Source organism: Ovis aries, chromosome 17 (assembly GCF_016772045.2).
Source record: "Ovis aries strain OAR_USU_Benz2616 breed Rambouillet chromosome 17, ARS-UI_Ramb_v3.0, whole genome shotgun sequence".
Classification (NCBI taxonomy): Eukaryota; Metazoa; Chordata; class Mammalia; order Artiodactyla; family Bovidae; genus Ovis; species Ovis aries.
Genome location: NC_056070.1, coordinates 63,152,662 through 63,296,840, shown reverse-complemented (window position 1 = coordinate 63,296,840; position 144,179 = coordinate 63,152,662). Strand labels below are relative to the sequence as shown.

General features: G+C 43.9%; 1 protein-coding gene across 3 annotated transcripts; it reads left to right on the top strand.

Annotated features, from left to right (window-relative positions):
• Positions 1 to 35,726: 35,726 nt before the first annotated feature.
• SPPL3 (signal peptide peptidase like 3) lies at positions 35,727 to 135,790 on the top strand. Of its 3 annotated transcripts, XM_042234693.1 has the most exons (12): positions 35,727 to 36,262; positions 37,783 to 38,037; positions 102,172 to 102,249; positions 120,553 to 120,641; positions 122,453 to 122,572; positions 123,390 to 123,468; positions 124,364 to 124,476; positions 130,719 to 130,825; positions 131,544 to 131,707; positions 132,442 to 132,641; positions 133,849 to 133,958; positions 134,652 to 135,790. In XM_042234693.1, the coding sequence occupies exons 4-12, from the start codon at positions 120,563 to 120,565 to the stop codon at positions 134,721 to 134,723; spliced, it is 1,044 nt and encodes a 347-aa protein (XP_042090627.1). In that variant the 5' UTR covers positions 35,727 to 36,262; positions 37,783 to 38,037; positions 102,172 to 102,249; positions 120,553 to 120,562; the 3' UTR covers positions 134,724 to 135,790. The 3 variants fall into 3 exon arrangements, with proteins under 3 accessions (XP_042090627.1, XP_027812427.1, XP_060257261.1); XM_027956626.2 differs by lacking the exon at positions 37,783 to 38,037; XM_060401278.1 differs by lacking the exon at positions 35,727 to 36,262 and having other exon boundaries at positions 36,516 to 38,037.
• Positions 135,791 to 144,179: the final 8,389 nt, after the last annotated feature.

Below are 144,179 nucleotides of genomic sequence, written 5' to 3'. Positions count from 1 at the left end.
CTTCTGTGCTGCAACTGAGACTCTGCACAGCCAAATAAACAACTAAATACTAAAAAAAAAAAAAAAAAAAAAGACACGGGGTTAAAAGCAGAAACTCAAGTCTAACTGCCTGGGTTTGAGCCTGGCTCTGCCACTTACTTACAGTCGGACATAACTGGGCAGCTCAACAACAGCAACAGCTGCCACTCACCAGCTGTGTGACCTTGGGCAACTTACTTAACTTCTCTGTGCCTCAGTCGCCTTCTTCTGTAAAATGAGAATGAGAGCTGTTAGGATGACTGACGGAGCAATTCACAGAAAGCACTGTGCCTGACACACTACAAGCACTCCCCATGGCTGAGTGGCTGTTCCACTCCCATTGTTTGCTGCCTGTTCAGTCGTTCAGTCATGTCTGACTCTCTGCGACCCCATGGATTGCAGCATGCCAGGCTCTCCTTCACCATCTCCCAGAGTTTGCTCAAATTCATCTCCATTGAGTTGGTGATGCAATCTAACCATCTCATCCTCTGCCTCCCCCTTCTCCGTCTTTTGCAAAAGTTCTCCACATCAGAGTCCCTGCTCCCTGCTTTATTTGATTCTTAAGCCCTGATTCTGGTATCGAAGGCCATCAATACCTCAACCCCACTCTCTATCCAATCACAGAATTTGTCCTCTCCCCAGCATACCTGTAACTGTCTCCCATCCGTGGCTTTTGCACACACTGTTTACCTGGAGACCCTCACCTGTGAACCTGTCTTCAGGATCCTCCCGAGTCTCCTCCTGACTCCTGCTGCTGCCCACAGCAACATGAACCTTCACTAACCAGCCTTCCCTAACTCAAGGGAGCAGAACCAGCAGCCACAGAAAGCCTGGGGTTGGGGATTAGAAGCTCAGATTCCTGACTCCACACTCAAAGGGTTTGATATAGTAGATCTGGGGCAAAGCCCAAAGTGTGCCTGCTCCTTGCATCAAAGGGTAGAAAACTGAATCATGCTTCTCTGCAAATCAACAATAAACGGGGAGAGAGACAGGGAGGGTGGGAGGGAGGAGAAAAAAAACAATAAATGGGGTTGTATGTGTGTGTTTGGGAAAGATGAGAAAGGATATAATCCAAGCTGTCAACATCTTTAACACAGAAGTATGCATAAAGAAAACCAAAAACAGCAGTGGGAGGAGAGAAAGAGAAATAAATGTTGAAAGAAAGGAAGAAGAATGTGTAACTACCAGCAGCAGCAGCAGCAGCAGCAAGGTAATTGATGTTAACTAAACTTACTGTGGTAGTCATTTCACAATATATACGGACATAAATCAAGCCGTCACGTTGCACCTTGAACTAATTTGATGTTCTAAGTCAACTAAATCTCAATTTTAAAAATTGGGAAAAATTAGGTTGTGATGATGGTTGCAGAACTCTGGTTATATACTAAAACCATTAAACTGACTTTGTTTGGCTGTAGGACATGGGGGATCTCAGTTCCTCAACCAGGGATCGAACCCATGCCCCCTGCATTGGAAGCATGGAGTCTTAACCACTGAATGGCCAGGGAAGTCCCTGAACAGACATTTTAAGTGATGAGTTATATATATGAATTATATATCAATAAAGACCTTAATAAAACAAGAAAAGAAGCCTGAATAAAACGCTGCATGTATAATAAAGTGACCGGGTAAACATACGTGCATCAGTGTAAACCACAGTGGGCGTGTGTGTTAGTCGCTTAGTCGTGTCCGACTCTGCAAACCCATGGACTGTAGCCCACCAGGCTTCGCTGTTCATGGAATTCTCCAGGCAAGAATACTGGAATGGATTGCCATTCCTTTCTCCAGAGGAACTTCCCCACCCAGGGGATGGTCTCCTGCATCACAGGCAGATTCTTTACCGTTTGTGCTACAGGGAAGTCCCGAAAACACAGTGAGTCAGGTGGAAAGATGGACTTCAAAGGTACATTTGAAATATTGCTAGGTGGTTAGACTTCAGGTGATTTTTACTTCCTTGTTTATCCTTTTCTGTATTATTCAAATAGTTTAGCATGAATATTTATTTTCATAGATATAAAACAGAAAAACAATAAAGGCACTTTTATTTGGGTGGTACCTCCTCTCCAAATCCCACCTCAGGTTCACATGATGCTCAGAGTTCGGTCCCCTATCTTAGGTGTCTGTCCCTGGACCCCCAGCCAAGCTATAAGCTACAGGTATAAGAACCATGGTATGTCTATTCCTGGGTGCCAAGGGTTCCCAAGTACTGATACCTACATTCGTGAAGCTCCAAACACAGCGAATGCTCAAGAAATAATTGCCAGATGCGGCCCCGTGCACTGCTTCTAAATGAGCTTCTCATGATTTCCTGAAGATGTCTTATGAGTTCAATCGGATTGTAAATTCTGCAAGAACAAGGGGAACCTTGACCTTCCTTTTACCTGCCTTTGCCCCTGCCCAGCTCTGATCTAGGCACATAGTGACCCTGAAGGGTAGAAGAAAAATCGAGGCAGGAAAAACACCTGCTGAAGGAAGGGGCTCGACAACCCCTCAATGCCTGCGTCCGTTTTACGGTCATCCTCTTTACCGACAGTAGAGGGCGCTCTAATTCCACACAGCAGAAATTTCCAACCCTCTCTTTTCTTTAGAACTCCGGGTCATGGGGGCCAAAAAAAAAAAAAGACCCAGAAATCCAAGGTCCCGCCCGCATTGTTCCTGTATCAGACTTGCTAGCAAGCCTGCCAGGGAATCCCTCCTTTGAACAAACACCTCAGGAGATTTTCTCTGGGTCAAGCAAGTGCAAAAAAACTGTCACACAGCCCTTCTGGACCTCCCTGATAGCTCAGCCGGTAAAGAATCGCCTGCAATGCAGGAGACCCCGGTTTGATTCCTGGATTCGGAAGATCTGCCGGAGAAGGCATAGGCTACCCACTCCTGTATTCTTGGGCTTCCCTGATGTCTCAGACGGTGAATCCGCCTGCAATGAGGGAGACCTGGGTTCAATCCCTGGGTTGGGAAGATCCCCTGGAGAAAGGAATGGCTACCCACTCCAATATTCTGGCCTGGAGAATTCTGCAAAGAGTGTGACAGGACTGAGCCATTTTCATTTTCTTCATATAGCCCTCCAGGTGTTTGCAAGGTAACTAACCATGATTCCGACAAGCAAAGAGCCCAGAGAGACCTGCAGGGGCGTGAATCGAAATGAGGAAAAAAATTCTTCAGCCAGGTTGTCACACTTCAGCCCCAGGGCTACATGATGGCGTTGCCCAGAGGGCAGGCTATTACAAGCTTTCCGTTCAGTTCAGTTGCTCAGTTGTGTCCAACTCATTGTGACCTTGTGGACTGAAGCACAGCAGGCTTCCTTGTTCATCACCAGCTCCCAGAGCTTGCTCAAACTCATGTCCATCAGTCAGTGATGCCATCCAACCACCTCATCCTCTGTTGTCCCCTTCTCCTTCCACCTTCAATCTTTCCCAGCATCAGGGTCTTTTCCAATGAGTCAGTTCTTAGCATTAGGTGGCCAGAGTATTGGAGCTTCAGTTTCAGCATCAGTCCTTCTAATGAATATTCAAGATTGATTTCCTTTAGGATTGACTGCGTTGATCTCCTTGCAGTCCAAGGGACTCTCAAAGTCTTCTTCAACACCACAGTTCAAAAGCATCAATTCTTCTGCAGCTCAGCTTTCTTTACGATCCAACTCTCACATCCATACATGGAAAAACCATAGCTTTGACTATAGGGACCTTTGTTGGTAATGTCTCTGCCTTTTAATACGCTGTCTAGGTTTGTCATAGCTTTTCTTCCAAGGAGCAAGCATCTTTTAATTTCATGGTTGCACTCACCATCTGCAGTGATTTTGGAGCCCAAGAAAAGAAAGTCTGTCACTGTTTTCATGTTTCCCTATCTATTTGCCATGAACTGATGGGACTGGCTGCCGTGATCTTTGTTTTTTGAATGTTGAGCTTTAAGCCAGCCTTTTCATACTCCCCTTTCACTTTCATCAAGGGCTCTTTAGTTTCTCTTTGCTTTCTGCCATTAGGGAGGTGTCATCTGCATATCTGAGGTTATTGATATTTCTCCTGGCAATCTTGATTCCAGCTTGTGCTTCATACAGCCCAGGATTTCGCATGATGTACTCTGCATATAAGTTAAATAAGCAGGGTGACAATATACAGCCTTGATGTACTCCTTTCCCAATTTGGAACTAGTCCGTTGTTCCATGTCCAGTTTTAACTGTTGCTTCTTAACCTGCATACAGATTTCTCAGGAGGCAGGTCAGCTGATCTGGTATTCCCATCTCTAAGAATTTTCCACAGTTTGTTGTGATCCACAGTCAAAGGCTTTGGAATACTCAGTGAAGCAGAAGTAGATGTTTTTCTGTAATTCTCTTGCTTTCTATGATCCAACTGATGTTGGCAATTTGATCTCTGATTCCTCTGCCTTTTCTAAATCCACCTTGAATATCTGGAAGTTCTTGGTTCACATACTGTTGAAGCCTCGCTTGGAGAATTTTGAGCATTACTTTGTTAGCATGTGGGATAAGTGCAATTGTGCAGTAGATTGAACATCTTTTGGCATTGCCCTTTTGGGGATTGGAATGAAAACTGACCTTTTCCAGTCCTGTGGCCACTGCTGAATTTTCCAAATTTGCTGGCATATTGAGTACAGCACTTTCACAGCATCATCTTCCAGGATTTGAAATAGCTCAGCTGGAATTCCATCACCTCCACTAGCTTTGTTCCTAGGATTGCTTCCTCAGGCCCACTTGACTGCGCACTCCAGGATGTCTGGCTCTAGGTGAGTGATCACACCATTGTGGTTATCTGGGTCATGAAGATCTTTTTGTTTAGTTCTTCTGTGTATTCGTGCCACCTCTTCTTAATATCTTCTGCTTCTGTTAGGTCCATACCATTTCTGTCCTTTATTGAGCCCATCTTTGCATGAAATGTTCCCTTGGTGTCTCTAATTTTCTTGAAGAGATCTCTAGTCTTTCCCATTCTTTTGTTTTCCTCTATTTCTTTGCATTGATCACTGAGGAAGGCTTTCTTATCTCTCCTTGCTATTTTTTGGAACTCTGAATTCAGATGGATATCTCTCCTTTTCCCCTTTGCCTTTAGCTTCTCTTCTTTTTTCAGCTATTTGTAAGGCCTCCTCAGACAACCATTTTGCATTTCTTATACTTGGGATGGTTTTAATCACTGCCTCCTGTACAATGTCACGAACCTCCATCCATAGTTCTTCAGGCACTCTGTCTATCAGATCTGATCCCTTGAATCTATTTGTCACTTTCACTGTATAATCATAAGGGATTTGATTTAGGTCATATGTGAATGGTCTAGTGGTTTTCCCTATTTTCTTCAATTTAAGTCTGAATTCTGCAATAAGGAGTTCATGATTTGAACCACAGTCAGCTCCCGGTCTTGTTTTTGCTGACTGTATAGAGCTTCTCCATCCTTGGCTGCCAAGAATATAATCAGTCTGAATTCAGTGTTGACCATCTGGTGATGTCCATGTGTAGAGTCATCTCTTGTGTTTTTAGAAGAGGGTGTTTGTTATGACCAGTGCATTCTGTTGGCAAAACTCTGTCTTTGCCCTGCTTCATTTTGTACCCAAGGCCAAACTCGCCTGTTATTCTAGGTATCTCTTGAATTCCTACTTTTACATTCCAGTCCCCTGTGATGAAAAGGACATCTTTTTTTTTTTTTTTTTTTGGTGTTATTTCTAGAAGGTCTTATAGGTCTTCATAGAACTGTTCGACTTCAGCTTCTTCAGCATTAGTGGTTTGGGCATAGACTTGGATTACTGTGATATTGAATGGTTTGCCTTGGAAACAAACAGAGATCATTCTGTTGTTTTTGAGATTGCACTCAAGTACTGCATTTCGTACTCTTTTGTTGACTATGAGGGCTATTACAGGCTTTGTCTTGTACTATCTGTTGATCGGAACGTTCCCATAATCTTTACATTTATTTCCTCATTTGTAAAGTAGGGACGATGTGGACCTGAGAGACTGCTATGAGAATTCAGTGAGATAAACAGCAATTGTATTTATATAGCAAGCAGGCATTTGGTTAAATGTCAGTTGTCATCCTTCTAAAATTAGCTGATTTTTGAGCACCTACTACCAGCCAAGCCCTGCTTCACATTTTACATTCAAACGATGTTCATTTATCTTCTCCTTTCTGTTTTGCCATGCAGCATGTGGGATCTGGAGAGTCCCTTAAACAGCCAGGAAATCAAACCAGCCAATCAACCCTGGTTGACTCAGGGGAAATCAAGCCTGAATATTCATTGGAAGGACTGATGCTGAAGCTGAAGCTCCAATATTTGGCCACCTGATGCAAAGAGCTGACTCATTGGAAAAGACCCTGGTGCTGGGCAAGATTGAGGGCAAGAGGAAAAGGGGGTGACAGAGGATGAGATGGTTGGATGGCATCATCGACTCAACGGACATAATTTGGAGCAAACTCCAGGAGATGGTGAAGGACAGGGAAGCCTGGTGTGCTGCAGTCTATGGGGCTGCAAAGAGTTGGACATGACTCAGCGACTGAAAAACAACAATGTGGAATCTAGTTCCACCACCGGAGATAGAACCTGTGCCCCTGCCTTGGACTCACAGAGTCTTACCCACTGGACAGCCAGGGAAGTCCCTTATTTGCTCCTTTAAGCCTCGAAACAGCCCTGTGAGGTACGTTCTATTTCTCTCCCTATTTCACAGGTAAGAAAACTGAGACAAAGAGGTCAAGCAGCCGGCCCACTGTTTCCCAGCCAGGAGGTGGAGATCTGGGATGTGAATTCAAGAAATGTGGCTCCAAGCCCCAGGAGGAGCTGACCCCATGGGAGCAAAACTAAAACATCCTTTAGGAATCCTAATAATTGGGACTTCTCTGGTGGTGTGGTGGTTGATTCTGGGCTTCCAATGCAGGGGCCCAGGTTCGGTCCCTGGTCTGGGAGCTAAATCCCACATACCCCTGTCACAGCTGAAATCCTGCAAGACCCAGGGTAGCCAAAAAAGAAAAGTTGCCCTTGGTTTCTTTGGGGAAATGTAGACCACTCAGGTGAGGGAGTCCAAAAATGAGTTGAGGGGCCAAATATAGGCTGCCAGCCAGGATTCCTCACCCTAACGAGTTTTCCCGGACTGACTCTTAGACACCTGAATTACCAGGAAGGGCTTAGGGTCTTGCTAAAGCCAGTTGCTGTTGGCCCACCTGCCTTGGACTAATGTCCGTTAGTTGCAACTCAACATCAGTTCAGTTCAGTTCAGTCACTCAGTTGTGTCCGACTCTTTGCGACCCCATGAACTGCAGCACGCCAGGCCTCCCTGTCCATCACCAACTCCCGGAGTCCACCCAAACTCATGTCCATCGAGTCAGTGATGCCATCCAGCCATCTCATCCTCTGTCACCCCCTTCTCCTCTTGCCCCCAATGCCTCCTAACATCAGAGTCTTTTCCAATGAGTCAGCTCTTCGCATGAGGTGGCCAAAGTACTGGAGTTTCAGCTTTAGCATCACTCCTTCCAAAGAACACCCAGGACTGATCTTTAGGATGGACTGGTTGGGTCTCCTTGCAGTCCAAGGGACTCTCAAGAGTCTTCTTCAACACCACAGTTCAAAAGCATCAATTCTTCGGCGCTCAGCTTTCTTCACAGTCCAACTCTCACATCCATACATGACCAATTGGAAAAACTATAGTCTTGACTAGATGGACCTTAGTCAGCAAAGTAATGTCTCTGCTTTTGAATATGCTATCTAGGTTGGTCATAACTTTCCTTCCAAGGAGTAAGCGTCTTTTAATTTCATGGCTGCAGTCACCATCTGCAGTGATTTTAGAGCCCAAAAAAATAAAGTCTGACACTGTTTCCACTGTTTCCCTATCTATTTCCCATGTAGTGATGAGACCAGATGTCATAATCTTCGTTTTCTGAATGTTGACCTCTAAGCCAACTTTTTCACTCTCCTCTTTCACTTTCATCAAGAGGCTTTTTAGTTCCTCTTCACTTTCTGCCATAAGGGTGGTGTCATCTGCATATCTGAGGTTATTGATATTTCTCCCAGCAATCTTGATTCCAGCTTGTGCTTCTTCCAGTCCAGCGTTTCTCATGATGTACTCTGCATACAAGTTAAATAAGCAAGGGGACAATATACAGCCTTGATGTACTCCTTTTCCTATTTGGAACCAGTCTGTTGTTCCATGTCCAGTTTTAACTGTTGCTTCCTAACCTGCATATAGGTTTCTCAAGAGGCAGGTCAAGTGGCCTGGTATTCCCATCTCTTTCAGAATCTCAATTTAGGACCTGGTTAATTCCAGAAAGCCCTGGTTTCTGGACTCCATCCACTGGAAGCAAGGCCTTTGTGAGGACACAAAGGGACAAGAGGGAAATCACACTGAACCAGTGTCCTCCCAACATGGCGTTGGGGTTACGTCCACTCACGGGCCTGGCTTGACTCACAAGCTATTGATAATCCCGAACAAGCCAACAGAAACCTCGAAGTCACAATTCCGGGTGGAGAGACGCAATGGAGCCTGGGAACACTGTTTCCTGGGGGAGGGGCACCCAGATTCCAGAGGACGGGGATGGACGAAGCTTTTGCTTTCATGCAGCTTCCAGGTTCACACCTGGAGCGGGGTGGTCAGGGTCCTGGCAGGACACAGCTGCCACTTTCTCAAGTGCGTGCATGCGTGTCCAGTCACTTCAGTCGTGTCCCACTCTTTACAACCCCCATGGACTGTAGCCTGCCAGGCTCCTCTGTCCATGGGATTCTCCAGGCAAGAATCCTGGAGCGGGTTGCCATGCCCTCCTCCATGGGATCTTCCCAATCCAGTGAGATGATGCAAACAGGCTTTCCTGCCTGGGATCTTTACCAAAGTGGGAGCGGATGTAGGCAGACCTAAGGATGGCGTGTCCGGGGGTGGGGCTGGGGCGGGTAACAGTGGGGAGCTGTTGGCAGGTCTGGGCCTGGCTGGGTAGGGGGTGCTGGGAATGGCTACCATGGGAGGGGCTGTCCTGGGAGGACCGGTGACTCAAAGCCCAGAGGCGGGGAGGGGCAATAAATACCTCCACCTCTGCCTCGCTCCAGTCCTGCCCTCCAGCCTTTTTTTTTTTTTTTTTAATATTTATTTATTTGGGTGTGCCAGTTCTTAGTTGTGGCACGCAGGTTTTTTAGTCGCCGAACGAGGGATCTCTGACCAGGGCTCAACCCCGAGCCCCTTGCATTAGGCACTGGGAGTCTCAGCCAGTGGACCACCAGGGAAGTCCTTGCCCTCTGATCTCCTACTCGCTACTCCATTTGCTGAAATCAACCACCAGGCAGAGACGAGGGAAACTCCGAGGGGCGCACAGCAGGGTGGAGGCATTCAGAGACCACCTGTGCGGAGCAGACGAGACCCCCACACTGTAGGCATGGTTATGGAGATCTGGTGGTGTCAGAAGACATGTATGTTTGGTCTCCATCCCAGGGTCCTGGCACAGAGCTTGTAAACCCTTGTAAAACTGAGCAATGAGGCGATCAGAATGTCTTTTGTTTTATTGTTTGATCTTAGTCCCCGTTCCTTAAGTAGAGCTTCTGAGACCTTTGTACCTCCAAAGTGACTGAGTGTCTTTCTGTATGTAAAGGAGATGATTGATGACAGAACTACACGGTGAGGGGTGGGGAGTGGTCTTCATCTGGACTGGAAAACCCCGGGCATGGTTAGAGGGTTAAACATTTCAGCCCCATCCCCACCCCTGACCTCTGGGGGTGGGGTTAGAGATTGAGGTAATCACCTGAATGGGTGACTCATTCATGCTTTTATAAGGAAATCTCCATGAAAATCCTAAATGAAAGTGTTGGCTTTGTTTGTGCTTGGGGATATTTTCAGGAGCCTGGAGGGTGGGACACTTGTGTCCTTTATAATATCCTTTATGCATGCTGGGCATGCTTAGTCGAGTCCAATTCTTTGCAACCCATGGGCTGTCACCCACCGGGCTCTTCTATCCATGGAATTTCCCAGGCAATACTGGAGTGGGTTGCCATTTCCTCCTCCAGGGGTTCTTCCTGAGTCAGGGATCAAACTCATGTCTCTTGTGTCTCCTACATTGTCAGATGCAATCTTTACCACTAGTGCCTCTTGGGAAGCCCAAATATCCTTTATAATAAGTCAGTAATTGGGACTTCCTTGCCAGTCCGGTGGTTAAGACTCCATGTGCTTCCACTGCAGAGGGAGCAGGTTTGATCTGTGATCGGGGGACTAAGATCCCCCATGTCCCGTGGCGCAGCCAAAACAGCAACAATAATAAACCTGTAAGGCTGTGCTAGTGATGAAACATCCACCTGCCAAGGCAGGAGATGCAGGAGATGTGGGTTTGATCCCTGGGTCGAGAAGTTCCCCTGGAGGAGGAAATGCCAACCCACTCCAGGATTCTTGCCTGGGAAATCCCATGGACAGAGGAGCCTGGAGGGCTACAGTCCATGGGGTCACAATGAGTCGGACACAGCTGAGCATGTACAAACACTCGCAGTAGTATGTAAAGTGTTTCTCTGAGCCCTGTGAGCTGTTATAGCAGGTCATCCAATCTGAGGAGGAGGTCACGGAAGCCCCTGATTTTGTAGCCAAGTCGAGTAGAACCTTGGATGCCTCAATACTTATAAATCCAATATTTGTGACTGGTGTCTGGGGTGGGGGCTATCTTGTGATATAAAACCCTTAACCTGTTGGGTCTGCATGGACCCTGGGGGGTTAGTTTTAGAACTGAATTAAAGAATTAATTAATTAAATTAGTTAATTGAGGTTAAAAATAACCTTTACTTAATCGAATTAAAAGTTGAGTCTTCTAAAAGTCTCATGCAGGGTTTGGTGGTCCATTGTTTAACAGCTTTCACTTCTGTGGCCCAGGTTCAATCCCTGGTCGGGGGACTAAGTTTCCACAAGCCGAGTGAGTGGTGTGGCCAAAAAAAAAAAGTCTCCTGCAGTATTTCTGCCTATGATTCACTGAAACAAAACACAAAATCACACGACCACATCTTGGTGTGAGAGAGGCTGAAAAGTATCTTTATTGTAGGCAATGAGACCAGGATTCTATTACTAAAGAAAAAAATGAAAATGTATATTAAGTATGTAACTAGCTACAAAGGCTAACCATAGCATCTCCATTTATTGAGCACTTGCTGTGCAGCAAACACAGTGCAGAGCACTTAATAAGTCTGGTCTGGTCAAACAAGATTGCCCTCTGGTAGCCAGGAAAACACACACAAACACACACAGAGAGCCTTTTAGACTCAGTGCGGCCCGTTCACTGTGAGCCATTGATGTGGAAAGTCTCTGTAATGTGATCCAGCAGGGAGGGAGGGGGTGATGTCCCCTTAGCATAATAAGGTCAGGATTACTGAAATCAAATCAAAATCTGTAACCAGGAGGAAATATGAGTGTCCTGTGCAGAAGGTAAGGGGGAGGAATGTTTTCAAAAGGAAATTAATCTTTGTGGTTTGAGACATGTTTGATTTTAAGTACATGGAGAGAAAAGCAGCCACTACGTGACAGTGGAAACCCCCGCTGTTCCAGCCAACCCCATCCTCCCCACTCCTGCCCCCAGAGGAGTCAACAAACGATGAGGACCAAAGTCCCTCTGTCCCCCCCTGCGAGTCAGCAGAAACTCGGAGAAGAAAGACTTTTAACAGTCAGCAGACTCCGCGAACTGTGTACTTAGCAATTTACAAAAAGGGGCTTCACCAGGGACTTTGACATTTTTACAGAGAAGGGTGATGTTTCATGAGTCGTGAAAAGGTTGGAGACAGAAATAGGCGGTTCAGAGAGAAAGGGAGCATCGCAAGGCTGCCATTTCGCACAACCCCAGGGTCATGCCCACCCACAGAGAAGAGAGGATGACACCGGCTCTAAAGACTTAGGACACACGGGATTGGAATGGGAGGAGAGGGAAGGGGTTGGAAGAACTGTTGGAGGGCTAGAGGCTGAAGTAGTGGGAGATGCCCCGGGAATGGAGACAGGCTTGGGGTTCCCAAGTATCTGGGGAGGCTGCATCTGAACTACAAGCAGCCAGTCTGAACAAAGACCCCTGAACCAACACTTGGCACAGAGACAGAGATATTGCCAGGGCTCAGGGGTTCCACAAGACTAATCAAAGGGCACGTGCGGGTCACCAGTGTAGACCAAAGAACAGCTGACCCAACTTTGTCATATCATTCCATCTGGCTTTGCTAGCTAGTCTGGCCTGAACAGGTGGACCAATGAGATGCAAGGAGGGCCATGGTCTGAGCTAAGGCCAGAAGGCTTCCCCCAAACTATTTTGCCTGGATAGGAATCCCACCACTCCCGTACAACACAAGAGATAGGAAGCCCTGAGTTACAATTAAGCGTGCATCTGTGCATGCTAGGTCGCTTCAGTTGTGTCTGACTCTGCGATCCCAGGGGCTGTAGCCCGCCAGGCTCCTCTGTCCATGGGTTTCCCCAGGCAAGAATGCCGGAGTAGGTTCCCATGCCCTCCTCCAAAGGATCTTCCCGACCCAAGGATGGAACCCGCGTCTCCTGCGGCTCCTGCATTGGCAGGCGGACTCTTTACTGCTGAGCCACAGCCTAAGCGTACATACTGACCGCCCTAACACGTGGAAGTCTTGGGTCAGGAGTAAGTTGATTTCAGAATGCTTAAGTGATGTTCCCAGATTCCAGTCACCATCACCATCATCCCAAAGCTAAGAGGGTTTGATATCATTAGGATCCCAGATTCTCTTGATCTTCCCTCTCAGCAGTCCACAGCATCAGCTTCCCTGAAGGTCAACTGCCCAGACGGTCACAGAGTGGCTGCCGCCACTCACTGAGGCACCTTGGTTTCGCAGAGGGTTGGCGGAGGAGAGGGAGGGGCTGCTCACACCCCTTAGCTCAGACCACGCCCCTCCTTGCATCTTATTGGTCCACCTGTTCAGGCCAGACTGAATCCATCGCTAGCAAAGAGAGATGGAATTATGTGACAAAGTTGGGTCAGCTGTTCTTAGTGTGGTCCCAAGACCAGCAACATGCACATTGTCTGAGAACTTGTCAGAGATGCAGATCCTTCAGCTTCGTCTCACACCTGTCCAATCACAAACCCTAGGGGTGGGACCCAGCGGGCTGGATTTTCACGAGCTCTCCGGGGATTCTGATCCAGGAACCCCTGCCTTAGGTAAAGGTCTTTTGGAACTGCTCTCAAGGTCTAGTCGTGGGGACGACTTTGGAGGAAGATAGTGGGGCCGTTTGAGGGTGGGGGAGGGGAAGAATACCCTCTTCAGTGGGCATTGCAGCGCCTGCTGTAAACAGCGAGATGCCAGGGACAGTGTTGACTCAGGAGTCTGCATCTGCAGTAAGGAGACAGCAAGACTAAAGTCTCCTCTTAGGACCAACCGGCTGACCCCCACCGCAGAGGAAAAGGATAAATCCAACGGACAGGAGGAAAAAAAAAAAAAAACTACACGCATACTATGTCATTTGACCTCACAGCTTCCTCTAGAAGGGATGTTATTAAATTCTCAGTTTTTAGTGATGAGGAAATCGAGGTTCAGCGAAGTCGCTGCTGCAAGGCTACACACAGCCGCCTATTCCACATACATCTCTTCCAGCTTCGTGTCCACGTGATGTACCAGTGGCAGGGGCACTGGGAGTCGTGGGCACCGAAGGGGTGCTTTGGTGTAGACAACTTTAAAACTGTAATAAAGCAGGCTAATAAGTCCTTCATTGTGAAGGTGTAACGGCAGTTTTTAACGATCAAAATGCAACAGCAATTCTAATTATTTCTCAAAAAGACTGGGGAAAAATAATAAAAGAAAAAAAATATAATAGCAATTCTAAATAAGGTCAGAGGCAAGATTCTCTCCCCTGAGTTGGTTTTGGGTTCTAAACAATCTCTGTGGTTAACCGTTGAATTTTAATAATAGAAATGATGATATAGGGTGTTCTCTGGCTACCCAGTGGTTAGGACTCTGTGCTGTCACTGCCGAGGGCCTGGGTTCAGTCTCTGGTTGGGGAACTAAGATTCCACAAGCCCCGTGGCATGGCAAAAAAATAAAAAGACAAAATAAAAGTTAAAATATGACACAAATAATATAGATTAAAAGCAAGCACTTTTAAATAACTTATCTTTTAACAAACATTGTAGTCTCTGTGCTAAGTCACTTCAGTTGTGTCCGACTCTCTGTGACCCCACGAACTGTAGCCTGCCAGGGTCCTCTGTCCATAGGATTCTCCAGGCAAGAAAACTGGAATAGGTTGCCATATGCCCCTCCAGGGGATCTTCCCAACTCAGGGACTGAACCCACGTCTTTTTTGTCTCCTGCATTGGCAGGTGGGTTCTTTACCATTAAGCTACCAGGGAAGCCCTCCATGTAGGGAGCTAACTCAGAGAATTCTCAGTTATACAGCTGATCCCTGACACAGTTGGTCTCAGCCATCTTGGTTTCAAAAGAAAGTTTATAATAATATGAAATTACAGGGCATGGTTTATCACTTCCAGCCCCTTTGGTACTACTTCTCCCTCATTTAAACAGATTTTAAAAAAAAATAGTACAGTGATTGCCAAGATGAAGAAACAGAACCTAGCCTGCTTCATTTCTGTCAATCTATATGGCCACTTGGAGTTTTTATTTGTGTTTAAAATTTAAAATAGTGAAACAGCAGGTAACTGACAAGGTGGAATGCTTTCATTCAGTCAATGTTCATTGTAGTTCATGCGTGAAATAGTTTACTGAATGTCAATAATACCTTTAAAATTGAAATGCATTCCTACCTCCTAATTGTTGACAGTTTTAAAATGAAAGAATGAATCAAGAAAATGATGATGCTGATGATTAATACTGAAAATATTTTTCTCATCTAGACGTTACCGGAAGGTGAGGGGTCCAGCTGCTCGTCTCTCAAAAGCCAATAAACAGGGCAGGTTGGTGGAAAGGAAAGTTTGCTTTATTTCACATGCCAGGAACCGGGGGCAAAGGCCAACTCCACCCCCACTGGCAACCGGTGGGGCAAGAGCCTTTATAGACAGACTGAGGAGGCTACAGGCAGAAACAGCGCAGTCAGCTCTGACAGTCACCTTCAGATTGGTCATCAGCGGTCTGACCAGTGTCGTCTGGTTAAGCACAGCTCATCTTCAGTTCCGCGGTCCACTTGTTCACATTTCTTTGAGGCCAGCTCTTGGAATTGTGGCGGCTTATGTCTTGGGTACAGTCTGGTCATCACATAGTCAATTTCTTCTCCCTGGGGTTTTAGTATCTATAAGACAGCTCACAGGATGTGGCTCAGAATATTATTGGTGGCCCTCGAGAAAGAACGAAAGGTCTTTGACTGTCCTTAATCACTACATTATTTGGTCTCCTTTGACTGAGTTCCTTTGTTTCTGCATTTCTCATTTCTCTGATTAAACTTATTCATTGACTAAAGTTTTCCACAGGCAAAAGGCAGACAGACTGTGACCCCATGGCTTGTAGCCTGCCAGGCTCCTCTGTCCATGGGATTTTCGGGAATGTTAAAGATGATATATGCTGGGTCAAGTACAGTTCTTCAAATGTCTGAGGACGATTTTATGTTATTGCTGAGAGTTCTCTCTTCCTGGCTAAATGGCCCTAATTCCTTTGTCTGCTCCTCAGCTGACACATTTCAGACGTCTGCTTGCCCAGTGTCACAGCTAGAGCCTAGTGGAGGCCTTCTAGGACTGTGGCATCCAGAGAGGAGAATTCTGCAGGAGAGGAGAGCCAACACAAGCTTTAGAATCAGGTGTGTCTGGCTGCAAATCCAGGATGTGGCCATGTGACTTTGCACAGGTCATTTTCTCACTGAGCATGTTTCCTCATCTCTACAATTTGGTTAAGGATGTTTATCATCTCTTAGGGTTAATGTGAGGATTAGATGAGCTAATTTATTGTTTATCGAGGTGTGGTTATTCATCCTTTTTCCCTCCCCACCTTCTAAGCGGAGAGGATTCTTGCCAACTCAGCTCCATGATACCTTGCCTTTATTATGCAGGACCCTAGTCCTGGGTTATATCTTGGGAGAGAAGGGGTCAGGCAGTTTTGAGATCTCAGAGTGTGTCTAAGGGACTACCTTCTCTAGGGAGAGCTCTCTGTAAGGGAAGAAGTGTTTTGAAGAAGTCATCCTCTGCATTGAAAATAAACTCCCTCCAAATCCAAATCCACACCTATTAGGATAGCTACAATGAAAAAGACTGACCTAATTGAGTGCTGGTGAGCATGTGGAGCAAACGGAACTCTCATGCCCTGCTGTTAGAAACGTCAACTGGGAGGATTTCCTGGTGGTTCAGTGGTTAGGACTTCATGCTTCCACTGCCTGGGCACAGGTTCAGTCCTGCAAAACACACACACACACACACACACACACACACACACACAAGAAATGTAAAGTGATGCCAATACTTTGTAGTTTGTAGTTCTGCTTTTTTTGTGGGGGCTTTTTGGTTTTGTTTTTTGGCCACCGGGCAGGCAGGATCTTAGCTTCCCAGCCAGGGATCAAATCTGTGTTCCCTACACTTCAGGGAACACTGGAGTACTAGAGTACTAACCGCTGCATTGCCAGGGAATTCCCAGTTTGCAGTTTCTTAAAGAGCTGAATGTATAACTACCGTCTGATCTAGCTGTTTCACTTTTAGGTATCCACCCTTAAGACATGAAAATATGTCCAGAAGCAAACTTGTACCACTAATGTTCCTAGCAGCTTTATTTGTGAAAGTGAGAAGCGTTTTAGTCCCTCAGTCCTGTCTGAATCTTTGCGACCTCATGGACTGGAGCCTGTCAGGCCCTTCGAGCCATGGAATTCTCCAGGCAAGAATACCGGAGTAGGTAGCCATTCCTTTCTCCAGGGGATCTTCCCGACCCAGAGATTGAACCTGGGTCTCCCCACATTGCCGGCAGATTCTTTATCGTCTGAGCCACCAGGGAAGCCCAGTTGGAAGCAACCCAGTGACCAGCAACCAAAATGGATAAACAAACGGTGTTCCATCCATACCATTGAATGGGACTTGGCAACAAAGTGAAAGGAGTTAATTAGACATAAAACTACGTGAGCGAATCTCAAAATAACTACACGGAGTGAAAGAAGGCAGGCGAAAATGAGAATTACTGTGTGATTTCACTGAGATAAAAGTCCAGAAAATACAGAGTCATCTGCAGTGATCGAAGGCAATCTAGTGGTTACCGGGTACGGAGGGAGGGCGGGAGAGGCGGGAGGAAAGGATTACAAAACGCAGGAGGAAACCCTTGGAGGTTACAGGTATATTCATTATCTTGATTGTGGTGATAGTTTCACAGGTAGACTTCTGTCAAAACTTGTCAAATTATACACTTTAAACATGTGCAGTTTATTGTATGTCAATTACACTGCAACAGAGCCTTTGTTAAAAATGTACTCACCCATTTGCATTCTTTTGAGAGACTGGGAAAGGGTCTTAATTACTTTCATTTTTTCCTGACAAATAAGTCACCACGCAGCGACAAGGCCACCAGAAGCCCTGGGTATATTCAGTTTACATATATTACGCAGACAGCTTGGTGCCTGGCTAAATGAAAAGCAGTGATTGGGATTATTAATGCAGCATTCCAGGTACCATCTGAATGAATTCTCTATTTAGACCAGAAGCTGACAATTCAGAGAGCTTTAGGGGCCAGGCAGGTGAAATAAAGCAACAGTGAGACAAGCATATATAATAGGTAATGGTAGAGACTGGGCTTCTCTGGCAGTTCAGACAGTAAAGAATCTGCCTGCAGTGCAGGAGACCCGGGTTCTATCCCTGGGTCGGGAAGATCCCCTGGAGAGAGGAACAACCACCCAACCCAGTGTTCTTGCCTGTGAAATCCCATGGACAGAGGAGCCTGGTGGGCCACAGTCCGTGGGATTGCAAAGAGTCGGGCACGACTGAGCGACTAACACACACACACAATGGCAGAGACTATGGCAAAAATAATTTATGTCCGGTCCGAATGCATTCAGGTTCTAAGTGTTAAATAGCACTCATGGGTGGCCTGACTTGGACAAGTTTGGGGATAGGGGGTGGCTTGGCAGTCACTGCACTATCTCTATGACAGAATATATCAGGTCAAGCAGGTCCTTGAAACTTAGTGATTCGATAGCAACAGCTGACATTTTTTTTTGTTTGTTTTTATATATTAAAAAATCTTGGCCACACCCCCATGACATGTGGGATCTTAGTTCCCTGACCAGGGATCGAACTGTCACTCCCTGCACTGGAAGGCAGAGTCTTAACCACTGGACTTCCGGGGAGTTGCAGCATCAACTGACATTTTACAACATGCTTTTATTCGGTCCTCCTGACAACACCGTATGCTGGGTAAGATTATCCCCATTTTCTAGATGAGAAAATGGATGTTCACCAGGACTCCCACCCAGGGCCAGTGAATCTAAGACTCTGCCTTGCTGCTTCTCATCCTGGCTTGAGTTTTTCCCCATCCAGCTGCACCTGTGATTGTATTAGCTCTGTTTACTCTGGTGGAGAAAACTCAGCTGTTTCTCCATTCTCACAGTGGTCTCCTCTGAGACCAAGGGTATTCTGGAAGGAGAAAGAGCTCAAGAAGCCCCCTGGTGGACATTCCAGGGGAAAAAAAAAACAGTTGGAAACGCTCCAATTTTTTAAAAAAATAAATTCGCTTTGTAAGGAGTTCATCTGTGTCTGAACATCCTCGGATACAATGCAGGTAAGTTCACTTTAAGGAAGCTATTATCTATGGTCAGTAATTATGTAATACCTTTATACGGTGTCAGATGGTAACCAGACTTATCATCGAGATTGTTTTGAAATGTATAGACACACTGAATCACTGTGTCGTGTAACAGGAACTAACGTAGTATTGTGGATCGATTACACTTCAAAAAACAAACTGGGGGACTTCCCTGGTAGTCCAGTGACTGAGAATCTGCGCTCCCAACGCAGGGGCCCGGGTTCAGTGCCTGGTCAGGGAACTAGGTCTCACTTGCCACAAATAAGAGTTGGCAGGCCACAACTAAAGATTCTGAATGCCAAAACTAAGACCCCTACCAGACAAATAAGTCAATATTAAAAAAAAGAAAAAACCAAACAAACTCATAGAAAAAGAGAACATATTTGTGGTTATCAGAGACGGGAGCAGGAGGATGGACGAAGGCAGTCAAAAGGCACAGCCCTCAGGGGATTCCCTGGAGATCCAGTGATTAGGACCGCACATTTCCACTGCTGAGGACTCGGATCCCTGGTATGGGAGCTAGGATCCTGAAAGCTGCGGGCCGTGGACAAAAACAGAGGTTATAAAATCTCAGTTATAGGATAAAAAGGTACTAGGGGTGTAACGTACAACATGATAAATATGTTTAACACTGATGTATGTTACATACGAAAGTTAAGAGGGTACGTCCCAAGGGTTCTTCTCATCAGAAAGAAAATTTATTTTCTAATTTCTTTAATGTTGTTATCTATGGGTTCCCATGTGGTTCAGTGGTAAAGAATGTGCCTGCTAAGGCAGGAGATGTGGGTTTGATTCCTGGGTCAGGAAGATCCCCTGGAGGAGGAAATGGCAACCCACTCCAGTATTCTTGCCTGGGACATCCCATGGACAGGGGAGCCTACGGGGCTACAGGCCATGGGGCCTCAAAGGGTCACGACAGTGATTGAACAGCAACAGTGTTGACAGATGATGAACGTTGACTAAACTCATTGTGGTCACCATCTCCTGATGTTTGTAAGTCAAATCATTTGTGCTAATCAAATAAAAAGCAGTCAAATAAATAAATTTATTTATTTATTTATAAATAAATAACTTTAAAAATTCTATCATCTCTGTAGCGGAGAAGCGGGGTCGGGGAGAGTTACTCAGGTCTAGAGAAGTGGAACCCGTTCTGGTTTGGGGAGTCAAAGAAAGGGACTTTCCTGAGGAAGTGCTGGTGAACAAAGAGGGGAGGTGGAGTGACAGGCAGAGTGGAAAACCTTAAGAGAGCTGGGAGAAAGAGTGTGGACGTGATGCAGAAAGCCGGTGGAGAACCCAACAGAGGACAGTGGCTGAATCGGGGGTGTATTGTGAAGATCGCTGACTAAGAGGGACAGAGAGGAGCAAGGGATGTCCCTGCCAAATCCCGGCTTCCCCTCTCATGATTATTAGGAGAAAAGCAGAAGCAACAGGAACTGTGAAGCCTGTAGCAGAGTCGCTGGCTCCCAGCGTGAGCGGCTCAAGGGCAGTGGAGAGACCCAGCCCTGGGACTCAGACTTTGAGACCTCCCCTCGATGGCTTATTGGGCTTCCCAGGCGGCGCAGTGGTAAAGAACCCACCTGTCAAGGCAGGAGATGCAAGAGACGTGGCGGATTCAATCCCTGGGTCAGGACTATCTCCTTCAGTAGGAAATGGCACCCCACTCCAGTATTCTTGTCTGGAGAATCCCATGGACAGAGGAGCCTGGTGGGCTACAGTCCATGGGGTCGCAAAGAGTTGGACACGACTGAGCACGCGCATGCACGCACACACACACGCACACGCACACAGTCAATGGCTAATCGGCTGTGTGTCCTTCTGCAAATAGTTTGCCCTCTCTGGGCCTCTGGGGGCTCTGGATGGACTGGGGGAGGTGAAGCTGTGAGGCTCTGAGCTGCCTTCTCAGCATTTCTCAGCACGTTGTACTCTGACCAGCCTCAGGCTGTGCTAACAACTGCTGGAGTCCCCACGCCACCGCCTCCTCCGCGTGGCTTCAGAGTCTCTAGGTAAATTCCAGGCCCCGCCCGGCCAAGCCTTAGCTCTTAAATGACAGAGCGCTGCGTTAGGAGAGCGCGTCCCCGCTCCAGGACCGCACCTCTGTTCCATGGTTTCTTGAGCTCAGGCTTGTCCCCAGCCGGCCTCTAGGATCAGTCCAGGCTCTTGAGTTTGCCGAGCTCAAATCCTGCTTCTGTTGTGTCCTAGCTGTGACCTGGGGCGGGGAACAGGCTCTCTGAACCCCAGTTTCACCATCTGCATCACGAGGATTTGTGAGGATTCAAGGAGATTTCTCGGCACACAAAGTGTTCAACCCACAACGTGGTACGCAGTGACTTCCAATAACAGTTTTCATTTTTTAAAAATATTTATTTATTTGGCTGTGCTGGGTCTTAGTTGTGGCACGCAGGATCCTCAATCTTCACTGGGGCATGTGGGATCTCTAGTCTCAACGTGAGCAATCTAATTCCCTGATCAGGGATCAAACCAGGGCCCCTTGCATTGGGAGCTTGGTGTGTTAGCCACTGGACCACCAGGGAAGTCCCTGTTTTCTATTTTTTTTTAAGACATTTTATTATATAATAGTCAACACATACCTGTAACATATTTATTCCAAAAACATTGATGAAGGACCTGCTGGGTACCAGACCTCGTGGTAGATGCTGGGGATACCGCAGGGACTGAGATCTCATTGCTGTCTCTGTAGAGTTTACCCTGTAGAAAGAGTGATGAGTGCGTGAGTGCATGTGAAGTCGTGTCCAAGTCTCTGCAAGTCCACGGGCTGTAGCCCACCATGCTCCTCTGTCCATGGGATTCTCCAGGCAAGAGTACTGGAGTGCGTTGCCATGCCCGCCTCCAGGGGATCTTCCCAACCCAGGGATCGAACCCACATCTCGTATGTTTCCTGCGGGTTCTTTACCACTGCCACCTCCTGGGAAGCCCCCAACGAAGCAATGGCTGTCATATTATTATTTACATTTCTCTATTACGGCCCACACCAGTTTTAGCCATCTTAAGAGGTCCCCCCTGGACTTCCTTGGCGATCCAGTGGTTAAGACTGAGAACTTCCACTATAGGGGTGTGGGTTCAATCCCTGGTCAGGGAACTAAGACCCCACATGCCGCAGGGGGTGTGGCCAAAAATAAAGAAGAGGTCCTTCAGTCTTTCTTCATCCTCCTCCATCAAGAGGGCTTCCTGTTTGCCACACCTCACATTTGTCTCCTTACTCATGAGTCCTGAAGTGCTTTATAGCTCAGTTAGAAAACCTGAGTCAGGAGTCCTGGGTTCAACATGTCACTTAAACACAGGCTGTCTCGGTGACCTTGAGTGAATCACTGGTCTGCTCTGTACCTCAGTTTCTCCATCCTGAAACCTAAAGATAAGAGCCTCTTCCAGACCCCTTCCAGCTGAAACCATGGATTGGACTGTGTGTGTGTGTGTGTGTGTGTGTGTGTGTGTGTGTGTCTTTCCAGTCCCAGTTCTCATTCCTGTAGTTTGGAGGATCCACCTTGTAGATCAGATATCAGATTTTGTGTGGAACAAAAATATCAAATACTTGTTCTCACCAGGCTGGATCGTTTGGATGGAATCCCTTGAAGCGCAGGCAGAAGGCTCCACGGGAGGAGAGGGGGGTCTGGACTTCGGGTGGCCGCCAGTGTCCCTTGGAGGCAGCAGGCTCTTTGTGGCAAAATCCTTAGCTGTGGTTTCAGTCATCTAGTTCTGCTCCCCAGGGTTTCTGCCAATTTTCAGACCTGTCTCACTCGCCAGTTCTCTAAGCTTACAGGTATCCTTCCAACAACCTCCTTTCTGCTTAAGTTACCTAGATTCTGTTGGCAACCCTTGGGCTCAGACCTTCAAGTGGTCCCTGTGACATAACCACAGGTCTTGCCTTTTCTTTTCTTTTTTTTTTAATTCTTAACTTTTTTTGTTATGTCTCGTCTTTTCTGAAAACAATATTTATTTCATTTCGGGCTTATTGCGGTGGTTTCTCTTGTTGCCGAGCACAGGCTCTAGGCACGAAGGCCTCAGTAGTTGCAGCGCTTGGGCCCAGCTGCTCTGTGCCATGTGGGATCTCCCTGCATCAGGGATGGAACCTGTATCTCTTGCATTGGCAGATGAATTCTTTACCACTGAGTCACCAGGGAAGCCCTATTTTTTTTTTTTTTTTAACATGTGTGGGATCTTAGTTCCCTGACCAGGAATCAAACCCTCACTCTCTGCACTGGAAGCATGGAATCTTACCCACTGGACAGCCATGGAATTCCCCCCATGTGCCTTTCCTTAAGTGTGTCTTGCCTTTTGGATGTGTGTGACTTATGTCTCCTCACCCCTAACCTCCTCTCCCCAGATAGAGGGGTATCTTGAGGGCCCCCAAAGCAGTGCAAAAAATCAAAACCAGGTGTTTCATAGAAATGAAATCTTTCCAGAGTTCATGGAGCATCTTCTAGGGGGTCAAATTGTCAGCCTGATATAGCCAGGCTATATCAGAATTCCATGGACCGCATAGTCCATAGGGTCGCAGAGGATCAGACACGACTGAACAACTTTGACTTTCAAGAGGCACTTGAATTTGCATCTCTTGTTTCGGTGGGTAGAATGCTGCAGTTTCTGCCTTATTGTCCTTGTGTGCGTGCATGCTCAGGCATGTCCGACTCTTTGCGACCCCATGGACTGTAGCCTGCCAGGCTCCTCTGTCCATGGCATTTTCCAAGCAAGGAAAATTGGATTTTCCGATTTTCCAGTATTGGAGTGGTTGCCACTTCCTACTCCAGGGGCTCTTGCCGACCCAGGAATTGAACCTGTGTCTCCTGCATCAGTCGGTGGGTTCTTTACCATTGTCGCCACCTGGGAAGCCCCTGTTGTCTTTGAGTGTGTCTTTTAAGGCCATGACTGGGATAGGAGTGGCAGAATGAGATGAGCACAGACTTTGGAGTCATTCTCTAGCTGTGTAACCCTTGGAAAGTCCCTTAACCTCTCTGACTTTCAGTCTCTTCACCTCTCAAATGGAAATAATAGTTTGCAAGAATGTTGTGAAAAAGATCAGCCTGACACTGAGGGGGTATTCATTAAATGTTTATGAAAGATGGGATTCTGAGATCCCATCTCAGAAGGAGGAGGAGGAGACTTGGCTCAGAGTGGGTGCTTTGAAAGTGAGCTTTCTCTTCCCGCAGCTTTTTTTCGAAGTAATCTCTCTCTCTTTTTTTTACTTTTAATTTCATATTGGTATATAGCCAATTAACAATGTAGTGATAGTTTTAGGTGGACAGCAGAGGGGACTCAGTCATATGTAGCCATTCTGCCTCAAACTCTCCTCCCATCCAGGCTGCCACAACTTTGAGCAGAGTTCCCTGTGCTCTACAGAAGGATGAAATAATCTTTTTTTGATTGAAATACAGTTGCTTTAAATATTGTATTAGGTTCAGATGTACAGCAAAATGGGATACATACACACACACACTTTTAATCTCTTTTTCCCAGTTAGGTTACTATGAGATATTGAATATAGCTCCTTGTGCTATACAGTAAATCCTTGTTCTCCCAGCTTTTTGATGGCTGGGCGGAGTTCCTGGGTAAGGATGTTTTGGCTGAGCCAGATTTGGGCACTCAGGCCACAATGCCCTCCAGTGAGGCCCTGTGGGTTAGAAATAGACAAGTCCCCAAATGGCTTGGGAACCATAGGTATAAGGTACAGCCTGTGGGCTTCTTGGAAACGAATTGATATCCTGTCCAGGCAGGTGAATCTGAGATTCAGACAGGCTCAAACCAGCCCAGCAGGCTTAGAGGGGCAGAAAGAAGCTGGATGGAGGGAGGAATAGGGCCCTGAGGCAAAAATCATAGGAGGAAGGCAACTGGCAGAGAGGGCAGGCCCAACAGAGGACAGGGCTGAGATGGGAGAGAACGGGTGTGCTAGGAACAATCGGAGACTGTGTGTGCCCACGTGATCCTCGCTGACTGTGGATGGAGAAGCCTGTGGTGAGGAGGCTAAAAGGGACTCACGTGGGGCTCCTCCTCCCTGTAGAAGGTCCACAGGAAACACGGCCGGGGTCAGCAAATAGCCTCCCTGCTCAACAGGCAGGGGGACAGGGCCTGAGACGCACCCCCCCACCCCCACCCTCCAGACAGCAGACAGCAGCTCAAGCTCTCCTGAAGTAACTGCTCTCTTCTGGGACCTCACAAAGTTCCACAGCACTTGTCAGAACCCAGAGCATCACTAGGATATTCGGTGAAGGGGATCGTGTCCAGGACAGGACCTGCGGACCCACCATGTGGTGGGGTTGGGGCACGAGCGGTTATGGAGGCCTTGGAGCACCAAGACTGTCGGCGTAGGCCTGGCTGTAGCTGTGGTCCCTGCTGTACTGGAGGACCATCTGCAACTGTTGGCTCTGTGCCAAGCTCCACCCCAGGTGTACAGTGGGAGCAACGGGGTAGAGCTTCAAGGCAGCAGGGGAGATAAGAAGCAAGTGATCAGGTGAGTCACTGGTGACTTGGGGTGGATCAGCTGGGTGGGGCTGAGCGCCCAAGGCAGACTTGGTCCTTTGTGTCACCGTGGGAAGAGTGAGAGAGGGGCAGAGGGGCCACTGCTCTTTCCCCGCCAGGATTTGCCTTGTGGGGGTGCCTGGCCCATCTGAGAAGTCAGGGTGGGTGGCAGAATGGCCTGCCCAGGAGTGCAGGTCAGCCCAGTAGCCCCTCAGCAAGCCCACCCTGGCCTTCTCATCTTAGGAATGAGGCCAAGTGGGTGAGTGTGCTCAGAATGCTTCTGCCTGCCCAGGCTCCAGGGCTGGGGCGTCACCTGTGACTCATCCCAGGTGGTGCTGGGGAGCAGCCTGCCATGCCCCCACCCCCACCAAACACACACACACACACACACACACACACACACACACACACACACCCCGGCTCTGGACTTCTGGACCTCTAGGAGAGGACCTGATCAGTGGTGTTTATGGAAGCAGGGGCTTATGATCACTGGGGCAGCAGCCAAAACCCTCCCCTTTGTAAGCCCCACAGCGGCCTGATGAAATTCAAGGCTCCTTTCCACCACTTCCTGTGGGCAGGGGGTGTGGTTTTGGGGGACGTGATATCAGCGTTTCTTAGTTTCTTAGGGGAGTGGCCTGGGCTGTCTTGCCACATCCAGAACACTTGCTCTAGGAGGCGGCCAGCTGGCTATCCCCCCGACCCCCTTTGCTACTTCTCCCTAAAAACCGCTTGCTTCCAAGTCCACTCTGTTTCTGCCTTTGCATCCCCATCGCATTCATTCAAACTGGGACACCCCGCCCGCCCTCCACCCCCCGCTGACCTTTTGCTTCCCAGGTCATCACATTTCTCTGGATTCAAAGCCTGGTTCCCGTTCATTTATTACCTCTGCATTTTCAGTTTCTCTATTTATAAACTAGGAAGAGTCTAGCCTCATAGAGTAGTTATCAGATTTTTCATCCAGCAAATACTGTGTGAGTTAAGAGACCCAAAGCCCTTTGAAAAGTGCCTGGCATGTGATAAGCACTCAATAAATGGTAGCTATTTCACTATTACTGTAATTAAATATTCACCGAGTGTCTATTCTGCTAGGCCTTGGGGATTCAGTGGTGAGGAAAACAGACAACGTTACAGTGGGTGAGGTCAGATGAAGGATGTGCGGCATCTGACACCTAAGGATCCCCAATAAGTAAGGGGATCTTCCCTCCTTTCTCGCCAGGAGTATTCCCAGCTCAGAGAACCCCTCTGGTTCTGTGTTCATCAAACCTATAGACCTGACCTGAGATGGAGGTTGTGAGATACTTTTGGCTGGCGGTAGAGCCCCCAGTGTCTAGTCACCTTGGGGGTGGGCCATGTGCCATCTAGGAAAAGTTTCCCTGGGGAGGAGTCCTGAGGAGAAGCCTAGCAGATGGGGGGGGGGGCAACTTCCAGGGTGGTAGTGAGTCCTTTCTCGTATCCCAGCCAGCTTCTAGAAATGGGGGTGTCAGGAGCTTGCCTTCCATGAGTCCTCTTGGTCAGGCCCAGGTTCCCCTTAGGACACTGACTCAGGCCTGACTCTCAGCAACAAAGTTGGTTCGTCTCAAAGGTTTAAGCGTGGTTTTGCAATTTTCACATCTCATTCTGGAATTCAGACTTGCCACTCATGTGAGGGTGTGGCCTGGTGGTCATCGTGGTTTAGTTGCTTGGTCGTGTCTGACTCTTTGCAACCCCATGGACTGTAGCCCACCAGGCTCCTCTGTCCATGGGATTTTCCAGGCAGGAATACCGGTGTGGGTGGCCATTTCTTTCTCCAGGGGATCTTCCTGACCCGGGGATCGAACTCAAGTCTCCTGCATTGGCAGATGGATTCTTTACCGCCGTGCACGCAGAGGGCATGGCCTAGGAGGTCTCAATCATAGGCAAGAAAGAGCACAAGCTGAAGCGGAGGGTATCTGAGTCCATTCTAAGAAGCACTTCCAGGCTCTGGTCTCAATTTAAAATGCTTCTTGGGCCTTCCCTGGTGGCCCAATGGTTAAGAATCCATCTTCCAATGCACGGGAAGTGGGTTCAGTCCCTGGTTGGGGAGACAAGATCACACATGCCTCGGGGCAACTTCATTTCGCTCACCAAAATGAAGACCTGGAAGAATTAAAACAAACAAACAAACCAACCTTCTTGCTCCAGGGCAGAGGGACATCAGTGGGGATGGATTAGTTGCAAAGATAGAGGCTGGGTTAACTTTGCGGAGAGAGGGATTTTGAAATACCTTAGAAGTTATAGATATGGTTTAACTCTGGAAGTTGGATTTAGGTAGGAGACAGGACAGAGCTCCAGGCAGCAGAAAAGCTGAGGATGTTTATCATAATAGCTACTCTCCGTGGAGTGTTTACAGGTGTCAGGTGCTGTGCAAAATACATCCTGTGCATTATCTCATGGAATCTTTACAACAGCCTCATGAGGTTGCTGCTGCTATCATCTCCATTGAAGAGGAAAGAAGGCAAACGGCTCAGAGAGGTCAGGCCAGCCGCCCAAGGCCACTCAGCTAACAGGTGACAGAGCCAGGACGTGGGCCCAGTGCCACTGTCACTACCTGGGCAAAGCATGACGCGAAAGTCAGATTATGGAGCTCCAGAAGAAAAGGAATACTGGTGGGAGGCGCTTTGCCTTTATTAGAGGGATTTTTTTTTAATTTGACTGCATGGCCTGAGGGATCTCAGTTCCCCCACTGAAGCCAGGCCACAGCCATGAAAGCTCCAAGTCCTAAGCATTGGACCACCAAGGAATTCCCATACCACAGGGGTTTTTAACCCTGACTGGGCACTAGAATCATAAGGAAACAGGGACTTCCCTGGCGTTTCAGTGGTTAACACTCTCACTTCCACTGCAGGAGGCTCAGGTTCCATCTCCCGTTTGGGGAACTAAGATCCCACAAGCCTCGCGGCACCACTGGAAAACCAGCAACAACAACCAGGAAACAGTATAAAATGTAGATTCTTAGTCCCTACTTCCGGAGATACTAATCCAGTAAATGGAGCCTAGCATCCTTATTTTTCAGTTTTGTAAATGATTCTGTTGATTTGGGTTGAAAACTATTGTGCTACCCTGAATGGGGGTTTTCAGGGAGCTGACTTCTTCTAAATTCCAGTGGGCTTTAGGCTGGAATCCAAATCATCCTGAAGACGTTTGGGAAGTGGATCAAGGATACGGTTATGTCATTTGGTTGGTTTCAAATTGTGACTCTGCCGTAAACTAGGTATGTGACCTTGAACAAATGGTTTCACTTTTTTCAAAGCCTCAATTTAATAAAGGGGGCTAATTATACTGACTGTAAGGGGACATCCTGATTAAAAAAATGGTTAAAGAATATAAGGGGTGGTAATGGCCAAGTAGTTTCATCAGAATATTTTTTTGTGTGTGTGGGCTCAGTCATGTCTAACTCTTTGTGACCTCATGGATTGTAGCCTGCCAGGCTCCTCTGTTCATGGAATTTTCCAGGCACGAATAACTGGAATGTGTTGCCATTTCCTCCTCCAGGGGAACTTCTAGACCTGGGATCAAACCCGCATCTCTTGCGTTTCCTGAATTGGCAGGTGAATTCTTTTACTGCTGCACCACCTGAATGACTGTCTCTCAAACAGAAAATAAAATTAGCACTCTTGAGAGAAACAACAGAATCCAGGGTCTGTACAATAACCAGCACACAAAAATCAAGTGCTAGACATAGGAAGCAATAGAAAACAGACTCAATCTCAAAGAGAAAAAGTGATGACCCAGGTGTTAGAATTAGCATCAAGAACTTTAAAGCAACTCATAAATATTTTCAAACTCCGCCCACCCCACCCCCAAATATAGTCATAATGAAGGAACAGATGAGGAACTTCAGCAGAGAACTGGAACTATTAAAACAAAATCAAATGGAAATTCCAGAAGCAAAAAGTACAGTAACCGATATGAAGAATTAACTTGATAGGTTCAGTAGCAGAATGAATGCGACAAAGGAAAGAGTGAGTCTGTAGATAGATCAACACAAATTATCCATCCTGAAGACCAGGGAGAAAAGAAAATCACTGGAAAAAGTTATGCAGAGTTTCATGGACCTGTGGGACAGCAGTCAAAGATCTACACACCACATGTCATCCAAATTTTAGGAAAAGAAAAGAGAAAGAATGGGGCATAAAGGTATTCAGAGAGAGGGCGTTCCCTGGTGACCTAGTGGCTAGGACTCCAAGCGTTCAATTCTGTGGCCTGGGTTCAATCCCTGGGCAGGGAATTGAGATCCTGAAAGCCATGGGGTGTGAACAAAAGAAAAATATTTGAAGATATAGTTCCTGATGATTTCTCAAAGTTAATAGATACATTTATAGATTCATAGAGAAAGAAATGGCAACCCACTCCAGTATTCTGGCCTGGAAAATCCCATGGACAAAGGAGCCTGGCGAGCTATATAGTCCATGGGGTCACAAAGAGCTGGACACAGCTTAGCAACTTAGCATGCGCATGAATGATGATAGTGACATTAAGGACCTTTGCATGGATGTGTTTAACATCTTTATGTCTTCTTTGGAAAAGTATAATTTAAGTCTTCAGCCCATTTTTAATTGGATTGGGTTTTTCTGATATTAAGTTATAAGCTGTTTATACATTTTGGATATTAATCCTTCATTGGTTATATCATTTGCAAATATTTTCTCCCATTCAGTTGGTTGTCTTTTTGTATTGTCAATGGTTTCCCTTGCTGTCCAAAAGCTTTTAAGTTTAATTAGGTCCCACTTGACTTATTTTTACCTAGGTCTCCTTTATCTTAGGATATGTATATATATATATATATATATACACATATATATTAGGGAATATATATATATTCCCTAATATATATATTAGGGAATTTTAGGGCAATGAAAGTATTCTCTATAATGGTGAATATATATTATACATTTGTCAAAACAGATAGAACTACAATTTATGTCAAAGAATGTCCTGCCTATATTTTCCTCTAGGAGTTTTATGGTTTCCAGTCTTGTATTTAAGCATTAACCACTTTGACTTTATTTTTGTGTGTTATGTGACAAAATGTTCTAATATCATGTAACTGTGCATTTTTCCAGAACCACTGATTGAAGAGACTGTTTTTTTCATCATGTATATTCTTGCCTCTTTTGCCATAAATTAACTGAACATAAAAAAATGCATAGATTCCAAAATCTCTGTGAATATTCACCAAAATAAGTCAAAGGCTGAGCCATAAACAAGCTTTAACAAATTCCTGGGACTTCCCTTTCGGCCCAGTGGCTAAGCCTCTGAGCTCCCAAAGCAGGGGGCCGGGGTTTGATCCCTGGTCAGGGAACCAGAGCCCACATGATGCAACTAAGACTCCATGCAGCCAAATAAATAAATAATCTTAAAACAAAACAAAACAAAACAAATTCCAGAAGGTTGAAGCCTTACAGAGGATGTGCTCTGACCATAGCAGAATTAAATCAGCAATTAATAACCATAGGATAGCTGGGAAAGCCCCACATATTTAGAAATTAAATAGCACACATCTAAAAATCCCATGGTATTCCAAAATCCTGCACAAGGATATTTATTCTATTTTATTCATACTTGCCAAAACCTGAAAGCATCCTAGATGTCCTTCAACAGGTGAATGGATAAGCAAACTCTGGTACATTCATACAATGGAATATAATTCAGTGATTAAAAAAATAAAAGCTATCAAACCATGAAAAGACAGAGAAGACTTGGCATATTGCTAAGTGGAAAGAAAAAAAAAAAAGGCCCAACTGAAAAGTTTACATACTGTACGATTCCAACTGTATGACATTCTAGAAAAGGCAAGTCTATGGATACAATGAAAAGATTGGTGGTTGCCAAGGATTTAATGAGTTGAGGGGCTGGGGGGAATGGGAGGGTGGGAGAGAGGGACGGAAGGATGAATAAGGGGAACACAAGGGAATTTTAGGGCAATGAAAGTATTCTCTATAATGGTGAATACATATTATACATTTGTCAAAACAGATAGAAGCTACAACACCGAGAGTGAACCCTAATGTAAACTACGGACTTTAGTTAATAAGAATGTGCTGTTAGTGGTTCATCAACTGTACTGAATGTACCATGCTAATGCAAGATGTAAATCATAAGGGAAACCTTGTTGGGGAGGAAGGGGTGTGTGGGAACTCTCTGAACTTTCCCATCAATTTTTCTGTAAACCTAAAATTGGTCTTAAAAAGTTAAAAAAAAAATCTTTTTAAAGGAACTTATGATCAAAGACTGAAAATGACCTGACACCTAATAAGCTCAGCATGATGTACCTTCCCTCCAATCCTCTGTCTTACCCACATCCCTAAGAGAGATTTCTCTTCCCTTAAGGCTTCTCTTTCTCAATCAAAGAGGAGGTCGTGGGGAACAGGGAGGGATGCTGAATTCGAGATCATGGGAGTCATGGGACTATCAGGTAGAACCAGTTGTTTTGAAACCTGGTTTGCCTTTTCGCTCACTCAAGAATTCATTCCACAAACTTTGAGCTTCTTTCCGCTGAGTTCTGCACTGGGATCTGAATGTGAAACTGGCGACAGGCCACAGTCCCTTTCCACTAGGCGTGCACAGCCCAAGGGAGAGGATGAAAAGTCAATAGGCAGTGACAGTTCACTGTACTAAGTGTTAAAGGACACGGGGGAAACTCAGGGGTCTGTGGGAATGCCAGAGAGGAGTGTCTAACTCGGCCTGGATTTGCCCAAGTGAGACTTTCTGAAGGAGGGGACATAGAACTTAATCATTTCTGACTCTTGCAGCCCCACAGATTGCAGCTGCCCTCCTTTGTGGGATTCTCCAGGCAAAAATACTGGAGTGGGTTGCCATTTCCTCCTCCATGGGATCCAGGGATTGAACCTTCGTCTCCTGCATGGGCAGGCGGATTCTTTACCACTGAGCCACCAGGGAATCCCGAGGAGATGGAAACCAAGCCTCAAGTTTACAACCAGCTGTTAAGAAGCAGAAAGCACAGCCCATTGGAAGCTGCAAGCGGTTCACTCTGTGTGTGTGTGTGTGTGTATTGGAAGGGAGTGTTGGAAAGAGGTGATAAGTGGGCTGGAGAGGCAGGCAGGGACTGGTCAGACCTGAGCCCTTGACCCTCTCAGAAGCAGCACCTACGCAGCCCAGTCAAACCTGGCAATGCCTGCTCCCTGGAGGCTGCACCTGCGGCTGGTGACGCGTCATGGGGAGAGTCATCAAGTCCCTTGAACACACTGGGTAGGAGGAGCAATCCTATAATTACCGTGGTGATAATTAGAGGAACTTCCCTTGCCTCTTTCAACAAAAATTTCACAAGCTGTGGCCCTCTCACCTGTGCAGCGGTGGAGGGTTGGGTGCGGGGAGCCGGGCACCCCTCCTGCAGGGAGCCAGTGCCTGCGTCTCCTGCCAGGCACACCTGACTCCCCGGCTGAGGCCCAGAGGTGCCACGGATACCACCTGGGACCGCTCCAGCTTGGAGCTGAGTGCTGCTGGCAGAAGGACTGAAAGTGACTCCCCAGGTGCCCCAGGCTGGGCAGCCTCCAGCTGATGCACAGACTTGAGATTTACTCTAGCCTGGCCTTCTCCGGAAGGGTTCAAGCCTGCAGCAGTTCTGACCGGCACCTGGAGGTGCCTTCTCCATCTGGGCAACCTTAGCCTGACATACCCCAGCTACCAGTTTCTGGGCGCATACTCCATCTGCCGGGACCACATGCACAGGCTTCCATGGCGTGGGTGTCCTCTGGCCCTGCCCAGTGCTGTTTAGTTCACATGTTTTCCCAAGAGACACTTGGAGGGGCCTCTAGTTTGCATGGAAGAGAAGGAAAACTTTCTTCTCATTTCTCATCCCATACTTTCTCCCAGAACCCTTCTCGCCCCTTTCTTCCAGTGGATTCTTCTCAGGGCCCAGAAGGGTCCCTTTGCTTCTGGGAAGGCCTTGACCTTCTTTCATCAGCACCTCCTGTTCCATCCCTCCAAAACTTGAGTTTTCTCTTGGTTTTGCGTCCTCTGACTCACCGGGAATGAAAGCCCAGGTGAACTGCCCAGGGGCGCAGTGTGTCTTTTTGTTAGTGACATGTCTGATCTGTTTTGTTCTCAGTCTCCAGGGAAGGAGCTTCCTCACCTCCCAAAGCCATTTGTGCCTGTAGCTTCTAGCCTTTTCCAGGGCCCCGATGTCTCACGTTTTTAAGACTCAGAATGACTATGTGTCACATTCAAGGGTACACTTGGCATTCTGTAAGACCATCTGGAAAAGTAGTAAGCGCTAAATGAACATCAAAAATGTAGGCTCTTTGCTTTTCCATCTCCTCATTATATCCACACATCCAGCGCCATTTAGAGCTGGGCAGGTATTTGCAGGGAGAAGGCAATGGCAACCCACTCCAGTACTCTTGACTGGAAAATCCCATGGGCGGAGGAGCCTGGTGGGCTGCAGTCCATGGGGTCGCTAAGAGTCGGACACGACTGAGCGACTTCCCTTTCACTTTTCACTTTCATGCATTGGAGAGGGAAATGGCAACCCACTCCAGTGTTCTTGCCTGGAGAATCCCAGGGACGGGGGAGCCTGGTGGGCTGTCGTCTATGGGGTCGCACAGAGTCAGACACAACTGAAGCAACTTAGCAGCAGCAGCAGCAGGTATTTGCAGGCTGGTATCTTTCTGTGAAAGGTCAGAGGAAGGGACCTTGGTGGTCTGGTATATTCTTGGGGCCCTGCCTCCAAATGTCTGGAGGGAATCTGATCTTATCATCTGGCCCTTTCCCCAGACTCACTGGTGGAGCTTCAGGAAACACACTGAACCCAACTGGTCCTGGTCACCAGCAGTGGGGGAAGGAAGAAGGAGAGATTGCTTCCGAACGAAAAGTACATTTGGCTTTCTCATGAAAGGGTTCCCCTTAGGGAACAGGCAAGCAGCAGATGTATGGGCAATGGCCAACTGATCCATTTGAAGATAGATTCAGGGCGTGGTGTTCCCCCGTAAGGCTGGGCAGGTCCTGGGAAACTGGAGCAGCGCTTGATCCCGGCCTGAAATTGGGCCAGCTGCGGAGGATCTTGAGAATACTGGTTTTGGGTGTGCCAGCTCTGCTACCTGTGGAGAACGGGGGTCTGGGAAGTCTACTGTGTCTGTTGCCCAGGCGTGCTTCTAAAGCCTGGAGCTGCACTGATCATTTTCACTCATGAACATAGTAAGTGGCCGGGAGGCTTAGCTAGGCCCTTCAAAGTCTAGCCTCAGAGCAGTCTTTCAGTCTCTTCTCTGAACACTCCGCAGCAGGAATCATCCATCCCACTCCTGGATCCAAGCTCACTCCAAGCCTTCACATCGTTGGGACTTGCCTCATGTCATTCTCTTTCTAAAGAGTGTCTTTTCTCCTATCAACACGCTCACTCTTTCAGACCACCTCATCAACTCCTAGCAAAGTATTGCCCAGTGCCCCGGGATTCAGTTCATCTCTCCCTCCTCTTGTCTGCTGCTGCTGCTGCTGCTAAGTTGCTTCAGTTGTGTCCGACTCTGTGCGACCCCATAGACAGCAGCCCACCAGGCTCCACCGTCCCTGGGATTCTCCAGGCAGGAACACTGGAGTGGGTTGCCATTTCCTTCTCCAATGCATGAAAGTGAAAAGTGAAAGTGAAGTTGCTCAGTCATGTCAGACTCTTAGCGACCCCATGGACAGCAGCCTACCAGGCTCCCCCGTCCATGGGATTTTCCTGGCAGGAGTACTGGAGTGGGTTGCCATTGCCTTCTCTGTGAATCTGGTCGAGCCCCATTAAATTTTCTTCTGTGTCTGCCTCCAGATGGACTGTTCCCTGAGCTTTGCTCTTGCGTGGTCAGCTCCTTCTCATCCTTCAGGTGTCAGCTGTCACCTTCTCTGCCAGGCCTTCCTTCACCATGGAGACTAGGCTGCACACCCCCTCTACTGTGTCCCATTACCTTGTGTTATCATCTTCATAAAACTTATCAGCATCTGCAAGCACCTTCACTTATTTGTCGGCTTGGGCTATCTGTAAGTCTTTTCCTGTAGAATGTAAGCGCTCAGAGGGCAGACCAGCAGAATGAACTGATACATGGTTGGCACCCAATAAATATCTGTTGATGGATCACATGAAGGCCAGTATGGGGTATTCGACTTGGCCCCTCGAGGACTTGGCACAGAGCCTGGGCGCAATAAAAGCTGGCTGCGTGGAGTTATTTGCTAAACGAATGAATGAACCAACGAGCAGACCAGCTAAGCGAGGCAGCGTCCCGCCTGCTGACTGACAGGTTGACTGACACTTGGGAGCCCGTGGCCAGCAGACTCTTGATGGATGGGTGACAGCTGAGCGGTAGTCAACAGACGCGCACGGGGTTCCTGACTGGCTGGCTGCAGCAGCCCCTCGGAAAGGGGAAGGGAAGAGGGCCCCCCAGAGGCGACCGCCCCGCGTGGGGAGGGGGCGGCACCAAGCGGCGGGAGGCGGCGCAACCGCCAGAAGCCGAGCGAGCAACAGTCGCCTCGAACCGAGGAACCGACGTCTCCGCGCATGGGCCCGGCGCGAGGGGCGGGGCGCGCGCGTCACGTGAGCGTGTTTTGGGCACGTGACCCACGCAGGGCCAAGGCTCACCCCCCGCCCCCTCCTCGCCTCCCCTTGGCGGGTGTGAGCCGAGCGGCCTCGCCTCACCGCCTAGCGCCCCCCTCAGTCGCCGCCGCCTCCGCCTCCGCCCGCCGGCCATGTCCCCGGGCCGCCGCCGCCGCCGCACGAGCGCGGCGCCCCTGCGGCCCAGCGCGCAGTGAGCGCGGGGCCCTCTTGCCGTTCGCCCGCCCCGGGGCCCCCTTGTTCTCAGTGCCGCCGCCGCGCCGCCATGTTGGGTTTAGAGCCGCAGCGGAGCCGCCGCCGCCGCCGCCGGTGAGGGAGGCCGAGAGCGGAGCCCGCCCCGCCCCGGGGCCCAGGGAGCGGGTCCGCCTCGGAGCCCGGCCTCTCCCCGCCAGTCACTTTCCCGGCTCGTCCGCCCGCGGTGTGAGCGAGCGAGCGAGCGCCGGGCCGCGGCCGCGCCTTCCGCTCCCGGCCCGAGCGAGCCCGCCGCCCGTTTGTTCCCCTGCCGCCGGGCCCGGCCCGGCCCGAGCCTGCAGCAGAGCCCTCGAGAGTCAGCGCCATGGCGGAGCAGACCTACTCGTGGTGAGTGCGGGGCTCGGGGAGGCCGGGGCGCGGCGAGGGTGGGGGTCGGGACGCCGGCGCGGCCGGCCGGCGAGGAAGAGGAGGAGGAACAGGTGCGCTTCGGGGGTGGCGGGGGGCTGGGGGCCGCGGCATAGGGGTGCACGCCCCCCTCGCCCCCTGCCGGAGGGGGCGGCTGGCGCTCGCGGAAGGCGGTGAGCGGCCGGGGGCCCGGCGTCCGAGGAGGGGCTTGGAGGAGGCGGCGGCCGCGGCGGATGTCATCTGGTCATGGGCGGAGCAGGTGATGGAGAAAGGGGAGCTTGACCCCGAGGTGGGAAGCCCACGCGAGGGAAATGGATTCCCACGGGCACTCCGGAACCGACCCGAGGCGGGAGGCTGCTGGAAAGGAGGAATGGACAAGGTGGAGAGGGGCGGGTCGGGGCAAAGGCGGGGGGCCACCGGGCCGAGAGGCATCTTCTGAGAACAGGTGATACGAGGTCGAACTTGGAAGTTGTCAGGGAGGAGGAGCCACCTCCACTGGGGCTGCTCCTTACCCCTGGGATGGGGAGTGAAGGGAAGAGTTGGTGAGGTGGGCAGAGGCCCAGACGTGAGCAGAGGAAAGCCGCGGAAGGGGAGAGTCCGGGGAACCCTGGAGGCTACACCCTGCTGAAGAGGTTGGAAGGGGAGCCTGTTTGGATAACTGGATTTTGGAGAGGAAGTCGCTGATGACAGTGGGGCCTGGCAGAAATCTTTGTGAGGGTCGGTACCCTGTTCTGTAGAATAGGACGTAGCCCGGTGCCCTGGGGAAAGTATGGGGATGAAGGAGCTACAAGTCTTGTCCATTTTAAAGAGATTTTTAAAAAGTTATAAAATAGCTTACTAAGAGCTGACAAGCGTACTGTGTAGTTCACGGAGTGAGAACTATACCTGCCCTGGGAAGGGAGGGCTGAGGTTTGGGGCGAGGGGGATGCACCTCCCTTTAGCAGGCTGAGGTGGAATATATGCTGGAGGGGGTTGAAGGAGTGACGATAATATCCATGAGGAGTGGAGTGGAGAGAAAGCGAGAAATGGGATGATGGTAGGTGCAGAGATGGAAAATCTGGTTGCAATCTAGAGCGATTGTTCGAAGATCGTTTTCTCTTGGAAGCCAGTGTGGTTTTTGATAAAACTGTAGGCTTTCCCTTCTTAGAAAAGAGTATAGTGGAGTGGGAAGAGCTTGGCGTTTAGAGTTGGTTTGGACGTCGGGTTCACCTCTTAACTTGCTTTATAAGTCGACAAGACAGTAAGTTCTCCATTCTTTTCCCCTCACCTACAAAACAGAATTATCTTTCTCATAAGCTGTAAGGAGTAAGTGAATTCAGTTTACAAACTACTGGGTAAACTGTAAGGTGCTATACCTTACTACATTATAATTATCTTAGGGGAACAGCAAATAAATGAGTAATACCTGAAAAGAATGGCTTTGGATGAAGGCTTTAACCCAGGGGAGGATTTGTGGTGGCTGGGGTTATGATAAGTGAGGAACGCATTATGTCTTCTCATAGGGAAAGAGGATTGGTGACTGAAGAAGATAATTCAAAAGAGAACTTCAGTTACATGCATACAAAAAAGGAAAAAAAGAAGATAACTTAGAGAAAGCAATGCTAAAGGAAGAATGAAAATCCTAATTAACAATTGTGACAACATATTTTTAAAAAGACGTTTAAACTTCTTTGATTATTTTGAGCAACGGTGAACTGCCTCTCCAATGCACGTGATTCGGAACACCGGATTAGAATTCACGCTTTCTCATGGACAGAGTAAGAAAGCAAGTGCAGGTGCCCCTTGCATGCCTCATCTTGAGCTTCTTAACGCGCTGGCCCCGCTGAGTGTCCTGATGGCCGCCCTGCTGTCTGTAGCCTGCTGTAGAGGGGCTGTGGATGGTTCAGAGAGTAAGCGTAGCAGCCGGGAAGTGGGGATAGTGAGAGTGTTTTACTAGGTACTAGGTAGGCCACATTCTTGTGTGATGTTGGACGGCTCTGCTAGTTAAGGTGGTGGGGGGAGACTGTTGAAAAGCGGAGGTGTTTTGTGAAGTTTGACACTCTATAAGATTTATCCTCCTGAATACTTGCTTCAAGCTCAGGTCCCTTAATTTGCTTTAAGGTGAAGAAAGAAGCTCCATGAAATCAGAACGCTTAGCTCCTCACCTTAAGCACGTTTTGAGATGGAGAAAGTTTTTACATTATCTTGAGAGAGAGAGTTGGGAAACCAGGCATCATCTTGAGAAAGGGGAGAGAGGATTGGGAAACGAGGCAGCTTTCTTCCTGACTGGTTCTTCCCAAGTCAGTCGGGGGGTGGGGGGGTGATATAAAGAGCCAGCCATGTGGCATTTAACATATACACTCAGTTGATTCTCACAAGTACCTGAGGCAGGTGATCTTTCTCTTATAGAGGAAGAAACTTAGGCTCAGGAGCCCAAATGATTTGTCCAAGATACTTCACCTGTGATGCTTGTTTTTAGGACATGAATTCTCCATCATTTTATTCATGTTCATTGAACTATTAAGTTCAATGAGAACTTAATATTCAATGAGAACTGAACTATTGAGCATATTAAGCATGGAAAAGGTAATCTCAAAGTACGTGCAAACCTTTTTGGATTGTCTTGTCATATTGGAATATCTTTGTCGCTGTTCCGTTGGTTTGTGTAAACAGTCAAGAGTTGATTTTTTTGAAAATAGTCTTGCACTTTATTTGTATGTGGCCTTTAGGAAAGTCAGCCTTTTGGAGACTACTGTGCTATGGATTTGTCTGAAGATGGAGTCAGTGAAAAATGCAGGAACATTCGAAAATAGGTTCCTTTAGGGTTTTTGTGAGGCAGACATGTAAGTTGTAAGAGAAAATTGGCCTTGAGTTGATGATTGTGGAAGCTCAGTGGCGAGTCCATTTATCCTGTATACGTTTTACATGTTGAAATTTTTCACGGTAGTTTTTTTTTTTTTTTTTTAAGAAAGCCCCTACACATATGTTTATGCTGTTCTCTGGTTTCTTGTGCCTGCTTTTTTTCCTAGCAAATTCAGTCAGTTCTGTTACCCAGCTGTGATGCGTTTTCTGACCACCCCGGCTGAAAGTGAGCTCTTTCTTTTAGACACTTGTTCTATCTGCCTTACTTCTTCTTTTCACATGTGAATACCTAGTCTCCTCACTGGATGGTAAGCTTTTTGATCAGCAAGGTGTTTTTACCTGCTCCGTTTCCGACCTGGGCAGGTTCACCCCTCCTTAGGTAACTTGGTGGTCCCCCACTCCTGAGAGGTCACCATATTGATGCCAAACTTGGTGTGGACACCTGATCAGCATAGTACATACAGCCCAGAACTCCTGGGCTCAAGCGATTCTCCACCCTCAGCCTCCTGAGTAGCAGGGACTACGGGTACACGCCACCGAGCCCAGCTAAGCTTTTTGAAGGTCTGTTGTTACGTTGCTAAGTCTTGTCTGATTCTTTGCGACCCCTTGGCTATGGGATTTCCCAGGCAAGGATACTGGAGTGCATTGCTATGCCCTCTTTCAGGGCATCTTCCAGACCGAAGGATCTCCATTGGCAGGTGGATTCTCTACCACTGAGCCACCAGGGAAACCCAAGCTTTTTAGGGTTAGGATGCAATCCCATTAACTTTTGTCCTCTAGCGCCCAGCACTTTGTCTTGCCTATGGCTCGTGCTTAGTAATTACTGAACGATTGAATATATAGGTTTTCAGGGTGGTTCATCCTTTGTTGAAAGGATAAGTGTCAGGGGCAGATCCAGAACGTTTACACCAGGATGTTTATAGGTGTTGTCCCTGGGAGAGCTTGACTTTGGATCTCAGTACTGCCACTTCCTTCCTGGGCTGAATGTCATAAAGTATCTACCTCTCTGCTCAGTTTTCCACCTCCCCTTTTTCATGCAGCCAAGCCTCAAGATCGTTTTTAAAATCAAAACCCAGAAAATAATCCTTTCCTGTGCACAGGTTTCCTGACTATATTCTAGAGGGAGTAGAATACGTTTTCTTAATATCAGTTCAAGCCTAAACATTAATCTAACTTCCTCAACCAAAATACCAAGTAGGTTATTTTGTTAATGTCACCAGTATCCTATTAACTGCCAACTTCAATAAAAAATTTTTCACACTGAAAAAAGAAAAAAATGTAAGGGGAAGCTGCAGACGGCTGAATTTTGTAAACTTATAGTTACAAAAGAAAGCTTCTGGTGACTTAGTTCCCTGGTGTCTCAGTGCTGTCAGAGTGAGGGTACCGTCCCTTAATAGTTTTAAATAAAAACGATTGACAGAAGTTAAAATAATTGGTAGTAACAGCACAGTCTTTATCACGATCAACCGCAAGGTGCTCCTTGTCTCGTTTTTATTCATAAACACTGAGGAAATAAAATAATGCACGTGAAAACACACGTTGAAGGTGCAAACTAGAGTTTCATTAATTTGAGAAAAACACCTTGCTCAGTGTATATTTATGAGCAGTTGTTGTAGTGTAAGGTGGGGGAGAAACATCCTTCTCTCTCGATGGAGTCCCTGCAGTACTTGTGTATAACTGCTCTCGGTAAAAATCATTCATGTTAGGGCTAATCTTGGTGCAAGCAGGGGTTGGGGCCGGGAAGTGAGCCCGTGTGAACCTCATTCAGATGAATTTGTTATCAAAGTATTGGTAGTATATCATAATTTGTTGTGTTTTCTGTGTGCTGCGGCTTTAGAAGCATTGATCGATAAGGAAACCAAGGCTCAAGGGTATAAGTAACTTGCCCAAGTATATAAATGGAAAAATGGTTCTAAGTCTAGACTGTCGGACACCAGAATTCTAACACTGACTGTGTGCTGCTTTGTCCATAGTCACTACTCTCAGCCAACCCTCTTCTGCTTGAATATCTTTTTAGTCTCCGCACTGGTTCCCTCCATTCTCTGCACAACCACCATCCATTCTCCTGAGTAGTCTTCTGACAGCCTGATTCAGGTCACCTCAGTCCTCTGTTCAAAACTCTTCAATGGCTTTTGGCCACATTAGAATAGAATCCTTAATGGGGCTCCTCACATTTTGTGTGTGTTTTTGAAGGATGTCAGTAAACCAGAAGTTACACAGATGAAAGTCTTTCTCGTTTGGTGCTCTGTCCAGTGCCTGGCATAGGATAGGTGGTTTGGCAAATATTAATATTTACTGAACAGATGAATGTGCATAGCTCCACCTGGGCTGCCTGTCTGAAGATCTGCTCTGAGGACTGCATTATACTGGGGTGAGATGTTGTTGTGATAAAGGACATCGTTATGTCAGAGGCTTGTGAATAATGCTAAAACCGGAGAGTGGAAAACAAGGTGGCTCTCTGGAGCAAATGGAAGCTGCGTCTGTTTTGGATTTCTGTTACGTATCACGATCTCTGTTGGCATCATATCTGATTGTGCATTGTGATCATTGCATCTGCTGAAAGTTTTCCAGAGAGAAACTATTTACTTGAAGATGTGTGAGCAGCATTGTAGACTTTAGACTTGGTTTTATTTTTAAAACATGTTTTGCCTGTAGTTACAGTGCTGTAGTAGTAATGTTTTGGTGATACATGATTCAAGCTAAAATTAGCCAAAGCTAAGACTATGAATTTGTATTGAAATAATTTTCCTTAGTGTTTCATATAAAGCCTTGGGGAGGGGGAGAGCTGAAGAGTTAGTAACCATGTCAGCCTGTAATTTATCAAGAATTAAAATCCCTACTGTTCAAGCATTTCTCAAAATACATTTCAGTAATCATTTACTTTAGAGATATAAATGCCTCTGTGTTGAGGTATTACGTAGTTCTGTATAACTGTATTTTACTTTAACATTAGTAACTTAGTTTTCATCATTTTTACCTGTCTCATTAAGCCATCCTATGAAAAATCGAGGATGTCCTGAGAGTGTCTCGTGAGGTCCTGTTCTAGTTGGCTATGTTTAGCACCTGAAATTTTTATGTGATTGCTGTCCCTGACAGAGCCATAAGTATAATTTGATTTTTCAGAATTCTATATTTTCTGGAGTTTAATGATTCCTTCTTAGGATTTAAAGGAAAGTAGTGGTTTTATTTGTTGTATGTATAAATCAAGAAACGTTAGCAACTTTGAGTTTCTGTGGGTTATTTCCTAATCCTCACTTAAAGAATTAGAGGCAGAGTGTGCCTCTTCTGGAATTTTTAACCCCTTGGGTATCTAGAGGAGCTCCAGGTGATCAAATTCAATTTTACAGGGAAAATCTACAGTTAGTTCCCATGATGCTCACAATGAATTACCTCTCAGATTTTGTTAATAGGTCTCATTAGAGCCACAGCTTAAAATAAAGCAGACGCACTCATTTGCCATGATAAGACTAGACTGAGCTCCTCTGAAAAAGTTAGGTTTTTAAATACTTTTAAGGCATTAGTCTGAATATGCATTAGTCTAATAGAGACCTAATAGAAAATCCTATTTCTGGGTTTGTTCAGTTCACTCTATCTTGGAAAGAAAACTTGATAATCTGTTTTGGAGTTCCAGGTTTGATATGATGAAGAGCCGCTAGAGGATTTTTTTAAAGGCACTAAAGTAGAGGTGTGTCTTGATTGTTTTTTACATGTGTGTAAATTATACTGAATATAAGTGATCACTCATTAAATTTTATTTGAAACCCTAAGATAGGGTCTAATTCTGTTCTGGTTTCTTTAAATTGATAAATCTTTAGTTGGAGGGTGATTTTCATTTCTTGATTCAGTTGAGTTGCTCAGTCATGTCTGACTCTTTGCGACCCCATGAACTGCAGCACACCAGGCCTCCCTGTCCATCACCAACTCCCGGAGTTTACACAAACATGTCCATTGAGTTGGTGATGCCATCCAACCATCTCATCCTCTGTTGTCCCCTTCTCCTCCTACCTTCAATCTTTCCCAGCATCAGGGTCTTTTCAAATGAGTCAGTTCTTCGCATCAGGTGGCCAAAGTATTGGAGTTTCAGCTTCAACATCAGTCCTTCCAGTGAACATTCAGGACTGATTTCCTTTAGGATGAACTGGTTGGATCTCCTTGCAGTCCGTGGGACTCTCAAGAGTCTTCTCCAACACCACAGTTCAAAAGCATCAATTCTTCGGTGCTCAGCTTTCTTTATAGTCTAACTCTCACATCCATGCATGACTGCTGGAGAAACCATAGCCTTGACTAGATGGGACTTTGTTGGCAAAGTAATGTTTCTGCTTCTTAATATGCTGTCTAGGTTGGTCATAACTTCCCTTCCAAGAAGTCTTTTAATTTCATGGCTGCAGTCACCATCTGCAGTGATTTTGGAGTCCCCTAAAATAAAGTGTGCCACTGTTCCCATCTAGTTGCCATGAAGTGATGGGACTGGATGCTGTGATCTTAGTTTTCTGAATGTTGAGCTTTAAGCCAACTTTTTCACTTTTCTCTTTCACTTTCATCTTTGATTAACTGGTTCAATCCCTGGGTCAGGAAGATCCCCTGGAGGGAGGGCACGGCAACCCATTCTAGTATTCTTCCCTGGGGAATGTATGGACTGAAGAGCCAGGCAGGCTACAAATACAGTCCATAGGGTCACATGGAGTCGGATGTGACTGAAGCAACTTGGCACGCAGGCACAGTCTTGTGTTAGTCCCAGTGTTGAATTTTGTACAGTGGTTATTAATGCCTGTCCTACTCCACAGGGTTATTGCCAGTATTCAGTGAGATAATATATGTGAAAAGGCTTTGAAAATTGGTGCATGCAATATAAAAGCAAGTTATTTGTTCTCTACGTTTTTAGACCCAAATTGGCTCCAGGTAGTGTTCCTCACTGCAGAAAAGATTTTCCTTTTTCTAAAAACATGTTTTAAAATGGAAGTATAGTTGATTTACAGCATTATTGGTTTCAGCTGTACAACATAGTGATTTAATGATTTAATATTTGTGTAGATTATACTCCATTTACAGTTGTTACAAAATATTGGCTATATTCCTTGTGCTGTACTGTATATCCTTGTAGGTTATTTGTTTGATGCATAGTAGCTTCTACTTCTTCATCCCCTATCCCTTTCTTGTCCCTCCCCACAAAAAAGTTTTCTTGTTTCACAATTTAACCAACATTTAAACTTTGAGATGTTTATTCTAGTGAGAATTCTGTGGAAATGTTTGAATAATGCTGCATAAAAAGAACTAGAAATGTTAGTTTGTAAGTTGTCATTGATTTCAGTTGTTGCCTTTGAAATGTGTTATAAGTGAAACGCTAGCTGGCCCATTTCTGACTCATTGAGACACCATGGACCATAACCCTGCCAGGCTCCTCTGTCCATGGAATTCTAAAGGGAAGAATACTGGAGTGGGTTGTCATTTCCTTCTCCAGGGGATTTTCCCAACCCAGGGATTGAACCCAGATCTGCATTGCAGGCGGACTCTTTACCATCTAAGCCACGAGGGAGGTCTTGGTGTTGTAAGGTCATCTTTTAGTAACAAGTTTCACAGTCCACTACTACTTAACCAGAAAACAAGAAAATTTGTGACTTGAGTTAAAGTTAAATTTTTTTTGTAAGTTTATTTTATTTTGATCTTTTGAAGGTAGTTTTCTTCATAATCGTGGATAATACTCTTCTTTGCCTGTTTTTTGTTTTTGTTTGAAGTGCACAGGAAATTTTTCTACCTTACAATGCCTGAGGAGGGCCTGTGAGCGGTGGGTTATCTGTTTTCCTCACTCTTCACGTTTGCCAGGCACACCCACTTCCCTCTGTCTGAGGGCCTCAGGCTTGGGCTTCACTCTTGACCTAAATAGGACATGTGTAGCCAAGTTTTGTTAATTGTTTCTTGAACCTGGTTATACACATTTGACCTAAGTATAGTGCATGATTTTTTGTTGTTTCCTTGTCTTAATTTTTGCCCAGAATAGTCTAGCTTGGCTTTCCAAATTTGACTAAATCTTCAGGCCTTGCCTGACAGTCTTAACTTTTAAACCTTTGACTGTATGCTCTGGTTTTGTAAATGCCCAGAAATGTACATTCATTTCTCAGAAGTGCTTGCAAAAATACTCCTGTTAGAAATATAAGCTAGTTTTAGAGAATGAATTCTCTTACCTATGCCCCTGAGTACAAGCACTAATATCTTAAAAACATTAAGGCTTAATACCTTAAAAACAGTTTCAAACCTAACTTCATAGGGCTCAGTTGAGTCTTATCACAGGAATACTTCCTGGTACCACAGGTGGGATAGCTGAAGGGAGAGTACAGAGAGGACAGAATGAGAGACTCGAGTTGAGCCCTGGGATACTCAGTTGGGAAATGGAGGAAAGAAGAGTAGTCAAGAGATGCTTCCTCAGAGGTAGGGTAATTAGCAAGGTGTGATGGTGACAAAAGGCTCAGGGAATCTTCAGGGGCAGCAGCGCAAAAAGTGTCAGGACCAAAGAGAATGAAGGAAATCGGGCTGTGGAATTGGCAAAGGAAGGCATTCCTGAAAGTGCGCTAATAAAGATCAGAGTAGAGGGGCTGAAAACCAAATTAGGAGTGGACAGTGAAGAAATAAAGGCATCCTTTGGGTACTGGCCACTTGTTTGAGAGATGAGATGTGAAAGACAAGGAAGGAGGATGGTTGATAGAGACAGCAGAGTCATTAGGGTCTTTTGTTTTTATTTTATGTAAGGGAGAGAATTGTGTATCTGAAGCCAAGGAGGAGAAATTGATCTTGGGAAGAAATTGTTTTGGTTTTCTTTTCTTTTTTTTTTTTTTTACTGTAGTTTAGAGATTTTTTTTTTTAACTCATGGATTTCAGTTAGGAGTTGTGAAGAGGACTCAATGGGGAATGAATGCTGTGTCATGTACATATAGTCTGTTTCTGTTGATCTTTGCTTGTTGCTTGTTTGGATTGTATTGCATTTGAATTCTTAGGGTTTTTTTAAATTGCCTACAGAGTAAAATCCAGTCTTCGGTCTGATTGTCACAATAACCTGGCCTTTTAACCCTATTGTCCTGTATCTTTAAAATTTGTTGTTTCTGCCAGGCTGGATTACTCACTGGTTCCCCTTTTCTTTAAGCTGGCTGGTGTACCTGGTTAGCCTTTCCCTGTCTTTCAAGGTCCAGCTGAAATGCCGTCCTCTTGTTACAGCCTTCTGATTGGCCCAGGAGAAATATTTTTCTGATGCCTGCACTTCTTTATCTGATCCTGTCAGATAGCTGTGCTTTTACGATTTTCTGACCTTGTATTGAATGTATTTATGTGGCTCTCTTCCCACCTTGGCGGTGAACTCTGGAAAGGTAGGATCAGAGTCATTAATTTCGCGGTTTAAGGATCTGTAATACATAATAGATGATCAGGTTTTTTATTTTCCTCCAACGAATGATTACCTTAGCGGTGAAGTTTGTCAGGTGCAGGATTTTAGAGTAGAATGTGCCCTTAAAAATAAAACGTCAGGGCACATAGAAGAGAAAGCGATACTTGCCTGATGTCTCATTGCTCTTTGAAGAAAATACAAGAGAATTGTTACTGTTAAGTTGGGTCACCTGTTGTGGCCAGATGTACCTGACTTCCTAATATCCATTCAGCACATAGAGAATGAAAGTGGCTCAGCCTGGGAACTGAACTCCCAAGGGAGACATTTACAGAGGACCATAGGTCCTTTAGTCATCTTCGTTCATCTCCAGTCCTCAACGCCCACACACTGACTGCTGTGTGTGTATAATTCTCCCAGATCGGCACTTGTTACGTATGTGACATATAGGACACACACGAATCGGCACTTGTTACATATGTGACATATAGGACACGTATGAACCGGCACTTGCTACATATGTGACGTATAGGACACGTATGACACACACACAAGTAGAGGAGCTCTGCTATTTTGTTTCTGCAGTTAGCAAAACAGTTTTGGGGAAATTCTTCTCAAATGAAGATAGTTTGCAGGAAACTTCGTTGAGAGCTCAAAGCTATATGGATACTACTTTCTGAATAATTTAACATTTTCTCTCTCGTTACTATTTCAGAAATTCATATTTTTTGTGTTTAAGCTTCTGTTTAAAAAGTTAATGTTTTTAAAGATAGAAACTTACATTTCATCTTTTTCCTGTTTCTGAAAGACTGTTAACTTTTTTTTTGTTTTTTGTTTAATAATTCTTCAGAATGGCAATTAGAGAGTTGTAATTTTAATTTTCAAAATGTATTGGAGTATTGTTGATTTAAAATTGTGTGTTTCTGCTGTACAGCAGAGTGAATCAGTTATACATACATCCGCTCTTTTTTTAGATTCTTTTCCCATATAGGTCATTACAGAGTTTTAAGAAGTTCCCTGTGCTGTACAGTAGATCCTTATTGGTTATCTATTTTATATAAAATAGTGTGTCAATCCCAGTCTCCTAATTTATCCCTTCCGCCCTGATAGCCATAAGTGTTCTATGTCTGTGGCTAATTTTGTTTTGTAAATAAGTTCATTTGTACCATTTTTTTAGACTCCTTATATAATCAATATCATATGATATTTGTCAGAAAGGGCAATTTTAAAAGATCTCCTGGATTGGTGTGTGCATGTTTTAAATTTCATAGATACAGTAGTGCGTCAGTCTTAGGTCAGAATTAACTAACCTAGTCGTATGGAATAGGCATAAACCTGAAGTTTGGGCAACTAGGAGCTTGTTTTGAACCTTTGCATTCTGTGCAGTGGTGAAAAATAACCTACAGGCCTAAGGATGATCTGTTAGCTCAGCTAGCAGAAGTTCTGGCTTTCATGAATAGCAGAAGTTCTAAAAGCTGAACTTAAGGTTATCGTGAACTTAGACAGGAATTACAGGTAGGAGAGAAGTACATAGCAGTGGACAGCAGTGGCTAACAGACATGATTGGACAGTGGAAGCAAAGGCAGAGGCTAGAGACTCAGGAAGCTTCCAGTAGTGAGACCAAATGGTCCAGTGCCAGCTACTAGAGGATAGGAAACTAAACCAGAGTCATTGTATACAAAGGTACCCAAGGCTCCATGGAGCTCTGGAAATTCAGATCTGTGCCTCAGTTTAGACTTGAGTTTATAATGAGTCAGCATCTTTAGCCTGTCCCATAGCTGTTGAAAGCATCTGGTTTGAGCGTCACAGCTAGAAACCTTGAAGACATTCTTGATTTTCATCAAACATGTCAGTAAGTCCCGATGACGGAGATACCTTTGTGCATGCATGCCAAGTTGCTTCAGTCATGTCTGACTCTTTGCAGCCCCATGGATTACAGCCCACCAGACCCCTCTGTCCATGGGATTTTCCAGGCAAGAAGACTGGAGTGAGTTGCGATGCCCTCCTCCAGGGGATCTTCCCAACCCAGGAATCAAACCCTCGTCTCTTAGGTCTCCTGCATTGGCAGGTGGGTTCTTTACCAATAGTGCCACCTGTGAAGCCCTTTGTAATTATATATTACATGTATATAACTTAAAAAATTTGCCTCCTCTTTGTTATCTTTGTTCCTGAATGACCCTTCGTGTTCTCTTAGAACACTTCACTGCCTCTTTAACAGCTGTTGTTTGTTTCCTTGTTTATATCCCTGTAAAGTTTTGAGGATGTAGGTTATACTTGGTTCATATCTTTATCCCTAGTGGGATATAGTGCATAGTTTATTTAAATTAGTATTATTCCATTTTTCATTTTTAAAAATAAAAATCCTAAAATAATAAAATTAGTAAGATGAAAGAGTGTGTAACATCTTAAGTTGTTCTCAACCTTTAGTTTAAGAGGTTAAAGGGACAAGCATTAAAATTTGAGATACATAGGTCATTTTCTTAAGCTGAGTAAATTAAACTATTTTTATTCAAGGTGTTAAGCTGGACCTACCTTGATAATCACTTTCTTTCATGGAACTTCTTCAAAATACCGTGGGAGAATTGGTTACTGTATTAGTTTAATATCACCACCATAATACTGCATACCAAATTGCCCCAAAACTCAGTGCTTAAAATAGCCATTGATCTGCACGTTGACTTGGGCAACTTTGCTCTTGGCTTCAGATCTGTCAGTCAGCTGGGTGGCTCTGCTCCATGTGTGCTCAGTTTGGAGCTCAGGCTGAATGGGCAGCAGCTGCCCAAGGGAAGTTCTCATGACAGTGGCAGAAGCTCAGCAGGGCACATGGAAACGTGCAAGACTTGCTGAAGCTCAGGAGTGGCACACTGCCATTTGTCCTTCATTCTTGCAGCCAGAACAAGTCCTGTGGTGGAACTCGAAGACAAGGAGCCACAAAACTAGACCTTGCCCATTTGGTGGGAGGAGCTGCAAAATCACAGGGCTGAGGAGTAGATTTGGGAAGGAGATCCAACCAGTCCATTCTGAAGGAGATCAGCCCTGGGATCTTTCGAAGGAATGATGCTAAAGCTGAAACTCTAGTACTTTGGCCACCTCATGCGAAGAGTTGACTCATTGGAAAAGACCCTGATGCTAGGAGGGATTGGGGGCAGGAGGAGAAGGGGAGGACCGAGGATGAGATGGCTGGATGGCATCACCGACCCGATGGACATGAGTTTGAGTGAACTCCGGGAGTTGGTGATGGACAGGGAGGCCTGGCGTGCTGCGATTCATGGGGTCGCAAAGAGTCGGACATGACTGAGCGACTGAACTGAACTGAGGCATTTGGGCCGGTAATGGCAGTCAGTCATAATTGAAATTTTTTCTTTCTTTTTGTGTGGCTAGCTATCACTTGTTGCTTCTATTCTAAATGAAGCATTTCGTATAGGTCCCTTTCTGGAGCATTATGGTTTTCATTCTAATGTTTTACTTTTTTATAATGGGTTTATTGAGATAAAATTCACGTACTATTGTTCAGTCAGTAAGCCGTGGCTGCAGCACACCAGGCTTCCCTGCCCTTCACCATCTCCCTGAGCTTGCTCAAACTTATGTCCATTGAGTCGGTGATGCCATCCAACCATCTCATCCTCTGTCACCGTCTTCTCCTCCTGCCGCCAATCTTTCCCAGCATCAGGGTCTTTTCCAATGAGTCAGTTCTTCGCATCAGGTGGCCAAAATATTGGAGCTTCAGTATCAGTTGTTCCAACGAATATTCAGGGTTGATTTCCTTTAGGATTGACTGGTTTACTCTCCTTGCTGTCCAAGGGATTCTCAAGAGTCTTCTGCAGCACCACGATTGGAAGGCATCAGTCCTTCGGTGCTCAGCCTTCTTTATGGTGCAACTTTCACATCCATACATGACTACGGGAAAAACCATAGCTTTGATTATACAGACTTTTGCTTTCAAAGTGATGTCTCTGCTTTTTAATACAGTGTCTAGGTTTGTCATAGCTTTTCTTCCAAGGAGCAGGTGTCTTTTAATTTCATGGCTGCAGTCACATACTATGCTATACAATTCACTAGTTTAACGTGTACAACCCAGTGGTTTTTTGTACATTCACAGAGTTGTGCAACCATGACTACAATCAATTTTAGAACTTTTTTTTCGCCCCCAAAGAAACTCTGTACCTGTTAGCAACTCCTTCCTTCCCTTTTCCCCAGCCCTGGCAGCCTCTAATCTGCTTTTGGTTTCTGCAGACTTGTCTGTTTCATATAATCATGGAATAATAAACTAGTGTCTCCTGACTGACTCTGCTTAGCGTCGTGTCTTCAGAGCCCATCATGTTGTAGCGTGTGCTGGTGCTTCATTCTTCTTTATCGCCAGGTGGCCTTCGGTCGCATATGTATGCACCACATTCTGTTTACACACAGTATAGTTGTCGGGTTGCTTCCACTTTTTGGCTATTATGTACAATAATGTTGTGAGCATTCATGTAAAAGCTTTAGTGAAGACACATGTTTCCATTTCTCTTGGGTAGATACCTAGGAGTGGAATTGCTGGCTCTTAGGGTTTCTGGGTTCTGACATTTTGAGGAACTGCCAAACAGTTTTCCAAAATGGCTGCACCATTTTTTATTCCCTTAGCAGTGTATGCGGGTTCTGAGCTCCAAGTCCTCACCAGTTCTTCTCACTGCCCATCTTTCTCGGCATTTACTTATTCGGCTGCGTCAGGTCTCAGCTGTGGCATGTGGAATCTTTGTTGCATCATGCAGATCTTCTCTTGTGGCTCTTGGGCTTAGTTACCCTGTGTCATGTGGGATCTTCGTTCCCTGGCCAGAGATGAACCCGAGTCTTCTGCATAACAAGGTGGATTCTTAACCTCTGGACCACCAGGGAAGTCCCTCATTGTCCCTCTTTAATTATAGACATCTCAGTGAGTGTGAAGTGGTTTTGTGTAATTTATGTTTAAGGATTTATAGAAGAGGAAGGAAATGGTGGGTTTAGAATGTTACATCTGTATGTTCTTAACAGTTTAGTACCAAAATTGAACCTTAGTTTTAGTCACCTGAAAATCTAGCATTGAGGGAAAAAATGTAATCTTTTGACTCACAGATTTTTCTTCCTACTCCTTGTTTCTTTTACATGCTAGAATAATTTAGGAAGAAAGGAGCCTCAGGTGATTGTTAAACTAGTTACTTACCTCTGGGTCTGTGAGGGACCAGATGACTCTGGCAACCTGCTGCATTGTCAGTAGTCATGGGACTGGTTTAATGACTGAAGTTGTTGTTGTTTGTATGGGTGGGGGTGAGGCTCCAGATCTCTTTTTGCCAGGAAAGTAATCATTGGAGGAGTTAGTTGTGAAATTCTAGGGCAGCACTGTCCAGTAAAAATATAATATGAGGAACATATATGATTTAAACTCCAGCTGTAGCCAAATTAAAAGGTAACAATCAATAGGTGAAATTAACTTTAATAATATCACTTATATATTTAATATTATATATCTCAATATATAGGACTTCCCGGTGGCTTCAGTGTTACAGAACCTGCCTGCCAATGTAGGAGAAGGGAGAGATGCAGGTTTGATCCCTAGGTCGAGACGTTCCCATAGAGAAGGAAATGGCACTCCACTCCAGTATTCTTGCCTGAGAAATCCCATGGAATGAGGAGCCTGGTGGGCTGCAGTCCTTAGTGTTGCAAAGAGTCAGACATGACTAAAGCAATTTAGCATACATATCAATATATGGTTTCTCCTTGTAGCTCAGATAGTAAAGAATCTGCCTTTAATGTGGGAGACCTGAGTTCAGTCCCTGGGTTGGGAAGATCCCCTGGAGAAGGGAATGACAACCCACTCCAGTATTCTTGCCTGGAGAATTCTATGGACAGAGGGGCCTCCTGGGCTGCAGTCCATGGGATCGAAGAGAGTCGGACAGGACTGAGCGACCAACACTTATTTATCAATATATCAAAAGTATTTATCGAATCATTTATTGTATGTAACCAGTACAAAAGTATTAGCAAGATACTTTATGTTTTTAGTACAAGGTCTTCTCAGTTCAGACTGGCCACATTTTCAAGAGCTCAGTAGCTACACGTGGTTAGCAGCTACCATACCGTACAAGACAGTCCGGAAGGTCTGAGAGCTTAGATCCAGACTTTCTGCTCATGCGTATGATGATTGTGTATCTCTGGAAAAACAGATGAGTGCTGATCAGCCTGTATTTCTGGTTCTTAAATTTTAGTTGTTACATAAAATTCCTAACAACACGTTTAAGTTTAAATTTATTTTATGCCTGACCATTTTTTGTTGTTGTTCTATTTTAGTGTGGAAGACAGTCGTTAGAGGGATACAGAGGGCAAACTCCTTACAGGTCAATTTTTTTATTGTGAGTAAAGATTAGTTAGCACAAGGAAAAAACAGTTGGTCTCCCTCATCATTAAGGGTGTTTGAGTTTCCATTGTTGTTAGCAAATGAGAGAAATCTGTTAGATCTGCTGTTGTTTGGTCCTAATTATAATTGTCCTGTATGTTTAGGGTCTGCTTTGGCCTGTTCTTTATCACTTACACACTACTTGCACTGTTTGACCGAATAACTCACTTGGTTAGACATTAAAAGTTGTAGGTTTGATCTCTATAATTAATTAATGACTATGCCTGCTGGGACTCTCTCTTCTATGAGTTTGCAGTGTTGTTAGAGACTGTTTGGCATTTGCTGGGTCAAATGCCAGCAAATGTAATTAAGACAGCTTTGAGAGAAAGGAGATGTCAAGAGTGGGCCGTGTGTCCCAATCACTTGATTACTAGGAGGACTAAATTGGTCAAGTGTCTTTACTCATAGTGTACATTTTCTGACTTGGCTAAGTCCCTACCACTTTCTGTTCCTGTACACTGAGTCTCTACGTCGCTGGTTTGTGTTATTTATTTAGCCCTGAAGGCAGGTTGAGGCCTCCTGGTGTCTGATCAATTCGTTGCCTCAGGGATGGTGGGTTGAGGGGACTTCCCTGGTGGTCCAGTGGCTAAGACACTGTGCTCCCCTTGTAGGGGGCCTGGGTTCAATCCCTGGTCAGAGAACTAGATCCCACATGTTGAAACGAAGATTAAAGATCTTGCATGTCACAGCTAAGACCCGGAGTAGCCAAATAAACAAAGATAAATGAAATAAATATTTTTTTTAAAAAAGGACAAGGAGATAGCGGATCAGTGCCCCAGTGACACCGGAAATAGACACTTGCATATTGAAGGCACAAATACTGTCACCAAATGTGACCATTGCATTCAGTATCACTCACTGACTCTGTGGTACCTTAATGTTCTCACAAATGTTCTATCAGCCGTTGTGATTTTCTGAGTGCTGAAATGCAGTTACTCTACATGAAATTCACATGCCTTTGGGTTGGGGTCTGTGAGTGGTGTCCTGACCGCGCAGAGATCACGAGTTAACGCATACATGTTCATGGCGCAGCCTGCACACTCACCTTTGTGCTCTTGGCATTTTTGATAATGTGGACCCAGGACCCGTTTTTGGGTTCATGAATTTGAAGACCATGTGAAATCCTTGTGTACTGTAGGTCCTTAGTGCACAATTGTGGGATTAAGGAATACTATGAGTGGTACTGTTGTGTTTTTTTGGAGGTGGGGGGTCAACAGTTTCTTTGGCTTTGTTGTGTTTTTGGCATACGTTATGATTCTGACTCTTTGTTAACTTTTTGAAATGGGCTTGCAAGCATTACCTAACAGAAAAATAATGATGCTTTTTAGCTGTTGAGTTTTAAATGCTTTGGTTTGTTGGTATGATGAAATATTAATTTAAGGGCTGTTTTATTAATGCCTGTTCTCAGCTGAGTGCACAGTCTGCAAGTGGCTAAGCTTTGAGTTGCTTGGGCCAGTGGGGCAGAATTGGAAGCCTTACTTCTTCTCTGGTCTTGTAAGCTAAATAATTCCATTCCTCTGGTAGTAAAATATAATTTAGAGCTCTTCTGTAGTAAAAACACAAGCTTTGAACTGATGTGAAGTTAGTTATGTGACCTGTTCATTCCACTTAGGAATGTTTGCAGGAATGTTTGTGGCGCTTTTTGTTTTTGTTTTTCTGCTACAAAACTTGCAGGATCTTAGTTCCCCAACCAGAGAGTGAACTCAGGTCCTGGCAGTGAAAGCGCCAAGTCCTAACTGCTGGACTGCCAGAGAATTCCCTAGAAGTTTGTTTTTAATTGCTGTGTGGATATATCTCAATACGTTTACCATTCATCAGTCAGTTGGTGGACACTTTCTCCTTTTTTTTGGTTATTATAAATAAAACTGATATGAATATCCAAATACAAGTCTCTTTGTGGACACGTGATTTTATTTCCCTTGCATAAAACCCAAGAGCAGGAATGGGTCATGTTGTAAGTATATGTTGAATTTTAAAGAAACTGTCAAACTGTTCTCCTGTCAGTTCTCAGCTGACTGTCAGTTGAGTTAGTTGTTTGGTCTCAGTTGGTGAACTGTCAGACTGTTCTCAAATAGCCTCCAAAAAGACTGTAGCGTTTTGCATTCCCACCTGCAGAGTGTAGGGTCCAGTTTCTCCAGTCTCATAGCAGTTTTAGGCGCTGCATTCTCTAGCCATTCTAGGTGTGTAATGGCATCTCATTGTTGGTTTAAACTTGTGTTTCTGTGGTGACTGATGATGTTGAGCATCTTTACACTTGTTTAGTCGAAACTAGTCTGTCTTCTTTGTTAATATCTATTGAAACCTTTTACCCATTTTTTCCATTGGTTTTTTGTTTTATTGAGTCATAAGAATTCTAAATATATTCTGGATACAAGTTCTTTGTCAGATATATTTTTTGCAAGTTCATAACTTGCCTTTTCATTTTCTGAATGGCATTTTTGAAGAACAAAGTTTTTAAAATTTTGATGGTCTAATTTATCCCCCCACTTCATTATGCATACTTTTCATGCACTAGGTGAGAAATCTTTGCCTAACCTAAGGTCATAATAGTTTTTCCCTGGGATTTCTTCCAAAAAGTTTATGTCCTTTGTTCAGGTCTTTGATCCATTTTGTGTTAAATTTTGAGTATGGTATGAGAGGCAAAATACTGCTTGTTTTTTATTTCCATTTCCATGTGAATATACAATTGATCCAGCACCATTTTTTGAAAAGACTGTCCTTTTCACATTGAATTAGTTGCACCTTTGTCAAAAACAATGACTGTAAACACGTGTTTATTCGTGGGTTCTCTGTTCTGTCGATCTGTGTTTTTATCTTCACATCACTGTTACATTGTCTTAATGACTATATCACTATAGCTGTATAATAAGTCTTAAAATCAGAGAGCGAGGATCTTTCAGTTTTCTTCTGTTTTAAAATTGTTTGACCTATTCTGGGACCTTCCTATTTTAGAGTCAACTTGTGGATTTCTAGTTTAAAAGTCAGATGGGATTTTGACTAGGATCCTGTTGAGTCTCAAGATCGATTTGGGAGAGTTAACATCTTAAGGATATTGAGTCTTAACAGTATCTCTGCTTAGACTGTCTTTAAATTTGTTACAGCAGTGCTTTGTAGTTTTCAGTACATAGTTCTTCCTCATACTTTGTTAAATGTATCTCTTTTCATATTTTTGATGCAATTGCAAATAGTGTTTGTGTTGAGATTTTAATTTTCAATTTTTCATTGATAATGTATAAAAATATAACTGTTCTAATTGCTCTTGTAGTTTGCAACCTTGCTAAATACACATTTTATAGTAATTTTTGGTGGGTTCCTTAGGATTTTGTACTTGCACAGTTATATCATCTGCAAATAGAGGTACTTTTATGTAATCATTTTTAATTCAGATGCCTCTTCTTTTTCTTGCCTCATTGCACTGATTAGGACTTCCATTAGAATGCTGAGTTGAAATAACAAGAGTGGACATCTTGATCTTGTTGTCGATCTTAGGTAGAAAAGATTGAGCCTGTTACATTTTCTGCGATCTAGGTTTTTCTTAGATACCATTTATTTATTTGGCTGCACTGCTTGGCTTGTGGGCTTTTAGTTCCTTGACCAGGAATTGAAGCTGGACCCTTGCCAGTGAGAGCATGGAGTCCTAACCTCTGGACCATCAAGCAATTCTCCTACATGCCTTTTATAAGGATGAAGTTTCCTTATATTCCTAGCTTGTCATGAGGTTTTATCAGGAATGGATGTTGGATTTTGTCAATGTTTTGTATGTGTCTGTTGAGATGATCTTATATACATATTTTTTCTTGATATTGCAGATTACACTGATTTTAGAATGTTAAACCAATCATGCATTCCTGGGATTATGATGTATTTGTGGCAAGGTTTGGTTTGCTGAAGTTTTGTTACAGACTTTTGCATCTGTATTCATGAGATGTATTGATCTACTATTTTTTTGTAACATTTTGGTAGTGCTGGCCTCATAAGATGAGTGAGGAAATGTTTCCTCCTCTTCTGCAAGAGGTTTGTGTAGACTTGGTATTTTTATTGCTTCCTTTAAATGGTTGGTAGGTTACCAGTGAAGCCAGTTGGGCCTGAAGTTTTCTTTATAGAAAGATTTTTTAACTATAAATTCAATTTTGTTACCAGAAACTGGGCTATTTAGGTTTTCTTCTGAAGGTTGATTTAGGGTTTATGGTATATATCTTTATCACTGTTAGTATTGCAATTGGTAATTTGTCTTCTCAGTTATTCCAGGTTGTCTTAATTTGTTGGCATAAATGTATAATATTTTCTTAATTCTCATAATATTATTTCTTATTTTCTCATTACCTTTTATTTTTGTGCTGTGTGTTATGATATCCCTTCTTTGATTTCTGGTATTGATAATTTGTGTCTTCTTTTTCCTGATCAGTCTAGCTAGTTTATTAAGTTTATCTTTTCAGAGTCACTTTTGTTTTTTATTGCTGACTCTTCAGTGGGGTGTTTTTTGTTTTTTTTTTAAAATGTCTGGCCTTATGTTTATTATTTCCTTTCTTCTTATGTGGTATTTTATTTGCTTTTCTTTTTCTGGTTTCTCAGGGTGAAAGCTTAGGTCATTGATTTGAAATCTTTCTTCTTTTTCAAAATAAGCATTTAAAGTGATAAATTTACCCCTCAGCACTTCTTTACCTCTAGCCCATGAACTTTAATCTGTTTTCTTTTCATTCAAATCAAAATATTTTCTATTTCTCTGACAGTCTCCTTGGACCCATGGCTTATATATTTAGAAGTGTATTTTTCTATTAATTTATAGTTTCTCGTCTAGTTAGAAAATTTGCTTTTTATTATTTCAGTTCAGTTGCTCAATCGTGTCCGACTCTTTTTGACCCCACGGACTGCAGCACGCCAGGCCTCCCTGTCTCTTACCAGTTTTTGTTTTTTTGATTGCAAAATTTTAATTTTAAAATTCATTTATTTATTTTAAAATTTATTTTTAATTGGAGGAAGATTGCTTTACAGCCTTGTGTTGGTTTCTGCCATACATCAACATGAATCAGCCATAGGCATACACATGTCCCCTCCTCCTTGACACGCTCCCATCTCCCACGCCTTCCGTCTTGTCTGTCACAGCGCACTGGGCTAAGCTCCCTGACTGTACAGCAGCTTCCCAGTAGCTGTCTGTTTGGCACACGGCGATGTACGTATTCCATTGTTGCTCTCAGTTCCTCCCGCCCTCTCCTTCCCCTGTTGTCCACAAGTCTGCTCTCTGTGTCTGAGTCTATTCCTCCCCTGCAAATCGGTTCATCAGTATCTTTTTTCCAGATTCCATATATATGGATTCAGTCGGTTCAGTCACTCAGCCGTTTCTGACTCTTTTCGACCCCATGGACTGCAGCACGCCAGGCCTCCCTGTCTATCACCAACTCCTGGCGTTTACCCAAACTCATGTCCATTGAGTCAGTGATGCATCCAGCCATCTCATCCTCTGTTGTCCCCATATATGGCTTAATATACAATATTTGTTTTTCTCTTTCTGACTTACTTTGCTCTGTATAACAGGCTTTAGGTCCATTTACCTCACTAGAACCTACTCAAATTTGTTCCTTTTTATGGCTGAATAATATTTCACTGTATATATGTACTTTTTTTTTTAGTGGTCCAAAATATGGTCATGTTTTAGGTAAGAATGTGATTTTGCTGTTTTAGGGTAAAACATTATATAAATATCTGTTAGGTCAGGTTAATTAATAGTGTTCAAATCCTTGCTGATTTTTTAAAATTTTGTCAATTACTGAGAAAGATGTGTTGAAGTTTCCAACTTTGATTGCTTTGCCTATTTCTTCTTTCAGTTCAGTGAATGTTGAATTTCTGTTCAGGATATGTGTTTAGGATTGGTATGTCCTTTTGATGAATTAACCCCTCCTTTGTTATGTAATATCTCCTATTATTTCTTGTTCCAAAGTCTATTTTGCTGATGTTTGTGCCACTCCAGATTAGTGCCTGCATATATATATATATATTTCCATCCTTTTATATTTAATCTATTGTGTCTTTATTTTTACACTGGGTTTGTTATAGTTAACATAGGTTGGGTCTTGCTTTTCAAATCCAATCCAGTCTTTGGCTTTTAATTAGTTAATTCACTCACATTTACTATATCGATATTCTTGTATTAAGATATTTTCTTTCTTGCCTTTTGTTTTCTGTTTGTTCCAACTTTTCTTCCTCCTTTCTCATTTTTCCTGCCCCTTCTTAACATTAGCGGAGTATTTTTATGATTCCATTTTGGCTTTCTTGGCTTACTAACTTAATGTCTTTGTTTTATAATTTTAGTGGTTGATACAAGATTTCCAGTGTACATCTTTAGTTTATCACCCTTGCTCTTGAAATAATGTTATGCAATTTCACCTAAAATTTAAGGAATTTACAGGGGTATACTTTACTTTTTCCTGTTTTAGTTATGTTCATGGAATAAGAAGCCACCAGTAACTTAGTACCTTAAAACTCTGCTATTAAATTTGCAAACCTTGAATGGGGCACAGTGTGGATGATTTGTGTCTGTTCTGTGATGTCTGTGGCCTCTCCTAAGGCAGCTCAGAGCTGGGGACTGAAAGTAAAATCTTATTTTTATACTCTTAGTAATACCACCAGCAGAGCTTTGTACTTTGTAGGCACAAAAACTATTTTAAAACACAAATACTGAGGGACAGGACTAATCTGTTAGGAGATTGGATTGTTTTTTATATGTTATTTCAAGAATGTGATGTTTTAAAAATCTACCAGAGATTGGATTGTAAAGTGTAATGTCAGACAGTGTTCTCCCCTGCCAGTTAAACCACAATTCAGTCCTTTGCTAAAAAGTATATAAACAAGGATATTTTATCTGTGTAGTGTCATCTTAGGGCACTGTAGTTTGTTTATTATAACAAAGCAAAAGTTCACCACAGTCTGGTTCACAAATGACTAGAAACATGGCTGATGGATAGCTAAAGGAAATCTAGATCACGTGGGTAGCAGTCTCTTCCGGATTGGTTTCCAGAAATCGTACTCTTTTCCAAAACCCTTCCCAAGGGTCTTTCCTTTCAGAACACTTTGTGCTTTGTCTCCTTCCATAGCCTATTTTTCTTTAATGTTACACTGCGGGAATCAGCAAACTATGACCTGCAAGCCGAATCTGACCCACCGCCTGTTTCTGTAGCGCAAGTCTTGTTGCAACACGACCATACCCATTTTGTTTGCATGTCATCTGTGGCTTCTTTCATGCTATTACAGCATGAGTAGTTGCAGTAGAGACTGTATGGCTTGTAAAGCCTGAAATATTTACTATCTGGCCCTTTACTGAAGAAGTTGGCTGGCTTCTGCTTCTTAAACTATTTCTGATAAAATATGAGTTCCTCCTTCCTCCCTCCCCCCAGTTTGTCACAAACAGATTTTTGGATAAAATACACTAAGCATAAATTACCAGATTAAAAAAAAAAAACTGACAAAATGCGTGTCCCCAATTTCCATTATCAGGGTCAACAGACATAAAATTACCAAATTGTGTAAATGCTTTGCAACATTTAGTCTTTGTTTTTAACCATGCTTTTAAATGGATCAGTTACGAATGGTCTGTGGGCCAATACCAGTGCCGAACCACACTTTGAATAGTCCTGTTCTGTAGTCAGTGTTTTATGAGAAAACGTTGAACATTTATACAGTTCGCTCATCCCTTTCTAGCAAGTATCTTTGTAGACCAGGTATATTGTACACTTGTGGTTACGTATGCCAGAAGAGGATGAGGCTGGATCCTGAGTGCTGTGACTCCTGCAGTGTGAGCCACGCCCTTCCCGATCACGCTGTGTACTTACACCTCAGCCACTGAGGGGACTTTTGGACTCGCTGTGTTTTCTATTGAAATTTAACAGAGCTTTCTTACTAATGGGGACAGTATGACTGTAGGCAGGAGTGTTCAAGAAATTCTTGAAGTCAGTGATTCTGTGAACATCCCTGTCCACGTGCTGCACTGGTTTTGTTTCGGTAGAGGGTGAGGGACACGCTGCTGCAGGTAGCTTGGCTGTGCTGTCACAGTCCTCACCTCAGTTGCTGCTTGGTGAAGGCATGTAGATTTGGCACTCCTTGTTTTACTCAGGAGGACAGGTTATATTTTGTGTATAGCACACTATAAATTTATTGCATGTATAAAATCTTCCTGTTGGAAAATTGTTGAACTCTGCCTCCAAGAGACATAATGAGACAGAATTTAAAAATGAAAATATAACACTGTTCAGTTAATAAGTAAAGGAAACACTAATAGTTTCTAAAAAGGAACTGGCTCTTAAAAAGTTAAGCAAATTTGCCATATGACTCTGCAGTTTCACCCCTCCTCGTTTGACTGCTTGTAAATTCTTGACTTACATTTGGTTTCCTCAGTGCCATGTAACATTGCTGTCAAAGACTAACAATATTCTGATAGTCTTAACATTGCAAGTGACTGACTTTTTGCCAGCATGCCAGGACTTCCGCTTTACAAAAGATCCAGTAATTGGACTATACTGTTTCTAGAGTTGGTCATTAGGGATTGGGTGATTCAATATAGACTTTTTTTTGTGACGTTTTTCTTACCTTTTTTTTTTTTTTCAGTATTATGTTGCACTGCTTTGATCTTTTCTTCCCCTTTGGGGCATTAGGACATTATTACATCATTTTGTTAAATTTTTAAAGCTTGCTTTGAAATACAGTTTTCATGTAAAAGGGTTGCTTTTCTAATGTGCTTTTATTGTTTTAGGTATGCTATCTGTACCTCCTCCCCCCCCCCCATTTTTTTTCTTTTCCATGTAATATCTTTTAGGTATAACTACACTACTATTTCTTGCTCATTTTAAAGTGAGATTAATTTTTCTAAACTATTCGAAAAAGAGAAGTGAGTCTTGAAAACTTTTCTAGCTTCATGGTTCTAGAGCTCCCTCTTCGGAATTTTCTCATTTTCTGGCCCTTTCTCCTCCCAGTTCCATGTCAGGGCTGCAGTCTTCCTTTACTGTCCTTTTCTCTGTTCTGCTTAATTTGGATTCTGTTCCATAGTAATTTCTCCTCAGTATAAGACTCTGTTCTGAAAAGAACTTCAAATGGTTAACTTTTTTTTTTTAAGATTATTTTTGCGCTGTGTTGAGGTAGGGGTGTGTGTGTGTGTAGGGGTGTGTGTGTGTGTGTGTGTACTGGGTCTTTGTTGCTTCTCAGGCTTTCTCTAGTTGTGGTGATCAGGGGCTTCTCATTGCGGTGACTTCTCTTATCGTGGAGCTGGGCTCTAGGGCTTGAGGGGCTCAGTAGCATGGGGGCTCCGTAGTTACCGTTCCTGGACTCTGGAGCACAGGCTCGATCGATGGGGCTCATGAGCTTAGCTGCCCCACAGCACGTGGGATCTTTCTGGACCAGGGATCAAACCTTTCCCCCTGCATTGGCAGGCAGACACTCAGCCACTGGACCACCAGGGAAGTCCCAGATGGTCAGCTTTGAGTTTATAGGGCCAGAGTCCTCCATCCCCTTCAGTCGGACTGCCGGTCTCACCCGTAAGTGGAAATGTACACAACTTTCCAGCTACTCTCGTTTTGGCCCACTGCACTCTCCAGTGACTATCTCCTGTCTCTTTGGGGTTTTCTTAAATTCAGATTCATCAAATACCCTGTTGCTTTTTCTCTCACAGATGGTAGTTCCACATGAGCCTTTAGCAGTCAGTAGTTCCTCCCTGAAGTGAAGTGAAGTCACTCAGTCGTGTCCGACTCTTTGCGACCCCATAGGCTGCAGCCTGCCAGTCTCCTCTGTCCATGGGATTTTCCAGGCAATAGTACTGGAGTGGATTGCCATTTCCTTCTCCAGGGGATCTTCCCAAACCAGGGCTCGAACCCAGGTCTCCCGCATTGTAGACAGACGCTTTACCGTCTGAGCCACCCTCCCTACCTATTTGTATTTGGGGCTTTGTGAGGATGCCTTCTCACTTAGTACTGTTGTGAGTGCAGTCAGTTTTGCTATCCAGATCACTCTGTTTTTTATGGGAGAATTTAGGAGGGTTCAGAAAAGAAGTGCGCCCTGGCTGCTGGCATCATTCTGGAGGTCCTGTCCCATAATTAAATGTTTTAAAAAAATTTTTAGCACAGAAGTGCCAAAAGTTGTGAGCAATAATGTTTTAGCTTTGTTTTTTAAGTGTGCATGTGGCCTGTTTAACACAATAAAATAGAAAAGTTCCAGTGTGATCCACTTGACCCAAACAGATTTGAATTATTTCACTTAGTCTGTGTTTATATGATTAGTAAAATTCATAATGTGTTATTGGACCATTATTTGGTTTCAGATCACTTAGATAATTAAATAATCCGTATTTTGTAATTGTTTAAAACAGTACAGAGGGAGGTGAGTGGAGGAGAAATTAAGTTAGAAAATTTTCCTGTTTGTACTTATACCTTACTAGTTATGACTTTAAATGAGTCCTTGGATGGTAGTATACACGTGGTTAGTTTACTATTAATGATATGTATTTATTTATATTCCTTTTAGTAGTCTGGCCTTAATATTTGCTGATGTGATTTTTTTAGCAAAGTACTTATGACGCATTATTGATAAATTCTAGAGTTTCTTTGTTTGGAATTGACATCAATATCTGATATTTAAATACCTAGGTTTGTTTCACTACTGTTCTAAGGAAGAGAGTTTACTTTCATCCACTTTTACTTTGTTGCTTTTGTGAATTAGTATCTCTTCAGCTGCAGTTAACCAAAAAATCCTAATTTTGCTGACTTAAACAGTAAGAATTTATTTAATGCTTATGGACAGGGATTTTTATCTTTTATGATCCGTACTGTATCTGTAATCAGTGCTTAGGAAATAAATGAAAATATGTAAGTATCTTAATAGATGAAAATGTTATCTTTTCAGGAGTGGTGAGGCAGCTCATTAATGTTAGTTTCACGGGGTCATGTTCTTTCATTCTCTTCTGCTCTCTTCACCACATTTGTGTCATCTGTAGGTTTGTGGCCCTACTACTTGGAAGATCGCTGCAGCGTTTCCCAAACACCACATCCTCAAGACCATATCCAGAGAATTTTCTCTGCCTTGTGTGTGTGTCTCCCCCACCCCTGCCCCCAGTACAAGAGAAACCTTTTCCTCCTTTCTCATTGGTCAGAACTGTGTGTCATAGGCTGGAATCTCCAGGATTGTCCTAGGTCTCTCTTGTTCGGTAAGGTAGCCGCTAGCCACATGTAGTTATTTAAATTTAAAATGAAATGACAGAATCAGGTCCTCAGTCACACTCGCCACTTTTCTAGTGCTGACTTTCTGGACAGTGCAGATACAGAATGTTTTCATCATCGCAGAAAGTTCTGTTGGACAGTGCCGGTTTAGGATTATCAGGAGTCACCCTTTGGGCCTTTTAGGATCCCACTGTTGGGACTGGCGTTCTCTCGGCTGCCCTCCAGGGGTGTCTGGGTGGTGGATGTGTGCAGTGTCTGGCAGTGACTCCATCCTGGTACGGCTCTCGGGCTTCAGGCGCACCTCTGCTCTTTACAGGAGTGGCTTAGTCCATCCACGTGTGGACGAGAGCAAGGCTGTCGCACTGCCAGAAAGAAGACAGCACGTTTCTGAAACAACTATTATTTTCCTTGAGACCAGTAACTTTTTTTGAAATTTAAGCTTTTAATTCATAATGCTAATTAACAGGGACCTATGATTTATTTGACAAAAATCGGTTTATATATGTTTGCCAGTTTCTAATTGGGTAGTTGAAAAATACCATTAATCTATGTTATTTCTGTTCATTTATTGAGCTATCTGGAAGCTCTTCCACTGGGAAATTCTACTTCATAAGTTATTAGAATCAGAAGTTGAGAAGTTGTGGAGTACCCAAAAGATGCTAAATTGTTAGGTCATAAATGCTTATTAAGTTTGGGCTTCCCTGGTGGCCCAGCAGTAAAGAATCTGCCTGCTAAAGCAGGAGACATGAATTCAATCCCTGGGTTGGGAAGATCCCCTGAAGAAAATGGCAACCCACTCCAAAATTCTTACCTGGGAAATCCCATGAACAGAAGAGCCTGGTGGGCTACAGTCCATAGGGTTGCAACGAGTCAGACACAGCTTAGCAACTAAACAGCAGCAGCTTATGAAGTTTGGACCCAACAAACTGTTAGGCATTTCTTTTGCCCTTGGGTATCCCATGAGTAAATGACATTCTGAGGGAGCAATGACCTGGGACAGTTTAGGAACCTCTGGTGTGGTCTGGATTTTTTTTTTGGATACTTTGCAGTTTGGACTTTTATTATGTTAAAAAATTGTTGAAAACAAGAGGAGAAAGGCCAGGGAATTATAAATAGCATCGTAGAGGAGAAGGCAATATGTGGCTCTGGTTTTGAGTCCTGATTTTTGGCTGATTTTATGATGCCAGAGAAATTAGCTTTCTAGACCCACTTGACCCTTAAAAAAAAAGTAAAGAGGGACTTCCCTGCGGTCCAGTGGTTAAGGCTTTGCGTTTCCTTTGCAGGGGGTGTGGTTTCCATTCCTGGTTGGGGGAGTTCTGCATGCCTTGAGGCGCAGTCTCCCCCCCCTGAAAAAATTAATGACACCTCATAAGATTTGAGTGAGATATTGTTGATAAGTATACTTTACAGAATTTAAAATCTCTGTCCAGGTGTATGGTAGGCTGAATAATGGCCATGAGAGATGTCCACATCCTAATTCCTTTTATGTGTGAAATGGTGAAAGAGATTTTGCAGATGTGATAAAGGTAAGGATCGTAGATGAGAAAATCAGCCTGGTTTATACTGGTGAGCCCAAGATAATCACAGGGGTCCTTAGAAAGGGGAGATAGGAGATGAGATTTGATGACAGAAACAAGAGGTTGGAGTGGTGTGTTCAAGGGCAGGCCTCTGGAAGTTGAAAAAGGCAAGGAAACTGATTTTCCCCTTAGAGCCCCCAGAAGGAACCAGCGCTCCCAGCACCTTGACTGTTAGCCTCATAAGACTCCTTGCAGCTCTGTGACCTCCAGAAGAAGTTCTATTGTGTTAAGTCAGTCTGTGGTATTTGTTGCAGGAGTAATAGAAAACTAACAGGGTATTACTCAAGTTGAAAAGGGGACATTTTAAGAAGTCATTAGTCCATTATTCAACATTCTTTTTCCTAGTGTGAAGTCTGGGATAGCAGCAGTCAGCTTTTTGGACTCCCCCACTGTGGCATAAGCTTCTGTGGTGTGGAGGATTGCCTTTGGCTCTAGAGACTGAGTAAGTGGTTAGATTGGAAAGGGGCAGTGGGGAGGACTCCTAAACCTCTGGTGCATCTGTGATAAGAGTGTCTCCAGAAGGCTTAATTTAGTGAAGAGGGTTCTAGAACTTTCTCCTGGAAGCTTTTGGAGCTGGGTTTTGTTTGTTTGTTTTTTACTGATCATCCATCCTATTTCCAGGTTTAGTTTGGTCCAGGAACTTTCTTTAGAACAGTTTCTCCAAGCTTAGTATATTTTACATGTGTACACCAGAGGGTAGTATTTCAGAACCTCTGAAGTGCAAACTTGGGGTTTTCCATGGCCTGGCGATTCAGCTGAGGGGAGCATCTGACCAGTGCCTGCCTGAATATGTCTGTTACACCGTTAGGAATGATTGTTTTCACTGAATCCTTGTCCACATTTTTTTCAGTCTTAAATTTTCCAATAAAAATTCTCACTAAATAGCATTTGCCCCATCCTCGAATGCCTCGGACAAAGCCAGATCGTTTCTTGGAGATTTTCTCAGATGCCATATGCAAAAATCATACACAGTATGTTGGTCACTCTTTTTACAGCAGTTTTGATTCTCTAGGTAAAAGTCATGATTTTTTAAACAGTTGCTGTTGTAAACATCACCATTTCATCTGCTTTCATGGTGACCCATTAATCTGTCAGTAGCTAGGTAAACAGTAGCTTAGGAGATGTCCTGCCAGTTGGCCACAGCTTTGTAGAAATTGGTATAAACTACATGAATTTTTTACCTTTACAAAACTGCCTTAGGTGGCTTGATATGTGGGGTGTGTGCTCAGTCCTTTCAGTTTGTCTGACTTTGTGACCCTGTGGAATCCTTGCCACCCTGTGGAAGCCTGCCAGGCTCCTCTGCCCATGGGGTTCTCAAGGCAAGAATTCTGGAGTGAGTTGCCATGCCCTGCTCCAGGGGATCCTCCTGGCCCAGGGATCAAACCTGCATCTCCTGTATTGCAGATGGATTCTTTACCCACTGAGCCACCTGGGAAGCCCAAGTGGTTTGATATATCGTGCCATAAAGCTACAAACTGGGGAAAATTCCTAAAGAGATGGGAATACCGGATCACCTGTCTCCTGAGAAACCTGTATGCAGGTCAAGAAGCAACAGTTAGAACAGGACATGGAACAACTAACTGGTTCAAAATTGGGAAAGGAGAGCATCGAGTCACTCATAGGGACTTGGGTCGTCACACAGGGTATATTGTCACGCTGCTTCTGCTTATTTAAATTATATCCAGAGTACATCATGTGAAATGCTGAGCAGGATGAATCAGGCTGGAATCAAGATTGCCAGGAGAAATGTCAACAACCTCAGATATGCAGATGATATCACTCTAATAGTAGAAAGTGAGGAGGAACTAAAGGGCCTTTAGATGAGGGTGAAAAAGGAGAGTGAAAAAGCTGGCTTAAAACTCGGCATTTAAAAAACTAAGATTGTGGCATCTGATCTCATCACTTAATGGCAAAGAGAAGGGGGAAAAGTGGAAACAGTGACAGATTTTATATCCTTGGTCTCCAAAATCACTGTGGATGGTGACTGTAGCCATAAAATTAAAGGATGCTTGTTCCTTGGAAGGAAAGCTATGACAAACCTAGGAAAAGGAAAGGAAAGTGAAGTCGCTCAGCCGTGTCCAACTTTTGCAACCCCATGGACTGTAGCCTACCAGGCTCCACTGTCCATGGGATTTTCCAGGCAGTAGTACTGGAGTGGATTGCCATTTCCTTCTCCAGCTGATCTTCCCAACCCAGGGATAGAACCCAGGTCTCCCGCATTGTAGACAGACGCTTTACCGTCTGAGCTACCAGGGAAGTCAAACCTAGAGAGCATATTAAAAAGCAGAGATATCACTTTGCCGACAAAGGTTCGTATAGTCAAAGCTATAGTTTTTCCAGTAGTCAGCTGAATGTCAAAGAATTGATGCCTGCGAATTGTGGTGCTAGAGAAGACTCTAGAGAGTCCCTTGGACTGCACGGGGATCAAACTAGTCCATCCTAAAGGAAATCTACCCTGAATATTCGTTGAAAGGACTGATGCTGAAGCTCCAATACTTTGGGTTCAGTTCAGTTCAGTCGCTCAGTCGTGTCCGACTCTTTGCGACCCCATGAATCGCAGCACGCCAGGCCTCCCTGTCCATCACCATCTCCCAGAGTTCACTCAGACTCACGTCCATCGAGTCCGTGATGCCATCCAGCCATCTCATCCTCGGTCGTCCCCTTCTCCTCCTGCCCCCAATCCCTCCCAGCATCAGAGTGTTTTCCAATGAGTCAACTCTTCACATGAGGTGGCCAAAGTACTGGAGTTTCAGCTTTAGCATCATTCCTTCGAAAGAAATCCCAGGGCTGATCTCCTTCAGAATGGACTGGTTGGATCTCCTTGCAGTCCAAGGGACTCTCAAGAGTCTTCTCCAACACCACAGTTCAAAAGCGTCAATTCTTCGGCACTCAGCCTTCTTCACAGTCCAACTCTCACATCCATACATGACCAATGGAAAAACCATAGCCTTGACTAGACGGACCTTAGTCAGCAAAGTAATGTCTCTGCTTTTGAATATGCTATCTAGGTTGGTCATAACTTTCCTTCCAAGGAGTAAGCGTCTTTTAATTTCATGGCTGCAGTCACCATCTGCAGTGATTTTGGAGCCCAAAACAATAAAGTCTGACACTGTTCCCACTGTTTCCCATCTATTTCCCATGAAGTGACAGGACCGGATGCCATGATCTTCGTTTTCTGCATGTTGAGCTTTAGGCCAACTTTTTCACTCTCCTCTTGCACTTTCATCAAGAGGCTTTTTAGTTCCTCTTCACTTTGTGCCATAAGGGTGGTGTCATCTGCATATCTGAGGTTATTGATATTTCTCCCAGCAATCTTGATTCCAGCTTGTGTTTCTTCCAATCCAGCATTTCTCATGATGTACTCTGCATAGAAGTTAAATAAGCAGGGTGACAATATACAGCCTTGACGTACTCCTTTTCCTATTTGGAACCAGTCTGTTACCTGATGCAAAGAGCCGACTTGCTGGGAAAGACTCTGATACCGGGAAAGGTGGAAGGCTGGAGGAGAAGGGGGTGACAGAGAATGAGACTGTTGGTTAGCACCACTGACTCAATGGATGTGCGTTTCCACAAACTCTGAAAGATAGTGAAGGATAGAGAAGCCTGGTATGCTGCAGTCCATGGGGCCTCAAATAGTTGCACTCGACTTAGCCCCTGAACAGCAATGATAAAGCTATTTAGAGTTGATAATCCCATCTGTGGTAACTTTGTTAGGGGAAGAGTACTTGTGCGGGGGGTGGGGGGTGGTATATGTGAGTTTAACGTTAGTTTTGCTTTCATTAATGTAAAAATATTTATATACCCTAATTAAGTTTGCATTACAACTTGGACTCCAAAAGATGGTTAAAATAAATAACTGAATGTCTTTTGGATCATCTCTGGTGTGCTTAGTTTTTGTCATTGGTGGTATAACAGAGGTGATAAAGAACAGTTCATGCAGTTTTTTTAAAAAAATTATTTTCCTTACTGTTCGTTTACTTCATCATTTCCTTATTCTTAGATGAATAAGATATGCTGCAACAGCAGTATTTTAAAATACCTGTGAAACGCCAGTCAGAGTGGCTGCCATTAAAAAGTCTACAAACAATAAATGCTGGAGAGGGTGTGGAGAAAAGGGAACCCTCTTACACTGTTGGTGGGAATGCAAACTAGTGCAGCCATTATGGAGAACAGTGTGGAGATTCCTTAAAAAACTGGAAATAGAACTGCCATATGACCCAGCAATCCCACTGCTGGGCGTGCCCACTGAGGAAACCTGAATTGAAAGAGACATGTATACCCCAGTGTTCATCGCAGCACTGTTTACAGTAGCTGGGACGTGGAAACAACCTAGATGCCCATCAGCAAACGAATGGATAAGGAAGTTGGGGTACATGTATACAGTGGAATATTACTCAGCTATAAAGAAGAACACTTTTGAGTCAGTTCTAATGAGGTGGATGAAATTGGACCCTATTATACAAAGCAAAGTAATCCAGAAAGAGAAACACCAATACAGTATATTAATGGATATATATGGAATTTAGAAAGACGGTAACGATGACCCTTTATGCAGGACAGCAAAAGAGACACAGATGTAAAGAACAGACTTTTGAACTCTGTGGGAGAAAACGAGGGTGGAGTAATTTGAGAGAAGAGCATTGAAACATGTATTTTACCATATATAAAATAGATGACCAGTGCAAGTTTGATGCATGAAGCAGGGCACTCAAAGCCAGTGCTCTGGGAAAACCCAAAGGGATGGAGTGGGGAGGGAGGTTGGGGGGGCTTCAGAAGGGGGGGCACATGTACGCCACCACAACATTGTAAAGTAATTAGTCTCCAGTTAAAGAAATTAAAAGAAAAAAAATACCTGTGAAAAACCTAGCACTTCTCTTTAGCCTAAGTTTGACTTTCGGAAATGAAACCATTAGGAAGTAGTTAACAAAAATTATAAATTTGGCTTCCTTTAATCTTAAATATATAGATTAATTTCACAGTTTATCTGTATAAGATAGGCAGATGATTAAAGTCATGTAGCAAATGTAAATATGATTAAAGTAGTTTCAGTCCAGTTCAGTCACTCAGTCATGTCTGACTCTTTGCGACCTCCGTGGACTGCAGTACGCCAGGCTTCCTTGTCCATCACCAGCTCCCAGCGTTTACTCAAACTCATATCCATGGAGTTGGTGATGCCATCCAACCATCTCATCCTCTGTTGTCCCCTTCTCCTACCTTCAATCATTCCCAGCATCAGGGTCTTTTCCAGTGAGTCAGTTCTTCACATCAGGTGGCCAGAGGATTGGAGTTTCAGCTTTAGCATCAGTCCTTCCAGTGAATATTCAGGACTGATTTCCTTTAGGATGGACTTGTTGGATCTCCTTGCAGTCCAAGGGAGTCTCAAGAGTCTTCTCCAACACCACAGTTCAAAAGCATCAGTCATTCATTTTTCAGCCTTCCTTATGGTCCAGCTCTCATATCTGTACATGACTACTGGAAAAACCATAGCTTTGACTATATGGACCATTTTTTGTAAAGTAACATCTCTGCTTTTTAATATGCTCTTTAGGTTTGCCGTAGCTTTTCTTCCAAGAAGCAAGTGTCTTTTAATTTCATGGCTGCAGTCACCATCTGCAGTGATTTTGGAACCCAAGAAAAGAAAGTCTGTCACTGTTTCCATTGTTTCCCCGTTTATTGCCACGAAGTGATGGGACCAGATGCCATGATCTTAGGTTTATGAATGTTGAGTTTTCAACCAGCTTTTTCACTCTCCTCTTTCACTTTCATTAAGTGGGTCTTTAGTTCCTCTTTTCTTTCTGCCATAAGGGTGGTGTCATCTGCATATCTGAAGTTATTGATGTTTCTCCTGACAATCTTGATTCCGGCTTGTGATTCATCCTGCCTGGCATTTCACATGTTCATAGAAGTTAAATAAGCAGGGTGACAATATACAGCCTTGACATACTCTTTTCTCAATTTGGAACCAGTCTGTTGTTCCATGCTCCGTTCTAACTGTTGCTTCTTGACCTGTATACAGGTTTTTCAGGAGACAGGTAAGGTGTTCTGGTATTCCCATCACTTTAAGAATTTTCCAGTCTGTCATGATCCACACAGTCAAAGGCTTTAGTATAGTCAATGAAGCAGAAGTAGATGTTTTTCTGGAATTCTCTTGCTTTTTCTATGATCCAGCAGATGTTGGCAATTTGATCTCTGGTTCCTATGCTTTTTCTAAATTCAGCTTGAACATCTGGAAGTTCTTGGTTCATGTACTGTTGAAGACTAGCTTGGAGAATTTTGAGCATTACTTTGCTAGCTTGTGAAGTGAGTGCCATTGTGTGGTAGTTTGAACTCTTTTTTGGCATTGCCCTTCTTTGGAATTGGAATGAAAACTGACCTTTTCCAGTCCTGTGGCCACTGCTGAGTTTTCCAGATTTGCTGACATATTGAGCGCAGCACTTGCACAGCATCATCTTTCAGGTTTTGAAACAGCTCAGCTGGAATTCCATCACCTCCACTAGCTTTGTTCGTAGTGATGCTCCCTAAGGCCCACTTGACTTCACATTCCAGGATGTCTGGCTCTAGGTGAGTGATCGCATCATGGTGGTTGTCTACGTCATTAAGACCTTTTTTTGTATAGTTTTTCTGTGTGTTCTTGCCACCTCTTCTTAATATCTTCTGCTTCTGTTAGGTCCTTAATATCTTCTGCTTCTGTCCTTTATGGTGCCCATCTTTGCAGGAATCGTTCCTTTGTTCTCTCTGATTTTCTTGAAGAGATCTCTTAATTTTTCCCACTCTGTTGTTTTTCCTCTATTTGTTTGCATTGATCACTTAGGAAGACTTTCTTATCACTCCTTGCCATTCTTTGAAACTCTGCATTCAGATGGGTATATCTTTCCTTTTCTCCTTTGCCTTTAGCTTCTTTTCTCAGCTATTTGTAAGGCCTCCTCAGACAACCATTTTGCCTTTTTGCATTTCTTTTTCTTGGGATGGTTTTGATCACTGCCCCCTATACAGTGTCATGAACCTCCATCCATAGTTCTTCAGGTACTCTGTCAGATCTAATCCCTTGAATCTATTTGTCACTTCCACTGTATAATTGTAAGGGATTTGATTTAGGTGATACCTGAATGGTCTAGTGGTTTTCCCTACTTTCTTCAGTTTAAGTCTGAATTCTGCAATAAGGAGTTCATGATTTGAGCCACAGTCAGCTCCTGGTCCTGTTTTTGCTGACTGTATAGAGCTTCTCCATCCTTGGCTGCAAAGAATATAATCAGTCTGAATTCAATATTGACCATCTGGTGATGTCCATGTGTAGAGTCTTCTCTTGTGGTGTTGGAAGAGGGTGTTTGCTATGACCAGTGCATTCTGTTGGCAAAACTCTGTTAGCCTTTGCCCTGCTTCATTTTGTACTCCCAAGGCCAAACTTGATTGTTACTCCGGGTATCTTCTAGCCCCCTACTTGTGCATTCCAGTCCCCTATGATGAAAAGGATATCTCTTTTTGGTGTTATTTCTAGAAGGTCTTGTAGGTCTTCAAAGAACTGTTCAGCTTCACCTTCTTTGACATTAATGCTTGGGATATAGACTTTGATCACTGTGATATTGAGTGGTTTGTCTTGGAGAGGAACAGAGATCATTCTGTTGTTTTTGAGATTGCACCCAAGTACTGCATTTTGGCCTTTTTTTGACTATGACGGGTACTCTGTTTCTTCTAAGGGATTCTTGCCCACAGTAGTTGATACAATGGTCATCTGAATTGAATTCGCCCATTCTGGTCCCGACCTAGATAGCATATTATAAAGGTCTGTCTAGTCAAAGTGTGGTTTTTTCCAGTAGTCGTATATGGATGTGAGAGTTGGACTATAAAGAAAGCTGAGTGCCAAAGAGTTGATGCTTTTGAACTGTGATGTTGGAGAAGACTCTTGAAAGTCCCTTGGACAGCAAGGAGATCCAACCAGTCAATCCTAAAGGAAATCAGTCCTGAATGTTCATTGGAAGGACTGATACTGAAGCTGAAACTCCAATACTTTAGCCACCTGATGTGAAGAACTGACTTATTGGAAAAAGACCCTGATGCTGGGAAAGATTGAAGGCGAGAGACGGGGACGACAGAGGATGAGATGGTTGGGGGGCATCACTGACTCAATGGGCATGAGTTTGAGCAAGCTTCCAGGACAGGAAAACCTGGTATGCTGCAGTCCATGGGGTTGCAAGGTGTTGGACACGAGTGAGCTACTGAACTGAACCAAACTGATTCCTAAAATGTTATGTTTGCTCTCACCATCTCCTGTTTCAGTTCAATTCAATCTCTCAGTCATATCCGACTCTTTGCGACCCCATGCACTGCAGCACGCCAGGCTTCCCTCTCCTTCACCAACTCCTGGAGCTTGCTCAAGCTCACATCCATGTTTGACTGCTTCCGGTTTACCTAGATTCATGGACCTAACGTTCCAGGTTCCTATGCAGTATTGTTCTTTACAGCATTGGACTTACAGGTCAGAGTCTACTCTGGTAAACATAGACCACCTCTCCATTCCACTCCAGTGCTTATGAACAAGACTAGTTTAGTTTTGTTGCAAAATGCCTTACTTCTTCTCTGTCATCAGGCATTCAACTGCCTATAAAAATGACTCTATCCAAATAGAGATTTTCCCATTTATCTTAGCAGTTAAGATGCCTACAGGTTCACATTCACTGTGGCATTTAGAGAGTAAGGGTACACACCCAAACTGATTATGGCATGTAAGTACAGAAGAACAGGAAGACCAGTGCTCTGCTGTGGAACGCTAGTTATGAATATTGGCACTATTTTTTAAATAGATTAAAATTGGGTTCAAATGACTACTGTAAAAATAAACCTAATCTGTATTTCCTGCCTTCCCAGAGGACTAACGAGATTAGGTGGGTCCCCCCCCACCTTCTTGTTTTCTTTCTCTCACCCACTTCAGTGTTCTTGCCTGGAGAATCCCAGGGACGGCGGAGCCTGGTGGGCTGCCGTCTGTGGGGTTGCATAGAGTCGGACACCACTGAAGCGACTTAGCAGCAGCAGTAGCAGCAGTGTTGAAGTCAGCGTTAAGTCTTTTGTGTGTGTATGTGTGAGGGGTCTCCGTTGTTTCAATCTCCTTTTTCCTGATGCTTGGTACTGTGCATAGTGAAGCTCCAGGCTGTTGGTTCGGGTGTTCAGTGACATAAAACTTCCATTTATTGATGTTTTTAAATCAGAATCCTGTTTCACTTCTTCCCAAGCCTGAGGGGAAATCTCAGAAAAGTCCATTGAGATTTAAGTTATAAACACACCACTTAATTACTGCACAGGATTAACCACAGAATTTGCTGTCACAATATAAATACCCAGGTGAAAGCTGGGGTGAAGCCTCCACGGTCCACCTCCATGAACTCTCTGGCAAACAAAAATATGAAATCCATTCCAAGAGCTTCTGTGAAACAGGTTTAAAACCTTATAAATCACTCAACTGAGTGCTCAAAACTCTGCCTCTCTTCTGTTTTGCCAGCTTTTTCCAAGCCTTTTTTTTTTAAGTTTGAAAGAAATGGTTATTATTCTTAAAAACTTACTGTATTTCATTTACTTTGCTGCACATTTTTTAAAACTCATTTCTCTTTCAAGTCTTAGGTAGCATACACTAAATAAGCAAAACATCCTTGGCTCACTAGTTTATTCTCCAAAGCCTTCATAGGATAAAACATGCTCAGGCCTTAGGATTCTCATACGACTATTTTGAAGTGAGATCACAGCTGTGGGAGTAAACCAGAAACTAGTGTAGTTCATGCTTCATCAGTTTAAAATGGTAAAATAGTGCCTTTACTACAATTTAAAATCTTACTTGAAGAGCTAGACACATACCATTGATGAGATGGTGACAAGCTAAACAAATACGCCATGCTCTGCATGCGTTTGTGATGAGTTTATGAAATTTGAAGACTTTATTTTCACTTCATTTAAAAAAAATTTTTTTTAGAGTGTAGTTGATGTACAAAGCTTTTGTTAGAGTATAGTTGATATACAGTATTGCATAGGTTTCTGCTGTACAGCAAAAAGTATTGGTTACGCATACACCTATATCCACTCTTCTTTAGCTTCTTTTTCCCCGTAGGTCATTACAGAGTCTCGAGGTGAGTTCCCTGGGCGATACAGTACATGTCAGTTATCTTTTTTATATATGGCAGTGTGTATAGGTCAGTCCCAGTCTCCCAATTTTATCCCCTCACCCCTTTCGCTTTTCTTCCTGGTCACCATAAAAGTTTGTTTTCTACGTCTGTGACTCCATTTCTGTTCTGAAAATAAGTTCATTTGTACCATTTGTTTTTTGAGACTCCACATACAAGCAATTAAGATATTTGTCATCCTCTGACTTAATTCACTCAGTGTGACATCTTTAGATTCAGCCATGTTGCTGCAAATGGCATTATGAAATAGAAAATTACTGTCTCCTTCCCTGTAGCGTGTCCCTACTCTTCAGTTAGGTGGTATGTTTTCAGAACTCTGGGTGTGTGCGAGGCACTGCTGTAGGTGGCAGGGATGCAGCAATGGTCACTGTGTCAAAGCCCCTGCTCCGGGGGAGTGTCCCTGCTCATGGGGAGCTGTGAACTAGTGTAAGAAAGTGTAAGAAGGAATTCTAAGCAGAGAATGAATAGAGAATGCCATCTAGTGATGGGGATGGCCCCAAAATTGGGTGGGCAAGAAGTGTCTGGCTGAGAAGGGGACATTTAAGCTGATGTCTAACGAGCCAACCATGCCACGATCAGAGGCAGCATGTTCTAAGCAGAGGGCCTAGTATCTTCGGTGGGAATGAGTCAGATATTCAAAACAGAAAGATGGGCAGTGAGGCTGAATGATAGTGTTTTTGTTGGTGTAGTATGGGGTGAGGGAGGGGATGTTTTAGGGAATAAGGGTAAGTTTGAGGTCAGGTAGGCAGACAGGAGTGAGGATTTTATTGAGACAGTGGCATGCCACAGGGGGATATTTAACAGAGGCATAAAGAGTTGGTTGTGTGGGTTGGGAGAAGGAGAATGGAAGTTAGACCAGTTAGGAGCTGTTGCAGTAGTTTAGGGTAGACATGGCGGTGACTTGAATTAGGATGCTTACACTGGAGATTAAAGTGGAAGGATTTGGGATAGGTCTTTGGAGGTATGGTTGGTTCACTTGTGTTGCAGATTTTGATTTGAGTACCAGGGTGCCTGGTGCCCTTTACTTGATACGGTAAAACTGGGGGAAGAGCAGCTTTGGGAGAAAAATCAAGTGTTTCTGTTTTGTCTGTTTTAACCTCAAGATATCTGTTACTGGATAGTCAACTGGAGATCTCAAAATAGCAATTGGGTGTATGTCTCTGGAGTTCCCCAGAGAGGCCAGGTCTGTGAGTACACATTTAGGACTGAGCATTAGAGAGCAAGTGCTGTTTCAAACTCCTGGCCTTTATAAGATCATTAGGGAAATTGTAGATCGAGAAAGGAAGACTTAATGCTGCCGACTGAAAAAAACTGAGTGTGAGCCTTCACGAATTAAATTTTATTTGGGCCAGAATGAGGACTGTAGCCTGGGAGACAGCATTTCAGATAGCTCTGAGAAACTGCTTAGAGGTAGGAGGGAAGGTCAGTATATATGTGATTTTGGTGAAGAGGGAGTACATGCAATCAAGTACATACTTTTGGAAAAAGTTTCTGCTGGTCACTAGGATCGGACTTCACCAAGAAGGATTTTAGTGCTTTTCAAGATAGAAGGAAATGGAAGAACTGCACTCATAAATAAAGTCATCTCTTGAAAATGTCTATGTGGAGACTTCTTCTGCCAGTTTTTTGCGGAGCCCAGGGTGCTTCATTTCTGATGGCCACCCTGAGCTCATTTCAGGGGGTGTGGAAGGTCAGCAGCTGCAGTAGCTCATCATTTTATCCTTGTAGAGGTAAATTGTTACAGCTCAGTTGTGTCTGACGCTCTTGTGACCTCATGGACTGTAGCCCGCCAGGCTTCTCTGTTGCCTGGCGTTTCCAGGCAAGAGTGGGTTACCATTTTCTTCTCCAGGGAATCTTCCCAACCCAGGGATCAAACCTGCATCTCCTGCATCGGCAGGTGGACTCTTTACCACTGAGCCACCAGGGAAGGCCTGTGGAGGTAAATGGCAGATGCCAGTTTGTAGGTGACAGAACCCTGAGGACTCCAAGAGAAAGAGCCAGCAGAGGTGACTGAAGAAGAATGACCACTGACGTGGGAGGAAGCCAGTGGGTTGTGGCATCAGAGAAACCAAAAGTGGAAAGTTTCAAGAAGAAGGGGTAGAAATCAACATGCTGCTCAGAGAGCAAGTTAAATAAGAACGGCATGGACACCGGTTTTGAGAGTCACACATGATCCTGACGAGAGCATTCTCGGCAGTCAGGGATTAGAAGTAAGGAAGGAGACCGGTTATACACAAATCTTTGAATCAAAAAGTGTTGTATCAAAAACAGATAGAACAGGTAATTAATGCTTTCTGAGAGAGAACAGGTATACCAAATATATACTTTGTTCCTAATACAAGTCAACAAAAATGTCCCTATGTAATTTATATAATATATGTATCTGCCACCTGGGGACCCAGACATATATTAGTAGAACTGTGAGCCCTCATGGTGTGAATGCTCTTGAATGGAGCATAGGCTCAGTGGTCCTTCATGTAGCTGCACTCCTGGCAATGGGCTCAGGAACTCACTCTCCTCGTTTGAGGCTATAGTTTAATATATTTCAAGCTAGAAATAGTGCAAAATGTGTAGTTGTGTGTCTGTGTGTACTGCCTCTTGGAGCTTCCAGATCATTGATCAGATCCTGTTCTTTTGCATTAAAAAAAAAAAGCCTTGCTGTTTTTTTCCATTAACTGAATGTTAGTGCTCTGTCTTTAATACTGTTTTTTTTTCCCTTTTCTCTATCTTTGAAAAGTAATCTGTTCGGCAACATTTTTCACAGGAACGTCTTTTAAGCTGTTGGTGAGGTTCCGCCTGCCCTCTGTAACTTGGAGTGTAATATAATGTTTTGTTCTGTCGAGACACGAAAGTTTTCTGATATTTGTGTGTGTTAATAGATGTCTTTAACTTTGTGGTGTGCGCTGGCATTGTTACTTTTATCAGTCAGATAGCCCATCTGAGAACTTTCATGACTGTTTTCTCTTATCACTCTACCTAAGGATCAACTTCCTGTGTGTGCTGCTGACCCACTGTCTCAAAAATCAGGTTCTGCCCTTTGTTTTGCCACCCACCACAGCTTAAGAGCTGCACTTTATTTTCTCTCTGTACTGCTACAGTCCAGTAGAAGAGATTCAAAACAGTCTCTGGTGATGATCAAAATAAATCCAGCCTGCAGATCCTTAGCTTTGCCGTTCCAGATAGGAAGCTAGTGCTGTGGTGTGGTAGAAGCTTAGGATGTCATAGTTACTATGTCATGTTTTCCTTAAATGCCTAATAGTACTGGTGCATATTTAAATGTGCAAGCTGTGATTCAGGCTATTTATTGATTAGCAGTCAGAGGAGAAAGAGAAGTTACATTGATGCTTATTTTGCTTTGAAGAAGTTGTAATTGTGAGGCAGTCAGATACTGAGACTGCAACCCAAGGAAAATTCAGTTATCACTCTGTGTCTGACCTTTCACATTCCAAATCAGAAACTGAATAGATTTAGATAACAAGGGGTAGTTGTTTTTGTAACATTGGGCTAATTGTATAAAGCACAGACTGGGACTTGCCCAATTAACACATTTTGTTTCATATTCCAGAACTTCTGACTTTTACAGTCAAGTAATTTAACCTAATTCACATGAAGGAACAGATGAGGCAGTTTCTGTTTTCACTCTTTTAAGGAAAATATGTAATGTGGCCTTTTATTTATCCTCTTGCAACAAGGTTTCAGGAATCTATAATAATAAAAAACTGAGTTGCAGGAAGGAGACAGCCCAGATGTTTTGCATATAAGTAATCTTTTTATTCAAAAGTGCATAGCCAAGAAAACCAAGTGAATAATAAAGATATGAACAGTTCAAAGCTTTTATTGTTTTTTAAAATAACAGCTTTATTGAGATGTAATTAACATAGAATTCATCCTTTCTTCGTACATAGTTCTCTGGGTTTTAGTTATGCCACCGTCATGATCTAATTTTTATTCCTCCCATAAGAAGCTCACATGTACAGTCACTCCGTTCTCCGATCCCACCCCCCCACCCCCACCCCTGCCGCCCTAGGAAGCCACTAATCCCCTCTCAGTCTCTATAGATTTCCCTCTTCTGACACGTCATATGATTGAAGTCATGCAACGTGTGGCCTTACGCACCTCGCTTCTTTCACTTAGCATAGTGTTTTCAAGATTCATCCAGGTAGTAGCATATGTCAGCACTTCATCCCTTTTTATGGTCCATGTTACATGGATATACCAAAGTTTGCTTATCCATTCCTGAGTGATTATGAATTATCTGTGTACATGTTCTTTCTCTGCGTGAACATGTTTTTTCAGTTTTCTTGAGTATCCACCTAGGAATAGAATTGCCCCGTTTAATAATCTTATTGTTAGGTAATATAGTTGTTGACTAGTTCATTGAGTGAAATTATCAGATATATCTACATACAATGTAGCCATGGAGTTAGGAGTAGTAGTATGCTGTTTTCCACCTTTGGTTATTGAAAGAGAAGGGCTCTTAAAGATGAGTTGAAGGTAGCTCATTGAGTATTCTGAGTCTGCCCACTTTCTTGGACTGGTGGCTGATGTATAGTACTTTGGTACTCACGTGCTCCTTGGTAACTCTAAAAGTCTTACCAGGTGAATGTTTGGAAGCAAAGAATACAATAGAAAGCCCAGGGGCTTAAGCAGTACTGAGGCTTTTCTAGAACAGTAATTGAAAAGTCCAGGTAGCCCTGCCTTTGGGCAAGATTTGTTTCTTCACTCTGAGAGTTCCTTGGTGGCTTAAATAGAAGGCCCAGTGGACTCTCACTGATCCTGTTGATCTGTCTGTCTTGGGTTGCATGCTTATCTTTGGTCAGGATTTGGTATAAGCTCGAGCTTCTCGGGTGCAGCCCAGGCCAGCGTTCTGTTAGGAAAGGAAGCGTGTGCTAGAAATAGCGGCAAGGGGCCATTGCACAGTCGCCCTTGTCTCTGTAGAGCTGCTCTGCTGCGGAAAAAAGTGTGCATTCCCCACGTGCGAGTCTGCATCTGGTGACCTGCTGAGTCCAGAAAGCCCATCTTTCCTCAGAAGACCAACCATATTCTTATTCTGGCCTTTCCTGCAGATCCTTTGGATGTCTGTGTCCTTTTATTTTTTTTTTAATAATTTTATTTGTTTATTTTTGGCTGTGCTGGATTTTCGTTGCTGCATGGCTTTTCTCTAGGTGCGGTGTGCGGGCTTCTTGTCGAGGTGGCTTCTCTCACTGTGGAGAGCAGGCTCCAGTAGCTGTGGCACACGGGCTTAGTTGCTCTGCAGCTTGTGGGATCTTCCTGGACCAGGGATTGAACCCATGTCTCCTGCCTTAGCAGGCAGATTCTTTACCACCGAGCCGCCAGGAAAGCCCTATGCTTTTTTATTCTCAAGTATTTCTGTTGGTAAAATGTTTTGTAGCTTTTGTAAAGCAAAACTGACTCCTTTGTATTAAATAATAAGCATGGGCCGTATTCATAATCACTGTCTGAGTTTTCATTCTAAAGGGGTGGTGAAGAATGTTTTCACTTTTGCTCAGTGATAGTCTTATTTGACACAAAGGTTGGGCTTTTAGTGACCAGGGTAACTTGAATTTTGTCTGAAACATCATCTCTATATGACCCTTCCAGTTAATTCTGATAAGTAACAGGACAAAAAAGTGAATAAGGTGGCTTAAACATCCCCCTGTGGGCATCAGTGAGGAGAATGAGATGAGCATTGAGTGGGTTTCAGCATTGCATGTGAACTGTATCCAAGATAATTTCCTGGTATAGCTCTGGTGGCCTTTCCCCCCCTTGCTGGGTAACAGCCTCAAAACCTCAGTGGATTACAACCCACAACATTTATTTTTGTTTGTGGGTATTCGGGTTGGTGTAGTTCTGCTGATCTAGGCTTTGCTTGTCTAGGCCAGGCTGGGCTTGAACTTCTGGCCAGGTTCAGGTCGCTTTCCTCAGTTTGTGCTCTGGAGCCTAGGCTGAGAGCGGTGGCTCCCTGGGCATATGGCTACATGTTCTTCTCACATAGGGTTGCAGGAGTTTCAGACGGTAACTAGAAATGCATTGTCTCTTAAGGCTTCATCTGGGAACTGGCACGCTGATAACTTCTCCCAGTTTTAGTACCCAAAGTAAATTATATGGCCAAGCGCAGCATCAGTGGGGCCAGGAATAAACTGTTTCCACAGAGTGAGATTGCAAAGTCACATGACAGCCAACACAGGTGTATAATTCTACTAAGGATGGAGTGAAGAACTGAGAACTGTAATCTGTTTAGTCATAGGTATTGTTTTAGGAATAAAGGTGCGTAAAACTGTGACAAAAACAGATTTCTCTGTAGAGAGAGTAGATTAGGATTATGTGAGAATATACTTGGGTATGTTTTCATAGTGTGATTAAAACCATTAATAATACTCAGGCTAAATTATTAAATGATGTTTTATTTACTGCTGCTTCTGAAAAAGCAGTCATGGTGGTGCTGTGTTCAGTTCCTCATCTCAGTGTCTGGAGGCCTTTACTAAATTGCTGCTGGTGGTGGTTAGTCTCTCGGTTGTGTCTGACTCTGCGACACCATGGGCTGTAGCCCTCCAGGCTCCTCTTGCCAAGGGGTTTCCCAAGCAAGAATACTGGAGTGGGTTGCCATTTCTTTCTCCAGGAACTTCCCGACCCAGGGATCGAACCTGTGTCTCATGCATTGATTGACAGGCAGATTCTTTACTACTGAACCACCAGGGAAGCCCCAGTTTATATTAATACATCGGTTGTTATAAGACTTTCGTAACTGCTGGAATATAGAATCAATGAAAAGATGGGGCATTTAAAATTATATTTAGAAACATCCAGGTCATCTAAGGAACATTTCAGAAATGTTGTATGCAGTTCCCATGGAGAGAATTATAAATTTGTTTTTGTCTTCTTTGAGAGTTTCCAATTCCAGCGCTGGCAGAGGAGTGACTTTTGTAGACTTGGAGAAATCTAGATTTTAATGGCTAGGACAGTATTTCCCTACTAACTGAACTACGGAACCCTTTTCCACAAGAAAGGAATATTTTGAAAAACTATGATTCCATGAGATACATTTTGGATTATACTATTGTAGACCATATTTATGTAATACATAAGTTTAACTATATGTAAGAAGTATTAAGTAATATGTAATAAGACCCCTGGTCTTCCCAGTGGTCATGTACATTTGTGAAAGCTGGACCGTAAAAAAGGCAGAACACTAAAGAATTTATGCCTTCCTATTGTGGTGCTGGAGAAGACTCCTGAAAGTCCCTTGGACAGCAGGGACATCAAACCAGTCAATCTTAAGGGAGATCAACCCTGAATGTTCTCTGGAAGGACTGATGCTGTCTGATGCAAACGGACGACTCATTAGTAAAGTCCCTGATGCTGGGGAAGATCGAGGGCAGAAGGAGAAAAGGGTATCAGAGGATGAGATGGCTGGACGGCAGCACTGATGGAATGAACATGAACTTGGGCAAACTCCAGGAAATGGTGAGGGACAGGGAGGCCTGATGTGCTGCAGTCCAGGGGGTTGCAAAGAGTTGGACATGACTGGGCCACTGAACAACATATGTAATAAAAACTTAAGATAATAGTGACTTAGAAAACAGGAAACAGCTATAAAAAACACAAATGTTTTGTGTTTAAAATGCAGCTAAATACATATTTGAACTTCAAGAAAGCTCATATTTTAATGTCTTTCAGCTAACCTAAGACTGCTAATTTAAAATGACCCCATTATGTTTGTGCCACTAAAAAAAGAAAAAAGGTGGAGGGGGGACTTCCCGTGGTGATTCAGTGGTTAAGACTTCAAGCTCCCAATGCAGGGGGCCAAGTTTCGATCCCTGATGAGGGAACTACATCCCGCATCCCCAACTAAGGATCCCACATGCCACAGCTGAGACCTGGAGCAGCCAAATAAATAAATATTTTAAAAAACTGTCAATTTTAAAACACTTCAACTTCAGAGATGTTAAAATGTGGGGAAAGTGTGTTATTGACAGTATTAAACATTTTCATGTGTGACTTTTGTCTCTTCCCATGCCTCTCTAACATGGGAGGGAACATTGGAGGGAACATCAGTGTGTAATTGAGGGCTGTTTGGTCGAAGGCAAATAAGCTAGGGGAAATAATGCACTCTACTGCTGCTAGCCCTCGGCAACGTCAGCGCTATATCCAGGAAATCTGGGGCTTCCCCGGTGGCGGTGGCAAAGAATCCACCTGCCCGTGCAGGAGATGAGGGTTTGATCCCTGGGTTGGCAAGATCCCTTGGAGAAGGAAATGGCAACCCAATCCATGGGAAAATCCCGTGGATAGAAGAGGAGCCTGGTGGGCTATAGTCCATAGGCTCTCGAAGAGTTGCAAGTTGCAAAGAGTCAGACACGACTGAGCACACCCTTAAGTTTTCTCTTAAAAGCTGAGCTGTTAGTTATTTTAAAGTTTACTGCTCGGTGTCACTATTACTGCACAACCACTTCAAAATCTCATAGCTTAAAATAACCGTTTTTAATTGGCATTAAATTTGAGATAAAATTGTAGATTCACATACAGTTGTTAAAAAAATTTTTTTTTTAAATAATGTAGCGAGATCCCATGCCTCCTTTGCCCAGTTTCTCCCATTGGTAAGCTTTGCAAAGCTGTAGTGTAGTTTCACAGTCAGGATATTGGCATTGATGCAATCCACTGATCTTACTCAGATTTTATCAATTTTATCTGCACAGGTATGTGTGCACATGTATATGTGTTAAGGTCTGCATGGTTTTATCACCTGTGTCTGTATAGCCACCACCAACCCAAGGTTCTGAGCGGGACTGACACTAAAAAAGGACCCTTGAGGACGTCCCTGGTGGACCAGTGGCTAACACCATGAGCCCAGGGGTTCGATCCCTGGTCAGGGAACTAGATCCCCCATGCAGCAATTGAAGATCTTGCGTGTCACAACTAAGATCTGAAGCAACCAAATAAAGAAATATTTTTTAAATAGTTTAAAAAATTAAAAAGTGCCCCTCATGTTGCCTTTTTATGAGCATACCCCACACCCACCTCCTGCTTGAGGCTGATCTGCTACCCTTGCTTCCATTCCTAACCACTGGCAGCCACTGTCCACCATTTCTAATTCTGTCCTTTCAGAAAGAGTATGTTTGCTCTGTGGATTTGCAGTTAGGGCTGGTCTCAGTTGAGTTGGTTTGTCTTTGCTCCATGTGGTATCTGCTGGCCTCCCTGTTAAGGTGTCTGAACCCCTCCCTACAGCCTCTCGTGTAGTCTGCTCTGCTACCGGGCCTCTCTCCACATGGCCTCTTGCTTCTAGCAGTAGAGCCCAGACTTCTTTACCTGCCAGCTTCGGGCTCCAAGAGAGCAAAAATGGAAGCTGCCAAGTCTGTTTTGAGCTAGGCCCCAAATTGGCACAGCCTTACCTCTGTAGCAGTCTGCTGGTGGAGCGATCACAGGGGTAAGCAGGACTCAAGGGGAGGGGAAGTCTACTCTGCCTCTTGATGGGAGGAACTGCAGGCTTGTGCAGAGATGAGCAGCGTTGCTGGTGGCCAGCTTTGCGTGCCCAAGATAAGAGAGTTGTATTATAGCAGTGATGGCGCATGTGTCTGCTTGGATCTGTTGTAAACATTATCTTCATTTTGAGTCGTGAATTCATTTTAATTCCATAAAAAGTTCAAAGAATATGGTAAGATTACATAATATTCTTCCATTAATGCCTGTTTCAAATAGAACAGTTCCTTTGCAAGACAAGTTGCTAAGTTCAAGTTACCAACCAGATCTAAGAATTCCCAGGGGGCCTGTGGTATTTTTAAGAACAAGTGGTTGCTTAAAGTGGCTGTTAAGATGTTAGGAATGGTTCACCTCTCTTTATTTTCCCAGGCTAGCTGTTTTCTTGTGATCCTACAATACCAGGGCCTTTTTGTATACATTGTTCCAGCTTTCTATATTACTAACTTTCAGAGACCATACAAAATTTTGTTTTTTCATTAAGTTTTTTGGGTAGGGCGTAAGGATATTGTTTTTTTTTCCCAAGGTATTTTCAGTTTCATATAAAAGATCTTTTAAGGGGGGATAATATTGTAGAAGAAAAAAGACCCTCATTTCAGCAAAGGATTTGAAACCAGAAAAGCATTTTCTCTTAAGATTTTCTTTTTGACTGTCAGATGTTACGCTTCCTTTGTTTTGTTGTGAGAGTGGCAACGGAGTAAGTTAAAGGTTAGAGATTCTGGACTTTGCTGGAAGAATTCTCGATCATTTATTCAACTGTAAGGAATAAGGTTTCATAGAATTTGTGAAATGAGAGATAACCAGAGCTCCTGCTCAGTGAGGACTACATGCTTAGCCTTTGTGAATCAGGAGGATGGTTAAGTACAGTGTGGTTGCCATTATAGAAAGGAGATTTTTCACTCTGAGCTTTAGAACAATATGTTATTTGGCTGAGAGTTTCCTTCCTTCCTTCTTTTCTGAGTGATGATTGATTTCACAAACATTTACTATGCACTCTGTACTTCCCTGGTGGCTCAGACAGTAAAGCGTCTGCCTATAATGTGGGAGACCTGGGTTTGATCCCTGGTTCGGGAAGATCCCCTGGAGAAGGAAATGGCAACCCACTCCAGTACTCTTGCCTGGAAAATCCCATGGATGGAGGAGCGTGGTAGGTTACAGGCCATGGGGTCGCAAAGAGTCGGACACGACTGAGCAACTTCACTTTCACTTTCTTTCTGTATGCATAGGACACTCTGTTGGATATCATTAAAAGAAAATTAGAACAGGGTCCCTGTTTTCCAGGATATTGTGGTCCAACAGAACAGAAAAGATGTTCACCAATAGCTGGTATATAACACCCCTATGGTGATAACATTGAAGTTCAAAACCAGGAGAAAATATTAAAGCAACAAGCTAAGTAAGCTGTCTAAACTTCATTTTTCATTGCTATAAAGTAATTGTAGACCAGTTCTCTTCCGTCTCAAGTATTGTAATTCTGAAATGTATGTTTCAATTATTGGAGGCTTGTACTTTTTTTTTAAAGACATATCAGATTCCATGTGATGACATGGAAAGGTTTATTACCGTGTATTTTTGGCACGTTTTACTCACGGTGTACACAGATGAATACTTGTTTTATTATTCATTAATGAAACACAGAATTATGGAAAGGGAGACCCAAAAGGTTGTTTTTATCTTTGGTTAAACCAGTTTAAGACCTTCATTTAGTGCTTTTCATACCATTCATAATGAGAATAGTACAACTGCTCCTGGTCATTCTAGTAGGAAAAGAATTTTACAGTCGCAGAAGGCAGTGTCACATGGGCCATCTGGAGAAAATGTCTTTCTTTGTTGTAGTGGGCTGCTAACTGCTCTGTCTGTGGCAACACCCTTGGCCCTCTTTTGCTGCCCACCTCCTGAAGGTTGGGTGTCCAGGTGGCTGCTGTTGTGGCCCCGCCTCCAACCTTTTCCACAGTGTCTTAAAGGGCACTGCAGAGGGCGGCGTCCTGTCGTCCCCCCCGCCGCTCACCACCGCTGTAGGAGATCACCAAGCTGACTTCTGGACCGCTGAGCCCCTCTCACTACTGTGGCCCCTTATTAACCATGCGTGGCACACTTGGCTTGAAATTGGGTAGCTCGTGTGATGGTGCTAAAGAGATAGGGAGCTTGGAGGAATAAAAATGAACTAAAAGATTCTCATATACTAGCTTGTCTGCCTGTTATGAACTGAATACTTCTAAAACTCAGCCTGGTGAGGTGTGCTTTGTTTCTGCTTTCCAGACTAGGGGGAACATAAGAGTTCTAACTGTGAACCCACAAGCTAGGAAGAATTGATAGGCCAAGTACTAAAATTTCAGGAAATAGTGATAAGTAATCTTGTGAGATAAGTATTATCTCATTAGGACTAAAGAAGAATGTAAGTGAAAGTGTCTAATCCTTGACACACATTTATTCTCAGTCTACAAAGGTGGTGGTTGTTTAGTTGCTGACTCACATCTGACTCTTTGCAACCCCAGGGACTGCAGCACTCCAGGCTTCGCTGTCCTCCACCGCATCCTGGAGTTGGCCCAAATTCAGGTCCATTGAGTCGGTGATGCTCTCTAACCATCTCATCCTTCATAGGTCAGGGCTCTGCAAATTTATAATCACCTTTCATATGTGTATGTTAAGATGAAATCTCAGTTTTGAGCTCTAGCCTCACATTGGCAGCCCACTTGAGTTATATAAAACAAACAAGTGGATCTCACCACTTCCATAGCTGTCACTTGAAGCTCAGTATATAAGGAAAAACTCTTTCCCGGTCCTCCTCACATGCTCCTGTCTCTCCTCCTCTGCTTCATGCTTATTTTTATTACTGTACTGCCACCCTCTTATTTACCCGGCTTTCCTCCTGTTTCTCTCTTACTCCACTGTATCAAGTCAGCTGCCAAGTGCTGGCCATTCTGCCTGTCTTCTACTTAAAATGATTCCAATAGTCTTTCCTGTCTAGGCGGTCTCCTGGTCACTCCCCCTTTTTTCAGGCCTGTTGCCTGTCTGCCCGCAGCCTAACTGGTCTTGTTTTCCTCTGTTTCCCCTCTGGTCCTTGTGCTCCAGGTTACCTCCAAGTACTTAGCACACCCCACACTTCCTTGTCGTTGGCCACATTCCTCTTGGAGCCTTTGCTTCTGAATGTTCTCCCCGCTGGTTTCCGCCTCTTTACAAGAGGCTGAGTTGAACTCTGGTCAGAAGTAGTCTCTTCCTCCTCTCCTGTCCGCTCGTGTATTGCTCCTTTTACTGGATTTTAGTCTCTTGCTGGGTCACTTAGAGTTGTTTATGTGTGTTTTCTCTTCCTACTTAGATGGTAGTCTTGAGATCACGAGCCAAGAGTTATCACCATATTGTCACAGGGCTGATGTGGTGCATAAAGTACCCCATATACTTCGGAAGGGCTCAGTAAAACATCTGTCCCAAACGCCTGTTTTTTGAAGAGTCTTCCTTGCAGTCAGATCTCTTACATTAAGCAACAGTGTGCAAACAAGTTGCCTGAACAGCACAGTGAGCCCTGAACTGCTGTGAGAGCAACTTGACATTTTCAAACAACCCATTTTCTCTAAGAAAACCTCTATTTTTCCTTTTTCGTTCAAACATTAGAGCCAGAAAACAACAGTCTAAGGCAGAGACCGATCTTTCATGGTCCATTGGGGATTAATTAAATGCCATACTCTACTCCTTAGTATACGGCCTAAATATTGGACATTCAAACCAAATTTTAAGTACTCGGTGCTTATTTTATTTCTAAGGTTGATGTAATACCTCCTGTTTTTATGAATGTTATTGTAAATTGAAAGCTAATTTGGCACGTGTAAAATAGGATTAACAGTAATGATAACTTTGTCACAGAATTATTTTGAGTGTCACGTGGACTGATTTATTTAAAACACGTAGCACAGCACCTACACATACTAAATGGTCAGTGAAACCAAGCAGCTATAATTACGATTAGGAATTTACAGTCTGAGAGTTAAGATTGTTGGCGGTATTAAAGGCGAATGCCCTGCTGGTTTTTATGGATTGAGCTGTGCCAAGTAGTTTCCTAGGAATTAGATTAGCCTGGAAATGTTATGTCAGCTGAGGATTTTGGTTTCTAGGTGACAGTGCTACCATCAGAGACAGGACTGGCATCCCTTCAGAGAAGAAACCTTTCAGTAGGAATCTATAGTAGCTTTCTCTGTCTTTCCAACTCTCAGGTTAAAATGATAGTCGATGTAAAGGAGACAGTAGAGAGCCCCTGCAGAAAGGATTGGGAGCTACAGAACTTCAGAGGAACTGCTAAGAGATAGCAGAAATGAGAAGCTGTTTCTGTTTCCATTAAGCATGCCCTTTGTTAGTGGAAATGAAAAACTCCATGATAGGAAGGAGCAGCTGTATGAGAAATATGAGTGATTCAGATATGAACTCCCGAAGTGTACAACCTCTCCTTCACATAAACTGGAGGGGTAAACATTTAACGTAGGGAGTGAAATACAGAAGTAGTAACATGGAGGGATTTCTTCTACAGGGGTGTGAGTGGAACCTGATCAAAGGAGCCAAAGATCGGGAACCCACTCTTCCCTTTTGTAGGAGAAGCAGGCTTAACTTGCGGGGAGAACTGGTAAATTCTTCAAGCTGCAGTGAGCAGAACTGTGTGGTGGCTGGGCTTCCTTTTAGAGTCACAACAAAGTCTACATAGTAGGACTTCCGGCTGAAATGGAGAATGCAGTGGTGTTTACAGAAGAAACAAACCATGAGTTTAAGTAGTGGCATTATGTCTGTTTATAGCAGACTAGAACTAGAACTGAGTTCCTGATCCCGCTCCCCACCCCCTTTGCCTGCCTCCACAGACACACATCGTTCCATCTGTAGCCTTCCCATCTGGCTTGATGGTGACTCCATCTTTCCACTTGACGGGGCTAAAACCATGGTAATCAAATCCTTTGCTCCTCTTTCTCTCCTGCTCCATGCTCACTCTTACCAGGATATTCGGCAGAGCTTGTCTTCAACATAGAAATGGAACCAGATCACTTCTCATCTCTACCATGACTTTTACCCCTGTGCCAGCTACCTTCTGTCACCTTGCGCCTGGATTACCGCAGTAGCCCATTCTCTCTGCTTCTTTCTTACCCCACTGGAATCTGTTCCCCCACTCTCCAGGTTAATATGTATTTATTTTTGTATAGTTGATATACAATATTTATGTAAGTTTCAGGTGTACAGCATAGTGATTCACAGTTTTAAAGGTTACATTCTACTTCTAATTACTGTAAATTGACCATATTCCCTGTGCTACACTGTATATCCTTGGAGCTTATTTACTTTACACATAGTAGTTTGTACCTCGTAATCCTCTACCATCGTCTCCTTCCTCCGTGCCTCTCCCTACTGTTAACCACTAGTTTCTTCTCGATATCTGTGTTTCTTTTTTCTTATGTTTTATTCACTAGCTGTATTTTTTTGATTCCACATGTGCAGTTATATATCATTATAATATTTGTCTTTCTCTGTCTGACTTACTGCACTTAGCATAATACAGGTCCATTCATGTTGTTACAAATGACAAAATTTCATTCTGTGTTTGAGTAGTCATTTTGTTTTTATATTTTTATATAAAATATATATTTTCCACATTTTCTTTATCCATTCATCTGTTGTTGAACCCTTAGATTGTTTCTGTAATCTATTCTTAATACATCAACCAGTCATCCCTTTTCCCCCTACTTTCCTGAAAGTCAGATTTCTTAAGGTACAATTTACAAACAGTAAAATTCACTTTTTTGTAGCTGTAGAGTTCTGTGGATTTTCACAACACACAGTCTTGGCCCAACCATCATAATCAAGAAATAGAATGTTTCCATTGCCTCCAAAAGTTCCCTTATGCCCCTTTGTAATCATCCTCTCCTCCCAGCCCCTGGAAATTAGTCTCTGTTCTCCCATGAGATTTTTTTCTAGAATGTCATATAAACGGGGTATATTTGTAGTACTTTGAGTCTGGGTTCTTTCACTAAACATAATGCACTAGAGATTCATCCATAGTGGATTGCTCAAGAGTTGGTGGCTTTTTATTGCTGAGTACTTCACTGTATAAAGGTACCACAGTTTATCCTTTCACTAGTTGATGGTATTTGGATTGTTTGCAGTTTTTGTCAATTTTGGATAAAGCTGCTGTAAGCATGCACATATAATTCACTCTGCTATGAAGAAATTTAAAAGAACAGCTTGGAAAACCGTTACAGGAAGAAGCATGCTGAAGACCAGTATATCACATAATCCTCCTTTTGTTAAAAATGGGACTCACTATTTCACATTTATTTATTATTTGAATTTTTAAAATAACACTAAGTTTTTTAAAAATTGTGTTTAAGATCGTGGTGTACATGTTAAGAAAAGGACAAAGAAGTTTCTGTGATTTCTTATTTGGCCATACTTTTTTATTTTTAACCAAATGCTAGAAGCTTATGTTTTACAATTAAATATAACATTCCTTTATAGTAGAATTTTATTTCAGAGAGCCACAAAGCTAAATGCTTAGTTTTAGTTTTTCTAAAACTAAGCATCAACAACATTGCAGTTACGTGTATATATATTTTAAGATTTATTTAGTCACATCACATCAATTGAGAATCTTGATTCAGCACTAAACACTATTGCAGGTAAAATACTGCTGTTCTGGTTAATAATACTGCTTTTCACATAGGAAACAGCAGCTAACTTCCATACCTTAATTCATCTAAAAGGACAGCTAAAAAAATACAGGTCATATTTGAATTCCAGTCTCCCCAAACCCCATCTCACCCTCTTTTGGAAACTTTCCAAATTTCTCTATTAAATGTTACATTCTTCCACCTTGTCTTGTGCAGTGTCTCTTTACTAGATTGTAACCATCTTCGATGACTGTCTTATTTTCTGTATCTTCAGTTCAGTTCAGTTGCATCCGACTGTTTGCGACCCCATGCACTGCAGCATGCCAGGCTTCTCTCCAGAGTCCATCACTAACTCCCAGAGCTCGCTCAGACTCACGTCCATCGAGTCAGTGATGCCAGCCATCCAACCATCTCATCCTCTGTCGTCCCCTTCTCCTCCCACCTTCAATCTTTCCCAGCATCAGGGTCTTTTCCAATCAGTCAGCTGTTTGCATCAGGTGGCCAAAGTATTGGAATTTCAGCTTCAGCATCAGTCGTTTCCATGAATATTCAGGACTGATTTCCTTTAGGATGGACTGGTTGGATCTCCTTGCTGTCCAAGGGACTCTGAACAGGCTTCTCCAACACCACAGTTTAAAAGCATCAATTCTTCGGCGCTCAGCTTTCTGTATAGTCCCAACTCTCACATGCATACACAACTAATGGAAAAACCATAGCTTTGACTAGATGGACCTTTTTGGCAAAGTAATGTCTCTGCTTTTTAATGTGCTGTCTAGGTTGGTCATAGCTTTTCTTCCAAAGAGCAAGCATCTTTTAATTTCGTGGCTGCAATCACCATCTGCAGTGATTTTGGAGCCCCCCAAAATAAAGTCTGTCACTGCTTCCATTATTTCCCCATCTATTTGCCATGAAGTGATGGGACTAGATGCCATAATCTTAGTTTTCTGAATGTTGAATTTTAAGCCAACTTTTTCACTCTCCTCTTTCACTTTCATCAAGAGGCTCTTTAGTTCCTCTTCACTTTCTGCCACTAGGGTGGTGTCATACCCATATCTGAGGTTATTGATATTTCTCCTGGCAATCTTGATTCCAGCTTGTGCTTCATCCAGCCCAGCATTTTGCATGATGTACTCTGCTTATGAGTTAAATAAGCAGGGTGACAATATCCAACCTTGACGTACGACTTTCCCTATTTGGAACTAGTTTGTTCCATGTCCATTTCTAGCTGTTACTTCTTGACCTACATACAGATTTCTCAGGAGGGAGGTAAGGTGGTCTCGTATCCCCATCTCTTTAAGAATTTTCCACAATTTGTTGTGATCCACACAGTCCCAGGCTTTGGCATAATCAATAAAGCAGAAGTAGATGTTTTTCTGGAACTCCCTTACTTTTTCGATGAGCCAGTGGGTTGTTGGCAATTTGATCTCTGGTTCCTCTGCCTTTTCTAAATCCAGCTTGAAGATCAGGAACTTTCTTGGTTCATGTACTATTGAAGCCTGGCTTGGAGAATTTTGAGCATTACTTTGCTAGCATGTGAGATGAGTGCAATTATGCAGTAGTTTGAACAGTCTTTGGCATTGCCTTTCTTTGGAATGAAAACTGACCCTTTCCAGTCCTATGGCTACTGCTGAGTTTTCCAGATTTGCTGGCATATTGAGTGCCGCACTTTCACAGCATCATCTTTTGGAATCTGCAATAGCTCAGCTGGAATTCCATCACCTCCACTAGCTTGTTCTTTGTTTTGTATCTTACACATGAAGATTTGTTAAAATTTCATCTGATAAGATACTTATTCCATTACTATATTTAGAATATATGCTTGGCTGTTTTTTCCCTGAAAATAAGAAAAAAATGTGAAAGACCATCACTCTGAACATTGTGATAGACAATATTTTAGATAAAAATACAAATTAATTTCTGTTTCAGTGTATTTCACCGTTAAGGGAAAGATTGTACCATTTCTTAGGTCTAGAATATAAGTCATATTCTGCACATTGTATTTGAAGTCGGATGTTTTGCAAAGCAGAAACAGATTGTGGCTACCCTGGTGTCTTGTGATCTGTTAGAATTGCATGTGAGAAAAGGCAGTAGTTTATATAGCCAGCAGTTCTCAGATTGTGACCCGTGGATCACTGGGGTTTACTCAGGCCGTATCAGGGAATCTACAGGGTCAGACTGTTTTCATAATGCTACTTATTTGTCTTTTTCATTTTGACTTCTTTTTTTTTTCCTTACGGTGAAAAGCAGTGGTGGGTTAAAAAAGAAAAAAAGTCACTGTGATGCTATAACACGAATCAAGCTGAACTAGTAATCATTGTATTCTTCACCACGACGCACATACTGCTTTAAAAAAAGAAAAGTTTCACTTAGGGTGAAGCCGTGAAAATGGCTTTTATTAAATCTCAGCGCTTGAGCACACTTGTTTTTCTCTAATAAAATGCAAAATTTCCCCTTACTAAAAAAAAAAGGGCAGAAGACCTTCTTTTCCAAAAAAGATATACAGATGGTCAACAGGCCCATGAGAAGATGCCCATCGAGGCTAATCATCAGGAAAATATAAATCAAAACCACGGTGAGATACCACTCACCCCTGTCAGCATCACTGTCATCAAAAAGACAAGAAATAACAAGAGTTGGCGAGGATGTAGAGAAAAAGGAACCCTCTTGCACCGTTGGTGGGAATGTCAGTCGGTGTAGCCACCATGGAAAACAGTATGGAAGTTCCTCAAAAAATTAAAAATAGAACTACCATATGAACCAGCGGTTCCCTTTCTGGCTGTTTATCCAAAGAAAACAAAAAGACTAATTTGAGAAGGTAATGCACCCTAATGCTTATAGCAGCCTTATTAACGATAGCCAAGATGTGGAAGTAACCTAAGTGCCCATTGATAGATGAATGGATAAAGAAGATGTGGGGACCTGTGTATACACACATATCCACACACTGTGCAATGTTACTAAACCATAAAAAAGAATGAAATCTTGCCGTTTGTGACAACAAGGATGGAGCTGCTGGAGGGTGTTTTGCTTAGTAAAATAAATCAGAAAAAGATGACTACCAAATGTGGAATATAAAGAACCAAACAAACAAATATAACAAAACAGATACAGAAAACGAGCTAGTGGTTAGCACAGGGAGAAAGAGGCAAACAGGTGAAGGGAATTAAGAGGTACAAACAGCAGGTATAAACAGGTCACAGAGATGTAATATCCAGCATAGGGAATGTAGTCAGTATTTTATAACTTTGTATGATGTGTAATCTATAAAAACCTGAAACTAGTATATTGTAAGTCAACTATATACTTCAATTTAAAGCAAAACAAACAAACAAAACCCAAAAAGTTATTGTTAAGCACTTCAGCTAAAATAAAAGTACTATTAGTTCTCTTAAAAAAAAAAAACTTGTGTGGTCTTTTAAAATGCTAGCTGAACTAGCTACTGTTTTCTTAGGGTACCATTTTTACTTGAAGAATAAATTGTAGAGAAACTGTGGAGTTACTCACACTTCAGTGTGTGGCTGACAGTCTCTCACAAATGAATAAAGTGAGCCTGTCACTTCAAGGGGGGAAAAAGTTATTTTTGCCAGTGATAAAATTTGCATGAAAATAGACATTTTGGAAATTTTGCCCCCATTAGCATTAGCCTCAAGAGTGAAATTAACAAATGAGGTTTTTCAGATATTGTGTAATGAAATGTGACAACATCTGGAGGAGCTACATGACTTAGTGACCAGTGTGTGATGTTACAGAATCACCCATGGATAAAAGAACCACTTGATAGCATAGTCCATGAGGTTTTAATGTAATCGTTTTTTTGTTTTTGTTTTTTAATTCACAGACAAGGTTTCAGATTTCACGTTTCAGGTAACCTGTAAGAAATGATGACTTGCTGAATTTTAGGGTAGTATCAAAGAAGAATATCCTTAGTTATCTGAAAAGATTATTCCAATGTTCTTCCCTTTTCCAGCTGCCCATCTATGTGAGGCCAGATTTTCCCTCCCTTAAAGTTCAACTAAAGTAACATACAGCAACAGATTGAATGCAGAAGCAATTATGAGAATCTGGCTGACTTCTACTTAAGTCAGACATTAAAGAGGTTTATGAAAACGTAAAAGGATGCCCCTCATCTAAGTCTTTTGTTCTGGAAAATGTTATATTTCCTTGAGAAATGTAATTTATGTGCTCGTGTTGTAATGGTTTTATTATATTTAAATGAATTAGTAAATAAACATTTAAAACTTTTCTCACTTTTAATTTCTAGTGGCATAAATATCAGTAGATATAACCTATAGAAACAGAAGTTCTCAGGGTCCTTAATTTTACGAGTGTAGATGGTCTCAAGACCAAAAAATTGGCCAAGTGCTGTTCTCAGTCAGTGTGCAGGGTTGGAATAGTAGTGACTTGGTTTGTTGGGTGCACAAGAATGCTTTCATTGTATAGCTGGAAGGCTGACACAGGACACGTTATAGAACAGTACACTCTGTGTCTCGGTTTGGCATGATTTTTAGCAGGATATGTGTCTAAGCACTTGCTGGTAAAGCAGCTAGAAATAGATGCTTGACTGTAGAGCAGCTACTAAAATCCAGTATGGGTCTAAAAATCTTAGGTTGTGGAATATAACCTTACATATGCGAGAACTTTCTGGTAGTTCTTTGTCTTTGTCTGTTAAGGCTTGGGGGAATGCAGTTAAAGAATTAATGGTTTTTGTAATAACCATATAAAATATTGCAGCTCAACAGCGGACCTATACTCCTACCTCATTTGGCCAAATCTTTGAGTCTGTGTTTAGTACGTTCGGCTAACCTGATTTCAGTGTGTCTCAAATGCATGTATTTAGTTTCTGTTTGCATTTCTGTAAGAATTGCTTTTACTTCAGAGTGTAGAGCAATTCCTGTCTTTAATGTGAGTCCAGAGCCCCTGGAAACAGACACCTTACCTTGTTGGAGGGCCTGAGAAACGATACATGCCTGTTGATGCTTGGGTGGAGTCTGAAGTATAGGATAGGCTGTAAAGTAAGGTAGACCACTGGGCTTCCATTTTAATTCATGTTCTGTATTTTATAATACTTTCTGTTAAAGGCTTTTTGTAAAACTGCCATAGTGGTAGATTGAGTTGAAAGTATATGAAATTTCAAATAACACTGTGAAATAAATCATAACTTCTAATTATGTAAAATTTGGTACAGTTTGCAAAGTTGTTAAAAGTTTCTTAAAGTTTTATTATAAATTATGCCATGAACTATATTACAAGTCAGCTTTAACCAGATTTCCTTAGTACAGATTTATTTGGAAAATAAAATGGTCCAGTATAGAAGAAAGCATTAAATGAAACCATGCATTTAGCTCTCTAGTGGGTAGTGTGCAGGGCCAGGAAATGGAGATGAGAACTGGTAGTGCTCATCAGCCTCTTCATAAGATATTTTGCACATGGCCAGGACTTCACCTTGAAAAGTAGATTGTGAAGAACATCAGTGACTCAGTATAGTTAGTCACGCAGAGCAGAGCACAGAGGATCTGTGGAGGAGGGAAGGCTGGTTTAACAAAACTTCAACCCAGACTTATAGAAGTCTTTAAGTGATGTCTCTGGAGAGTCTGTATTGATTTGACAGTTGTAGCAAGGAAACAATAGTATCAGACTTAAGATGTGGAGTTTGGCAAGTTTAAACATTTAATCTACCTTTTAGGGAATGACAGTATGCTTCAGAATGTGAAGGGTACGAAAAAGTCAAGTCATCCAAGTAAAACACTAGCAAAAGTCAAGTCAGGTCCTCCTCCTACACACACACACAGACACACAGACAGACACACACACACACACACACACACACGCGCGCGTGCGCGCGCGCTCATTTCATGCTTTATAGACCAGGCTTTTAATCATATGAAAACCTACTCAGTCTCACTTTAATTCACTTTGAAATTAATTACATCATAAAAGTAACGCAAATGAAAACCATATTGAAATATGAATCTTCATCTGTTAGATTGGTTAAAAAAATTTCAAAAGTTGGACAACACTCACTGTTGACAAGGCTTTGGAAAACAGAGACGCTGGTCTGTTACTGGTCATAGTGCAAAATGATAAAACCTCTCTGGTGAGCAGCTTGACCATGTTTATCACGCTGCATTTCCTCCACGTTTATCATGCTGCATTTCCTCTTCCATCCCACAACTGTATTCTCAGGAACTTTATTCTCTGTAGATGTGTTATTTCTTGTGTGTGACTGTGAGTATAACTTACAAAGCTCTTTGTAACAGAATTGTAGCAGAATTTTTAGAAACAAAAGGGATTTGCTTTTGGGGGAAAAAAAAAAAAGTGGTATGTCCACACAGTGGAATACTATGCAGATGTTTAAAGAAAATAAAGAGCTCTGTATACTGATACGGGAAGATCTCTAGGCTGGATGGTAAAGGGGGAGGTGGGGGAGTACAGGTGTCTCTTAGTGGGTAAGCTGGTAGCTGGACGGAGGCTAGCAAAGGGGCTGGAGCGGCCATCCGCTGTCCCGCATCTGCATCCCCTTTGCTGACTGAAGTTTTAGGAAATTGTGGGTGCCCACTGTGGGGTGCTGTGGGACAGAACTCACAACCCAGAAGATAAGTGGCTGTATTCATTCACCTCGCATGCTTTTCATTGTCTCACCTTCTCACAGACTGCTGTAAAGAAGAGAAAATCTCCTTTCGTGTGTGTGTGTGGAGGTTTTCAGAAAATAGGCAAAAGCAGAAGAGCATAAGGAACCCCCATATACCTGTCATTCCAGTTTCGATAATTAAAAACAATTTCACCTTAAAAAAAAAAACCTGTCCTTCCTACCTTTCTTACTCCTGGAATATTTCCAAGCAAGCCTTACATCATCTTAGGACTTCCCTGGTGGCTCAGACGGTAAAGCGTCTGTCTACAATGCGGGAGGCCCAGGTTTGATTCCTGGGTTGGGAAGATCTCCTGGAGAAGGAAATGGCAATCCACTCCAGTACTATTGCCTGGAAAATCCTGTAGACAGAGGCTCTTGGTAGGCTACAGTCCATGGGGTTGCAAAGAGTTGGACATGACTGAGCAACTTCACTTCACTTATATCATTTTACCCAGAGCTACTTCAGCATGTGTCTTTAATAACTAAAGATAAAAAATTGGACAGTATAGGCCACAGTGTCTTATTATGAAATTTCATTTTATGTCCTGGGTTTTTTTAGAAAGGTAAAAGGAAACTTATCCTTCTCTGTTCATCCGTCTTTCCTCTTCACTGGTATAATTTCCAGTTAACATACAAGAAAGGTTGAGTATCTCCTGTCTTTAAAAATAAATTAAGACTTCCCTTACCTTGCATTCATTGCCCTCTAGCTGCTGTCTCCGTTGGAACTGTGCTTTTCAAAAAGCTATCTTCATTTCCTTACCTTTAACTTCTCAGCCAGTTCCAACCTGACACCTGTCCCCACCGCTCACTCCATTAAAACTGTTCTTGCTAAAGTCATCAGTGACTCACACATTAAATAAACCCAGTGACTTGCAGTTTTCATCTTACTTGACATCTCAGCCACCTTCAGCACTCATGACCTCTCCCTCCTAATACAAGCAGTGAACACTGAGTAATTACTGGGTTCAGCTCTGTGTGTGAATTCTCATTTCATTCTTTTTTAAAGCAATTTGTTTTACTAATGTAGAGCTTTGTCTTAATCTTAATTCTGTAAAGTTTTCTTTCTTTCTTTCTTTCTTTCTTTGGGGCTGCGCAGGGTCCTGGTTGCTGTGTGGGCTTCCTCTGGTTGTGGCACTCAGAGCCTCCTCTGGGCTGCGGTGGGCAGGCGTCTCATTGCAGCGGGCTCTCTTGTTGCAGAGCATGGGCTCTAGGGCACAGGGCTTCATTAGCTGTGCCTCGAAGGGTCTAGAGCGCAGGTTCAGTAGTTGTGGCGCAAGCTTAATTGCTACACAGCATGTGGGATCTTCCTGGGCCAGGGATCGAACCCACATCTCCTGCATTGGCAGGCGGGCTCTTTACCACTGAGCCACCAGGGAAAGCCTCATTTAATCTTTTGACAGCTCTTCGAGGGAGGTGTTGTCATTATTCTCATTTCACAGGTGGGAACTAGCTAAAGCTTAGAGAGGTTACGTAACTGGTCAGCTGCGGGTCAGGGGTAGAGCAGTTTTAGGTTCAGGCACCATCTTGTCTCATCCTGCTGCCTCTTTGCAAACACTTCACCTTGCTATTGTGGGTCGTCGTCTTCTTTCTCAATCTTAACATGTTTTCTTTGCAGCTCCTCCTCCTTACTGATCTTCAGATTTCTGGCTTTTCGGGCATTCATCCCGGGTCCTCCTCTCGTGCAACCGTGGCTTCAGTTTCCATGTGGAGGGTCATGAGCTCCCGGTCTGTGTCCTTAGCGTAGAGTGGCTTCTGGACTCTGGACCCAGAGAGCCAGCTGCTCCTCAGCACATTGGGAACTTCGACTCTGCTGCTCCTGTTCTTGTCGCCTTTTTTGCCAGATTGTACAGCCATCCACCAGCTGCTCAGCAGAAACCTGGGGTCGTCTCAGTTCTCCTGAACAGTCACCAAATCCTGTTTTATTGAGTCTTGTGTCTCTCTCCCTCCTCTACCTCCCTAAGGAAGCCCCCGACCCCCAGTTTGGTAGGCTCCACCTGTTACACATTCTCAGGGTATCCTGTACTTGTCTTCCTCCCCTTTATAACATTTTCAGCAGTTACGTTCACTTGCTTATGTTAGCTTTTTGTTTTCATTCCTTTAGCCCAAACTTTAAGTTCCTTTAGAAAGACGTTAAGAGACAGGACCAAGACAACCTTATTTTTTATTCCATCCCTGGGAGCTGGCAGAGTGCCAGGCACAGGATCATCATTAAGTATTTGATGAATGAAAAGAGGAAAAATTTGTTCTGGGGAAATCCCTAACATGAATGGATACTCAAAAGGGTGAATTTCTGAAGACAGACTTGAAAACATTGGGACTTGCCTGGCAGTCCAGTGGTTAGGACTCCGAGCTTTCACTGCAGGGTGTCCAGCTTTGACTCCTGGTCTGGGAACTAAGATCCTACATGCCACATGGTGTGGCCAAAAAATTTTTTTTACTTCTGATAGTCAAGCCATAGAAGGGAGCTAAGGAACTGGCAGTAACGCTAAGAGAAATAGGGTATTTATTTTTGTTATGCAGTCGCTGAGTTGTGTCCAACTCTTTTGTGACACCATGGACTACAGCATGCCAGGCTTCCCTGTCCTTCATTGTCTCCTGGGGTTTGCTCAGATTCATGTCCTAGGCAGTACTGTTCTTTGCAGCACTGGACTTTACTTTCACCACCAGACACGCACAACTGAGCCTCATTTACGTTTTGGCCCAGCTGCTTCATCCTTCTGGAGCTATTAGTAATTACCCTCTGCTCTTCCCAGTAGCATATTGGACACCTTCCAACCTGGGGGGCTTATCTTCTGGTGTCATATCTTTTTGCCTTTTCATATAGTTTTGGGGTTCTCTTGGCAAGAATACTGTGGAGTGGGTTGCCATTCCCTCCTCCAGGGGACCACATTTTGTCAGTACTCTTTCCTCTGACCCGTCCATCTTGCGTGGCCCTGCACAGCATGACTCTTAGCTTCACTGAGTTACACAGGCCCCTTCATCACAAGGCTGTGTTCCGTGAAGGGGAGGTTACTTGGGGAAGTGGAAGCTGTGGGGCTTTCGGACTGTCGCCATAATATGGAAAGGAAGGGAAGAGGGTGTCAGGAAAGCTGAAGGAACCGTGCTATGCCTTGAGAGGGTCAGGTATGAAGGGAAGAACAATGACTGTAGTTTTCAACCTGTTGCTTTTAAGAACCTTCTGTGGGATACACATGAAGAGAACCAATAGACAGTTAAAAACGAAGCTAGAATCCAGGAGAGACATGAGCTTTACTTTATTACTGAGTGAAATCACTAAGATACTACTGATAATTCACAAGTACAGAGTTGGTAGATATTTTGGTACTTGGGAGTGGAAGCACATGTGTGTGTTATTACTGAGACAGCAGTTTTGCATTGATACCATTGAACACCCGGTGAAGGCCAGCTAATGAAAACTGTGAATCTGTACATTTACTTTTTATGCTAAACTACCAGTTCTGTGTTTCAATTAATATTTTGTTCATGCTAATTTATACCTTTTTTCCTTCTTAGACAAAAATAAAACTTAGTGGAGTTTCTAGAACTCCATTAGACTGTAGATTCCATGAGTTTGCTGCCATGTGATTAAATTTTTTTCCCTCTTTTCTCTAGGGCCTATTCCCTGGTGGATTCCAGTCAAGTGTCTACTTTTCTGATTTCCATTCTACTTATAGTCTATGGTAGTTTCAGGTAAGATGCTCTCACAATGGGGTTGATTTCTGTTGGAGGTGGAAGACTCATTGTTCTGGGTGTTGGGACCAGAATTTATTGCTTCTTTGAAGAGAAACATGACTTTGACAAGAATTGAGTTGAACAGGATAATTCTGATATTTATTCTTTGGTTGCCTGTTAAAACACTTCTTGGTTTTGCTTATGGCTTTGGCATTTTAATGCAAATAAGTGAAAACTAATCGCTTAAATTCTGGTTCTGGGGGAAAAATGGTTCACATTAAGTATACTTATTAAGAGAGTTAAGGAGAGAGTCCTTGACAGTGGTTCTGCAGTGTCTCAAAGGGACAGAATGTTCTTCTTAATTAAAAAAAAAAAAAAAAGGCATTGCCGTATGTTGACCGCATATGAAACTGCCAATAGATAGTCCACCTTCTTGACATACACGTGTAATTTTATAAGGTTCAGGCTACTGTTATGAGAATTGTGCACGGTTGCATTTACCAAGTATTCTCTCTGCTGACCTTAGAAATGCTGAGACTGGATCTTCTTGAAGTTCCCATCCTAGCAGACAGCCATAGAAATATAAAGATAAGGAAGCTAGATACTCACTCCCTTCTTCTTTTCTCTATTCTTACTTTAGAGAAATCTTAGTGGTTGTATAACCGATAGTTTTGTGGTATACACATTTAAAAATAAAGGCTGCCTGGGAAATTTTAAATTGAGAACTTGAAAGGGAGCAGCAGTGTTAAAGGAAATAATCAAACTTAAGGGTTTTGAATTACCTAGCACTATATTTGGATTTTAATGAGTACTTGGTAAAATTACAGACTTCCAGGTTTTATGTCAGCATTGAGTAGAACAAGTAAAATACTGTTGATAATCCAATATCAGTTGATAAATGTTTTACTCATGGAGACTTCTGCTGAGAACCCTAGGTTCGTAGCCACCTTAGGAAGCATCAGTCAAGCCAGAGCAGCTTAGAACCTCATCAGCATGATCCTGTATTTTTTGTATCTCTATGCTTTAGACAATTTTTTTTTCTTTTTGAGTATATAATAACATTTCAGAAGTTTTTATAATTAAAAAAAACCCAAAACTTTAGACTCACAATTCTGAAACTCCTTTCATTAGTTCAAATGACATTTTATTTGGCATGTACTGACATACTGTGTACATTTTTATAGTTTAAATCAGCTGTCCCCAACCTTTTTGGCACCAGGGGCCAGTTTCATAGAGGACAGTTTTCCCACAGACTTTGGCAGAGTGACGGGGCTGAGGGTGGTTTCTGGATGATTCTCATAAGGAGCGTGCAGCCTAGATCATTCACATGCACAGTTCACAGTAAGGTTTGCACTCCTGTGAGAATGCAGTGCCGCCGCTGACCTGGCAGGAGGCGGAGCTCAGGTGGTAATGGGAGTGATGACCCAGTGCAGCCAGAAAACAAACCTTTTCACAGCAGCAGAAACAGAACTGGCAGCGGTCAGTGAGTAAACCTGGTAGAGTGATTTCCTGGGTTCTTGCTTTAATGTAAACAAGGCATAGCTGAATGAAGAACTGACCGATTATTTATTTGGACATGGATTGCTTGATGAAAATACAGGGGATTCATTAGAGCACAGCCAGCTGGTGCCCTGTTACTGTTCAGTCAGTCAGTCGTGTCCGACTCTGTGCAACCTCATGGACTTCAGCATGCCAAGCTTCTCTGTCCTTCCCCATCTCCTGGAGCTTGCTCAAACTCATGTCTGTCGAGTCGGTGATGCCATCCAACCATCTCATCCTCTGTCATCCCCTTCTCCTCCTGCCTTCAGTCTTTCCCAGAGTCAGGGTCTTTTCCAGTGAGTCAGTTCTTTGCATCAGGTGGCCAAAGTACTGAAGCCTCAGTTTCAGCATCAGTCCTTCTAATGAATATTCAGGACTGATTTCTTTAGAATTGACTGGTTTGATCCCCTTGCAGTCCAAGGGACTCTCCAGATTCTTCTCCAACACCACAGTTAGAAAGCGTCAATTCTTCGGTGCTCGGCCTTCTTTATGGCCCAACTCTCACGTCCATACATGACTACTGGAAAAACCATAGCTTTGATTAGATGGACCTTTGTTGGCAAAGTAATATCTCTGCTTTTTAATATGCTGTCTAGGTTGGTCATAGCTTTTCTTCCAAGGAGCAAGCATCTTTTCATTTCATGGCTGCAGTCACCGTCCGCAGTGATTTTGGAGCCCAAGAAAATAAAGTCTGTCACTGTTTCCATTATTTCCCCATCTCTTTGCCATGAAGTGATGGGACCAGATGCCATGATCTTAGTTTTTTGAATGCTGAGCTTTAAGCCAACTTTTTCACTCCTCTTTCACTTTCATCAAGAGCCTCTTTAGTTCTTCGCTTTCTGCCACTAGGGTGGTGTCATCTGCATATCATACTCATATTTCTCCTGGCAGTCTTGATTCCAGCTTGTGGAATCATCCAGCCCAGCATTTCGCATGATATACTCTGTATATAAGTTATACAGGCAGGGTGACAGTATATAGCCTTGATGTACTCCTTTCCTAATTTGGAGCCAGTCCATTGTTCCATGTCCAGTTCTAACTGTTGCTTCTTGACCTGCATTATAGATTTCTGAGGAGGCAGGTCAGGTGGTCTGGTATTCCCATCTCTTCAAGAATTTTCCACAGTTTGATGTGATCCACACAGTCAAAGGCTTAAGAATACTCAGTGAAGCAGAAGTAAATGTTTTTATGGAATTCTCTTGCTTTTTCTATGATCCGATGGATCTCTGGTTCCTCTACCTTTTCTAAATCTAGCTTGAACATCTGAAAGTTCTCAGTTCATGTACTGTTGAAGCCTAGCTTGGAGAATTTTGAGTTGTTACTTTGCTAGCCTGTGAAATGAGTGCCATTGTGCAGTAGTTTGAACATTCTTTGGCATTGCCTTTCTTGATTGGAATGAAAATTGACCTTTTCCAGTCCTGTGGCCACTGCTGAGTTTTCCAAATTTGCTGGCATCTTGAGTGTAGCGCTTTCACAGTATCATCCTTTAGGATTTGATACAGCTCAGCTGGAATTCCATCACCTCCACTAACTGTTCATAGTGATGCTTCCTAAGGCCCACTTGACTTTGGACTCCAGGATGTCTGACTCTAGGTGAGTGATCACACAGTCGTGTGATCTGGGTCATTAAGATCTTTTGGTATAGTTCTTCTGGGTACCCTAGGGTGCCAAATGATGCTGACTAGTCTATCTTGCTGTCTCGCTTCTGCTGTTTCTACCAGTTTAGATGCTTCTCAGATGTTGTGAGTGACTTCTCTTTGTTACTCTGAGGGGGTTGTTTAGAGATGTATGATTGTTACTGGCTACTAGAATTTTCTTTGGTTAGACATTGACTTTATTAAAGAAACCTGATGAAGAAAATAGCTAATGTTTTACTGAGCATTTATGTTCCACGTACAGTGGTAAATGCTTTACCTAAAGTATCATTTAATCTTTATATCAATTCAGCAGAATAAATACTGTTATTCCCATTTTATAAATGGGGAAACTAGGGCCCAGAAATGTTACGTAGCTCACCCAAGTAGTAAGTGATGAAGCTGGGATTTAAACTCAGGCAGTACTCTACTGCTGGCTGGCTATTGAGAACAATAACATTTCATTTGTGAAGCAAATAAATTCTTCTTCTCAGAAGAAATGAGAAGTTTCTTAAAAACCCTTTTTTGTGATTTTTTTTTTTTTCTTCAGTAGGGTTCTCCGACCATAAGAATCACGTGGGGAAGGTTGTTCGGTAGGCTTAGGATGGGAGCCCTGTACTCTAGCCTCATTCAGGTGACCTGCACACTGGATAAACTCTTGCCGTTATTGCGCATTGTTGGCGCGTCATTGCAGGTGGCACTTTATGGACCCACTCATCGATATGTTTTTAACCTTTTACAAATCTATGGAAGCTCTCCTGAAGTTCTCAGAGTCTCCTTTTTTTGCTAAGTCAAAAACATTTCCTCTCATTCTTCATCCTTGCTCAGCCTTGATGGTTTTATCACCACTTCTTCCTGCAGATTCCTCCTCCCGTGGCCTCCCCTTTCATGCTGCCTTCCATATAGCACTTGCACAAGAAATGCCTCTTGAATTTGATTAGCCCTATCCCTATTGTCTCTCCCGATGCCCAGCCAAATGTTCTTACCTCCTCTGATTTAGGACCATAAAAAATACATTATTTGCTCATTTAAATAATACATTTTATTTAAAGCTCTGAAGACATGGAGAAAATCATAAAACACAGGATGAAAGGTTTGTGCGCTGTACTGGTTATTTTCCCCCAGGCTTTCACATTTCTAAGTACAGAGGGGAGAACTGTGGCAAATAAAACTAGATTTTAAAACCCAAAACAAATCCTCAATCTAAGAGCCCTTACGTTTGCCATGCCTTGGCTGAGCTCTGCTTGCTAGACTTCCTGTTTTAACTAAAGATGACACCTGATATCCTTAGTCTTTCCAGCTGCTTAGGAGGAGAAAATAGCATAATTACTCATGTAATAAGTATTTCCCCACAGCTTTTGACAAACCAACAGGAAAACATTAATGGAGGGGCAGGGAAGGTGAAAGAGACCACTCAGATGGGCATAGGAACCTAGAAATCACAGTGTGAGATGGTTTAGAATATTTTAGGCAGCTTATTACTGTGAAGACACTTGAGTTCTGTCCCCACGGGAATCACAGACAAAAAAAAGAACAGCAGGCTTGAAGTAAATCTAAAAGGAAATCAAAAGGAAGATATACTTTATAATTGATAAAAAGGTAATACATAAATATAATACAGATGTATCTCTTTATGTTTACGTAAAGTTACTATATAAAGGAATAATGGAACTTTTATAGAGTACTGTCTTTTTTCAAGGCAAGCACCGCCCCGTGCTTTCTTTAATTTTGAGGGTAGTTTATTTGCTTATACCCAAACCTTCTCTAGGAAGACAGTGCAGAGATGATAAGGAATGTACTTTATATGATTTTTTTTGACCTTCATACCAAATGCATGTAACTGTAAAGTTAGAGCGGGTTAACCAAAATAAGTCTTATTATGGTTCACAGACCAACTCACCATGAGCTATGGCCACCCAAGATGGACAGGTCATGGTGGAGAGTTCTGACAAAACATGGTCCACTGGAGAGGGGAATGGCAAACCCCTTCAGTATTCTTGCCTTGAAAACCCCATGAACATTATGAAAAGGCAAAAGATAGGACACTGAAAGATAAACTCCCCAGGTCAGTAGGTGCCCAATATGCTACTGGAGATCAGTGGAGAAATAACTCCAGAAAGAACGAAGAGAGGGAGCCAAAGCAAAAACAACACCCAGCTGTGGATGTGACTGGTGATGGAAGTAAAGTCCAGTGCTGTGAAGAGCAATATTGTATAGGAACCTGGAATGTTAGGTCCATGAATCAAGGCAAATTGGAAGTGGTCAAACAGGAGATGTCAAGAGTGAACATCAACATTTGAGGAATCAGTGAACTAAAATGGACTGGAATGGGTGAATTTAACTCAGATGGCCATTATATCTACTACTGTGGGCAAGAATCCCTTAGAAGAAATGGAGTAGCCATCGTAGTCAACAGAAGAGCCTGAAATGCAGTGCTTGGATACAATCTCAAAAACCACAGAATGATCTCTGTTCGTTTACAGGGCAAACCATTCAGTATCACAGTAATCCAAGTCTGTGCCCCAACCAGTAATGCTGAAGAAGCTGAAGTTGAATGGTTCTATGTAGATTTACAAGACCTTCTGGAACTAACACCCAAAAAAGATATCCTTTTCATATATTATAGGGGGCTGGAATGCAAAAGGAAGAAGTCAAAAGATACTTGGAGTAACAAGCAAGTTTGGCCTTGGGAGTACAAAATGAAGCAGGGCAAAGGCTAACAGAGTTTTAGAATGCACTGGTCATAGCAAACATCCTCTTCTGACAACACAAGACAAGACTCTACACATGGACATCACCAGATGGTCAACACCAAAATCAGATTGTTTGCAGCCAAAGATGGAGAAGCTCTATTCAGTCAACAAAAACAAGACCGGGAGCTGACTGTGGCTCAGATCATGAACTCCTTATTGCAGAATTCAGACTTAACTTGAAGAAAGTAGGGAAAACCACTAGACCATTCAGGTATGACCTAAATCAAATCCCTTATGATTATATAGTGAAAGTGACAAACAGATTCAAGGGATTAGATCTGATAGAGTGCCTGAAGAACTATAGACAGGGGTTCATGACATTGTACAGGACGCAGGGGTCAAGACCATCCCCAAGAAAAAGAAATGCAAAAAGGCAAAATGGTTGTCTGAGGAGGCCTTACAAATAGCTGAGAAGACGAGAGAAGCAAAAGGCAAAGGAGAAAAGGAACGATATACCCATTTGAATGCAGAGTTCCAGAGAATAGCAAGGAGAGATAAGAAAGCCTTCCTCAGTGATCAGTGCAAAGAAAAAGAGGAAAACAATAGAATGGGAAACACTAGTGATCTCTCTTCAAGAAAATTAGAGATACCAAGGGAACATTTCATGCAAAGATGGGCACAATAAAGGACAGAAATATCATTCTACTATCAAGAAGAGGTGGTAAGAATACACAGAAGAGCTATACAAAAACGATCTTAATGACCCAAATAATCTCAATGGTGTGATCACTCACCTAGAGGCAGACATCCTGGAGTCCCAAAGTCAAGTGGGCCTTCGGAAGCATCGCTTCGAACAAAGCTAGTGGAGGTGATAGAATTCCAGCTGAGCTATTTCGAATCCTAAAAGATGATGCTGTGAAAGTGCTGCACTCAATATGCCAGCAAATTTGGAAAACTCAGCAGCAGCCACAGGATTGGAAAAGGTCAGTTTTCATTCCAGTCCCAAAGAAAGGCAATGCCAAAGAGTGCTCAAACTACCGCACAACTGCACTCATCTCACACACTAGCAAAGTAATGCTCAAAATTCTCCAAGCCAGGCTTCAACAGTACATGAACCGTTAACTTTCAGATGTTGAAGCTGGATTTAGAAAAGGTAGAGGAACCAGAGATCAAATTGCCAGCATCCATTGGATCACAGAAAAAGAGAGTTCCAGAAAAACATCTGCTTTATTGACTACGTCAAAGCCTTTGACTGTGTGGATCACAACAAACTGGAAATTCTGAAAGAGATCGGAATACCAGAGCACCTGACCTGCCTCCTGCGAAATCTGTATGCAGGTCGAGAAGCAACAGTTAGAACTGGACATGGAACAACAAACTGGTTCCAAATAGGGAAAGTTGTACATCAAGGTTGGATATGTCACCTTGCTTATTTAACTCATAGGCAGAGCACATCATGCAAAATGCTGGACTGGATTAAGCACAAGCAGGAATCAAGATTGCTGGGAGAAATATCAATAACCTCAGATATGCAGGTGATACCACCCTTATGGCAGAAAGCGAAGAAGAACTAAAGGGCCCCTTGAGTGAAAGAGGAGAGTGAAAAAGTTGGCTTAAAGCTCAACGTTCAGAAAAGTAAGATCATGGCATCCAGTCCCATCACTTCATGGCAAATAGATGGGGAAACAGTGTCAGACTTTATTTTTGGGGGCTCCAAAATCACTGCAGATGGTGACTGCAGCCATGAAATTAAAAAACATTTGCTCCTTGGAAGAAAAGTTATGATCATAGACAGCATATTAAAAAGCAGAGACATTACTTTGCCAACAAAGGTCCGTCTAGTCAAAGCTGTGGTTTTTCCAGTGGTTGTGTATGGGTGTGACACTGGGACTGTAAAAAGAAAGCTGAGTGCCGAAGAACTGATGCTTCTGAACTGTGGTGCTGGAGAGGACTCTGGAGAGTCCCGCGGACTGCAGAGAGACCAAACCAGTCAATCCTAAAGGAAATGAGTGAGTCCTGCATATTCATTGGAAGGACTGATGCTGAAGCTGAAGCTCTAATACATTGGCCACCTGATGCGAAGAACTGACTCATTGGAAAAGACCCTGATGCTGGGAAAGATTAAAGGCGGGAGAAGGAGACAACAGAGGATGAGATGGTTGGATGGCATCACCGACTCAATGGGCGTGAGTTTGAGTAAGCTCCAGGAGTTGGTGATGGACAGGGAAGCCAGACGTGCTGCAGTCCGTGGGGCTGCAAAGAGTTGGACACGGCTGAGTGACTGAACACATGTCATGATGTATTTATCACGCACTGATGTGTGATGTGTTTATCTTTTGAATTGTTCTTTTGCCATCTCATATCCTGTCCTACCTTAAGAAAACATTTACAGAAATCTGAATTTATCGGATAGTGTGGGGAATGGTTATGTACATTGTAATACATATGGACAAGTTCCTCGCTATATATAACAGCCTCATCAGTTCCTTTTTCAAGGTTCCCTTTATAGAAACCACTCTAATTTTTCTAGGAACACACATTTAGCTTACAGCAAAGTTCCACCATATAGTGTTTACCGTGACCAAGTGAATGCTCCCTTTCATTGTGTTTCCTTCCAATATTAGAATGATCAAAAAACATGGTATTCTTAAAGTACTAAAATAAAAAATTCCATTTTGCCTTTCTTCTCCAGTATTCATAATTGTATTCCATTATCAGAATTCAAACAGGTGAACAAGTATAGCTTTTCAGTAAATGTGTTCTCAGCTCCCTTTTGCTTCCTGCAATTGTCAATTGTTTATTTTCACTCTGCCCTGTTCAAAAGTATTTCAGACCATTAAGTTTTACAAGCTGTGATGAGATAAGGTAACTTAAAATGGGGCCAAAGAAAAGGTATGGGTGGAGACAAAGTAGAGCCAAAAATAAGTCTAAAAATGCATACCATAGTGGCCAGCACCCCTCCTGGTGGTCCACAGACACACAGTAAGCTTTCTAGCAGCTAACTTTCAGAAGAAAGAAAGAAATTTAAAACTTTACAATGTCCTGAATAAAAGAACCAAATTGTGCAGGCGAATTGCAGTTATTCTTGCTTTTAAGATCAGACATAGGTTTATCCCAAAGATCCTCAGAAAGAGGATGCAGCGTTGTATTTCATAGCACTTCATAACCAACATTGTTTGTTGACTGAATTATAGTACTCTTCAATATAACCTGGTGGCATTTCATGAAATTAGATTTCAGCAAAAGCAGTTTTGCCGAAATTGAGGAGACACAACCGGTAGCAGAAAATTGTGGTCTAGATTGCTAGCTTACTGTGATCTAATGTTACATTTTATAATATCTAGAGAAATCAATGGGTTATTAGTTCTTCAACTGATTATTCCTGAATATTGATCTCTTGTTAAACGTGGGTAGTGGTCCAGACATGTACTGTATGGCTGGCTGAATATAGGCCTCTTTGTCTTAACAGTTCTCACGGCATATTTGCATTTCTATCACAAGCTAGGAACCTAAAATGGCCCAACTATAAGCCCATATTTCCCCTTGTCCCAAGCAAGCAGTGGAAGTTCTTGTGGGCCCAGGACTTTCCCAGGAAATCCCCTGTAATTCAATCTGGTACCTAAAGATACTAAAAGTTTATTTCCTAAGTTCTATTCTTTACAGCTGAATCAGTTTTAGCCTGAAAAAACATTTAGAGCAAATATCACTAGATATCCACCTCCACCCCAATAAAACCTTAGTAAAGCACTCAGAGAATGTTAAACTACTTCCTGATGTAGTATTTGAATCAAACTACTGGGTTGGCAAAAAATTTGTTAGAGTCTTTCCATAAGATGTTATGGGAAAACCCAGATGAACTTCTTGGCTAACCCAATACATCAAAGTGACCCAAAAATGCACAGTGGGATTTGTACTTGTGTATCAGCTTAAATTTGGAGAATGTTGATCAATTGTCATTCTTTCTGTCACTGTTTATCTGGCAGACTCAGTTGTTGGTTATATCCCACCCAGTTCAAGATCACTTGGAGAAGGCAGTGGCAACCCACTCCGGTACTTTTGCCTGGGAAGTCCCGTGGACGGAGGAGCCTGGTAGGCTACAGTCCATGGGGTCTCGAAGAGTCAGACACGACTGAGCGACTTCACTTTCACTTTTCACTTTCATGCACTGGAGAAGGAAATGGCAACCCACTCCACTATTCTTGCCTGAAGAATCCCGGGGATAGGAGCCTGGTGGGCTGCAGTCTGTGGGGTCACACAGAGTCAGACACGACTGACGTGACTTAGCAGCAGCAGTTCAAGATCAAAACTATCATCTGCCTGTAAAAGGTTGCTTTTCTTACTGCTTGTCTCTAATAAGGCAGGAATTGAGCCAAAAATGGTATCAGATCGAGTTAACTCAAGGAGAAGTATTCTTGGCTTTTTTTAATAGTTTTTAAAATTAATTTTTGGGTGCTGGGTCTTCATTGCTTTGCGAGGGCTTTCTCTTGTTGCAGCAAGCGGGGGCTACCATTTATTGCTGTGTGCTGGCTTCTCGTTACAGTGGCTTTTCCTTGGAGCACAGGTCCTAGGGTGCATGGGCTCAGTAGTGGCGGCTCCTGGGCTCTAGGGCACCGGCTCAGTAGTTGTGGCACACGGGCTTAGTTGCTCCTTGGCGTGTGGGACCTTCCCGGTCCAGGGATTGAACTCGTGTCTCCTGCATTGGCGGGTGGATTCTTATCCATTGTGCCACCAGGAAGTCCCCCCACCTTTTTTTTTAATGAAAAGGAGTTGTATGTATTGATGTGGAAATATATCCTTGGTGTATTATTGAATGAAGATTAATTTGTGAAATGACAGCTGTGTAGTGTGGTTAACCATTACTGGACCCCAGTCACAGTAGCCTGGGATCTGTTAATCCTAGGTCCGTGGACCTTGTTTTAGAAAGCTGGAATACATGTATCTTCATGTTTGAGCAAATATATGGATCCTCACAGCCTCATTTAGCCAGACTTCTGTTTTGTGTAATAGTGACCCATGATAATGTTTGACAGGGCAAGGCCAAAAAAAAAGAGAAAAATTGACTACAGTGATAAATACAAAAGATTTTTTCCCCTTATTTAAAATTCCTTATAAAAGATAATGGATTATATAAACAATAATAATATAACATGGAGTTCATGGTACGACATGTAAAAATAAAATGCATGGTAATAATAGTACAAGGGTTGAGAGGGAAATAAACGTTAACTGTTGTCAGGTTTTAATACTATAAATGAACTACTGCCATATAACTTGAAGGTAGACTGTGTTGATTAAAGATGTACACTATAAACTTTACAACAGCCACTAAAATAAAAGAACAAAGAGTTATAGCTAATAAGACAACAAAGGAAATAAAAGAGAGTCATTAAAAAAACTGTGTTAATCCAAAAGAAGGCAGGTACAGGGGGGCAACAACAAAAAACAGTCTCCAACCTAATCATAACAAAAATCACGTTAAGTGAAATTGGCCTAAAAACCCCAATTAGAAAACAAGAGTTGGTAGAGTGCATAAAAAAGTAAGATCCAATTACATGATACTTGCAGAGAGTACACTATAAAGCCGGAAAAAGGATTTAGGGTAAAGGTTGGGAAAAGATAAAACTTATACTCGTCAAAAGAAAACTGGAGTGGCTATACTGATGTCAGACAGAGCAACTTTCAGAGCAGGTAATATTGCTACAGACAGAAAGCCTTGTTTCATAATGATAAAAGGGGTCAGTTAAGCAACAAGACATGATAATCCCTAATGTTTACGCATCCAACAGGAGATTTTCAAAATACATGAAGCAAAAGCTGATAGAGCTTCAAGGAAAAATAAAACAAATGCACAGATGTAGCTAAAGATTCCAGTACCTCTCTCTCAGTAATCGAAAGAACAAAGTAGGCAGAATATCGTTAAGGTTATAGTGGCTTAAGCAATGTTCTCAGCCAGGCCAAGCTGGCATTTATTGAACGCTTCAGCAGTGTAATAATACACATGTTCCTCAAGTATATGTGGGATATTTACCAGGATAGGATGTATTTGGGGACATTAAAAAAAGGTCTCAGTAAAAGGATTCAAGGCATACAAAGTATGAATGCTGATCTCTGTTAGTCCACTGGGGTTGCCATAACAAAATACCATAGACTGGGTAACTTAAACAACGGAAATTGTTCTCATAGTTCTGGAGGATGGAAATCTAAGGTCAGAGTGCCACCATGGTTGGGTTCTGGAGAGTTGTCTCCCTGGCTTGCAGGTGGCCACCTTCCTACCAGGCGCTCATGTGCATGGTCTTTCTTGGGCGTATGCTTGCTCTGGAAGGGAGAGAGGGAAACGAGAGGAAGAGAGAGATCTGTTAGAAGGATGCCACTTCTACTGGGAGGGCCCCACGCTCAGGACCTTAGGAAAATTACCTCCCAAAGGCTCTATCACCAGATACCATCCACCACATTGAGGGTTAGGACTTCCACAAATAAATCTTGTCGGGGATCCAAACATTTGATTCCTAACAAATCACAACTGGATTGAGCAGAGAAAGCTCTGGAAAATCCCCAGATGTTTGGAAACATAAAGTAACACTCTTCCATGTATCAAACAAGATGGCAAGAAGGAATTGGAAAATATTTTGAATTAAAGTGAAAACATACCAAATTTATGGACTGCTGCGAAAGCAAGGGGAATTGTAGCTCCAAATACCTGAATTAGAATAGAGGAAAAAGTTATCAATGACTTAAACCTTTTACCATTTCTGACTAAACCGGGAAAATGGAGCAAATTAAACTGTATTCAGTAGACGGAAGGAATAAAGATCAAAGCCAAAGTAAATCAAATAGATTTTCTCTGTGGAGAAAAATGGCTGAAACTAAAAGCTGATTAAAAAAAAAAAATCAATGAAGTTGGTACCCCTCTAGCCAGACTAACCTGGGGAAAAAAGGAAGACACAGACTTAATATCAGGGATAAGAGGTGATATTACTAGAGTGCACAAATATTAAAAGGATAATAAGGGATGACCATAAACAACTTTATGCCAATAAATTTGACGACTTAGATGAAATGGATAAATTTTTTGATGTATCTATAAATCACAATCTATGCCCAAGGTCACTCAAGAAACAAGTAGCCTGAGTAGACCTGTACTCGCTAAAGAAATTGAAAATCGCCACAGTATTTTCTGCAATGGCTGCAGCAGTTGAGAGCCCCACCTGCAGTGTGTGATGCTTCACAGCCTTGCTGACCCTTGGTGGTTATCTGACGCTTTGGTCACAGCCCTCCTAATTGGTATGTAGTGGTTCAGTTTCAGTTTAGTCGCTCAGTCGTGTCCGACTCTTTGCGACCCCATGAATCGTAGCATGCCAGGCCTCACTGTTCATCACCATCTCCCGGAGTTCACTCAGACTCACGTCCATCGAGTCCGTGATGCCATCCAGCCATTTCATCCTTGGTCGTCCCCTTCTCTTCCTGCCCCCAATCCCTCCCAGTATCAGAGTCTTTTCCAATGAGTCAACTCTTCGCATGAGGTGGCCAAAGTACTGGAATTTCAGCTTTAGCATCATTCCTTCCAAAGAAATCCCAGGCTTGATCTCCTTCAGAATGGACTGGTTGGAGCTCCTTGCAGTCCAAGGGACTCTCAAGAATCTTCTCGAACGCCACAGTTCAAAACCATCAATTCTTCGGCGCTCAGCTTTCTTCACAGTCCAACTCTCACATCCATACATGACCACAGGAAAAACCATAGCCTTGACTAGATGGACCTTAGTTGGCAAAGTAATGTCTCTGCTTTTGAATATACTGTCTAGGTTGGTCATAAGTTTTCTTCCAAGGAGTAAGCGTCTTTTAATTTCATGGCTGCAGTCACCATCTACAGTGATTTTGGAGCCCCAAAAAATAAAGTCTGACACTATTTCCACTGTTTGCCCATCTATTTCCCATGAAGTGATGGGACTGGATGGCATGATCTTCGTTTTCTGAATGCTGAGCTTTAAGCCAACGTTTTCACTCTCCTCTTTCACTTTCATCAAGAGGCTTTTAGCTCCTCTTCACTTTCTGCCATAAGGGTGGTGTCATCTGCATATCTGAGGTTATTGATATTTCTCCCGGCAATCTTGATTCCAGCTTGTGTTTTTTCCAGTCCAGCGTATCTCATGATGTACTCTGCATACAAGTTAAATAAACAGGGTAACAATATACAGCCTTGACATACTCCTTTTCCTATTTGGAACCAGTCTGTTGTTCCATGTCCAGTTCCAACTGTTGCTTCCTGACCTGCATACAGATTTCTCAAGAGGCAGGTTAGGTGGTCTGGTATTCCCATCTCTTTCAGAATTTTCCACAGTTAATTGTGATCCACACAGTCAAAGGCTTTGGCTCAGTCAATAAAGCAGAAATAGATGTTTTTCTGGAACTCTCTTGCTTTTTCCATGATCCAGCGGATGTTGGCAGTTTGATCTCTGGTTCCTCTGCCTTTTCTAAAACCAGCTTGAACATCAGGGAGTTCACGGTTCACGTATTGCTGAAGCCTGGCTTGGAGAATTTTGAGCATTACTTTACTAGCGTGTGAGATAAGTGCAACTGTGCGGTAGTTTGAGCATTCTTTGGCATTGCCTTTCTTAGGGATTGGAATGAAAACTGACCTTTTCCAGTCCTGTGGCCACTGCTGAGTTTTCCAAATTTGCTGGCATATTGAGTGCAGCACTTTCACAGCATCATCTTCCAGGATTTGAAATAGCTCAACTGGAATTCCATCACCTCCACTAGCTTTGTTCGTAGTGATGCTTTTTAAGGCCTGCTTGACTTCACATTCCAAGATGTCTGGCTCTAGATTAGTGATCACATCATCATGATTATCCGGGTCATGAAGATCTTTTTTGCACAGTTCTTCTGTGTATTCTTGCCACCTCTTCTTAATATTTTCTGCTTCTGTTAGGTCCATACCATTTCTGTCCTTTATCGAGCCCATCCTTGCATGAAATGTTCCCTTGGTGTCTCTAATTTTCTTGAAGAGATCTCTAGTCTTTCCCATTCTGTTGTTTTCCTCTGTTTCTTTGCATTGATTGCTGAAGAAGGCTTTCTTATCTCTTCTTGCTATTCTTTGGAATTCTGCATTCAGACGCTTATATCTTTCCTTTTCTCCTTTGCTTTTTGCCTCTCTTCTTTTCACAGCTATTTGTAAGGCCTCCCCAGACAGCCATTTTGCTTTTTTGCATTTCTTTTCCATGGGGATGGTCTTGATCCCTGTCTCGTGTACAGTGTCACAGCAAACACCCTCAGTCCATAGTTCATCAGGCACTCTATCTATCAGATCTAGGCCCTTAAATCTATTTCTCACTTCCACTGTATAATCATAAGGGATTTGATTTAGTTCATACCTGAATGGTCTAGCGGTTTTCCCTACTTTCTTCAATTTGAGCCTGAATTTGGCAATAAGGAGTTCATGATCTGAGCCACAGTCAGCTCCTGGTCTTGTTTTTGTTGACTGTATAGAGCTTCTCCATCTTTGGCTGCAAAGAATATAATCAGTCTGATTTCGGTGTTGACCATCTGGTGATGTCCATGTGTAGAGTCTTTCTTGTGTTGTTGGAAGAGGGTGTTTGCTATGACCAGTGCATTTTCTTGGCAAAACTCTTATTAGTCTTTGCCTTGCTTCATTCCACATTCCAAGGCCAAATTTGCCTGTTACTCCAGGTGTTTCTTGACTTCCTACTTTTGCATTCCAGTCCCCTATAATGAAAAGGATATCTTTTTTGGGTGTTAGTTCTAGAAGGTCTTGTAGGTCTTCATAAAACCGTTCAGCTTCAGCTTCTTCAGCGTTACTGGTTGGGGCATAGACTTGGATAACTGTGATATTGAATGGTTTGCCTTGGAGACGAACAGATCATTCTCTCGTTTTTTGAGATTGAATCCAAGTACTGCATTTCAGACTCTTTTGTTGACCATGATGGCTACTCCATCTCTTCTGAGGGATTCCTGCCCGCAGTAGTCGATATAATGGTCATCTGAGTTAAATTCACCCATTCCATTCCATTTTTAGTTTGCTGATTCCTAGAATGTCGACGTTCACCCTTGCCATCTCTTGTTTGACCACCTCCAATTTGCCTTGATTCATGGACCTGACATCCAGGTTCCTATGCAATATTGCTCTTTACAGCATTGGATCTTGCTTCTATCACCAGTCACATCCACAACTGGGTATTGTTTTTGCTTTGGCTCCATCCCTTCATTCTTTCTGGAGTTATTTCTCTACTGATCTCCAGTAGCATATTGGGCACCTACTGACCTGGGGAGTTCCTCTTTTGGTATCCTATCATTTTGCCTTTTCATACTGTTCATGGGGTTCTCAAGGCAAGAATATTGAAGTGGCTTGCCAGTCCCTTCTCCAGTGGACCAGGCTCTGTCAGACCTCTCCACCATGACCCGCCCGTCTTGGGTTGCCCCGCCAGGCATGGCTTGGTTTCATTGAGTTAGACAAGGCTGTGGTACCTCATTGTAATTTTGACTTATATTTCCCTGATGACCAGTGTTGTTTAAGAACTTCTCATGTTCTCACTGACCATTTGCTTATCTTCTTTGGTAAGAGATTTATTCACTGTCTGCCCACTTTTTATTTGGGTTGTCTGTTATTGAATTGGAGGGGTTCTTTCTATATTCTAAATGTTCTCAGATACATAAGAGCACATATTTTATCCCATCTTTTGCGGTTGTCTCTTTTTTTTTTTTTTTTTAAGTGTTCCTTGGTGCTCACAAGGTTTTTAATTTTGTTGAAGTCCAATTTATCAGTTTTTCAGTTGTGTTTTTTGGTGTCATAGGTAAGAATCCACTGCCACATTCAAGGTCACAAAGATTTTGTCCCAAGTTTTATAGTTTTAGCTCTCAAATTATTTAAATTTAGATTAATTAAAATGAAATGGAATGCAGAATTCAGTCGTTAAGTTGTACTCGCACATTTCAAGTGTTAATGGGCTCATGTCTACCAAATAGGTCAGTGCAGGGTACAGGGCATTTCCACCATCACAGGAAGTTCTTTTGGACACACAGACACTTTAAATGAAGGCAGTAGTAGAAAGTGAGCTAAGGACTTGAACAGTTCAAACAAAGAGAAAGAAATGGGCAAGGTCAGTACATAAAATTGTTTAGTGGTTAAAGGATTCTAAGTTAGGACATGTACAGCATTTTTAGTCCCCCAGATTGAATGTGTCTACTTTCTTCCAGTCTTGACTCAGAAATAGTACCGATGAGCCCTGCATGCCCCATTTAAAATTTCAGGTCTACCCTCTCCATTTCCTGCCTTATTCCTTAGCTGTTAACATATCATATACAGTATTTAATTTTTCTTGTTTATTTTCAGTCTCCCTGCTCTTCAAATATAAAATCCATGAGCGCCTGTTTTTCTCTCTACTTGTTTGTCTCCAGTACCTAAAACACTCCCGGATACAGCAGTAACTCAATACATGTTGCTGCTGAGGGAGAGCTGATACGGTGAAGAGAAACAAGTGCTCTTGATAGCTGATGGTGTACGATGTTGAATTTGTGATCTCCGAAGATTTAGCTTTGGGACCAGGGACCAGGCTTGATCACTCAAGACCTTTTGTGTAGCTGAGTTTTATAAAGTGAAGTAGGGACAGAGAAATCTTCTGACGCAGACATCAGAAGGGGGATGGAGAGCGCCCAGTCCATAGTCTTAGCAAGGCCTTACATACTTTCTACCAGACCTACTCCTAAAGCATACATCTTAAGTTAACAAGATTAGAACTGACAATAGAAAGGTCTTACCAGACCCACTCTCACAGTATACAAGTTTTAAAATAACAAAATTAGTCAGAAGGTTCTTGTTAAGGAGAAACAAATTCTTGAGCAAGATATGTTGTTGTTATATAGTCATTGGTGCAGAGTTTAAGGGAAAACATATATCCTTAAGCAAGATGAGTTGCTTTGTTGTGCAATCATCAGCTCTGGGCTTAAAGAAAAAAAAAAGTTTGTCCTTTTCTCCTCCTTGAGAACTCCAGACCTCTGTTTCCTCCTTAAGAGCCCCAGACCCCTTTCTCCTCCTCGGGGACCCCAGACTTCTTATCCACCTGCCTGGAATTGACTCTCTCTCTCATGCACTGCTCTGAGAGTAAATTGGTCCACCCTTTTTAGAAGCAGTTGTGTGGTATGTAAAAGTTTCAAAATTGTGCTTGCCTTTTGACCCAGTATTTCCCCTTCTAGGTATTTCTCATACAGAAATAATTAAAGATGTGCACAGAGATATGGCTGGAATATCCAGCCACAGTGGAATGCTTTTATCTGCTGTCAGGAAAACTCCTGAGCTAGCATGGAGAACTGTTTTGCAGAGCTGTTCAGAAGAAATCTTCCTTTCTTTCCCAGTGCTTTAACATTTAAAACTATGTCTCATTACTGACTTTTCTAATCTGCTTCTTTCTTGAAACTAAAACTTACCTATACAATTTTCCCCACAGGTCCCTTAATATGGACTTTGAAAACCAAGATAAGGAGAAAGACAGTAACAGTTCTTCTGGGTCTTTCAATGGCAACAGCACCAATAATAGTAAGGCATTTTTTGACAATTAACTGTCTACATGTAGTGGTCTTAATTTGATTCTTTCTATAACCCCAATGATAATTTACTGGGTTTAAGGATTACAGTTGGTATAATAATACAGTTGAATCTGTATGGTATAATTTGTTAGTTGTATGTTCTGAATCTGAGCTACAGATTTCTTGTGAATTCCTTTTAATTCATGCCTCAAAGCTTGCAGCCAAGATTCTTTATTTTCTTAAAGACAAGCAAGATAGATAGGTGTCTGTCTGCTTGTAACTTCATTTAAGTCCTTTGGTGAGACTGATAATTTTGTAGGTGTTGGTCATAAATTCATTTAGTGACTCTTAAAGATAGCTACTTGCAGTACTTGTAGAACTGTTGTATCTCCTCTGGTATTTCAGATTTTAAAGGATGTTTGCTTTGAAGAAACATAAGTATGCTATATGGCAAGTGTTTAGCAGCATTATTCATAATAGCCAAAAAAGTAGAAGCAACTCAAAGATCAATAAACTAGTTAATGGGATAAACAGCATACAGTATGTCCATGCAATGGAATACTATTCAGTATTAAAAAGAATGAATTACTGAAACATCCTCCAACTTAGATGCACATCAAAACATTGTTAAGTAAAAAAGGCCAGATAAAAAAACTACTATTTTAAAAATCCAATTATATGAAATTTCCAAAAAGACAAATACAGAGAGACAGAAAATAGATTAGTGGTTTCCTGGGGCAAGAGATGGGAAGGAAAATTAACAGTTAACTGGCATGAGGGATCTTCTTCAGATGAGGACATTCTAAAACTAGATCATAGTGATCCTTTCACACTTGGGGCTGCTAAGTCACTTCATTTGTGTCCAACTCTTTGCAACCCCATGAACTGTAGCCCGCCAGGCTCCTCTGTCCATGGGATTCTCCAGGCATGAATACTGGAGTGGGTTACCATTTCCTCCTCCAGGGGATCTTCCGGACCTAGGAATCAAACCGCAGTCTCTTATGTCTCCTGCATTTGCAGGCGGGTTCTTTACCACTAGTGCCACCTGGGTAGCTTTATACTTGATAAACTTACCAAAAAAAAATACTGAATTACTTAATACTGGTAAATTTTATGGTATGTGAATTGTACTAGAAAGTTGGTAATGCTTGTTATAGAAGGTACTAAATTAGAAATAAGGAGACTTGATAATATTAAGAGATTGATATTGGGTACCTACATTCACTTGACATTTATTAAATATTTTGAAAGTTGCAAAAAGAGTTAGTACTCAAGCTGTTGCATAAGCATTGTGGCCAGAATACCCCCAAGGTGTTAATAAAGTGCTAAGACAGCAAGTGCCACTCTCCACCCTATACCTCAAGCGGGTACTTTTTCTTATGGGCCTTTAACATAGCCTCCGAGTCCCTTCTGAGCCAGCCTCTGCTGTCAGTAGATCAGAGCAAGCACCAGTGGTGAAGTCATTTTGACCTCCATATACAAAGAGACTAGAGAGAGAGACAAGATGGGCAACAGTGGGTCAAGTTAGTAAGGGGTTCTCCTGGAGAAGGTGAATGTGACATGAAGCAGTGATCTTGGATCACTGGAAGAGCACAGCATACAGGTGCAGAGCAGGAGTCGAGCTCCTGCTATAGTGAAGGCATGACGAGGACAGCAGGGAGCGCGTAGTCTCGTTTCCTAGCAAAGAATCCGAGGGCCTCGGTGTTCTGTATCATATGTGCTAATCCCTAGAGCTGTCTGCACCTTGATCAGTTAATGTATTTCAGTCCATGGGCGCAGAGCCTGTTACGTAAGCTGTTAATATGCCCCTTTCTCTTTCAGGTATCCAGACCATTGACTCTACCCAGGCCCTGTTCCTTCCAATTGGAGCATCTGTCTCTCTCCTAGTAATGTTCTTCTTCTTTGACTCAGTTCAAGTAGTTTTTACAATATGTACAGCAGGTAAATGAGTTCTGCTATCTAGTCTCAACCTTAAAAGGAAACTTTTTAACGTTTTTAAAAATCACCATTCAAAAATTAAGATTTATATACCACTCTTTTGCAAATTTTTCTTCCTAAGTCTTCTTTCTCCCTAAGTCTGCCTTCCCCAACCTCCCCACCCCTCCCTGAACCACTTGATACCTCTGTCATCAGTTCCAACTTGCCAACTCAGTCTGGGCGAAAGGCTAGGGGCTAAAAACTCAAGAACTTTGTGGCACCAGAGCAGAATTGCTTTGGCTGTGACTCCTTGTCTGATAAGTTACCGGAAGGTCCAGTTCGGTAGAGTGGTTGTTGGCAACCCTTACCCATGCATGTTTCTGCAGATAGAAACACTGAGAGCTAATCACAGTAATTCGACTGTCACCTGTCTGATCAGTTTTCAAGATGATTGATGGTGGACATGTATCAATGTAAAACATCAAAATGCTAGCCTTCAATATTGTAAAGTAATTAGCCTCCAATTAAAATAAATTAATTTAAAAAATGCTAGCCTTGTTAGATCATACTCTGGCCTGCCGTTTATCATTTCTTGTTGAGATAGACGAGAAAGAGAAAACCTGCCAGTGCTACCCCTACCTCAAATCAGGAATGCAGAGAGTTTATCTGTGCGCTGCTAAAGAAAGACACTGTTCTTTCCTCTAGTTAATTAATATTATTGTATGCACTTGTGGAGGAAACTATTGTAGGCAATCATTATTTCTGTAAGTCATGCCACGTTTCTTATGATTAGTAAAACATTAAACAACAAAAAAATTAACGATACATTTTCTTTCTCTAGTTCTTGCAACGATAGCTTTTGCTTTTCTTCTTCTCCCGATGTGCCAGTATTTAACAAGGCCTTGTTCACCTCAGAACAAGTAAGGACTTGGGATTTTCCTCTAAACTATAAGTGTGTATGTTTTTTTCTTTGTGCGTGATAGCAATATTAAGAGCACATTTTCTGATACTGACTGAAGCACGAAAATGCCAGGAGGCTAGAAAATGAGATGTTTGATTTTTTAAAACTGGAAAATGATACTTCTTTTTTGCACCTTCTCATAGCAGAGGAAATCTAAACAAATCTTAGGAAGTCAGAGTCATTGCAGTATGCTTCCTTGCTTAGGTTATTTAAAGATGAGCAGTTTTTTTTATCCCTTTACTTGTTAATAGAATATGAAAATAGTGCTTGACTCAGACATTCTTTCCCTCTTGTCTTTGATGACCTAGATATATACTAGCCGCTTAGGTGTAATTCTGGTGTTCACACCTTAACTCCTAAAGCTGTTGCTTCATGGAAACAAAGAGCTGTGCTAATGAAGATGTATATGTTCTTAGAAAATCAGTCGCTTGTGGTGGCTGATTTTCCCAGGAATTAGTGATAACCAAACAGATGGACTACCTTAATTTTATTCATCTTTGGTTAATGAATTGAATTGTTGACTTTGCTCATTTTGTTTTCCTCATAAGAATTAGAAATTTCTCTGTATATACATTTTTCAAATATTGATATTATCACTTTAAACTTCTCAATACCCATGTTGGTTATCTGGGATAAAAGGTACATTATCTAATGGGTGCAGAAATGTAATCCTTTTGAACTTTCTATAGTTTCTTCCAAAGAAATTTGGGTATTTGGGATTTCTGGGTATCTCGGTATTGCCTCCTACTTTAATCTGGCCATCACAGATTCTAATCATAAAGAACCAAAGGAGAGTTTGCTTGCTGAACATAATTTACTGTCTGTTAGTCCAGTCAATGTTGTATGTTTCCCAGGATTTCCTTTGGTTGCTGTGGACGTTTCACTGCTGCTGAGTTACTGTCATTCTCTCTGTCTGTCATGCTCGTCCTCATCTGGGTTCTCACTGGCCATTGGCTTCTCATGGATGGTAAGTAACTACTGGGTGACAAGTTCAAATTGTAATATCGTTTATGGTTAAATTTGTCCTCTCTTCCTCTACTTTGTGTTTTAGTAATACATTACTTCTGATTACCATGAATTATTAGGTGTCCAGAGATGGTGTTTTGTATCAGTTTTTACCCACACTCTTAAGATATTTTCTAATAACAGCTTTTTTGAGATGTAATTCACATATCATACAATTTATATATTTAAAGTGTACAATTCAATCGTTTTTAGTATGATCAGAGTTGGGCAGCCACCACTTTAGAGCATTTTAACACCCACCCTCCAAAACCCACACCCATTAGCAGTCACCTCCCCGTTGCCCGACCCCAGCCCCAGACACACCCTCGTCTACTTTGTGCTTCAGTGAATTTGTCTCTTACAGACATTTTGCATAAGTGACATCATATATGACCTTTTTTGTCTCTTCTTTCACTTAGCATAATGTTTTCAAGGTTCGTCCATGTTATACCATACATCAGCACTCCTCTGTTCCTTTTTACGGCCAGATATTGTTTAATTTTATAAATGCACCAGTTTTATGTATCCATTCATTAGTTGTTTTCACTTTTTTGACTGTTGTGAATAATGCTACTGTGAGAAATGGAGTACAGATTTTTGTACTTTCTTAATATAAATGGGATTATACTATAATATATCCATATTATATAAATATGAGGAATATACAATAGTGTATTGGTATAAGTACATGTTTGTATCATTATATACAGGGTAATAATAGCTAACATTGAGCTGCTGTTTTACATTTTTTCATGAAATCCTGAAAACAACTCTTTGAAGTAGGTACTGTTGTTGTTCTTATTTTACAGAAGAGGAAAGAATTTCAGAGAAGTGACCTTTTTAGTCTCTTCTTGATTTAAGACCCTGTAACCATCTTCAGCTCCTTTGTCATTCATTCCTCCTCTCATTTTCACAGCTCACTTCACTAATCTCATGAGATTTTATCTAACTGCCTTGCCCCACGAAGTCTGTTCACCCTTTCCTTTCTTTCGGTGTTTCAGAAGGGAAGGAAGTTGAAATGCTACAGCCAGTTTTACACTGTTCTAGCTCATCCATGTCGTAATGTGTATCAGCACTATCTAAAGAATTTTTTAAAGGGGGGAATTTGGAAGGCAGATATGGGTATGGGTGGCACTTCTTCTGACCCATTCCAGGCAGCCACAAGGCTAATCCAGGCCTTGGAGCAGAGCTCTTTGAAGGCACCGCCAGGTCTGAGGGCTCCTCTTCTTGCCAGGCACCGTGTCCCTGCAGCTCGGAGGACGGCACACCTGCAGCGGAGCTGTCACTCGGTGCTGTCTCAGCACAGGGCAGGGTGTGACTGTGAAGGAAGGGCACAGGGCTTCTGTGGGGTGGCACACTGCTCTCTGCTGAGTGTGGGGGTGGCTCTACATGCCTGGGTACCTGTGCACATCCACAGAACTGCACGTCTGAAGCCAAACTGCTGTTTCTGCCGGTGATAATCTGTGAAACGTTAAAGATACGTGCTTAGGATTTTATATAATTTGTTTGTATATATTTGAGGCTGTCCAGGTGCGGGTCGGAAAAAAATTTCCAGACACACAGCATCTCAGAAGGGAAGGAATGTATTAAGAACAAAGAGCAGAGATACTGTGGGCACTGTGAGCACAGTGGGCAGACCTCTGGACAGACCAGTGAGAGTTGACAGTATTTGTGAGTTAGTAGCCAATTTTTATAGCCTGAAGATAAAGTAACTTCCTGCCAGAAGGTTGGCATTAGGTGACAGGTTGGGGCGCTACAGGGTAGAATGGGCATCTTTGCCTAATTGGGAGTCAGGAAGCCTGATAGTGATGATCAGGGGCTTTTGGCAACAGTTACAAAGGGGATCAATTAGCTTTGGAGGTGACCTTGGTTCAGGGCTCTGCTTCTGTGGCCGTGGTACAAGGCCTCGCACCTGCAGCCTGGGATATAACTCTGCATACTTGCTGTCATACTTGTTGTTGAGTGCCTTTTTTTTTTTTTTTTTAAGTGCCTACCATAGACCAAGAATGGGAACTCAAAAGCAGTTCCTTGAGGTTGCAGTTTAGACTTACATACAGACTCCATAGGAAGTCAGAGTCTCGATCACCCAGCCCAGTCTGTGTAGTGACAGACTGATTTCCTGACAGGCTTGGTTTCTTGTGGTAGTGCCATACATTGCCTGATTAAAAAAAAAACTAACTATGATCATTTGTGTCACTACTTGAATACCCACTGCGCATATAAATATGTGTTCTGAAGTGCAGTGTTTAGGATTTTTAAGTGGTTTATCGAACTGCTAAATTTCCCAGATTCAAGTGTCTGTGCTTTCCTTGTGGATTGGTGGTTGATAACTTAAGTGCTTCTGAAGGTTGATAAAGAATAAGTCGAGAAGAAGAAATTCCATCCAAAGTCACAGCAGGGCTTTGCCAGATTATAGCAGAAGGGTAAGAACTGTTTTATAGAGACTAGAAGTTAGTAGTTGTAATGTAGCCATTAACCTGCATTTGATTTTTCCTAACATTAACTCCTGATTCCTTCCAAGGGCTGATTTGTTAACCAAAAGCAGTATTGAAATTGAGCATGTAGGTGATTTTGAAAGACTTTAATAGAACCTAACTGCTCTTTAAAATATGTATTGTAGAAAATTGAGGAGGGTTGGTCCTGTTACTGATTAGAGCAGTGTCAGTAAGTCAGTCTCACAGCTGCTTTTGTGATTATAGCCCTTTAATCTCATCTAGTCCAGTGCTTCCTGATGAGGAAGCAGACAGACATTTCTCCTCTGCTACTTCTGAACAAAAACTTGATGGAAAAGTTGGTTAGTTGGTTAAAATCTAACTGAATTATTTCAGTCCCATAGACAGTTTGGATGATTGTTAGCTACATATTAAGAGAAAATGTTCTATGATGATGTCCTTAAATGACAGAGCCCATTCCCATAAATGGCACCCCTAAGTTCATCTACACAGAGGAGAGCTCCAACCACGACAGTTTTACCTAGACCTCTGGAAACCACAGTCACCTGCCTGGGGCTGGTTAGTCTCTATCCTGGCACTCAGAGTTGGTGTGGTGATGGTGATGCTTAAACAGCCTTGGAGCCTCTAGCCCCTGGGTAGTCTGAGGCTCTCTGTAATCTGTAATCCCACTCCAGACTGTCGGTGGCTCTGCCTCCATGGAACTGGGGCTTCCCAGGTGGCTCAGTGGTAAAGAATCCACCTGCCAGCACAGGAGACATGAGTTCGGTCCCTGGGTCGGGAAGATCCCCTGGAGAAGGAAATGGCAGCCCACTCCAGTCTTCTTGCCTGGGGAATCCCATGGACAGTGGGGCCTGACAGGCTACAGTCCATGGGGCCACAGAGGAGTCAAGACGCGACTGAGCGACTAAACGACAACTGGACACGCATAATACTGTTTACAGGGTTTGCTAAGGATTTGAAGTTTACTAAGCTGCTGACCCAGTTTTTAGAAGATTAGGTGCCTCAAAACAGCAAGCAGTGTGTCCTTCGCACTCCATTCTCTCCTCTCCTCGAGCGTGCGTGGGACAGGAAAATGCCAGAGTGGTGCGCCTCTGAAAAAGAAGAGGTTGGCATGAGGGAAGGTGACATGCTTTTCCAGATAAATTGATTTGCACAGCCATCTGAAGCTCAGTTTTGAGAGCAGTCAGCTGCATGGTCTTCACCGCACGGCCGCAGGTAGGGTGGGGAGAGCCCTATCAGACTCTCTGTAGGAAAGTGGGGGCAGCGCCTCTCCACACGCTGTTCGACAGGGACAGGGCCATCTCACCACGGGATTCTTGCCTCCTGACTAGAGTCAGTACAAATTGGCCATAAAGGGCAAGCTTTATTTTCTCAGAGACCAAGATCAGAAAGAAATTTCATTGTGAAATGTAAAATTATTTTTAGTGTTCATCTAGGCTCCCCAAACTTGTAAACATATCATTTTCTATCATTTTTGCTACTTCCCCAAATGATAAGGATCTCTTACTGGTTATACTGGTTAAATTGTCCCTGTGACCAAGCTTACAGTTTTCCCTAAAAAAGAGAGCGCCTTTGAGCTTTTAGTTGTTTGTTTCTCATATGTATCATTGTCTGATGTGTATGTGACTTGTTTTCTGCTGTTAGAGAAGAGCTAGCTTGCTAGCCACGCATCTGTAACATTCTGAAATATGTTCTCCCCTGACATGCAAACTGTCTTCCCAGACTTCTGTGCAGAATCAGGTATCATTTTGTAGATAGTGATAATGTGGATTGCTTTTAAATGAGTGTGTTTTTTTTTTTTCAATTAAATCCTGTTCTTTGAAGTTAATTTACAGTGAAAACAGAATGATAAATGGAGCTATTTTAAAGAGTGAGGCATGAAGCTTGTTTTCAGAGTTATTCTGAGAAGCAGTAATATTAAGAAGGTACTTTACAGAGTTTTCTTGAACTAAATCTGTAGCTTCTTTTTTACCTATTCAGTTTCCTACTCTTAACAAATTAACCTTTTAAATTTGGAAGGACTTGAAAGAATTTGACCAATAAGTGGTGTGGTATGTTACAAAGGCTGATGAATCTTGTACACACATTCCTCATGTTCAAGGACCATTGAGCCAGGTTCATACTCGACTTCCCCGGAGCAGTTCAGGGCCTAGAAGAACCCTGACAGGCAGATGTCTCATTTTATAGCTCCTGCTGTTTGCCTAGGATTAGAAAATGCTCGATCCCAGAAATCTAGCAACTCATCTCTTTTTTGTTTGGTTTTGTTTTAAAATGCTAGACTCTGGCGCTTGGTCCGCGTCCAGATTAGCTTTCCGGAAGCTTCTGTCTTGGATGTGAGTGCTGCTTAAGGCCTTCCAGGTCACACGGTCCTTTTAGAGAACATTGCAGCTTGGCTTGGCCTCCTTTTCTTTGTTTCTGGCCCTCCTGGTTGAGAAAGAGAAGGTGATAGAGATTCTATCAATAGTATATTAGAAATAATTATAACTAAACAGCAAAGATTAATAATTTACCTCTCTAACATTTTTATTAATTTACGTTTAACCAGAAGTCAAGTCTGTTGGTAAATCTATTAGGGAAAGTCTTGGGTTTTCTCAGGCAGCGTGCAGTGAGGGAAAGTTATCACCTCTGTTCCTTAGAAGAACCCAGAAGAGGAGGTAAGATTTTTTTAAGGATGACTTGAATGAAAGAATGAAGAAGAAAGGCCAGCTCGAATACTTGAGAGTGTTTAGGGGCTGTGACCGGCTGGTGGCACTATTCAGTTGGTGGGCATGATTGTCATTGAACGTACTTGTGCTGAGAACCTTCTCTGAAGTAGTCAGATGGGATGCATGCTGCCTCTTCAAACATGGAACTTGGGCATCTGGTGGGGAGACTTGGTTGGCATGGTTGGAAAGAGGTTATCGCTCAACTCAGACGGAGAGAAGGAGTTGGTGGAGGAATAGGAACACGAGAGGAGACCGGAGGCCAGGCCCCTGCGGCATAGCCTGTGTGTGAGTCGTGCCTCCTCAGTCAGAAGTGGTCCATCACAGACAAGGGGACCTCGTGACTTGAGGCTGGGGATGGTTCTTGACAAGGGCAGTGAAGAGCGTAAGTGGGGGAGAGAGAAAACCGGAAGGATACACACAGCGAAGCAGGAGGTGTGGGGACTTCTGACCGAGGTGTGCAGGGACGTAAAGAGGAGCACCCCAGGTAGCAGCAGCCTGTGGGTGCGTGAGGAGGCTGAGTTAGGTCGAAAAGGAGCGCAGGGTTTCTTGCTTTGAAGATGAGCGATAGGATGACATTGTGTGGAGTCATGAAAAACCCTGTCATTGAGCAGTTCTGTCTTGTCCCCTTTACTTAGACCCAGGTGGGGAGGATGAGCGTAAAAGAGTAACTTGACTGGAACAGTGTCCTTAAGGAAGTGAAGATGATGTGGTCTAGGGTGTGGCTTTAAGGGAGTAAGGACAGTGCAGTGAAGTAGTGGGGAGGCAGGAGACAGAGCTGGGAGAGCTGGGCTTGGCCCAGAGCTTCATCATTCAAAACAGCCCCCGGGGTCTTAGCTGACCACCATCTCCAGCATGAGGAAAGGGGTTTTCCCAAATACCAGGGGGTCAGAATGGGGTGAGGTGGGCACGCTGCGCTAGAGGAGTGTAAGCACCTCTCCTGGGGCCTAGGGCTGAAGGGCTCACAAGCTCTGTTAGGTTTCTGAGCTGAAGAGCGTGTGGAGGGAGGCTGTGCCTGTGCTCCGCTCTGACCGCTATCTCCTCCCCAGCCCTGGCCATGGGTCTCTGTGTCGCCATGATCGCCTTCGTCCGCCTGCCCAGCCTCAAGGTCTCCTGCCTGCTTCTCTCAGGGCTTCTCATCTACGATGTCTTCTGGGTGAGTGTTCCCCCAGAGCTGCTGTTCTCCTTCGGGTCTGACTGGAACATTCACTCCTGAAAATATACTCAGTACCCCAAGTCTGCTGGCCAGGGCCCCTCCTGTCCAAGACCACTCCTCCAGGCCAGCACTGCACGGTTGGAAGATGAGCAGGCCTGTGTGCATGGAGACTTGTCGGAGTAGAGGTGACTTTTGGGTGAGGAGGGAGCACAAGGCTCTCTACCCTGGAGAGAAGCAAGGCTCTCTACCCTGGAGAGAAGCAAGGCTCTCTACCCTGGAGAGAAGCAAGGCTCTCTACCCTGGAGAGAAGCAAGGCTCTCTACCCTGGAGAGAAGCAAGGCTCTCTACCCTGGAGAGAAGCAAGGCTCTCTACCCTGGAGAGAAGCAAGGCTCTCTACCCTGGAGAGAAGCAAGGCTCTCTACCCTGGAGAGAAGCAAGGCTCTCTACCCTGGAGAGAAGCAAGGCTCTCTACCCTGGAGAGAAGCAAGGCTCTCTACCCTGGAGCATGGCCAGCTCTGCGCGCAGGGCTCCCTCTCTGGGTGTGGAGAGAAGAAATCTGCAACACACACGAGAGCAGACATCTTCTCTTTCCTCAAAGCGTGCAGTCTGAAAAGCCTGATGCTGCAGCCCTGAGACTTTGCTCTCAGAAACAGAGGGCTGGTGCTGAGATCGGGGTGCCTCCAGCTCCCTCTGGTAAAGGTGACTCTCCCCTGGCAGGTGTTTTTCTCCGCCTACATCTTTAATAGCAACGTCATGGTGAAGGTGGCCACGCAGCCGGCTGACAATCCCCTTGACGTCCTATCCCGGAAGCTCCACCTGGGGCCCAACGTCGGGCGCGATGTCCCGCGCCTGTCTCTGCCTGGAAAGCTGGTCTTCCCTAGGTAGGACGGGTGGGCTCGTCTCGGGAGGGTGAGGACCCCACCCTCCTCTGCCCCTCCGTCCCTGCTGGGTTGTCGTTGTCATCAGCATTCGATGGGAACCAGGAAAGGGCTGTGAATCATCTCCATCTTACAGATGACAGGACAGGAGTACTGACAACTTCCAGAGATGGGTCATTAAATGATGTGGGTGCAGCTTTTTAATAATTGATTAATGTTATCAAACAGCCATGCATTACTGCTGTACTACAGTTTAAAGTTGGCTAGAGGGAATTAGCAGGAGGCTCCGGGTCTTTTATTTTTTTTACTTTTCAGACATTTATAAAAATGTGCTAATGCTAAAATTACAGAGTCCCTAGAACTATAATTTTGGAAAAACTAACGTGCTGCTTTCATCTCCCTTGTCTGGTAGTAGTCGGGTGCTTACTGGCAGTCTCAGCAGTGAGTGTGTCACACATGGCGAGCCGACGTCTCTGGAGGCGGCAGCACCGCGCGGACGCTTCAGCAGCCACTTAGGTGGTGCTGTCCCACAGCGCCGCTGCTGCAGACCACTCTTCCAGTACTCTAGTGCCGTCAGGCTCCACACCCCTCTAACAGCTAGTGCTGTTAAACCAGTAGCGATTGCCATCAGGGGTCAGATAAATTCTTTGGCTTCTTAAAAAGCGAACAGACCTTGAGCAGGAGGAGGAGTGGGGTTGTAGAGCCTGAAACCCCTGACGTGTGACACTGCATTCCAGCTCCACGGGCAGCCACTTCTCTATGTTGGGCATCGGAGACATCGTGATGCCTGGGCTCCTGTTGTGCTTTGTCCTGCGTTACGACAACTACAAGAAGCAAGCCAACGGTGACTCCTGCGGCGCCTCTGGACCTGCCAACATCTCCGGGCGCATGCAGAAGGTTTCCTACTTTCACTGCACCCTCATCGGATACTTTGTAGGTAAGAGGACCTGGGAGGCTGCGTGCAACCCCTCCCTGACTGTCCTCCAAGCCCCGGAGTTGGCCCAGATCTTGCAGCTGCAGATGCTGGAGGAAGAAGAGCAGTCACTCCAGTCGTCGTTATAAACAATCACAAAGGGAAAGGAAACTCCTGACCCTGAGGTGAGGCCAGCAGCCTCGTTCCCTATCCGGTAATAGTGTGTTTGAAGGACATTGTAGGAGAAGTGTGGTCGGGCCTCAGAGCTGAGAAGACCCACCCCACGGTGATGGAGCAGTGTGTGTGCTTAATCACATCTTCAGCGTGAGTCTAATGGGTGGCACGTCTGTTTCCTGTGCTGTCTGACAGACACTTCCCTTCATCTGCCTGGACACTTCCGTCACCCCTGACCTGGACTCTCCCTCGGCTAGTGCTTCTCTAGCCAGCTCTGTTCTGGCTGGAAGGGGGAGACGGTTGTATGTCCGCCCTGCGTGAGCTGCGACAGCGAGGGGAGGGGAGCCCCTTGCTCACCTCGGTGCCTCCTGCTGAGGGAGCGCTGCACAGTTCCATGGCGCTTTCCTAGCCTGTGCTCATGTCCACTCCAGCAGCTCCCAGTGGGGCAGGGCCACTGCCCTGAGGCTTGAGATGTACAGGGCCACACGGCGTCATAAGCAGCAGGGTTAGAACTTGAACCCAGGTCTTTTGCCTCCAAGTCTGTCCTCATCCAGCTTCCCAGTTGGCACTAGTGGTAAAGAGCCCACCTCCTGCCGATTCAGGAGACATTAGAGATGCGGGTTCCATCCTGGGTCGGGAAGCTCCCCTGGAGGAGGACATGGCAACCCACTCCAGTATTCTTGCCTGGAGAATCCCGTGGACGGAGGAGCCTGGCGGGCTACAGTCCATGGGGTCACAAAGAGTCGAACACGACTGACGCAACTTAGCACATCCACACACCTGTCATTGTATATGTGGGAGACGGGAGACCAGGCACACTTGGGGCTGAAATGAGGCCTGGAACTAGGGACTTGGGCCACTTACAGGTCCTTGGAATTCTAAGTTTTAAAAAGCTGTGCTGCTCTGTTTCTTTCCCTGCTCAAGCTAGGCATGTCACTCCCTACCACTGGAGGGAGTGTCACAGTGGGGCTGCACAGTCTCAGGGCTGTGCCGCGAAGCCGTCAGGTGACAGAGGCTGGCTGCTTGGCATTGCTCACCAGCGTTTCTCTCCCTGCAGGTCTGCTCACTGCGACTGTGGCGTCTCGAATTCACCGAGCAGCCCAGCCTGCCCTTCTCTATTTGGTGCCATTTACCTTATTGCCACTCCTCACGATGGCCTATTTAAAGGTGAGAGAGGCAGGTGTAAGCCAGTGAGAGCAATGATAGGGCACTGGACCTGGACCTGGCTAGGTATTCCCCTTGCTTGAGGTATTCCCCTAAGCTCTTCATCTTGGGATCTTTGTGTGTGTTTGTGTGTTTTTGCTAACCTGCTACTAGCAACCTCTTCCAGATTTTTAACAGCCATTGGCTGAAAATACTAATGAGTTAGACCCCTCACCACGTAGTCATGGATTAGTTAACTGAAATCCCTAAAACCCTGTTGCAGAGACTTCCTGTTTCTCTTAAAAGCAGCATGCTATTGCCACCTAATAGCTCTTTTAGTACTCTGCATTAAAGTTTGGAAATAAGAAGTGTAAAACCTGAGGGCTTTATCTGATTTACAGAGTTTATACTATCACCCACGTTTTACAGACGAGGAAGCAGACACAGAGGTTAAGTATGAGCCTGGATCATTTGACTCACAAGTGGTTGAACTGTCCCCAGGACAGAGTCAGAGCCCTTTCCTGCTCGGGGAGGGCCTAGAGCCCTTCTAGCAAGTTCTTCAAAGAACTGGGAGGTTTCTTTTCAATGAGTAAAATGTGAATGTTCTTTGATTCTGCACAGAATCAATCTGCTCTGAGGTCAGGAGTCAGGAAGGGCTTGTACATAGATAGGTGTGCCTCGATCTGAAACGTGTGGCTGAAGTTGTGTCTTTCCCAGGGTGACCTACGGCGAATGTGGTCTGAGCCATTCCACTCCAAGTCCAGCAGCTCCCGATTCCTGGAAGTATGATGGATCACAGCGGGCGACCAGAATGGCCTCTCAGTCCTTCTCTGTCAACGTGTGGTTTGTTTCCTCTTAGAGCTGGCCTGGTACTCGGAGATGCACCTGTGTAAGGACTGTCGTGTGCCCAGATTTTGCATTTTCGGGAGCGAGGTGCTGGAGCCTGCATGGTTCCTTCTCTTCCTGCCGCCGGAGAGGTGGAGCCCCTCCTGGAGTGACAGGTCCTCCCCCACCCACAGCGCGCCTCCCTCCCCGGTTTTTATGGATCTGCACCAGACTGTTACCTGTGGGGGACGGAGATGCGACTGTTGACACTGACAACGGCAAGGAGTCGTTCTGTACCTTTGAACACTAAAAGGATGGAAACCTTAGCAAACTGGTTTCTTCAGTGAACCCTCAAGAACTTTGGGACCAGTTTCCTGTGGGGGACTCAGTTTCAGAGAACTGAGACAGAAGCTCTTCTGTCGTTATATTCTTCTTTCCTTTTTTTGGATTTATTAAATATTTTCTGTGGTGTGAAGTGACTTATTAAATCCACAGACATTGAGTGACTTCTTACAACATACACATAAGAATTTGTTGTAATGAGTTCATGTCCACCCAGACGTTGTGTTGGCAGTGAACGAGGGCACGGTTTTTATACGTACATACACACCCACATGCACATAGATATATATGAATAAACAGAAACTAAAACCCGCTAAGCTCATGCTGTGTAGCGGACAGGAGCTTGCTGTAATTTCTAGCATGTAGAGCAGTTCACGCTGGCTTCCTTGTATACAGACAAGCTGCTGTCTCTCCCTCCACAACTGAACATGCAGTTAAAAACCAGTATAGTATTTGTACTGATAGACTCATGGACTCTAGGGGACTCTCATTTGGTTTTGATCAGTGTAGCAAATTAGGGATGAAAAGTTGAACCTTTTTGGCCCGTTTTTTGTTTTGTTTTTACCGGCTTCTTCCTCGCAGGGTTTTCAGTAGTTTCCTGAGCCAATGCATGTATTATAGCAGCAGGTGTCTTTGTGCTTTCTGATCATAGTAATGTACTACTTGTAAATACATTTTTCTATTTTCTATTTTTTTGTATTTTTTTTTTTGGCCTTTTGTTTCATTGGTGTGCTGTATTTTCCATGCCCTCACTCCTTTAAGAAAAAAAAGGAAAAAGCAACACGAGCCTGTCCTTGCTGTTGTGATTGCAGTCTTGGTTTCCCATGGTGACAGCTGGGTACTGGGGACAGTGTCAAATGCTCCCCAGAGACGGGCCCTCCTTTGCAGGAATCGCAGCCAGAGTTTGCAGCTACGGCCTCCCCTGGGGGGCCAGCGTCCAGGCGGTGACTAATATGAGTGGCATCTGCAGACTGATGAGGGACTTGCCTGCCATCTGGATCGAGAGAAGCCGGGGACGGGCCTATACACCTGCGAGCACAGGCTGGGGAGGGGCCCACTGTCCGGGGCTCTTCCTGAGATAGATGACCTGTGTAGAAACCAGGGGCGTTGGGGGCCCTGTGGCTGGAGGTCGAGGTGTGTGGCATTCACAGGCAGGCGGTGCACGTGGCCATCAGCGTACTGCATTCCTCCATCATGTCTTCAGGTCCCACTGAAGGCTCTTTGGTTTTGTTGGTGGTTATTGTTTTTAATAAATGCCTCCTTTCTAGCCTTTGTTACCTCACCTTCACTTTCGGGTGTTGGTACCAAGCAGAGCTCCCGTCCCCACCTACCTGCTCGGCCTGTCCAGGAGACCAGCAGCGTCCCCTGCAGCTGTCGTTCACCCTGCACACGTCCCAGCATGGAGGCTTCCGCTGTCCACACAGCTCCCAGCAGCCTCTGGGTTCGGCGAGACGGGGAATACACGGTGCCACCCCTGCTACGAGCCGGCCCTCTTCCTTAAGCCCTCGAGGATGCCGATGACTTAACTAAGGGGTGGGGCGAGAGATGGGGGCACTCTTTCACAATGACCCTGATTAAGGGCAAGTGCCGACCATAGTCAAAAATAACCTTCTAGCAATTCCAGACAGACAGAAGGTAAATTTCTGTCATCACGCCTATGCAGGTTTAGTGGGGGGAATACCCATACAGGACTCCTGAATGTAATCGGGATTCCAGCTGTAGTCTGCAGAGCACTTGAAACTTCGGCAGAGTGACCACAAATGTTCCTTTTGCTTTAAATTAAGCCCAGGAGCCATGCCAGAATGTGCCGGGTCCTGGAGGTGGTGTGGTCTTCTGACCGGGAAAGGTAGGGGGCGGGGTGCAGTTAAAGTGTGTGCTTCCATTTTCTCCTTCCAGCCTCCCTCTCAGCCTTGCTTGATACACTTCCGTCCTGGTCTTGCTTTTCCTGGTTTCTCAGATATTCTTTGAGTTTCGGGGTTTTCTGTCTAAAAAGTCTCTTGCATTAATTAGGCAAGGGATATTGGCATAGTTCCATCATGGACTGCCCCCCACACCCCCAGTCTTGGGATCTTTTTCGTGCAACGAGTCTGCATGTTGGAACTCCCACTAACTCGCAGTCACTTTCTTCTTTCTAATTTGAGCGAATGGAGACACGACAGCAGTTTATCCAAAGCCTAGCACGTCCCATTGCTATTATTACCACTTAAGCCTTTTCTGAATAAGACAGCTACACAGCTCCTGTGTAGGAGCGATTCAGACTAGGGGAGTGTGCCAGGGGGCGGCAGGCTGCTGTGTGAACCGCCTTTGTACCATGCCAGCACAGGCCTTGGCTAAGCAGGTAAGTTATGTTATCTGCAAGAAAAGCAAAATGGCTGGTTCTCTGTGAGGGTGGAGGGAAGGGAGCTCTGTTTCGCCAATATAGTGTTAAAAATAGACTCCGCCACGCCTGCATAGCAATGCTCACGGTGCCGCCAGCCAGATCAAGCGTCGTTCCCAGATGTTTGTGTTTTGTAACGTCTGGCGTGTGTCACAGCCTCGGAATGTAGCAGTCTGGTCCATACGTGAATGTCCGCTGTGTGGTTCTCCACAGAGGCCAGCCTGCCTGACAGGCTGAGGAGACCAGCCCGCTCGGCTCCTGGTCCTCCAGTGCGTAGGGGCCTGGCCAGCCTCCCTTCACTCAGTCCCATTGTTTTGGCAGTTTCCAGCGATGGAATCATCTCAGGAACCAGGGCTCCTAACACCAGTGTCAACCTTGCCACAGAAGTTTGTACTGAAGAGCTGAGACTCTAGAATCAGAACCCAGGCCCTCCCCTCTTCTTGGAGGGATAAGCCAGGTAAGAGAATTTTTGTTTGTTTTTTAATCCAGAAATTGTATTCCCATGCAGTTTACACACTGCTTTCCACTTGTGAGGTCTTAACTTCTCCAGGTTCAGACTCCAGCCTCTGATGCATGGAGCTTTCCCAGGACTGGGTCAGCTATGACTTATCTCCCCAACCTTTTCCTTGGAATTCAAAGCCCTTTGCCTCCGTTTGAGATATTTCAGTTACGTTTCAGTTTAAGCTGTGTCAGTCACTAGGTGCTGCTTGAACAGAACCAGACACCCTGATCCCACCCTCGTGGTCTAACGCCAGCCTTGCTTCAGCTCCCTGGCGTGTGAGGTAGGTGGGGTGGCAGGCATCCCCCCGTGAGGCGGGTGTGCAGCAGTAGCTCTCAGTGCACAACTGTGGGCCTGGCCAGGAATGCCGATCCACGGGGCTGGGTGTGCCGGCCAGGAGGAGGTGGGGAGTGCTCCTCTGTCCTGATGGACACAGGCCAGCACTGGGCCGAGGGTCTCTCTGCCCACTGAACGCAGTGCCAAGCCCGGTTTAGATGTCTTAACTGCTCATGGCCGGCGGTCAGCAGGGGTCTCATCTCAGTACCTTGTGGTCCGCTGTGGAAGTCTCACTTGGTGCAGTGGTGACCCTCGGCTGTGCAGTGGCGCTGTTAGACACTCGAGTTAGTGGAGATGGGCGTGGAGGACTCCAGCTGAGAGATGGAGTCTGTCTGGTTGGTTTCTTAAGATCCAGGCAGTCCGCCCCCTGTTGGGTAGAACCTGTGAAGCCTGCCGCTGGTTCCCAGATGAACAGAGGCTCTGAGGGTCCTGAGATGGGGGTGGGGTGCCTGGGCTTCCTCCAGTGCCCACTGGACCCCAGGAAGACAGAGGAGTGGGGAGGCTGAGGGGACTGGGGGGGGGGGGTCTGCCAGGCAATGGGCGCAGACTTCTGTCTTGTGAGGAACAAGAGGCAGGAAGTGAGTGTCCAGAGGACAAAGGCATGGGGCAGGGGGTGCCCCCGGCCAGCATTCCAGCCCCAGGGTTCCGTGGGCCTTGCTCCAGGCAGGTTACGCATCAGCCTTCCAAGGAGGTCACTGGATCCTCCCGGGCCTGGCAAGCTTATGCACTAACTTGTGGCGGTCGATCCCTTTCTGTCGGAGGCAGTGGATCTCTCACACTTTGGGTCAGCATTGTGGCTTATTTTCAGTACCCGCCCCCGACACCCCCGAGGGTAGGGTGGCTGTGCAGGCTCCCAGGGGAGGGCAGAAACCTGGCTTCAGCAAAGGAGATGGAGGACTCGGTCGTATGGGAGGAGCGGCCCTGGCCTCTGAGCTGATGGCGCGGCGAGTCTTGGCCTCACCAGCTGCGCGGCGGCGGGAACAGTGTTACCTCCCCGGCACCGTCCGCAGAGCCCGTGGCCCCGCCACCCTGGCCGCCGGTGCGTTCTGTGTCTGCCTCGCTCAGTGTCACCTGCTGGGTCTCCCTGTCTCTCTCCTTCACTGAGCTCTTCTGCCAATAGGCCTTCCTGTGAGAGCTGACCTGGGCTCTTGGAGTGGGAAGAACAGACAGAACTTGGTGCCACGGTGGATGCAGAGGGTGGCAGCTGGATGATGACTCTGGCTTCTGACCTGAAAACAATTAATTGCCAAAACTAAGATAAGGAAAAGATAGGGAGTCCTGGTCTAGTCAGTAGAGTAACTAAAGCTCAAAGATGGGGATGAAAGCATGTTGTTCAGTCACTCAGTTGCGTCCGACTCTGTGACCCCGTGAACTGAAGCCCACCGGGCTTCCCTGTCCCTCACCATCTCCTGGAGTTTCCTCAGACTCATGTCCATGGAGTTGGTGATGCATCCCCTGCCACCCTCTCCTGTTGCCTTCGGTCTTTCCCAGCGTCAGGATGAGAGCTTAGAAATGGTATTCAGAGCCTTGGGGGATAGATTTATACAAGCTGTACTCAACAGTGACAGGTCAGAGAATCGCTCCCACAAGGTTGTGTGTGTCAAGGTACCTGGCAGCACGTGGCCCTCATGGCCACACAGGACCTTCCTCGACGACAGAGCTCTTTGGAGCCTTAGTTTCTCAGTCTGGAGTGGGAATAAAGGGCCCTTATTTGACGTATCACAAGAATATTAGGCACCATTCAGGTTTATTTTCTTGTACTCCACAGACAATTTGCCGGTCTTCACAGAGTTAAAATACACTTCTAAAAAATCAGATTTAAACAGACACACTTCCGTTATCCAGATGACCGCAGCTTTGGTAATACTTTCCAGCTCGTCACTGAGGAGGCTGGCTGCCCTTCCCCTGTTGAGGGGTGAAAGCCCCGCCTTCCTTGTCTGGGCTTTCAGATCTCGGCAGTGGCTGGGTTGACAGCAGGGCCACCACCGTGAGCCTAGGCCAGTCCAGGTCTGGACACTCTGGACACGCTGGAGGATCTGGCACAGGGAGGGGGGTGAGTGAGCCTGAGTAGAGGCGCCCCACACCCGTGTGCCCTGGGGCGCCTGCGCACGTGTCCGCTGCCACAGCTCCTCTGGGGAAGGGCTCAGGGGCCACCTGGTCAGGCTTGAGGAGCAGCCCTGAGGGCCTTCCTAGGGCCCTTCCTTAAGAGGCCACCTCAGCCCTTAATCGTCTCGCAGCCCCATCTGAGCAGATTGCTCACAGCAGAAGCAGGAAGTATTCTCATGACAGGACCTGGGGGGCCTTCAAGGGGTCCTGGACTTGTCCTGGCAGGAACTCCACTGGGGGTTGGTCTGCCGAACGGACCCTTCACATTGTGGGGCTTAAAGCCAAGCATATTAGCCTCTGACCAGGTTCTGCAAACAAACCAATATTGACATATTTTTGCCCAGTGTTGACATTTTCATTTTTCTATCCTTTTGATTAGCTTTTTCATAATAAATGCTGTCTATGCCCTCTTACTTTGTTGTTCTTTACAAATCTGTCTATTTTGAGGGAAAAGCTAATTGTTCCACTGTAAAGCTCCCAGTCAGTCATCGTGGGCCTTAAATCTGAAAGCTTTTCTTAAACACCTTTTGTAACAGAAGACTCGATGGACCAAACTCCAGCCTGTTTGCAAATAAAGAGCGGTGTCATCGTAAGCCTCTTGTCTCGAGTCAGCCCACAGGTGGGGAAGATCAGAGGCCAGGCTGGGCAGAGGCTGCAGCCTGCTCTCCTTTAATAATGATTTTTATTGGCGTGCAGTTGCTTTGCAGTGTTGTCCGTTTCTGCTGTGGGGCAAAGTGAATCAGTTACGCGTGCGCATACACACGTGTCCGCACTCGCCTGGCTTTCCTTCCGAACGAGGTCCCTACCAAGCGTGGAGTAGAGGTCCCTGCGCCATACAGTAAGTCCTGGTTGGTTGTCTGTTTTATACATTGTAGTGTGAATAGGCCGGTCGTAATCGGCCAGTTCATCCTCCTCTCCGTCCCCCTTGATAACTTGTTCTCTACGCCTGTGACTCTCTTTCTGCTTTGCCAGTAAGTTCATTTGTACCATTTTTCTAGATTCCACATATAAGCAGTATTGCATCTTCCTTTTCTGACTGACTGCACTCTGTATGGCACCCTAGGTCCGTCCATAGCGCAGCAGATGGCGTTCTCTGGTTCCTTTTTACGGCTGAGGGATGATGTGTTGTACAGACGTAGTGCATCCTTACCCATTCATCTGTCGGTGGGTACCGGGGGTGCTCCCGTGTCCTGTCTGCTGCAAAACAGTGCTGTAATGTACACTGAGGTGCATGTATCCTTTCAGATTAGGGTTTTCTCCAGGTAGTACCCCAGGAGTGTGATGACTGGGTCATACAGTAGTCCTGGTTGTAGTTTCCCGAGGAACCTCCGGACAGCTCTCCATAGTGCCTGTACCAGTTTACCTTCCCATCAGTAGTGTAGGAGGCTTCCCCCTTCCCCTCACCCTCTCCAGCATTTTATTGTTCGAAGACTTCTGACGATGGCCATTCTGACTGGTGTGAGGTGATAACCTCGTTACAGTTTTGATTTGCATTTCTGTAAGAATTAGTGACATTGAGCATCTTTTTGTGTCTTTTGACCCATCTAAATGTCTTCTTTGGAGAAATGTCTATTTAGATCTTCTGCCCATTTTTGATTTTTTTTTTTAATATATTGAGCTGCACAAGCTGTTGGTATATTTTGGAATTACACCCTTGTCAGTTGCTTTGTTTGCAAATAATTTTCTCCCATTTGAGGGCGGTCTGTGTTTTGTTTAGGATTTAGTTGCTGTGCAAAAGCTTTTAGGTTTAATTAGGTCCTTTTTTGTTTTTATTTTCATTGCTTTTGGCGGTAGATCGAAAAAGATCTTGGCTGTAATTTATGTCAAAGGGTATGTTTTCCTCTAAAAGTTTTATAGTATCTGACCTTACATTTACGTCTTTGATTGATTTTATTTTTGTGTATGGTGTTAGGAAGTGTTCTAATTTCATTCGTTCACTCATAGCTGCCCAGTTTTCCCAGCACCTCTATTGAGTAGACTGTCTTTTCTCAAGAAGTCCACTCTTAATAAAAGATGTCAACAAAGCATTTGGAAGAGTCTCTATCCTCTAGGTTAAGGTGGGGAAAGGGGGGCATCCAGAGTATCACTGATGAAGCAGATTAAATAACTAGTTGAATGGCCCTGTTATCCCAAAGGTTTTCACCTTTGTCCCCAGCCCTGCGTGACACGACTCTTGATAATGTGGCTGCGGACGCAGCTTAGCAGATTTGGGTCGGATGTGAAGCAAGGAGGACCATAGCTGTGATCCACAGAGAGCCCCGAGGCGCTGGACTGGGGTCGGGTCAGACGCAGGGAAGTCTGGTGTTGAGAGCCACACTCCGGCCTCGGCGACAGCGCCCGGGGCCCCTGAGGCGGGCGCTTCTACTGTCGCCAGTGTGCAGAGGGCTCCTGAGGCCAGCACCGGCTAAGTGGCAGTGAGCTAAACACACGCCTGTGGCCACAACCACTGTCCTTCCTCCCCTCGCGGAATTGCTCATAGCCCCCACCCTCAGGAAATGGAAGTCATTACACTCTGCTGGCTCGGTGGCCTACTCCTTGCTCGCAAATGTTTTCAGTCCACCCACTGCCCATAGCAATCAAGGACTGTTAAAGCCACCTCTGTCCTCATCTTCCCAAATCCAAATCCAGTGTTTCTTCCACACTGTGGGCCAGAGTGGTGGGCAGTCATCTCAGACTTGTAGTAAAATCTCATGATACAGTGTAGGCGGGGCAAATTTTATTACCCATGTTATAACAAAAGACGAGGAGCTTCATGGTCAGCCAGTTTGCCCCAGATCTTCCTGCCTCCAGAGCCTGACCTCATTATCAGAAGATAGTCACACCCACGTTTTGTTTGGCTTAAAGTTTCTATAAACAGGGAAGGACCATGCCAACAACTCCCTACTAGAAGTGGGGGAACCACTGACCGTCAGGCAAGGAGGAGCTGGGGTCTGGCTGCCTGAGCCTTACGCTGACGCAGCTGCTGCCCACAGGGTGTGCAGGCCTGTCTCCCTCCCCGGAAGGCTGTAGCAGCGTGAACTACTACTCACTAAGCTAGGGCACTCACTGCCTCACACAGGGACCAGGACACATGCCTCCTGGCAAGCCACAAACAGACCTCAGTGTCCCTCGTTGCTGTCATTAAAACAGCAAACCATAAAAATAAATGAAAACAACTGTCAGCTGCTGTTCCGATCGCCAGTAATGGTGGGCTGTAATTCAGACCAATCCTCCTGCTAAAAATAAGATGAAATACCAAAAATACCTTTTGAAAAGCAACAGAGAAGCTTCTGCTTCTGCTAATGATGGGAGAAGAACTCCTGTTTCATCCAACCCTGCCACAAATGACAGCTATAAATTCTCAGCAAAATACAGAAGCAACCTTAAGGCCGCGTAGGACAACCAAACTCGAGAAACTGGAGGGGAGCCGACAGTCGGAAGGGAATAGCTCCAAGTTAGTGCCCACGTTTATGGCTTTTTGCCTGAAGACAGGCCCCAAGGGGCACTACGTGGGGTAGTTAAAACTCTGGCCCCACAGCCTGTGTACAAACTCCACCCGACGCTGTGATCTGTAAATACACACCCGCAGGGCAGACTCCAAGCAGCCGGCTAAAAGAACTAAAGGGAAGTTCTCAGCGGCTGCCCACCACAGAAGAGCCAGAGTTTGAAGTCTGAGTTCAGCCCAGTTGACTGCCTACTTTAAAAGTACTCTTCAGGAGAGGGAGGTGGGAGCGGGAGGCTCAGGAGGGAGGGGACATACATATACACACCTGTGGCTGAT

What these genes read in the sequence shown, in the direction of transcription:
- SPPL3 (XM_027956626.2), top strand. Translation starts at nt 36,240, where the DNA reads ATGGCGGAGCAGACCTACTCGTG. An exon ending in CCATTGGCTTCTCATGGATG is followed by an intron (nt 124,477 to 130,718) that starts GTAAGTAACTAC and finishes TCTCCTCCCCAG; the next exon opens with CCCTGGCCATGGGTCTCTGT. An exon ending in CCTCATCGGATACTTTGTAG is followed by an intron (nt 132,642 to 133,848) that starts GTAAGAGGACCT and finishes CTCTCCCTGCAG; the next exon opens with GTCTGCTCACTGCGACTGTG.